The following is a 144,179-nucleotide window of genomic DNA, read 5'->3' as shown; positions in this document are numbered from 1 at the left end:
GAAAAAGTATTTAAATATGTAAAAAAAATGTAAAAATGATTTAAAAAGTATTCAATCTTTTAGATCTTGTTTTTTTTAGTAGCGTTTTTGGTATTTTAGACTCAAACATTCTAGTGTAAAGTTCCATCGCTCCTGCTTTGTATAGTGGTTAGAGAACCGGTACATGCAGTCTAGTAATCACGAGGGAGAAGGAAATAACAATAAGTCCTTAAAAAGCCCCATTTCACAGCTACACGGGGCTTCTTTAGCAGGGTCGGACTGGCCTACCTGCATACGTGGTTCTGCTGGCCCTTTTGTGAATAATTTTGGACTGGTACAGGGAGGCAGGAATGGAAAGATGGCTCTGGCAAGCTGTTTGGGGGGCACAGAGAAGCTGATAATGGCTGTGGTTGGGTATTAGAATGAATTAGGATGTTGGGGGTATGATGATCAGGGGCAGCCCTACACTTACACATACATACATAATAACACCATAAACATACATATACACATACTCACTAACACACATCCATGCATACACACTACACTTACATATACATATACACACCCCTCTAACATCAAATGCTTACGCAAACGTACACACACACAGCTTCTCCAACACCATACACTTATACATACATACATACATACATACATACATACATACATAACGAAGTGCACGCATGAACATTCATACACCTAAACATACATGCGCACACACAATCTAAAACCATACACTTACACACACCCACAGCCACTCTAACAATACACACTTACACGCATGTACATAGTTACACACATTCACTCTTCCACACTTGTCTCCCTCCCTCAGCTCCCCTCTTACACTTTTAGCTCTAATTTTGTATTTAGGAGAGCTACAAGTTTATTTGCCCCTTTATTTGCCCCTTCTGTGAAAGTAATTCTCTGTTTTAGTAACTTTGTGTTCAGTAAATTATTTAAATACATTTGAAAGCGGTTAATTTCATATTGAGATGTTTTTTTCTCATCATTCAAACTCTAGCACAGCCCAGTCCATCACATGATGTCACGGGCCGCAGTGATATTAGGAACGATGTGGTTTCATACGTATCTTATTCAAGACTATTCCTTTCCCAATATATTAAAAAATGCACGGTTTGTGCCTTTTTTCAAACAAAATTGATTAGGGTGAGAACTGGTATTGAATTATTTCCAGGGCTGGTTTTAATTCCCAATCCGGCCCGGTCTTTAGGGGGAACTTCAGACACAAAGTGTGTTAGAGTTTGGTGTTGTTTCTATAATACTGATATTATACGTAGACCTTTATATTTTCCGCATATTGATATAAAAGGCTGCTTTCTTCTAATTAAATACGATTACTGTGAGTATAACGCAAAAACGGTGTGGTCCATTCACTAAGGGTTGAGTTGGACCAAATGGACCTAAGATATCTTCTTTCACAAGGGGTATTCTCTAAAGTTCACTTGGGTCCAACCAACGCTTAAACTTGACAAGATCGCTCATCGCTTAGAACAATGTGGAATTTTGTTCCAAGAATACTGAGATGTGCCCCGGGGCGGTTGAACTTTGAAGGAACCTACTGCCATCGCGGTTGTTTTTTTACCCCCCAGCTGAGCTCCCGAGCTGGATCCCTGTGGATCTCAACAGAGACGGCTAATTGCGGAGTGGGGTCCAAAATCAGCCCAAACTCACTCAAGCCCAACGTTAATCAATGTTAGTCTCATTAATCAGAGTGTTGATCCTCATTAGAAACCAACATTTGAGTCTTAGTGACTAGAAAAGAATGGGTTTGGTTCGCTGGTGTAAAATCCAGTCCTGAGCACCACATGCCCTTCGACTTAAGCCTGAAGAAGGGACAACATTGTCCTCAAAGCTACAATCTTCTTACTTCTTAAAGGTGCCCAATAAAACTCTAATAAAAAATCTAGAATAAATGTTGTGACGGAAGCCTCCATCACTGGGGCCACTGGAGAAGCCTGACTGCCAGCCTCCTCCCTATTGACTATGGGCCCTGCGTTTGTAAAGGCTTCTGTGGCTACCCCCAGCAGTATCATCTCATCACTGGCTGAGGGGATTATCTCCGGCAGACAGCCAGGATCTGCCACCAGGGAGTGACCACCATTCTTTGATGTTTAATGTTGTATAAATCAGTCTTCCCCCCCCCCACACACACACACCTATTGTATTGTTAATCCCGTTACTACCCCTGTTGTCTCTGGGAGGCAGATTAAGGGGGCGGTTTGTGTCCCAATATCTTGTTTTATGTTAATGTGTGTTTTGCTGGATATATCCAGCCCTGTGTGTCCAAAAAAAATCAGTCTTCGTTTGGTTTTACCCTACACTGAGTCTCGGCTAGTGACTGGGGAACCGGGGAAAGTGTGTTTTCCCAGGCTAAGGGAGCACAAGACAGCGGAGGTAGTCGGTCGGACTAGCCAGCTCCGTGACATTGGTGGCAGCGGTGGGATTGCTTCTTAGTCCGAGGGACACTTACTTTCTACCGCGATTAAACGACAGGACGGCAGACTTCGGTCGCCTTGACGAGGACATGGATGTGGTATCAGAATTCCAGGGGCTGCTGCGGGTCATCCTCTCCTGCTACACCACTGCCCTGCCTACAGAACAATACCAGAACCTGAGGCAAGTGGTTCGACGGTCAGTATGGCAGAGGGCTGTTATATGCCGGGGTCTGTGTCTTCCAAGCTCCGAACAAAAGATTAGAGACCAGCGGGAACTACGGATGTCATTCCTGGGACAGCAACCCCAGGAGCAATGGGTATCTGAATTGGACAAGCTGGTCCAACAGGAGGTAGAGCTGGAAGATCACTATAGGGCTCTGCAGTGGTATACAGAACAAGCATATTGGGGAACTGCGAAAGAATGTTCTCCAGAGGGCTATGACTTCGGTGGCCTGGGATTATTATGGGATAGTCTTCAGGAGGATCCGGACTTCGGCAGCACAGCGGAGTGGCGGATTGAGGACATCCGGGATTTCAGGGAGTGGGACCTCCCAGATGCACTAGAACTTAAAGGTGATTTAGACTTTTTAATTACACAGGAGTGGGAACTGGAGAAGGCGTATAAAAAACTGTTCGAACGCGTTCAACAGAATGCCCCAGTGTCCAGGGATTGTGTGGATTTTGTGGATGTGATTGAGTGGTCAGCTGAGGATGTTGACCCAGGCGGGGTGGATGGGACTGCGGTCTCCACCCCTGAGTCACAGGGATGCTGGGCAGCTAATCCAGATCCGATACCAGAGCTATGTGACTTTACACCACAACCAGAGACTGGGGATTTATTTGATTTATTGTCTGAGGATGTTAACCCAAGAGGGGTGGATAACACTGCAGTCTCCACACCTGGGTCCTCAGAATGCTGGGCAGTCTGCCCAGATCTCTTAGTCCCAGCTGAAGAGCTGGCAACAGGGCAGAGCGCTGCTGGCTTCTGCCCCACACCTGCAATCACTACAGGGATCCAGGGAGATACGGCAGCCGGCCCTTCTCCCCAGCGGCAGCTCACATGTCCGGGAGCGGAGGAAGCGGCCCTCCCTCCCCAGCGGCAGGCCGACCCACAAGATGCCCTAACCCCAGCTGAAGTGCTGGCAACAGGGCAGAGCATCGCTGGCCTCTGCCCAGCACCTACCAAAGCTGCAGGAATTCAGGGAGATACAGCGGCCGACCTGCCCCCCCAGCAGAAGCAGGGAGGTGGAACAGCCGGTCCATCTCCCCAGCGGCAGAACCTAATTCTGGGACCGGATCAACCTGAACTCCCTCCTCAACGGCAGCAGGAGCACCAGGGAGGGGATGCAGGAGGCATCCCTCCCCAGCGGTACCCGGGAGATGGCGCAGCCGGCCCATCTTCCCAGCAGCAGCAGGAGCAACAATTTTGGGAGGGCATTGATGGGCCAAATAAACTGACTGACTACGGAGTCAACCCGTTTGGGGTCTCATCCTATGTCAGTCCAATTCGGAGGGGGAAGAATTGTGACGGAAGCCTCCATCACTGGGGCCACTGGAGAAGCCTGACTGCCAGCCTCCTCCCTATTGACTATGGGCCCTGCGTTTGTAAAGGCTTCTGTGGCTACCCCCAGCAGTATCATCTCATCACTGAGGGGATTATCTCCAGCAGACAGCCAGGATCTGCCACCAGGGAGTGACCACCATTCTTTGATGTTTAATGTTGTATAAATCAGTCTTCCCCCCCCCCACACACACACACCTATTGTATTGTTAATCCCGTTACTACCCCTGTTGTCTCTGGGAGGCAGATTAAGGGGGCGGTTTGTGTCCCAATATCTTGTTTTATGTTAATGTGTGTTTTGCTGGATATATCCAGCCCTGTGTGTCCAAAAAAAATCAGTCTTCGTTTGGTTTTACCCTACACTGAGTCTCGGCTAGTGACTGGGGAACCGGGGAAAGTGTGTTTTCCCAGGCTAAGGGAGCACAAGACAGCGGAGGTAGTCGGTCGGACTAGCCAGCTCCGTGACAAATGTCTAAGCTACAATGTCCATCTCCTTCTCGGCAATGACTCAAAGTGCCCGTCTTGCCCTTTTGTCGATCAATTTGTTAGTCCTTTTTGCTGCATTGTTCTGATTATGGAATGTTGGGGACTTTGTAATATTATTATTTTTTCATTTTCTTTGATATTTATTTAAAATTATAGAAGCTGTATTAATTTACTAAATTATTTATGGGTATTGTTCCAACATTCCAAGAGAATAAAAAAAAATTGAAATAAAAAATAGAAAATAAAAATGGAATAATATAAATTTTTATGTTATTCTGCAGCTGCAGAAGGAATGCCCATGGTGCCCATGGTGGTGTATTCTGGCCTATGCTGACTCCTATCTTATGGAGGATTGTGTTGTGTTGATCCAGCCTCCATAGTTCACTTCTGTTCCATGCGGCGCGTCCTTAAAAGGTGGAGTGCCGAGATATGGCTTCATATATGGAGCTCAGCAGTAAGGACGGCGGCACAGAGGGGTCGGATGATGGTGCTGTGATGGGTTAGACCCAGGTAAATACGGCACTGGGTGGCCTAGATGTTTATCTTACAACACATATATTTATAGTGCATGATCCCTTCCACCCAGAGACTCTGAGCGAAGCGGCGCTTCTCTGGGTCACAGCCCAATATCTCCGGGTCGCGGATACAGCACACTCCCCACCCATGGCCGTCCCCACGTCCATACAAATATAAAGTGGTTAGGGCTAGCCCCACCCACAATATCACCAGCCCTGCCCACCGACCTCGTTGGGCCCACCCACCGACCTCATTGGCCTATCCAAAGACCGAGTGCTTCGAAAGGGATTCGGAGCCTAAAGTTCCCATGTGAGAAATGAATAGGTCATATAGGTGCCATTAGGGGTCATACACTTCTTTCTATATAGTATATACTTGGAAAAAATACTGTAAATACGACTAAAATCTTACAATATTTCGTAAAATTTGTTTTTTTTCAGGTAGGAACATTTTACCTATGCATTAGTACACCTAGTGCGTAGTATAATGTATAGGTGAGGCTTATCTTATCATTCCTCAACATCAAGTCAATTTAATGAATGGACCCCGGTGTGTGAAGGGTCGTTCCTACTAATTCTTACAATTTTTGACACAAACATCCCGCCAGACATCCAAAATGAAGCTGCTTACTGACTTTGTTGACGCCGCTGAAGGATCTCTCCGTGCGCCGAGGCAGACGGTCTTTCATCACCAGACATGGAACGCATTACTGTTTCATTTTGTTTACCGAACATTCCATGTCTGCCATTAATCACGCGTTCATTTATTACGTTCCGAATGTTGTGGTTACCTGACTGCATTCAATAAGTTCAATGACAGAGCTGCCAGGTAAACCCACAGCATTGATATCCCTCACCGTGACAAGAAGTGTTTCAAATAACAGGAACAAACACGGGATGACTAATTATACCCTTTCAACAAGAGAAAATTGATAAAAAAAAGATTAACATTTTCTGACCTGGACCGATCTGCGTTAGATCGAACGTGTTGTGTCATTAAAGTCTGATGCCCCAAGCAGCCTCCATGACGAAGAAAGCATATTAAAGTACTTTAATAGGTAACAAAGGAAAAGGAAATCGAATAAAAATAAGTAACTAGGGGTCTTCGTATTCTATGAATATTTGCCCGTTCCCGGTGCTCGTTTTGGGCGAATATTCGCTCATCTCTTCATTTTCTGTTACTCTGTTATATATTTGTTTCATTCATAGGTTCGTGTTATGAATGAGGGACAGAGTTGGATCATTCATATGAATCACCGGAAGCGAATGTATGAATCAAACAAATGTATAGCACTGTAACAGTTACCAGCAGCACTGACATAACTGCATTCACGCTGCAATATGAATGGGAAAGGGCAGCCACTCTTCATTGGACAAGCCCCCTGCCGGCGACCAGTAGAGCCACTCTTACGGACCTTAAAATCCTGGCACCAAAGCCTCGGTGCGTCGGGTTCGAGTGTTAGGGATCTAGCTCTCACACTATTAGCTTTTCCTTCCTTGTGGGTTGCTGTATTAACCCCTGCTATACTACCAAAGACTTAAGATAGGCTAGAGGCATCGTGTACATTTAACAACCGCCATATTTGTTTATTAAGCATTCGGTCTAGTAACTAGTGACAATGCTGCAGCTCCAGAGCTGCAGCTGACCACCACCTACACTGTCCATATCTCATGCCACTGATTGGCTGATATGTACTTAATTTAAAAATGGGAAATAATTAGGGAGAATCTTATATTTAGAGGGTAGGGCAGGATGGATGATTTAAACTACATGCCCAAAGCTTCATCACTCAGATTCCAGGCAAATATCGGTCAACCATATTGAACTGATCTAGATAGTTGCAAGGTACCGTGATGAAGAAGCATGCCGGGGAACCTTTGAGTCTGCCCATAGGCTAATTGCAGTGGCACCAAAGCAGCCATTAAATCCCCATGTTGGCCTCTACCTCCTTGGTTTCCACCATCTTTCCCCATGGCCACTCACCCATGTTTGTCTATCCCAGCCGTGCCACACTATGGAAAAGGACCAGGTGGCCCGTAGGGTTCAACACACCGAGGAAGTTCCCATGTATTAAGAAAATACAGAGCTGGAACTGGTACAATAGCTACATTGATGCAATCTGGGAACATATACAATGTCGTTAATGTAGTTGATTATTTTTATCATTTATTTATACAGCACAACGGTTTACTCCGAGCGTAACGTAATACACATGGCTTAACAAACCCATCGACAAACGCATACAATAAACAAATTAGCATAAAGGATCAGCAATGAACATTTCTCAAAATATGGGCAACTGGGTAACAAAGTTCAAACCGTGAATTAGTTTAACTTGAAACAAATGTGTGTGGGGGGGGTTATGTTTTACTTCTGGCTTTTTGTGTGTGTTTTTGCTATAAAAATTGCTTATTTTTGATCATCCAACATTACAGAGAAATTTGTTATGTTTGCAAAAATTACTTCTTTTTCAAACAATAGAATCACTTCTTTAAGTATCTACAAACAATGTAATCCTGCACCAACAGCTACTTGTCTAAAGATTTTAAGATCAGAGCCTTAGGCGTAGACTAAAGGGCAATTGTTAACATGGGGGGGGTAAAAGGAAGTAACACAATAGAAAGACAATATTTAAGTAGCTGCCGTGATCATGTTTAAAGTCAGAGGATGCGTGAAATAATGTCGACAGGGGCATTATTCTTCAGAATACCGTGAAGTCACGTGCAAACGCAGCTAGAGGAAGCACACGAGATGAGACGGGTATTTAAAAAAAATATCTGACAGCTCTAACGGACAAGCTTCTGGTCAATTCAAGTCATAGATCTTCAAGGTCACAAGGATGCTTGTAACATAGTTACACAGTAACGTCTAAAGTGCCTGCTGTGTTTTTGCTACGCAAAAGAAAAATGGTTCTGGAGGTCTTCAATAACCGTAAGCAGGAGAGCAGACCTGGGAAGGTATGGATGGGATCCATTTCTCCTGTACATATACCTGTTATCGAGGAATGTGTTCCATGGGCCAGGTGGTCTAGTTGGGAAGTAGGGACATCTTTGCTCTAGATGCCACAGATCTCCTGCTGAGGATGGATGTTGGTCCAGAACATTGGAACTTCTCACCTAAGTTGGCCTGGCTATGGTCAGCCATGAATGGCAGAACGTGAGAATGGATGGAATCCACCATCATTCCTCCTCGTTCCTGAAGATCAAAGTACTACCTCCCAAGGCCTGGTGGTGGATGGATTATTGGGAGTGTTCTAGCTATGATCACAACATGAACAGCAGATCTATCAATCTTTATAGAACAATTTTGAATACAATACACAGGTCGTCATGGTGATTGCCCTAAACATAAAACCAAATGTCCGAATTGCTCCACTTTGCGCTAATAACATTTGCATGCAGAGGCTTATGTATAAAGAGGAATTCTGGTGTAAAATGGTAAAAGTGGTGCAATTAGCCATTATGGGGATTGCACCATTTCTTCTTCTTTGCACCAAAATTGCTCTGCACTCATAACCTCTAATATTTCAAGATTGGGCTAACTAAAACCCCACATTTTCTATTAGACAGAGGAACCCAACGTGTAGCTTTCTTCATCTGTTGTTGGACAGACCGACGAAAATGCTCAGTTACCCTTTGGGGCAAGCGGCATCTCTGCTTTCAGGAAGGCAGCCTAGCAACGAGACGAGAAAACTTTGCTTTTTATAGATTTTTTTACTTTTTTTTTTTCTTTCCAGAAATGCATCGACAATAACAGTGTCACAAAATAAACCCTACTCCGTCCGAAAGTCCATTAAATGTCAATAAAAGGACACGAGCTATTTCGGTGAGACTCCTTTACTCCAGACCAGTTTAGTAAATGGTGTTTTGCCGTCCAACCGTCTGTGTGACATATAGAGAAAAACCCGAAAGGTTCTAAAGTCCGTGTTCTAGAATAAAAACTAAATTCCCTTTTATTCTCATTAACGTTCCGCCATCCCCAATCTTCAATATACTGCAGAAGGATTCATTAAGTACAGACCCTTTAGAGTCTTTTATCTAGAAAGGTTTGGAATATGGAATCCTTTATACATCGTTTTGAAACTATATCTTTATAATAGTAAATAAGTCTGCGGTGAGATGATGTATCGAGGGTTTTTATGGTTTACAAAATTAAGGTTCTAGAGCTTAGAAGTTGGTGGCTCTAGGAGGACTTTTCTTAATAGCTCCTCTGTTCTTATGGCTTTATACTTACACATTCTACCTTGTACATAGGCTTACCCACACACACTCACACACTCACACACACACGCTCGCACATTCCTTACACATAATAAAGGTTTTTATGGTTTACAAAAGTAAGGTTCTAGAGCTTAGAAGTTAGGGTCTCTAGGAGGACCTCCTTGATAGAAGCCATGTTCTGATGGCCGTGTACGTACACATTCTTCCTCGGACATAGTCTTACCTGCACACATACGCTCGTACATCACTTACACATTGATCAAAACACAAATTCACGTACACACCACGAATGAGATGGGCTAAGCCATTGGGTACACTTGAGAAATATTGTTCTAGAACACTCTTGACAACCACAAACAGGCCATGGTTCTTGGATATCCTAGCTTGGGTATAGGCGACTCAATGTATTTCAGATCCATTAAACTACCTGTTCTCAGGCAGGATATATAGAATTCCTGGCCGGTTGGAAGCTCTCGGGGACTGGCGTTGCGCAGTCCCGATCTAGAACGTTACTAAAGTGATTACTAATCGCGAGAATTCCATGTGGATAGCGTTTTAATGCGAATAACCGCAAGCAGATGTTCACTGGATTCATTTTGGGTTGGAATTGGAGACTTATTTCACATTTCCGCATGTTCTCCGCGCATGTGCAGGCAGGAATGCGAGCGAAGCACCGTCTGACTCCAGTGTTCCCTGTTTCTTTGGGAACTTTCTAAAAAAAAAGGGGTTTTCATTTTTATACCAGGAACTTATTTTTGATCCAGCGCAGAATTCTTCTAAAATATATTTAACTCCTCGGGCGCTCGATACTGATTGGAGGATATCGGTTATACTTCAGCGCGGCTTTGAACCTATTCTGGTTTTACTGCCCACTTAGGTGTTTATTTCAAAGGAAAGGATTTAAAATCGGGGACATTCGTCTCGAGGCGCTTTCTGTTACCGAATCCGATACGGGGCTCTTAAAATATCTTGAACGTTTTGTGTAAAAATAAACCGGTATCTTTTCTTTTAGATTCCGTGCGTCGCGTTCTAGAATAACAAGGTTATTTTCTAATCGGACGGTGCAACCGTTTAACAAATTGACGGAAAATTCTGGGTTTTTTTGTTTTTTTTATTACAAACTGCGTAGGGTAGGGGCCGGGGGGAAAAAACAACCCTCGCAATATGGTGGCCGACAACCCAAAGGGCCCGTTGTAATGTACAGGGCCGGCCTTTCGGGTGTGCGACCTGTGCGACCGCACAGGGCGCCACACTCCAGGGGGCGCCACCGCGGAGTCCTCCTCCGCCGCCGCTGCGGGGTCCTCCTCCGCCGCCGCGGGTCCTCCTCCGCCACCACTGCCGCCCCCTCTGCACCTAAATGAAAACATTGTTGGTTTTTTTTGTTTTTTTTTTACTTTATTTAACATCCTCCATGTTAAATAAAGGTTTTTTTTTTACTTTATTTAACATGGAGGATGTTAAATAAAGTTAAAAAAAACAACAACAAAAAAATCCAACAATGTTTTCATTTATGTCCTGGGCAGGGGCGCCGAGCGGTTGCTCGTGAAGTTCTCAGCAACCGCTCGGCGCCCCTCACTCTCCGTGACTCCGTCGCGGTGCCAGCATCTCATGTTGAGCGCCGGACTATTCCGGCGCTCAACATGAAATGCCGGCAGGACTCCTCAAGGTAAGTTAGGATAAGGAGAAGTAGGGAGAGGGGGGATAGTTTGAAGGAAGGGGCAGAGGGGGGTAGTTTGAAGGGACGGGGGGGTAGTTTGAAGGGGCAGAGGGGGGTAGTTTGAAGGGGCACAGGGGGGTAGTTTGAAGGGACAGGGGGGGTAGTTTGAAGGGGCAGAGGGGGGTAGTTTGAAGGGGCAGGGGGGTTAGTTTGAAGGGGCAGGGGGGGGTAGTTCGAAGGCACAAGGGGGGTAGTTTGAAGGGGCAGAGGGGGCCATTGCCTTGTTGTGCCCAGTTCTGTACGTATCTGCAATATCCAATAGGATACTGCCTTCACTGACCAATGGCAACTCACCATAGCTCCGTCGCTACCTATGACTATCCTGCGATGTAAGGAAGTTTTAGTTTACTAAGAGTGTGGTAGCTATGTGGAATGGCCTCCCGGCAGAAGTGGTAGAGGGTAATACAGTGAGGGTATTAAACATGCATGGGACAGACATCCGGCTCCTGAATCTAAGACGAGACCAACGACTGATTAAGGTTTGAGGCTTTACAGCAGGAGAAACGGGCGACTAGACGGGGGCCGAATGGGCCCGATCTGCCGGCAAATGATACGTTTCTATGTTATCCTATTCTAGTCCACTCACCTGTAACAAGTACAAAAAAAACTTTGTTTTGCACATGGTTACCATTTTACGTATAATTACAAAAACATACGAGGAACATTCTATACACAAAGAAGTAGGTATGAATTATAGTCACATTTAAAAAGAAATAAAAAAAAAAGATTAAATAAATATTAAAACAAAAATAACGAAATGAACAACCAAATTATGTAGGCTTTAAAGGGAAAAAAAATGAAAGTAAATTAGTATAAAAAGCAAATGACTACGTGGAATAAAGTACTTTTTAATGAGGCTCTTGACAAAGCTAATTTCCTGAAAATTCTCAAATTACCTTAAAACATTAAATGTAGGACAACGTTTATTATAGTAATTTCAGTCTGCGGAGGAAATATCCCCCCCCCCCACACACACAATTATAGTAACGGCTGCCTACGATTAATCGTCCACTAAAAAAAACCAATCGCATCCTCTTCAGCCAAACAGAATATATCTCGTATTTCCCATCCATAGAATTTTAAGTAAAATTTATAGTTGAATTAAATAAATTAAAATTTTTTTTTTTTAAATAATAGAAATTTTTTATGGAAAATTGCTGACTTGTTTTATATTTGAGTTTCTGACTATAGTACAGTAATTTCATAATTATTGTCTCATGGTGTTGTGGTTTTATTGTACTATAAAAAAAAAATTCTTTTAAATTAAATTATTTAATTTTAAAATTAATTTTAAAATATGCACATAAATTCTTCTTTTGCATATATCAGGATTCTGTGTTTCTTACCCACTTGGGAATAAATCTTAAATTTCAATGTTCTCCCGATATAAGGTAACTTTAAAGGGCCACTCACTCCTACAAATTTTAGCATTAATTATTTATTTTAAAGTTCTTTTTTTTTGTTTGTTTGTTTTTTTATCGTTTTTTTTTTTTTATTAAATTTAGTATAACATTTTGGGATTATTTAACCTTAAGGAAGTTGAGATTTGTGGCAAAGAATGGTGAAATCAGCATAATTTGTACTTTCCCATTCTGAAATCCTCACTTCTCTCACGGGGACAACAACATAATGGGGAGGAATAATCATGCAGATAATGAAGACAGGATGTTAAGATGGTTGTTCTCTAATAAATATCAGATATATTTGTAAATTAAATTTTTGAGCTCTGGCTAGTATGGCAGCGTTTAAAGTTTTCATAACAAAGCTAATAAATTGGGTTATTTCTGGTTATTAATCATACAGATGATGGGGACAGGATATTAAGATAGTTTCTAATACATACATATTGCTCATTTTGTCGGCTAAGTCCCACCGCGTCATTAATTTAATATATGGAACTGAAAATGAAAGATTTGGGAGAGTGATAGATCCAATGTAACCGCCTAGTGTACGTTTTTACCAGGAACTGTAGAAATCCGGGACAGAAAAGCTTTTCAGAAGACCGGCAAAACGTTCAGGATTTGAAATGAATATTTTTTACTTAAATAAATCATATATTTTCTTGGAATCAACTGTTTTCTTGGAATATTGCAAGGTATAAACACCATAGTCAGCCAAATGGAAACATACACTAAGGATATATATATATACACAGACAGACGCAGACAGATGCAGACACACACGCTACTGTTCAAAAGTTTGGGGTCACTTAGACATGTCCTTGGTTTTGGAAGAAAAACAGATTTTGTCCATTAAAATAACATGAAAAGGATCAGAAATCCAGCACAGACGGGGTTAATGTTGTAAATGACTATTGTAGCCAGAAATGGCTGTTTTTTAATGGAATCTCTTCATAGGCGTAGAGAGGCCCTTTATCACTCCCATCACTCCTGTGTTCCAATGGCCCTTTATCACTCCCATCACTCCTGTGTTCCAATGGCCCTTTATCACTCCCATCACTCCTGTGTTCCAATGGCCCTTTATCACTCCCATCACTCCTGGGTTCCAATGGCCCTTTATCACTCGCTGCATGCATGTTTAATACCCTCACTAATACAATGGCACGTTGTGTTTGCTGATCCAAGTTTAAGTTTAAAAGGCTAATTGATGGTTTGAAAACCCTTTTGTAATTATGTTACTGCCTGAAATGTCCTTCATAGCTCAGTGACCCCAAATATTTGAAATGGTAGTATATATATATATATATATATATATATATATATATATACTGTATGATGTCATATCCCAGAGGCAGCCAGAAACAAACTATGGAGACTGTGCTGACTCAGCATGGCCCTTGCAGAGTCTTAAGGGGCCGATTGGCGATATTAGTAAATGGCTTATAGAGCAGCCGAGTCTGAGGGTCTGCCGGCACCCTGGACCTGCTGTCCTCTGTCCTTGACCAGTATAAGCGTCCGTGGCGTGCCGGGGAGAGGCAGCCCCATTGTATCCGCTCTCCATTTTTCACAAAGTTTCTAACGACTAGAAACATATCGTTAAGAGTCTAATTTTTTATATTAAATGTCACATAATCTACAGAATCCCCAAATCCTTGAGAAACAGATGCGGCCAAAGCTCGCTCATTCTTTTCCATCTTCCTACCCGCATGACATTTATTTCTATCTGGGGGGAAATGCCAAGCGGTGCATGTTAACTGGGGGGGGGAGTAAAAATAATAATAAAATGCGTGCTTTCCCCGCGTCCGATTAAATATTCCTATTCATCCACAACGCATTTTCCGTCTTAATTTGTTGTGTTGAATCCATCAATCAGCAGCTAAGGCCCTTTCGTGAGTGGGATCAGGAAATGAACATTTCGTAGCCCGGAGCAAGACATTTTTTTGTGTTTTTTTTGTTGTTTTGTAAATTGTATGACATGTCAAACACATATTTTAACATCTAAACCTGAATCTGCAGGGGATTTTTTTTCTTGGGAATTCGGTAATTTAATAGGAGCGTTCGTTAGGATTTTTATCTGCTAATAGATCATATCGATAATGTCCTGTCACAAAAAATCAGGGTCGGAATGATGAGAAATTGCCGATGGCCATGATAGTTTGGGAAATTAGACTGACTATATAATGTGAGGCATACGCATTTGTGTTCCTGTTATTATTTTTACTTTACTGAGAGGGTGGTAGGTAAGTAAAACAGCCTCCCAGCAGAAGTGGTAGAGGGTAATACAGTGAGGGTATTAAACATGCATGGGACAGACATCCGGCTCATGAATCTAAGACGAGACCAACGACTGATTGAGGTTTGAGTCTTTACTGCAGGAGAAAAAGGCAACTAGACGGGGGCCGAATGGGGCCGATCTGCCGGCAGATTTTATGTTTCCATGTTACTGGGGGGGGGGTTTGCGCTAGTGGCTCATGCGCAGGAAGTGGGTTACAACTTCCTGTTTGGGCTGACAGGGGGATTCCAATGCTCTCCGCCCCGAGGGATCATGGGGAACGGGAGATAATTTGCATAAAATGAAAACTGAAAAAGAAAAAAAACCCACAAAAAGTAATAATGGCTAAACTTGCAAAGATTGGTCTAAAAGCTCCCAGTGAAACAGCCCTGGGTTGTCTACTTTCCAGAAATACTTACTTTGCAGGTTTTTTTTGTTTATTTGCTTGCGATTACCGTTACAAACCTGCATACTAACCACGAAAATAATGCAAGACTCGGAAACAACCGTATTTCCCCTATAAATGCCGCAAAAATAGTAATTCTTACATATAAGATCATTCTAAAGGCACTTAAATTCATGTATTTTGGTCAACTCAACTACATTAGTGACAATTATCATAGCAAAATCATACAAAAATGTGGACTTTTTTCTAATATATTATTCATACCTAATGTTCTAAACATTATATCGAAAGAATCCATCTATTGGTCCCACTTACGTTATAGGCGGCCCCCGGTCCGGCCCTAAGACAAATTTGTTTGTTTTATTTGTTTGAACAATTTGCTTGTTAAAGGGACGGTCACATCCCTCCTTGGGTCCTATGGAGGAGTTTTGTGTGAAACGCTCAGCAGCATTCAGGGGGCTAGCGTGGCACAATGGGGGGGGGGCATTAACATTGAGCAGCTCTACAAATGGAAAATGCCCCAGGAACAGCTTCTTGGAGGGTAACCGAGACTCAGAAATGCTGCTGGAATTTCACGGTAAAGGAAACATGACTGCTTGTAAAAGGAAATTTGGTATTTTCTCAAAATTTGCAAAAAAAATTTTTTTGGAGGGGCTTTGGGGGGGGTTGGGGGGGGTGCCCCAACCCAGTATTCACGAACCATTGTCTTTACGCATGGCTCTTGCTCATTCACCATCATACCTTCTCCTGGTGGCACCCTGTCTCTCCAAGTAAACCGCTACTTTCCTGGGTCTCCGGGTCACCTTCCCTTTTCTCCATGCAGGAGAGTGGAGTTTGGCCGTGTCCATTACCCTCAGAAGAGGGAGAGCTTCGTGTGAGGGAGAGCTTCAGGTGAAGTTCTCCAGTATGTCCGGCATCCGCCAGGGCCCTTGTTCTACCAAACGAAGTCCGTCAGAGTCGCATTATAAAATCAGGATCTCAACAAACACACGGTTCCCACAATTTTCTCTGCTGGTTCAACCATATTCCGAAGGACAGGACCAGCCTTAGAGGTCGTATCATTCCAGGGACACAATGTTTCTTCTCCGCCATTCCACCCCCATTCAATGGTGGTGCCCACCGCAAGATTCATAGAGGTTTGCCGAACTAAAAAGAAAGATTACCTACCACCAAAGGTTACTTTATAAGAGGTTTTGGGGCATCACCTACCATCACTCATGCTGAGGAGCACATGGGACCTGGAGTTGGGTTACAGGGAAGGCTTTCCTTAAAGAAGAAGAACAGGTTGGCAACCCGGCAGAAACCCAGACTTGGTTTCCATTTTGTTACAAAATTAATTCACTACCATATATATATATATGAGAGAGATAAAGAGAGAGATAATTTTTGGAATGGTCACCAATGTGTAGGAGGAAGGGATTCTGGATGAGGTTATTGATTATAGCTGAACGCACGGCGTGGCTCCATTCCAAGCCGCTCCTCAATTTCGGCTGAGTATACGAATCCACGCTCATTGATAAATGGCTTTTGAGGTTAGAAATGGCAATTGTTTAATTGTTTGGGTTTGAAGATATTTGCTTTTTTTTTTTAATTATTATTATTCCGGGGGTTTTGGGGCGAGTAGACGTTCTTTTCATTAGGATACAATCACATTGCTAAATAGCTTTTTCATTAAAAACGAGACTCTGTAATTACAGTCTGGAAATCGCGTGCCTCTTTATTACCCTGCCCCGCGTGTTTTTGCAGAATGGAGCCGATTAGTAACATAAAAAGAAAAAAAAAAAAATGCCCGGACTGTTCTGCCCGCTGGATTTTGGAATCTTCTGAGGCTCTACGGGAAGATGGTGCAATTCTTAGAACAATTATTAAGCAATTATTGTTATATTTTTGGAACGGAAATACATATTTCTAAACCAGGTAGTTACAAATCCCTTGTTTTTAACACAGAAAAAGACAAAAAAAAAACAAAAAACTTTTTTTATATAAATAAATAATAGAAATATTTGGGGATTGATTTCTCTGCAGCTGCGGCAACCAAGCCTTTGAACCTATTAGTGCCCTCTGTTTGTCACATGACCGCTAGCTATAACTAAGCAGAGCCTTAGAAAATATGAATGGAGCAAAAAAGGGAAAATAAGGACAGGATGGGAGAAATTTATAGGATTACATTTTTTTTTTTCTACGCAATGAATATAACAAAATAGGCGTGAAAAAAGTGTCATGAATTACTATTACTGATTACCTTCATAAAAGGTGTGTGATGATAAAATAAAATGTACAGGACTACGGTTGACACGTTAGTTTAATCTACTTAATGTGTTCCAATAAAGCATTTAAAAAGTTTAACTAAGTTCATGGTAAATTGGCCAACCTGTGATAATTGAAACATCCCATTGTACAGCACTGCGGAATGTGATGGAGATATATTAAATAATATTATTATTATTATTATTATTATCCTGCAAGACATTGATTATATGATGGAGATATATTAAATAATATTATTATTATTTATTATTATTAAATCCAAAATGATTACTCAATGTCTTGCAGGGTAATACATAATAATATCAAATTTAAAAAATAATAATAATAAATACAAATAAAACACTCACGTCGTATTGTAAATATAATTATTGTGTAGAATTGTTTATATATTCTGTATTTTTATTATGTGGTTTTTATATGGTAATAAATTAAGAAAAATCCATATAGAAAAGATAACGAACGCTTAAATAAATTTTTAATATATATTTATATATTTATTTTTAAACATGGGACTAGAATAAAATGTTTATGATCAGGCTTAACAATATGGGGCTATTAGGCATAGCAGCTGGTTGCAGCTATATATAAAGTCTGTTTATGTGCATGTTTTAATGCTGGTTATAACACACGATTGCTGTTATTTTTATTACTTAAGTTATATATTTTTTTTTTTTTGTTCCATCTCCATCTCAAAGTTGTGAAGATGAAATGTATCTTTTTAAAGGGAATTTGACATTGTATCGGTTGTGTGAGTTCTCACTCTGTTCTCTCAGCCCAGTCTACTAGACAAACACACTTCTTATCGTAATCCTCTGTGATAAGAGGATGTATTGATTGTGTTTTATGTTTTAAGATGCTCGGGAACAGACTTTTTCTCGATAATACCAAGTGGTTAACGGATCTCCTGAGCCCTTACGTGCTTTTGGAGGTCGGTTCAGAATATTCTATGCTGGCCCTGTATAAAGCATGTTTTATCACTTTAGGTCTGGTCTTCTATACGGCTCGTCGTCCTCACTGTCAAAAAAAAGTGGGGCAGCGCAGCGGGACAGTGCCTTGAAATAATGATTGTCCTACCCTACCCTGGTGCAGAAATAATTTCAGATGCATGGAATATCCCTGCAGAATTAACTTGAGCAAATACTATTTATTAAAATTTTTTATCATATTTAAAATAAAATATAAAACATTGTTCTAATTTTTTAAAATAATATTTTCAGACAGCCCCAATGCAATCTAAAATCAATTTGACTCCTTGTCATACTGTGGGAAACAATAGAATGGCTCAGTCTTAATCACCCAGCTCGACACTCTGATTAACAAAAGTCTATGGAGGAACTGACTTCATTAGCATTGCCGTAAAGCATCAGCTCAGTGTGGTGATTGAGCAGGGAAAGTCACCCAAAATATCACATGACTGACAGCAACGGCGGCTGTTTATTGGTGACTTTCTATTTGAGGATCCATTAAAATGCTTAGAATTTGCATAACACTATCAAAAAACATAAAATGTGATGTTTTTATTTAAACTGGACAAACTATCTGATCGTTTCTTCTAAGCCCCCATAGCCTTTGTTTCTATCGATTTCATTTATCATACTCTGTCTATGTAACTTCACTTAATTTTCTGTTTTTCTACTCATTCCCATGCTTGTTTTTTTTTTTTTTAAGACTCTCATCCATATTCTTGGAATTTATCCCCGAGAGGTAAAAGCATCTGTCGCTAACATGACCCAAAAAATGATCTACAAGTTTATTTGCAAAGGGTTTGACCCTTTCCTGTCCATCCAAAGACGATCGGTTTGGTGAGAATAATGTTCAGGTTGAATGTTCTCCCTCCCTTCTTCGTTGGATGCGTTTCCTATGAGAACTTTATACTTTTTATTGACCTAGTTTCATGAGTGTGGACCTGATGTCTGCAAACGTCTTTGTGTTGTTTTGTGTTGTTTTGTTGGTCAATGTAAGAGATCTCCGTTTACCAGTAAAAGGTACTTAATTTCACAAGGCAGTCGGTGGCATCTGGTGCCGGAATGGGGAAGACTAAGCTGCCCTGGCACTTTGGCCAAATGATGCGCCCAACTTAATGTTCTCTTTCTAGAGTTGCGCATCTTGCGGACGGACATTTCCAGATGGACTCCGTCTGCTGTTGAAGCTGTAGATTGGGTAAGTATGGGGAGCTAGTGGTCCATCAGGCATTGGCCTGGTGTACCAGGTGGCCGGTCTGGGGCCATCAGAGGAGTGCTAAACGTTCTGTCGCACCCTCTATCTATCGTTGGTTATGGAGGGAAAGAAGGGACGCATATCCCCACTGGGGGGAAGCAGGGTCCTGGAATAAGAATATCGGGGCATGGGCCCACTTTGGATTTCATCGGACGAGTAGCAATGGCACACTTTCTTCATTCCACGAAGTATGGCACCCCTGGCTTAAAAATAGGTCATAAAGTCTACCCACGACCGCTACCCATACCCCATAAACATGGATCGGGATGCGTATTAGGTGCGCTAAATCGTTAATGTCTAAAGAGGAGGAGAAAATGATTTTGTAATGACATCGTTGTGATCAGCCTAGTAACACACAGTGGATTTCAATAAACTATAGAGGTTGAGACCCATAAAATAAATCACGTTGTGGTACATCCAGTGAAATCACCTCTTTTGTGCTGGAAGGAAGGAAACAAATATTGTGTTTTTAGTTACATTTAAATTGTTTTTTTTGTATACACGCACAAATTGAGTTATTTGCATCTCTCTTGAAATACAAACAGGGTTGTGTTACTCCCAATATTATTTCACAGCCGGTGGGGGGTTCGGCCAATCATGGTACAATCCGCTCCTTCCAGCCAATCAAAATAACCCTGTGTCAACCTTATACTGCGCATGGCGTCAGATAAAAGGACCAAAGAATGTTCAGTATGTAGGTAAAAAACATTGAGATGATTACTAGTGTTTGGAAAAGAAAGAAAGAAAGAAAAGAAAGAGAAAGAAAGGAAGGAAGGAAGAAAAAAGGAAGAAAGAAAAAAGGAAGAAAGAACACCTTAATAATCTCTTTCCTACCACAGTAGCCATTTCCACCAATAGACAGTAACCTTTAAGTATCTTTACATTGGCCTACCTAAAATTCTCAGGGTTTGATGCCAACTTTCCCCTTTTTTTTTTACCCCAGTCTTGGGGCGACGGAACTGATTCTCGGGGTCACACAGTCTGGACCCGGCTCCTTCATATTTCATGATTTCTGAGCATCCCAATGTTGGGATCCCTGCTTGAATACAGGTGACTTCATTCATAATATCTTTATCCTCCTCACAGGTAACTATGACTATGTCTTGAGACATAAAATAAAAAGATTAATATTAACTATAAGAAGGCTAATAATTGCGCATATAATTGCATATGAGCCTTCATATACAAATGCCCCCCCCTCCGCCCGCCCCCCATAAATCATTTCCAGACAGCAGTGTGCGTAACGTTTGTGTTCCCCGGATTAGTTTCCGTATCGGACCTCTCTGTAGCCGTGAAGGATTTTCTTGCTGAAATTATAAATGAACTGGCAGGAGCCCAGGAGGCCTTCGCTGACAAACCGGATTAAATCCTCTAAGCGGGGAACGGAATCCAGCGCTGCTACCGTAAAGGCGCGTTCCCAAATCGCGTTCCGCGTCAGAACGTTTCATGCGCGTAACTTCTGACCGCTGTAAAAACGGAAAAAGAACCATCAAATACCCCCCATCGTGTCTCTGTCTGCCCTGCTTGATGAAAGGTGCGATTCTATCAACTCTGATTAGTTACTAAATGCAACATTAGAAGCATCGCGGCTAATAAAGTTGAAACTTTCTGCAGAAATATTAAAAATTTTACCATTTTCTTATCTTTTTTTACCGTGTTCTTATATTTTGCTGGGAACTCTTAAGTGTCATGTGACCCTAAAGTAAGCACTGATTGGTTGCTGCTATAGAAACTGGAAATGCTTCTTAAAAGGTTCTTGTAGTTTGTTCTGATGGAACATTTTTATGGAGGGCCAACTCTGGTGGGTTCCTCAAGCGTGGTTGGCCCTGAATAATGTGTAGTAAAATCAGTAAAATGTTTTTTTTTTAAAGAAATATCCCCACATTTACTAATTTACTATACATTATACAGGGCCGGCTGAATTTTTCTCTATATTACATCGCTTTGGATTTTATGAATGGCGCGCCTGCAGATCCCGTAGCTAATATAATGCCAAAAAAATAAAAATTAATAATAATAATAAGATTAAAATTAATAATTACGCTGATCCACGTTAAGAGATAGAGGTACAGAACAGGGGGGGGGGGCTCTGTCGTTGTGAGCTTAGAATCTATTTAATGGTTGGGGGATAAACGAGACAGAACGAGAGGGACTGTTTGGGTGAAGATTTTATTGTAACGAGGGGCACGAGGAGAACTCAGTGGCCGGTGACCTCGAAGGTGGGGAGGATAAACGGTACATTTCAGAATGCAGGCTCTCGGTATGAGGAGGATAGATTGTAAGCTTCTCTGAACAGGTGTGCTCTTTATAGTTAACTTATAGTTAATGAATAATAGTGGATAAATAAGGGAGAGATGGTAGGGGATTCCAGAGAATAGGTACTCACTTCATAAGCGAGTGATAGCGATTGAAGAGAGCCGCAAGGTGTGAAGAGCCTGTAAGGAAGAGAGTATAGGGGGAGGCCGGTTAGTAGGGGGTTGCAGTAATAAAGACATGGTATCATGTCATTGAATTTGTATTTTAGTAGCATTCTCAATAGAGATATTTCGCCGGTGAAGGTGGCGGGAGAAGCTCACTTGGCTTCTCCGGGTCATAACCCAAATCTTCTGGGTCCTGGCACGCCCCACTTCTCACCCATTTCCCGCCTAAATGGGGGCGTGTCCCTCGCCACCAGCAGGAATCCCCCGCAGACATTGTTGGGACCGGCCACTGATGTCAGCAGTACCACCCGCAATGTCAGCAGCAACGCCCACCAACGACAGCTGAAACGCCCACCAATGTCAATGGGACCGCGGACTGACTTCAGAGGGGCTGACATTGGAGGGTAGTCCTGGCCGCGTCCCGCAAGTTCATAGTCATGAACACCACAAAAAAGGGAAAGTTTAAGTGGGATGTCAAAGGTGACCCTTAAATGCCCCCCATTTCCATTCTATGGCACATGCGCAATCTGCCCCAATGTAATTTGACATAGCCTCTGGGTGAGGAAACCTTTTCACATATACAGGGCCGGACTGGCACTGACAGGAGAGGGACTGGCCCTTTAAGGCCAGCAGCCACCTGATGACATAAGTGCGGCCGATGGCTGGAAATGTGAGGCCTCAACACTTTTCTTTTTCTGCTGAAAAACCTACAGGTAGTTTTGGTAAATTTAATTCATTTAATTCATTCAGTTCCAATTTAACGATACAACCTTGATACATGATTGTAGATTCCACGTATATTTTATTTACATTTACGCCAGGAAACACTTCGAATTCCCCCTAGAGACGCCGCAGCATCTGATTGCGATGCCTCTGGGGGGGGTGACTTTCTGATCTCTGACGGCGGCGGCGGTAACACCGTTCCCAAAACCACAATAAATACAATCAACGGTTATTGATAACGCAGCACGGTTTGCACAGACATTGCCTGAAACGAATCCGCTGATCGTTAAAATGTATTTAATTTGATTTGCAGGACTTTTTATAATTAAGGACAGCATTGGTTCAGCAAAGCTTTAACAACCTAGCGTTTATAACACAATCTATATACTTAGAATATATACAGAATATTGGAACATACGCGGGGAACCCACTAAAGAAATCCTTGTATTTTGAGGAATATTTTGGAATGCCTTTGTTTCAATACACTGTAGCACTGACAAAGTTAACTCTGGTATGGAAGGGATTTATGGATTTTTTTTAATATGTTTTAATTACAAAAATAACCTGTTGCTCTTAATTTTTATTAAAAAAAAACAAACACACAATAAATAGTTTTCTTCCCTGATCCTTGAAAAAAATAGTACTTACTTACTGCCCTTTATTGTTGAATAAAAAAAAAGTAAGTATAGTTATGTCTTTCTCTCTTTCTTCCCCTGTATCTCTCCTTTTAAGCTTTCTCTCTCCCTCTTTCTTTTTCCTCTTCTTTCAACTCTCTTAACCCTGTTTCTTCTCTCTCTCAATCCTTCTTCTTACCCTCCTTTTCTTCTTCCCTCTCTCTGTTTCTCTCCTCCTCTCCTTTTTTCTTTTTTCCCTCTCTCATTTCCCTTATCTTTCTTCTATCTCCCTTTATTCTTCCCCCTCTTATCTCCCTCTTCTCTCTCTATCCCTGTTTCTTGACTCTTTCTCTTCTCCCCTATCTCCACCCTGTTTCTCTTTTAACTCCCCCTTTCTTCTTTCTCTTTTTTTCCCTGTTAAAGCTCAACATCATCTCTCACAAAGACAGAGGAAAGAATCACAGTGGGTAACAGGCTACTGGTGGCAGTCATGACTGCTCAATTTACCCACTTGGCGAGACCCAAAGACCAATGATCAAAGACAGTCCTGCGCGAAGGTTGCTCAGGGTAAAAACTGCAGAATTTCGTTAATTATCAGGTCCATCCATCAATGAAGTAGAAGTAAAACAAAACTTTTAAAGAAATGTCATTCATTGCAAGTAATGTAAAGTAGAATTAAAACTGGTTTTATTACCATTCATTGCGACCATTGTTGTCCTCTCTAGATAATTCTTCACTGCCAGTGCTCAGAAAACCTGTCCCTGACCGATCTCCTGGAGCGATATTGTGAAGCCATATCTGCGGTCTACAACAACACAGGTACCCGACTCTCACCTCTCCCAAACATTGTGTTTTGAAAAGTTGCCCTATCGCTATGCTGATGTCCAATTCGCAAAATGTCATACGGCCAAATAAGGACACTTTTATTTCCGGGGGGTGATGCTACTTGGGGGACTAATTCAAAACTTTTAATGTCACTTTGTCATCTATAAACAGCTGATTTTACCACTTAGTAAGACATTTAGGAGAATTTTTTCTTAAATCTCTGGGCAGGGTAGTGGTGTTTGACCACGCCCACTCCCTGCCCACTACCCACCCAGGTTCCACCCTCTAGGGTCTAACTGGAGCTAGCTCCACCCCTGAACAAAAGCACACCCAGTGAAGGGGAGGAGCTCTGGGTAGCTAAAGCTGGGTTAACATTTTTATTCCTGCTGCTGAGCAAAATCTGCATTTTTCTGTAAGTCATTTTAATTTTTATGTAAAAAAAAAGAGTTTAGATTTGGGTAAACACCTCACATTCCCTTATACCCTATCTTTGTCTGTACAGCACGGAATGTACATACATGTAATATGCAAATGATCGTACATACATGTGTTTATACACGGTAATCTGTGTTGATTTGCTGCCATTTAATGTGCGATATTAAATCAGCTATGTCTGCCAGGGCTGCCGTGTTTGCTGTTCGTAATTACCGTATTTGCTCGATTATAAGACGAGGTTTTTTTCAGAGCAAATGCTCTGAAAAATACCCCTCGTCTTCTAATCGGGGTCGTCTTCTAATCAGACCTCAAATAGAGGTCTGATTATGAGACTAAGATCCAGATCCCCCGCACCGCTGCAGGGGACCTGGATCCTCCTGTCTCCCCCCCCCCCATCATATACACTTACCGGTGCTTCCTGCTGTATTGCCGGGGCAGCGGGTTGACGTCTACGCGATCCGCGTAGACAACGTCCGCTGCAGCCGGAAGGAGGTGTGGCTAGCAGCGGGGGTTGTCTGCGTCCGTCGCGGATACCTTCCCCGACTGTCAGAAATCAGAGTTCCCCGCACAGGTGCCGGAACTCTGATCTCTGACAGCCGGGAAAGGTATCCGCGACGGACGCAGACAACCCCCCGCTGCCAACTCCACCTCCTTCCGGCTGCAGCGGAAGGAGACGTCAACCCGCTGCCCCGGCAATACAGCAGGAATTTGGAAGCACCGGTAAGTGTGTGTGCGTGTGTGTGTTAAATGGGGGACATAGGGCATTTCTGGAATGCCTTATACCCCTATATGCCACTCTGGCACTTAGGGGGTTAAAAGGCATATTATGGGGCAGAGTGGCATATAGGGAGTTATAAGGCATTTCAGGAAGCAGAGTGGCGTTAAGGGGGCATTTAATAGAGCACTCTGCCTCCTGAAATGCCTTATAGAGTGCTCTATACAATGCCTTTTAACTCCCTTAATGCCACTGCCTCCTGGAATGCCTTATACCTCCCTATATGCCACTCTGCCCCATAATATGCATTTTAACCCCCTAAATGCCAGAATGGGATATAGGGGTATAAGGCATTTCTGGAGGCAGAGTGGCACATAGGGGGTCAAAAGGCATACCATGGGGCACAGTGGCATATAGAGGGTTAAAAGGCATATCATGGGCCACAGTGCCATATTGGTGTGGCAAGCCTGGGGGCAGATGTGCGTAACTGGGGGACAGGTTGGAAAATACAAGGAAATAAAAACAAAAAAAATATTTTTCTCAATCATAGCTTTTATTTAAAAAAATAGTTTACATGAATTAACATTTACTGGTAAAACTTTTTTCCTTTAGGGTCGTCTTATATTCAGGCTTTTTCTTTTTTTCCTAAGTTAATATTCAGATTTTGGGGGGTCGTCTTATAATCGAGCAAATACGGTAGTTTATTTTTTTGGGTGTTTTGTCTCTTTTATCCACATTGCCTTTCAGTGTTCGAGTAAACTTTCTTTTTCCAAAGTCACATGTTGTTAATAAATAAATACTGTGCATCCAAAGGCTGTAATTGAATAAAGTGACTAGTTGACAGCATTAATGTATATTACACATTATTATATAATGGTTATTAATGTTATCGTATGTAGCGGGTTCATAAATGTTAATATTATAATATAATATACTAGATATTATGTCCTCGACTATTAGTTGAAATTTATGTACATCTAGTGATTAACAATGTATCCTACCACGTTCTATATTCACAACTGCCGTCCAAAGGTATACTGCCCAACTGTCCCTTTATAGTTTGGCCAGTCCCTCTTTGCACCCCAAATCTCTGATGCCCATCTTTCCTCCCTCTTTTCTAAGAGCTCGGAATGTCTTGGTGGGTATCGGGGTATCAAAGGGTTCTACAGCCTTAAAAGCCACAGTACAGCAGCAACAGAAAATAGATTTAATGGATTTAATAATTCAACTGTGTGGATTACAAAATTCCATAGAAAGTCTTGTTAAAGCCGATAACTCCCCCTAAAGTAAGGATTTTTTAGGGTGGTTGCTGGAAAGTATATAGTTAAATAAACAATTAAGGGGGGGGACAATGAAACTGAGAGTTGTAAATAAGTGACAAGTTTACAATACATTAAGAAGCCTTCATCTACATTCTGAAGATATGCACAGACTCTTAAGGGTTAATGGCGATTTTTCTACATTCTGAACCAGACTCTTAAGGGTTAATGGTAATTTTCCTGCATTCTGGACCAGACTCTTAAGGGTTAACAGAGATTTTTCTACATTCTGAACCAGACTTCTTAGGGTTAATGCTAATTTTCCTGCATTCCGAACCAGACTCCTAAAGGGTTAATGGCGATTTTTTTTCTACATTCTGAACCGAATGGACCCTTATAGTGGCATTTGTAAGAGCGAATATATTATTACCGCTGTTGTTGTTACAATGTCATTACGGCGATGGACAGTACTCAGCCTCCAGCGAGCCCCTAGTAGCGGCTTTTCTGTTAAGTGCATGACCTTGGACAGGATTGTGTTGAGTGCGGCACTTATTGTAATTACTAAATGTGTGTTCACTTTATTACAAGAAAAGTAACATGAATGTATGGCTCTGTGTATCGGGAACGGAATACCTGTCCCATTGTATCAGACGTTCACCAATATTATTTCTTTACCTGGAGAACGAGTCTCACGAGCCCTAACGTGCATAACATAAAAATTTGGGCAGAAACAAAAGGTGAGGGCGGCCCTGCTCAAAGGAGCTTACAATCTAAAAGGAGTCAGGAAGAATCGTACAAGAGGTAAAAGTGCCAGTGTTTGAGATGGGCCAGCCGTAGAAGTGTAACTCATTGTAAATTTACCGACAGAAGACCCTTCTAGGAAGGATTCTATAAACCTTTGCTTTTTGGTCTTCTCTTCTGTAATGAAACAAACAGATCCGACATATTTATAGAATTCCAAGCTGTGAAAATTTCCGTACAGTGCAGCAATTTTGGAATCCCGCTGAGACTTTAGCGCATACGTTCGACTTTGTGCAACCAATTAGCACAGACTGAATAACTGTATTGACGCTAAAAAAAAAAAAAAAGGTCCAGTCATAACAAATAAGATGTATTGACAGGAAAAGCGTTCCATCACCTTAAATGAACATAAAACGCATAAATAGGCCCAACGAGGGCGTTGCAAAGAAAATGCAAATAGAACGCTCTTTGTAATAATCGAAATGGTTCTCAATTAGTTTTGTCAGATTTTCCCCATTAGTAACTGATCTGATGATTACTGTATAGTTAATCTTAGGTAAAATAAATACACTCTGAATTATTTTTATTATTACGGTCTGATTTGGGTATTTTAATGTTGAATTATTTTGTAAATTAACACCAAGACAATATGCAAGTCTTCTCCTCCCCTCTCCAACACCAATCAAGAGGCCCACAAGGATCCTGTCTTGTGCTTCTCGGCTAGAAGGCCAGCAGGAGACGTGGTTCTTCCATAGAATTTTGGAACCTTGTGACTTGGCCTTTCTTCATGTGGGGAGGGACAGGCCCAGAACTGATGAGGAGTGGTGGCAGTGTGACAGGGCCAGGCTAGGTGGCTCATGTGTCATATGAAGTTTAGCCGGGTCACGGAGCACTTTTCTGTCCGGTTCCGTATACCGTGACCCGGTAATATATTATATTGTGTTTATTGTGTAACCGGCCCAGAGACTGATGTGGCTTCAGCTCCAGCCTTCTAAGAGACGATCCTATAATCTGGCTGGGGCTCTTAATCAGCCAACACAGTCCTGTCTGCCCAGACGGCCCCCGCACTACAGGGGGGATAACACAGGTGGGGGAACCCATTGTATTCTGTAATCCCCTCACTTGATACATCCCCTGTATACTGATGGGATTTGTGATGGGATGTGAGTGATGGGATTGGGGGTTGGGTTTGGTACACATTGCATTGAGATTGTATATAAATTCTGTGTGTTTGTAATAAAAAGAGTTCTTCTTGGTTTACTACGAATGGTGGTCTGGATGATCCGTGGATAGCTGAGTGCGATCCGTATGAGGGACTGACTGGTGATTCCTCAGACCTCAAACAGGGGGACCCAGCCTTGGGTACGGTGACCCTGTAACAGGCAGCCAAAAGGGAAACCCACCGCTCGCACCAGGAAAAGCTTAATCTATTGACCATTGCCCTGGAACCCTCTGTGGCACTTCCAACGACCAGAAAAATGCGTAAAAAAAATACAAAACCTGATCCACAGAAATTGACGATTTTGATGCAAAAAATGTGCATGTAAGATAAACAAACAATAAATATAATTAATAATTGACCAATGAGGCGTAAGTAATGAGAAATTCCTTTCCGTATCAGCTAGAGGCCAGAGTGGAGGGTCATGATAAAATACCGTCTGTGTCGGGGTACTGTGCATGGCCGGTGCTACGTTCAGGCAGAGGCAGGCCTGTGGGGATAATACAAGCACCTCAGCCTCCAGGACACTTTCGACCTCAGGCCAGAGGACCGGCAGATACCCCAGAAAGTACTAGGGGATATTACACTTAATGAAAAGTTATTAATTATAGGGAAGAGACCCTAGAGAAGGGCCTAATAAAAAGGCCAAAATAAAATTCTCTATAGTAGAATATACAGTATAGGATCGGGCTGGGCTGGTGAGCTTATAACAAGACATTCATTAGTGTTATATAAGGGGCCAGGCGTCAGTTATCTACCTCGAGTGTAGATAACAAGCACTTAGCATTAATGAAGGGGCTGCTCGGCTGTGCGGATAATATCATTAACATACGCAGTGCCTGGGGGGTTGCTATGAATCCGCTACGACGATATGTGTCCCTCACCGAGGTACGGCTTACTCGGGCGGCACGAGCACAAGTAAGTGCGGGACTCACTGGTGAGTGGCCTGTGCCCACCGAGGCAGTGCTGCGTCTATGGCTGGGCTCTCAGGGGCCCCAGCCAGGCATCAACATCCCATTAGTTGACTCATTTGATAAGTTGCTTCATATATTTTATTACAGTTTATTCTGTTAAATCATCACTGATGGCCTTTCCTATTCTTATGTAACCGTTTCTTTATTTTAATGTAGTTTAATGACATCATCTGCTGATATTTATATAATCAGGGCACAAAATCAACCATAATCCAATAAAACATGCAGATGTTCAGCATTATTTTTAAAGGGGAAGTCCCATGCATAAAATATTTTATTCTTGAACGTAAACCCCAGCCCTGTATACAGTAATATAACCCCCAGCACTGTATACAGTAACATACCCCCAGCGCTCTATACAGTAATATAACCCCCAGCGCTGTATACAGTAATAACCCCCAGCGCTGTATACAGTAATATAACCCCCAGCGCTGTATACAATAATATAACCCCCCAGCGCTGTATACAGTAATAACCCCCAGCGCTGTATACAGTAATATAACCCCCAGCTCTGTATACACTAATATACCCCAGCGCTGTATACAGTAATATAACCCCCAGCACTGTATACAGTAATATACCCCCCCAGTGCTGTATACAGTAATATAACCCCCAGCGCTGTATACAGTAATATAACCTCAGAGCTGTATACAGTAATATAACCCCCAGCGCTGTATACAGTAATATAACCCCCAGCGCTGTATACAGTAATATAACCCCCCAGCACTGTATACAGTAATATAACCCCCAACGCTGTATACAGTAATATAACCCCAGCGCTGTATACAGTAATATAACCCCCAGCGCTGTATACAGTAATATAACCCCCAGTGCTGTGTACAGTAATATAACCCCCAGTGCTGTATACAGTAATATACCCCCCAGCGCTGTATACAGTAATATAACGCCCCAGCACTGTATACAGTAATATAACCCCCAGCACTGTATGCAGTAATATAACCCCCCAGCGCTGTATACAGTAATATAACCCCCCAGCACTGTATACAGTAATATAACCCCCAACGCTGTATACAGTAATATAACCCTAGCGCTGTATACAGTAATATAACCCCCAGCGCTGTATACAGTAATATAACCCCCCAGTGCTGTGTACAGTAATATAACCCCCAGTGCTGTATACAGTAATATACCCCCCAGCGCTGTGTACAGTAATATAACGCCCCAGCACTGTATACAGTAATATGACCTCCCAGCACTGTATACAGTAATATAACCCCCCAGCGCTGTATACAGTAATATAACCCCCAGCGCTGTATACAGTAATATACCCCCCAGCGCTGTATACAGTAATATAATGCCCCAGCACTGTATACAGTAATATAACCCCCAGCACTGTATGCAGTAATATAACCCCCCAGCGCTGTATACAGTAATATAACCCCCAGCGCTGTATACAGTAATATACCCCCAGCGCTGTATACAGTAATATAATGCCCCAGCACTGTATACAGTAATATAACCCCCAGCACTGTATGCAGTAATATAACCCCCCAGCGCTGTATACAGTAATATAACTCCCCAGCGCTATATACAATAATACCCCCCCAGCGCTGTATACAGTAATATAACCCCCCAGCTCTGCTTACAGTAATATAACCCCCCAGCACTGTATACAGTAATATAACCCCCCAGCACTGTATACAGTAATATAACCCCCCCAGCGCTGTATACAGTAATATAACCCCCCAGCACTGTATACAGTAATATAACCCCCCCCCCAGCGCTGTATACAGTTATGTACCCTGGTTTTATCTCATAAACTCCCTTTATCTGCAGACCTGGAGCCGCTGTTGCTGTCAGTCATGTGATATTTTGGGTGGCTTTCCCGGCTCAAACACCACACTGAGCTGACGCTTTACGGCAATGCTAATGAAGTCCGTTCCTCCATAGACTTTCATTAGTCAGAGAGTCCAGCTGGGTGATTAAGACTGAGCCATTCTATTGTTTCCTCAGTATGACAAGGAGTCAAATTGATTTTAGATAAGGAGTCGGGGTGTTTAGTAGATTGGGGCTCACATAATAGAGATAGAACTCATACAAATGGCTGATATACAGCTGCCTGAAAACTTTATATTATGGGGGCAACAATTGCAACTGCTTTAAAATAAAAGAATATTTTTTAAAACGTATTCTTAATCTGATTCAAGTAATAAAATAATTTGTTCCCCTTTAAGTAATTAAGTCACTAACAGATGACTCTGATCTTTTGGGGCAAAATAATTGGGTACTTCTGTTTAGTCTGAGTGTAAAAAATTGTATAAAGGAACAGTTCTTCCTTTATGGCAGCCGCTGCCCTCAGCATATTGCTCGGCACGCAGAACAGACGGGGGTCTTGTTCTCCGACTCTCTCTTTCTAGAAATGCTTTTGTATATTTCTAATTTCAATGCTTTGGGAACTCCAGACGCGATGCCTGAAATCCTCAATAGGGGATAAAATACTAAACCGCAGCGTTACGAAAAAAATACACAGTCTTCAACGCCGTTTATCTACGGCGCGGAGAGAGCTTGCATCTGTAACCTCTTACGCCTGATTATATACCACACAGCGGAGGCCGCTCGTCTGAATCTGGAAAATCACTTGAAAGCTAAATGGATCTATTTATGCGCTGATTATTCTTAGTTTTAGCCCGGATTTGCTGTTTTTGTCCTTTATTCATAGAACGTTATTATGTATTTTGGCATAAAAGCAGAAATATAGATATTTAGTTGCCCCACTTGTCAGTTTACCTTCTACGCTCCAGCTGTTGGGGATTTTGCTAACTCTGAAGGTCGGGAAACGCGTTTCGAGGCAACGGGATCAGCACCTGTTTCTAGCCCTTTTTTAGACCATCGTTTTACGGTATATTTCTATACCAAACTCGAAATATTTGTGATTTATTAACGATAAATGCGTTATTGAGGTTAAACCTATGAAAATATTCATTTTCTACGTATAGACTCGTAGAGGAGGCTGAAAACTCTTTGAAATTTGCATTATTTGGATCAGATACTAGAAAAAAAAAAACACTTTTCGAAATTTTGGGACTTTTTTCACGTTACATGGAAAATGATTGAAATAAATCGCAGAGCTTGCAGGAAATTCACTCTCCAAACTTTTTTTTTCCAAGTATTTTTTTTTCTGTGTCGCCCTAATAGGAAACATTTAGGATTAATTCGGCTGGTTGAGGTTATAGATTTTGTTGGTGGAATCTGCCGAATTAGACAATGACGTATTGTGGAAGTCAGAAAATTATCTCTCTGTCGCCTGCTGAGATTTGTGTTCTTCTTCCATCCATGTCAGTTTAAATAGGTTTTTTTCCTGTGTAAAGTAGATTTATCGGCACCGAGGGCCAATGGGGGCACCATTAAGTCAAGCCATACATTATGCATACAAAATAAACTGTAAAGTGCCCAACAAAGTCTATGGAGGGACGGACTTCATTAGCATTGCCATAAAGCATCAGCTCAGTGTGGTGTTTGAGCCGGGAACGTTTTTCCCAGGAATCGCACTGTAAATATAAAGCACCCCTGGTGGTCATATGGGGAATTGCAGCTAAAAATAATTAAGCAGTCAGGTGGATCAACTGCCCCATTACCCCACATGTCCACATTGGGCTGGGAATTCTGAAAATAGTCAAAGATCACTGACTATTGCATACAAAATGAAGATAATTAATGTGAACGCGTAATGTGGATCTTATGAAAAATACATTTTTGGAGCTATGGGGACATGCTTTGCCAGACACACCAAAAAATACATAATAAGCTCCCCTGAGATGCTCCACCAGAGCTATTGGCCCCTAGGCACATGTCTAGTGCCCCTAATGGATAAGCTGGAGTTGGGGACAAGTTTTCCTCCCTTAGAGGTTGACATTGAAATAATAATTTAAATTTAGATTTTTATTTTTTTTTTAAAAATCGTTTGTGTAGATAAAAGTTTGTAATCTGGTATTAGATGTATTTCGTAGATTTTTTCTTGCCCGATAACTTTGTAAGTTTCCCCAGGGTCATTTCACATACCCTGCCGCGTCTTTTCGCATGGATTAAAGCTTTGCAAACATAAGACAGGTGTTTGTACGTCTGCCTTTTACATACAATAAGTGCCGTGACATTGAGAGCCATTTGTCGATGCAATAAATTATTTATATTTTTTAACTAATTATACCGCCCTTTAATGTGATCTGTCACAGACATTTAAGTCAAATCATACATTTAAAAAAAATATTTGGAACTATTGGGAGATGAATTTAAAATGTATTTGTAAAGTGAAATTTTCTACAAAAAAAAAAAAATCAATTTTAAAAAAAATATGTAATTTTTTAAAATAAATTTATCGCTAAATCTCTTTTCAAATCCAAATTTTTATGAATTTAGAAATTTAACTTTGTACATGTGTGTCCATTTACGTATTATTGTTACATTTTTAGAGAAACAGAAATTATATATATATATATATTTTTTTTCCGATCTTCTTGGAAAATGTAACGGCCAAGATCAATGTTTTTTCTTTTTGTTTGTTTGTTTTGTTGAATCCTGACCTAACCTTTTCGTTGTTGGCCTCGCTGCGTTCCTTTTGTGTTAATGTTTCGTTGTAATGGCAGCAAACTCATGACCTTCCAGCGAGGAGCGTAAGATTTTTGGCTGAGATTTCCTGCTTAAAATCTTCTGTTGTTCCTTTGGACAAACGGAAAAAAAAAAGAAGAAGAAAACAGATATTGGAATTTGTTGTGTTGAACTTTAAAGGGATTCTCAGCCAACAAATGCACTTTAATGTAATTAATATTATTATTTATTGGTTTATATAGCGCAGTCAAATTCCGTAGCGCTGTACAATGGGTAGACAGAACATAAGCTCAAAGGAGCTTACAATCTATATCATCGTACCTGGGATGTATAGTATCCTTGTGAAGCCTGGTCAGCTTCTGTCTCCCAGCAGGGGAGCGAGCATGAGTTGACCATGGATAGGAAGATGCAATGCAGCTCCGGAGCTGCAGCTTCCCTTTAAGCGAAAATGGCTTTTTTTCCCATATAGGCTAAAAAAATGTATATTAAAGTACTGACAAAGTCGTTAAATATAAACTGCTTATTGGTAGGGTTCTATGGCACCCTTGATTGTCCCTATAAGCATCCGACATGTAATTATTCCAAAGAACTTTGTTTAGGAAATAAAAAGGTTCTGTTAATTTCATAAATGTGTAAAATAAATCTATTTTCAGCTTAGAAGATTCAAATAAATATACATTATTTTTATTATTATTATTAAGACCACCTCTGTCTGTTCATGCAGGCAGTTCAAGTCGGTGAAAGAAGGCAATTTTAGAAACTGGCTTCTTTGAAGATTTCCTTTCGAGGTCTCATCGTAGAAGAGCATCGGCCAGGAACGCGGAAAAGCCTCGGTTATTTGTTAGGAAGTTCTCGCGTCAGTGTAGGTGGAAATTTGTATCGGAAGAAGTGGTTTTCCGCTGTCAGCATAGATAAGCTTATGGCCTAATGTGTCGGGCCGGGTGTTTGAGGACCGTGGAGAGCTGGTTGGATTCGCAGCTTCCAGGCAACCTAAGTGGCTTCCAGCTGACATCACTTACAATACGGATTCTGATTACGACATCATCTCCTACGAGGACAATTTAACTGAGAGTGGAGGTTCCATAGGAAAAAATATATGCTGTATACAGTAATACCCCCCCAGCGCTGTATACAGTAATAAAGTAATAACCCCCACCGCTGTATACAGTAATACCCCCCCAGCACTGTATACAGTAATAAAGTAATAACCCCCAGCGCTGTATGCAGTAATACCCCCCCAGCGCTGTATACAGTAATAAAGTAATAACCCTCAGCGCTGTATACAGTAATACCCCCCAGCGCTGTATACAGTAATAAAGTAATAACCCCCAGAGCTGTATACAGTAATACCCCCCCAGCGCTGTATACAGTAATAAAGTAATAACCCCCAGCGCTGTCTGCAGTAATACCCCCCCAGCGCTGTATACAGTAATAAAGTAATAACCCCCAGCGCTGTATACAGTAATACCCCCCCCAGCGCTGTATACAGTAATATAACCCCCCAGCACTGTATACAGTAATAAAGTAATAACCCCCAGCGCTGTATGCAGTAATACCCCCCCAGCGCTGTATACAGTAATAAAGTAATAACCCCCAGCGCTGTATACAGTAATACCCCCCCAGCGCTGTATACAGTAATATAACCCCCCCAGCGCTGTATACAGTAATATAACCCCCCCAGCACTGTATACAGTAATATAACCCCCCAGCACTGTATACAGTAATGATGCCCACGGGGGGGCCAGCATGGGCTATAGTGGGCCTTGACTGTTGTGCGGAGGAGGGGTAGGCTTTTTGGCGGGAATTTCGGGGGTGGAGTTGGGGGTAGATTATATAAGTGGCTGCTTTCCCGGGCTCAGGAACCATTTTTTGTGGTTAGCTTACCTGGTTGCGTGTCCCTCCCTCCCTCCCTTTTTTCTTTTGTTTGTAGGTTTATGTCGTTTGTCACAGTCTGTGGGGCGGCAGCTTGCCAGGTATCCAGGGGGTTAATGTGGTGGTAAGTGAATGGTTGGTAACATCTGGTGGGAGGTTCTTGGCTGTCAGTGCTGGAACCTCAGGTCAGGGTGGGGGCATCTCGGTATGTCCCTTCCTTAAGTGGCATTTGGTTATGGTACCTGGATTGCTTGGCAAGCTTGGGTGTTTATTGTATATATTTACATGTTGGTGTTTTGAGTCATTGTCCTTGTTAACGCACCGATGTTTATTGTTTCAGGTTTTGGGGTGACAATGACTCTAATAAATAAAATTGGCTGTGGCCTTTTCTCATCCATATTTATGGTGTGCGGTGTCATTATTGGGGGGTTTTTAATGGGGAGTTAAGCCTAGCCCGGAGAATCGAAGCTACAACAGTCATAACCCCCAGCACTGTATACAGTAATATAACCCCCAGCGCTGTATACAGTAATATAACCCCCCCAGCGCTGTATACAGTAATATAACCCCAGCGCTGTATACAGTAATATAACCCCCCCAGCGCTGTATACAGTAATATAACCCCCCAGCGCTGTATACGGTAATATAACCCCCCCAGCGCTGTATACAGTAATATAACCCCCCCAGTGCTGTATACAGCTGTTTAAACTCTAAACAATAAACTTTATCTGCAGCTCTGGAGATGCCGTTGCCAGGGCCGGCCCAAGGCAAAATGCCGCCTGGGGCAAATTTTAAAATGCCGCCCCCCCCCATCTACCCTTCCTCTCCCTCCGTCCCCCCCCCCCTTGTACTTACCTTTCAGCAGTCCTGCGGCGAGTCTCCCTGTTCGGTCTCGGTGCCGGCTATGAGGAAATCTTCCGGCACTCAGTATTATAAGCCGGCACCGAGACCGAACAGGGAGACTCGCCGCAGAGGAGAGAGAGGGGCGCCGAGCGGGGACTGACAGCTTGGTAAGCGAAAACCACTCGGCGCCCCTTCCTCTCTCTTTCGCTTTAAAAAAAAAAAAAAATAAGGGCTTGGGGCGGCAAAGTGCCGCCTGGAGCGGTTGCCCCACTCGGCTCCATTGTGGTGACTTTCCCGGCTCAAACACCGCACTGAGCTGATGCTTTACAGCAATGCTAATGAAGTCCATTCCTCCATAGACTTTCATTAGTCACAGTATCCTGCTAGGTGATTAAGACTGAGCCATTCTATTGTTCCCCACAGGCAGTATGATAAGGAGTGGGGGTGTTTAGTAGACCGGGGATCAGATAACAGAGCAAGAATCATACAAATGGCTGATATGCAGCTGCCTGAAAACATTATATTATGGGGCAAAAACTACAACTAGCATAGAATTTAAGTTTTTGGATGTAAGCACTGTGACAAAAATAGAATATACGTGATAATTACGGTAACATTGGGCGTCAGGCCGGTCTCGCCATGACATGGGTTTTTCTGAAATCGAGAAATGATTGATCTGTTGATGGTGTAATACGGAGGGTGTACCAGGCGGTCTGCTTTCCTAAATCTGTTAACTTTGACACAGTCTGATTTTCTCCTTTTCGCTTATTTTTTCACGGTCTGTTCCTCCAGGACTGATTATTTTTGCATGGTCCGTTATTATTGCTCCCGTGTCATTTTGAAAAGAACCAAACGCTGATATTAAAAACAAATTCAAGCATTGGAAGGGTCTCCAGAAATGAAATATTAAATAAATTAAATATTTCTATATATATATATATCCTTATGTAGTTGAGGATTTAAATATAATTGATAGAAAATAAAGAAAGTTCATTAAAAAAAACGCTATCGCTACCTTACCTACCCTGTGATTTTCTGTATCTTCATTGGATGCTTTCTGTTGGCTGGATCAAGCTTACGTTATTTAAATCCAAAAGAATTCATCATTTATTTTCACAAATTCCTGGTTTCTGGACCATGGCCAGTAATTTCCCGGATATATCAATTATTGTTGGAGATCAGAATATTTATTTCACCAAAATGGGGTATTTTTTATTTTTTTTACATTTTCCAGTGAATTTGGTTATAAAAATAGTCCCATGTCAATGTAAACTTAAATAAATGTGCAGCCAGGTGTGTTCCATCAGTTTGTCCCAGTGGGATGGTGGTTGGGTAGTTTGACTAATTTTTACACCCTTTCCCCCAATTTTCCCCCAATTTCTGGTAGAAAGGAGGTAAATAATTATCTTCCGCACCCGGATATCGCTACTACAGCAGTCGCGGGTTGGAGTTCAGGTGACCGGCATATCATGCGGTGTCTCCAATTCACGTCATAAGCTGGGAAGGGCAGGAATTATTTGGCCCAGGGGGCAAGTTCCTCAATGACTTGCACTTGGAAGAAGCCACCTGCCCTCCCTTGACCGTAAGAATACCCGGGTGGGAAGTGGGTAAAAGATGGCATGGTAATGATGACGCTCTTCTGCCCGGCCAAAGTGGCCAGGAGACTTTTGGCCAAATGCTAAGAGTTCCTAGGCATGACCATATGCATGTGGGCCCTGTTGGTAGAAACGTTGGAGACATCCTTGAAGGAAGAGTCTAAGATGTTCTCAAGTAATTATACATATCATAAAAAACTTGGTTTGGATCCATGTTGGATTGTTGGTTCTTGCTACCAAAGCTCAGGTCTCATCATTGGAGCCAACCAGAAGAATGCGGCCCCCTCTTCAATACCGACGCTCTAGATAACAAAAAAAGTAATTATAAGACGAGGTTTGTAGGAAAAATGGGTTTCACGTAATTAAAAGAGTCATCTGTTTGATTGTGTTTATTTTGCGACAGTCAGCGCCGATGTTCTTCAAGCTCCGTCTTGTTTCGGCTTCCATGCAGAAACGATGTTTCTTACAGTCGTTATCAGACACTCGTAACTAATAGAGATTAATGACTGCGTGAGATTACTTGATACTTTCTTACAATGATACATAAGCCACTCTTTCATTAGAAATAAAGGAACGGCATTAATTCACACGGGGACAGAACGCCAGCACAGAGGCACCCATAATGCCCTTATTCATACGCTAAACAAGCGTTCTATACTCGCGGCTACTCGCCGAGCTCTCAAACAGGGGCTTGTTTTCCTTAAATGTCTTCTTTACATGTAGAAAAATTAAATGTGTTTTTATTTATTTTTTTATTTATCTGTTACATTTATTATGTTATAGATGAGATCCAATAAAAAAAAAAATAAAAAAAAAAATCTGATTTACAATCATATTCTTAGGAGTAATGGAGAGGAGGCTACTTATAATTATCTAGCTCATGAAACCCGTCATTCTTACATATACCGTATTTGCTCGATTATAAGACAAGGTTTTTTTTTCAGAGCAAATGCTCTTATAATCGAGCAAAAAGTGTATAGTTTATACCTAAAGAAACACAATATGGTGATGGGAATTAAATTAAACTAAACGGTGAGTGTTTAAAAGAGAAAAAATTCTGACTATTTAATCCCATAACACTTTTTTCTCCATTGCACACCCTCATATTACTGTATACAGCGCTGGGGGTTATTATTACTGTATACAGCGCTGGGGGGTTATATTACCGTATACAGCGCTGGGGGTTATATTACTGTATACAGCGCTGGGGGGTTATATTACCGTATACAGCGCTGGGGGGGGTTATATTACTGTATACAGAGCTGGGGGGTTATTATTACTGTATACAGCGCTGGGGGTTATATTACTGTATACAGCGCTGGGGGTTATTACTGTATACAGCGCTGGGGGGTTATATTACTGTATACAGCGCTGGGGGTTATATTACTGTATACAGCGCTGGGGGGTTATATTACTGTATACAGCGCTGGGGGGTTATATTACTGTATACAGCGCTGGGGGGTTATATTACTGTATACAGTGCTGGGGGTTATATTACTGTATACAGTGCTGGGGGTTATATGACTGTATACAGCGCTGGGGGGTTATATTACTGTATACAGCGCTGGGGGTTATATTACTGTATACAGTGCTGGGGGTTATATTACTGTATACAGTGCTGGGGGTTATATTACTGTATACAGTGCTGGGGGGTTATATTACTGTATACAGCGCTGGGGGTTATATTACTGTATACAGCGCTGGGGGGTTATATTACTGTATACAGCGCTGGGGGTTATATTACTGTATACAGCGCTGGGGGGTTATATTACTGTATACAGCGCTGGGGGGTTATATTACTGTATACAGCGTGGGGGTTATATTACTGTATACAGCGCTGGGGGGTTATATTACTGTATACAGTGTGGGGGTTATATTACTGTATACATCACTGGGGGGGTTATATTACTGTATAGAGCGCTGGGGGTTATATTACTGTATACAGCACTGGGGGTTATATTACTGTATACAGCATGGGGGTTATATTACTGTATACAGCGCTGGGGGGTTATATTACTGTATACAGCGCTGGGGGGTTATATTACTGTATACAGTGTGGGGGTTATATTACTGTATACAGCACTGGGGGGGTTATATTACTGTATAGAGTGCTGGGGGTTATATTACTGTATACAGCGCTGGGGGGGTATATTACTGTATACAGCGCTGGGGGTTATATTACTGTATACAGCATGGGGGTTATATTACTGTATACAGCGTGGGGGTTATGCTGAAGGAGATGTATGATTTTTCTGTGAAACGCGTATGTTTTCGGTGCACAAATACAGAAGGCTGAATAAACCGGTATCTCTGTGTCCGGTCTGCGTGTATCTCTGACATCCCTGATAGAGATCCGGGGAACAAACAGATTCTTTAGACTCCGGTTATCAATTCCTTCCATATTCTTATTTACTGACAAACCGGACGCCTGCTTCGGGTCCATATCCACTGCGAGGAATGAGTAAAGGTCAGGCCGGCACACGCGTTCTATGAACAGCTGTTACTGCGGAGCTGCAGAATGCGCGTGACACGCGTGATATTTCAGTAGAATGTAACGGGATAGGACCCCCGCCGCGCGCTGTATCGGTTTAATCCCGCCGGGATTATTTTATATCCTGGAATGAAGCCGCCAGCTCTGGGGTCGCACACTAGGCTAAGGATATCACCCCAGAAGCCCCGCGCCCATCTAATAAATAATAATATTCCATGGGGATTTTTTGTTTGTTTGTTTCTTTTGCTTTTTTTCTTTGTTTTTAATCATTTAATACATTTGCTTATAAAACAAAACCAAGGTATTTATATGAAATATATTATTATTATTATTATTATTATTATTAAACTTCAGCACAGAGGCATAATTTATCTGCAGTAAGGGCAGTAAAGCTCTAAAAAAAGAACCCCAAGAAGCAGTTATTGCAGGCTGCGGACTCCTTTAAAGTGGATCTTTCCACTTCCCCCCCCCCATATATTACATTTTAGTGTTTTATACGCTAAATAAATGTATCCCAAGGGAGTTTTTGGAATTGACTTGCAATGTAATCCTAAACTTAGAACCCCATTATATGTATTATATGAAAGCCGCCTTCTAAACTTTCTATTGTCAGGATCTGCAGGATTATTCCTCCCCATTAATGTATCTCTTCCTTAAAATACATTGTATGTGGATGTCGATATATGGAAACCTGGGATGTGTCAGCAGGGTTGGTCCTGGTTTTATCTTATTTGTCTCGCGCACGTTTTAATTCACCGTATTAAGGTCATAAATTACTTTTTATGCCTTTTATGTGGAGCAATAGTCTGGAGGTCGCGCTGATTTATTTTGGGGGGCGCTCATTCTTTTCTAACCCCGTAACCTCTGTACGTTTGTAATAAGTAACCTGTCCATTCATTACTGCTGTGAGCTGTGAGCCATACCTCCCAAGCGTCCCATTTTGAGAGGTACAGTCCTGATTTTCACCCAGCTGAAGTGGAAAAATGCCTTCTTTATGCCCTAAGTGTGTTTTATGGAATCTGCCCCACACCGGCAAAAAAAGTAAAAGTCCTTTTTTGAGTCTTTTCTAGAAAAAAAAAAAAGTTATCATTTGCAAGAAGCACAACCTTTAATAAAGATGTTTGACATTTTTAAGTCAAACTGGGCTGAAAACCTGATTTTTGTCCTTTTTTTTTAAAATAATGTGCAGTTTGGGGATGATGGAATTTTTCCTCTTATGGATCACGTTTGATTTTCTTTATGTTCTGGAAGTAATAACTCAAATTCACACAAAATATAATTTACTACGGAAGCCACGATTTACCGCTAACAGAAGGTCAAATCTCCAGCAGGCCCTGCATCCACGCTAATTATTCTCATCGATAACTAAAAATATCTGCATAAATGACATTATTTTTGTGGAGTTGTACCTGGAGAATGGATACCCCGCTGCAGGCTGGGACTGGCCATCTAACCAATGGGCAAATGCCCTGGGTGGGGGGGTAGTGGCCGATGGCGCCACGCAGTTTACTGCCGCTCAAGAGGAAGATAGGGTCCTCTAGCCAGCAGACGCGTGCGCGTCATTTAGCAGTCCTGGCCCTAAGATGCCCGTAGTGTGAATTCCGCCCGAAACCTTTCTAACCGAGAGATATTCTTGTTTGTGGGCAGCTGGGTAATGTTATAAAAAATAAAAGATGTAGCACTGTACACGCCATTAAACCAGGACTGCTTTAAAAAATAACTGAAGCTTTCACATTAGGGGTAGGAGACCCCCATTCATAATAGGTGGATGATAACTTAATGCAGAGGAAGTAAAGGTGTCTGCTCCGGCCGCACACAGGGCATGTTTCTAACACACGCGTGTAAATGTTTATTTGATTCTGTACACGCCATTACACGCGTTTATTTACAGTACAGAGTCCTAAAATGCACGATTCCAGAAAAGTGACCGATCCGCCTCAAACTCCGCTTCCTGGCTGCTGGAATAATGGAAGTGCAGCGTAAGTGGCTTTTTTTGGTCAAAATATGGAAATGTTTAGATATATTAATTTATGAATATAACGGAATGTGACTTCATGTCTGGGAAACGTATATAACAACTATGGATGAAACGGCGCTTGATCTGAAGCTTGAGGAGAAAACAAATATTTCTGAATAAGAAATGTATGCATGTGTGTATATATATATATATATACTGTATATATCTACTGTATATATATATCTGTGTGTGTATTTATATATATATATATATCTGTGTGTGTATTTATATATATATATATTTCTGTGTGTGTATTTATATATATATATATATATATATCTGTGTGTGTATTTATATATATATATATCTGTGTGTGTATATGCAAATGTATAGACAACAAGGTTGATCTTGATTTCTTCAACCTAAAAATATATACATTTATATATATATATATATATATATATACACACACAGTGTATTTATATATATTTATATATCTATACATATATATAAATACAGTATATACAGTATATATGTGTGTGTGTGTGTATATATATATATATATATATATATATATATATTATACAGAAAGACTCAAATTTAAGATACTTGCATTTTCTTTTGTTTTATACACTGTTTCTGTATTTAGGATGCATTCTCAGTGTTATGGCCATTTGGCACAATGGGTAAGTGCCCGTTGACCAACATTGCTCCTCATACACCTGATCTTCTGTGGCCTCTAATATCCAGCCTAAAGTCATTGCCGGCCTTGGGCCTTAAAGTGCCAGAGCTGCCTTTTCATCCCCTTTCCGTCTTAAACCATTCAGCAATTACCTTTGATAAAATATGCGCATATATAATTAGAAAGAAACACGTTATTTGGCTTGAGATATACAGTACTGGCGAGAGAGTTTGCGGGAATACTATAGATCCGCAGTTTGATGTTAGTAGTGAAGTTATATATGTTTTAAAAACTGGAATTTACAAGTTTTTAAAAAAAAAATCAGCAACTTAACAATAGAAAAGATAACAAAATGGGGAGGAATAATCAGGCAGATCCTGAGAACAGGAAGTGGAGACGGCTGCTCCCGCAGCGCACAGAGGATGGGTTTCCGATACATACGAATCACTAATTCTAATCCATTAACGTCATTTCAGAAGTTATTTAATGTGCTAAACTTGGAAATGTCAGGCTACAGTAGCTCCGGCAGATAAGCCATTAACGTGCCAGGGACCCCCAGAGCTCGGGGGGGGGGGGGGGCCCTAGGCGTGCATCTGGTGAGCCTAATGGATAATCCGACGCTGCATATTAACGGGAATAAATGACACGTACAAAGCAAGCATTAAAACAGGACTGTTCAGCATTGTTTAGACAATCCCGGGATGATAAATGGGATTCTCGGCGGCGCGCAGAATATTCTTACTTTGAGTAATGAACTATTAGGTTATTGAACAGTATTATGTACTGCTAGATGCGCCGTCCAGCAGAGCTGTCATCCGGCCGCGCCGAGTTATTAAATCAGACAAGTGAAATCATCTCAGCGAAATGTCAAAAGCACCCCCCCCCCCGATAAATAATGAATGGCTGCGTAACTGCAACGGATTGGCATATTTATCCTTACGCCGGACCGCAGAAGATCCACCACTGGCTAACCTTTTCACCAACTATACATGTTGCTATATTATGAGGCGTGAAAAGGTTAATTAACTCACGTCGACACTGTTCAAATTCACTATGAAACGTTCGGCCCCCCCGTCTAGGATGGCTTATTCTGGCTCCTAGCCAGGTGGGATCTACTTACAGTCCCCTCTAAGTAAAAGAAAATAGGTCACTCGCTGCAACCAGATCCCCACCCGCAAGCAGAAAGTGTTGGCTGCCCAGAGGAAGCAGCCTGCGAGCTCTCAACTACCCGCTGCTTTCTTAACCCCTTAAGGACAATGGGCGGCCCCTAAACCCATTGAAAACAATGCATTTTGAGCCCGTATATGTACGGGCTTTGTCATTAAGGGGTTAAAAAAGTTTGGGCTCATTCTAAACCTAGCTTTGGGCCCCTTTGGTTATTTTTCAAGCCGGCGGCACCTTAATATTCCCATTAATAATATAATATTGAGTTTATCTCCTAATGGGGGGGATTAGGGCGGACTAAAAAAAAAAAAAAAGAGGACAATCATTTTTTATTACATGTAATGAAAGGAAATCATTAGCTTGCATTTCTTGTACAAGCTGTTAAATTCTTTATGCAATTATTGATATTTTTCGCATTAACCGTGTCGGGGGGGTCAAGCGCTTTACCCAGCATTTGCATCTTAATTGTGCAGGAATTAATCGTGACTAATGACGCGCATCTGGTAAAAGTGAAAATGATGTATTTTAGAGGCGCAGTTTTTTTTTTTTATCCCGTCGCGCGATATATTTTAGGTTGTCGTCCTCTGTCTTGAGTCAGGCGTTCCGCTCTGAGGTTCTATTCTAGTTCCGAGCGCAGGCACTGTTTCTTTTTTCCAGGGGGAGCTGTCTTTTTTACTTACAGATATTGGAATGAAAGCGAAAGGAAACGCGCCGTGACAGGTACTTAGCTCGAGGTTGGATCCCGACTGCTTCTCATTATTCTAGTTGGTAAAAAAGAATTTCAGAGCGAGAACGTTCTAAGCTTGGTCCCGAGACGTCAGCGACTGAACGATGTTCTTGGCGTCCCAGGAGTTGATCATCCCGTGTTTCGTGGCTCCTAATACTCTGCATCCAATACAATTCTACCCATCGACCAATTGAAATGATTCTTATAGCTTGGGATGTATCAATGTATACATATTCCCTTTAAGGCATTCTATACATGTCTATGGCGGTTCTAGAGGAGGTAAACAATTTAAAGAGCTCAGTCCAGCATCTGCCATGCCCATTCTTGACCATGCGCCAAACCCATCTTGAGCGGAGATACCCTCTGTATTTTTTCCCTCTCTAACCAATGCCCTTTTGTTGTGACGCCATATGTGAAATGGGTGGGTCTTAATTGTAGCCCTACCCAAGCTCCACCCACTTTCTAATTGTTTTACTCTCGTGCCCTGCCCATTTTCTGGATAAGGCCCGCCCACGAAGTTCACATTTTTGGGAAAGTCATCTGATACAAATTCCGTCCTTTTACATCTATTAGTAAACAAATTATTTCATATTTTCACCATATATTGCACTTATTTCTAATGGCAGTTGAGACATTTGTGGGAAAGAAAAAAAAATGTAAAGAAAAAAAATTCAAAAAAATCTGCAGGCTCAGAAGATATAATAGAAAAAAATGGCTGCTGTTATTGGTGTTTTTGTTAATTTTACTGACAATTGATGCAAAATAAAAAGTAGGAATCAGTAAATATTTATAAAGTAAACATGTATTCTATTCCCTAATTTGTGTGTAATTTAATCAGCTCTTGTATTAAAAAAAACTCTTTAGCCTAGCCCCTCTTAAAATCTAGATCCCCTTCAGTACGCAGGGTTCTAGACCATTGTTCGGATTTCCAATTAAGGCCAACCACGTTCATAACGAGAGCTCAATGTGATGCTGGAAGCTGCAGCCTGGAGCGTTTAGTTTGCTTAAAAAAAATAAACCTATTGTGCGGTTACCTCATCAAAAGGACAAACGCCTATTAGTATAAATGGCGACGTCTTAGAACACAAGGAACTCACATGGACTGAATACTAAATAACCTTCCTTCCCTCTCGCGTCCCAGCACTTCTTTTACTACGCCGTGTTTATTTAACGTTAGTTATGATGAGTTAATAATAGCTCTTTAAACATCCTAGAACGTCTTTGAGCGCAAATATTCCGAATTCAAAGCAAAAAAAAGGAAAAGGAGAGGAAGTTGAAGATTTTTTTTTTAAAGAAACAAGCAAGGAGAACACAGTGGAAAAGAAGCTCTGATAGGACTGATCGCTGGACGTTCTCAGCGGTGTCCACATCAACCTGTGTTGAATGAACTTCCAAAAGTCTTCTCATGGTCTACTTGTTACCCAAACCCAAGCTCCAGTTTGGTGGCTTTTGAACCCATGGTCCTGGCCAGGTTTCACAGACAGGTCACAGCGAGCTGCTGCTCACAGCTCAACTGCCAAAGAACTGCCAAAAATGTTCAACACCCCACACACTTGTCTTGGGGTCTAGTAAGTAATGGTTGGGTTGGTTCAAGTTGACAGACAAGTAGAGTTAATGAGACAACTCAACCATGTTGTCTTAAGACGAGCAGCTCAAGTGGTAGACTTGATTTCCAGGTCTACCACCTTTCAAGGCAAGTTGGATTTAATGCATCTCAGAACTCAAGATGAAACAGAAAGCAAGTAACCTGACACCAAATGGTCATACTGAGCGGATTTGATCAGCGTTTGTGAAGAATGGCTCTACAGCAACACAAGGACTCAACTCTTCCAGAAGAAGTGGGTTGACCAAGCAGTAGTCAAACTCCCCATGAACTCAGCTGAGTTGACTAACGGGACAACTGTCACATCCTACTAGGGCTCACGAGAAAACTGACAGCTGTTTGGTGGAACTCCATTGAAGTTGATGAGATACAAAGTTTCAAACGCAACACAGCTCATCTTGAGTGTAACTAAACTTTTACCAAACTTTTTGCTAACTTGCTATTCGAGTTTGACTCATCAAGTGTAGTCGAGTTACGGCCCACTCGGGCCTTCTTGCATGGGCTTGTCCCGCCGCTTTGCTTTCAAGCAACGCTACTTTATTTAACTTCTTGATGCCAGGATAAAAACTTGAATAACCCAAATTGTGTTCACAAAAACGGAAGAAACAACCACTGAGCCTCTTTAAAAGATAACGACCTTGTTCTGTTTTGGAAACATAGAATTTACCATTCGGCCCCATCTAGTCTGCCCATTTTTTTTCCTTTAATCAATCCTCGGCCCTGTCTTATCTTTTTTGACATCACAATTGCCATCAAATAACTCTCATTTGGTATTGAAAAAAAAAAACCCCAAAAAGCGCACCTGCTTCGGTAAATGGACTTTGGATAATTCATAAAACCTAACATGCCCATTCATAGAGTTACCCGAGATTGATCTGTAATGTAATTGCATGAGATTGTGTAACATTGAAATGAAAAGTACACTGAATGCAACCAGGATTATTTTATCAGATTTTTCTGTTAAATCCCCCACTTGTGGATTGAACATACGTCACCGATTTTTTGCATCATTCGGCGTCGTTCCAAAATAAAAAGTATCCTTTGGGCATCCTGAACGTAGGACAAAAGACGGGGAAATGTTATGTAGAACGGACAAAAGACTAAGTGGTTATTAAATTAATCCCACAATAAGGATAATGGGTACATATTTAATCGGTCTGGTCACATGTCTTATTAAAACGGCAACAAGAGAAGGTGTTCAATAAATAAAAGAGCCGCGGATGTGTGAATGTGCCCTTGGCGAGCTAATTACTAAATATTTATACTTGTGACGGAACACAGAATCTCACAATGATATTCCCGGAATGTTTGGTAATATATGGTGATTTACGGATGTTCTGATGTAACGATCAAAATGAACAGTTATGGAAGAGCTCAGGCTTGCTTGTGTACAAACATTTAGGAACTGTCACGGCGTTTAGTATAACTCTAGCTTTCGCTTTTAGTTTGTCAATCGTTATAATTGTTTTAGAGATCTTTATTTTAAACGTTTATCTTATAGATGTTGAGATTTGTATCTAAAAGCGGAATAACTGAGATCAGTTTCTTTGGAAAGGCGCATTCCTGTTTCCCATGACTGGGATCTGTCTGGGTTTGACGCGGAGTCTCCAGGTGAAGTTTGACGCGGAGTCTCCGGGTGAGGTTTGATGCAGAGCCTCCGGGTGAGGTTTGACGCGGAGTCTCCGGGTGAGGTTTGATGCAGAGCCTCCGGGTGAGGTTTGACGCGGAGTCTCCGGGTGAGGTTTAATGCGGAGTCTCCGGGTGAGGTTTGACGCGGAGTCTCTGGATGAAGTTTGACGCAGAGCCTCCGGGTGAAGTTTGACGTGGAGCCTCCGGGTGAAGTTTGACACGGAGTCCCTGGGTGAAGTTTGACGCGGAGTCTCGGGTGAGGTTTGATGCAGAGCCTCCGGGTGAGGTTTGACGCGGAGTCTCTGGGTGAGGTTTGACGCGGAGTCTCCGGATGAAGTTTGACGCAGAGCCTCCGGGTGAAGTTTGACACGGAGTCCCTGGGTGAAGTTTGACGCGGAGCCTCCGGGTGAAGTTTGACGCGGAGTCCCCGGGTGAAGTTTGACACGGAGTCACCGGGTGAAGTTTGACACGGAGTCCCTGGGTGAAGTTTGACGCGGAGTCTCGGGTGAGGTTTGATGCAGAGCCTCCGGGTGAGGTTTGACGCGGAGTCTCCGGGTGAGGTTTGACGCGGAGTCTCCGGATGAAGTTTGACGCAGAGCCTCCGGGTGAAGTTTGACACGGAGTCCCTGGGTGAAGTTTGACGCGGAGCCTCCGGGTGAAGTTTGACGCGGAGTCCCCGGGTGAAGTTTGACACGGAGTCACCGGGTGAAGTTTGACGCGGAGTCTCCGGGTGAAGCTGTGCTTCTTCAAGGCTTTTTCTTCTTTCTCTTGGCAAAGGAGCAGAGTTTAGCCACGCCCAAAGGACCGTCTTGGTTCGCCTCCCTCCAACGCAGAATTAATACCTAGCAAGCCCCACCCCTTTATGAAACCACGCCCACTAAAGAGGAAGAGCTCATCAATATACAAAACAGTTAACAGGGTGAAATGGCCATCTGGCGCATCAGGGAAATAGTTGGTAACCCCAGACCACCATACCCATTCTCACTTGATCGGCCACTCCAACTACCTGAGAAAGCTGATACCCGTGATACCTGAGCATAAAACGTAAAAGCCGCCCATCGCTCACACCTACGTCATCAGGCGGCTGCTGTCCTTAAAGTGCCGGGGCCACTTCTTCAACTTCAGTCAGAACCAGGCAGAAAAACTGCAGCATCTCCCACAAACTTCTTTTTTTCTTTAAATATTTCACCCATCCTTGAGGACCCTGAGCTTAGACGGTTGCTTGAATGCCGTGGCTTTTCATCCCTTGTCACAAAATGTCAGGGAGGATGTCAGCCTCTTTATAACTGTATTTATGTTATATCGCTTGTTGAGTGGATATGTCAATATGAGAACAGTTAGTGATATAATAATAATAATAATATGTAATATATATATATATTTAATTATGTATATATATTTATATATATATATATATATATATATATATATATATAGTATATATCACTTTTCTGTAAACACCATTATATCGCTTTTTTAGTGCTAGAACATTATTTGGGAAAAGTGACAGATCCGCTTTACATGTTTCTGCACCCAGTGCCGATATATATTTATATATTTATCTTTAAAGAGGATATCCTGTCTCCTTTTTTGGTCAATAACATTTCATCGATCATCTCGCCCGAGTCTTTGACACCTCCTGCCGTTTTGCGGAGCGTCGTGTAATCTGAATATCATACCTGTTTGCTCAAACTGCTTGTAGTTGACATTTTTTTGGATCTCCGGGGGAATGCTGACTTTGTAAAGCAGACAGCTAGATATATATATATTTTTTGTTATTTTTTTATTATTGTAAAGGATATTCAGTTCTTTCAGTCTGCAAGTTTTTTTTCTGTCTTCTCCAGCAATAAGACGTTGGAAGCATTAAAGGTGATGTGCCACCAACTCTGCTCAGCTGAAGGCTTTTGTAACTAAATACAGCATTAAAAAGATCATTCCCAGCGCTCCAAATCAAGCAAAATTTTGCCTTATTCATAATTTTTCAGGGAATGCTTAGTTGTCATGTGGCAGAAGAAGTAAGCATTGATAGGCTGTTGCCATAGAAAACTTCTAGATTTTTTTTCTACCTTGGTTTTTTTTTTGTGGATAAAGAATAAAATGACCGATCTGCTAAGGTTTCTTTGCGAAACAAGCAAAAGAGGGAAATGAATGTTTTCTCTAAGAGGAACAGCGTGGAATGTGTGTTTCTTGTTACATTACAAATGTGTAGTAATTATACAGCCAGGTCATGTAATAAATCAAATATTCTACACCAAGCACTCCAAGGAATTGTAGTCGTATGAAGGCTGCGGGAATTGCCATTCATTGCTTTGCCCGCCCCCCCCCAGGGTAGCCTTTAATATCTCCGGTTGGGGAGGGGGAGGGGTAATAGTGTTTGACGCTAGCCAATCCCTGTTGTTCAATGTTCATTGTTCAATAATCCAACTCACCATAGGTGTTGGAAGTTGGGGAGTAAATGGGACCAATCGATGTAGAGTAAACCAGTAGCATCCCTAAAGTTTACCATCAGTCGTTGGTCTCGTCTTAGATTCAGGAGCCGGATGTCTATCCCATGCATGTTTAATCCCCTCACTGTATTACCCTCTACCACTTCTGCTGGGAGGCTGTCCTATTTATCTAGCACTCTGTCCCATCTAAGCCTCCGATCCTCTAAATTATGGCCATTTGTTGTAACTTCTTCTAGAAATCATTTAATAAATTGCCAATTAGATTTTTTTGTCAAAAAAACTAAAATATCAGGCCGCAGTAGATAAATACGTTCATTCGCTGGATAATCCAGTTGTTATGAAACTCGTGCGTTGTTTGAGAGATGAATATTTTCTGTATTAAGTTTACCCTTAAGATAATTTATGTTGTTTTTATTATATTGCGCTTCAGCAAAAAATAATCCAAATACGATTTAGTGGCTTGGCTAATAAATTATGGCCTCCACCCGTTACTATTTGCGGCCGTTAATCATTATGGAAATTTTTGGGTTTTTAAAATCAAAAAAATACTAGGAATAAAGATGCAGGCAAATTGGTTTAAAAGGGCGGGGGGGGGGTTAAGTAAAGGAAATTGGGTTTACCGGCTCCTAATGTATTCTCCCCAAAGGGTTAACTTCAGAACTTAGAATAACTGAATTTGTTTACAGCTTGTCGCTTTTACTTGTCTTGTTTTAAGAGAAAATAAATGTAAAAATTTACCCCGGGGAAGCTGAATATGGCATATCTAGGCCATCATTTAATGGATTTTTTGTACATTTTTCTCTCGATCCCCTCCCCCACTTTCCAAGGTCCAAGGGCTTCTTGTACCAATCAACAACCATCAGCAACTTAACAATAGAGGAGAAATAACGTATTAACAAATGCAGGTGCAGGTATTAACGATATGCAGGTGCCTGAAAACATTATAATATGGGGCAAAAACTAGTTTAAAAAATTGTATTTTTCATCTGATATTTGTATTCAAATACTGATGGGAAATTATTACTTTTTTTTTTGGACACTCGAACAGTTAACAATACCCTATACAGCTGGAAGTTTACATATTGATACATCTGCCCCGCGGGGCTATTAAAGGGCTGGTTATAAATAGTGTTTGGGTCAAAGAACTAAGAGATGTCATTAAAAAAAATCATGGTATCGGATTCTTGGGAAAATAAATGAAAGTTTTGGTAACGGTAAAGAAAGCCCTGAAGCTATAAAGACAGCATGATTAGGGATCTTAACAACCTGTACCAGGCCATTCAGACTGTTAGACTTGCGCATTCAGATTTGTACAAATCGCAAATTTACCGAATTTTGGTAAATTTGACGACTCGTACGAAGCCCTGAAAACGAGGCCAGATCCCCCACTAATCGAAAAAATGAAGCAAAAAGCTCAGAATTTTATTCCATTTGTGGGTCCACATTCACTTTCACTCTCTCATACTCTCACTCTCTCGCATTTCTCCTTCTCTCTCTCACGCTCTCTAAATGCTTCCCTACCTTCTCTGTCGACCACTTCCACTTCTGCCGACCGAATTTCGTTTCTTCGCCCACATCTCAGCGGACATAACCCGGCAGGAAACTTCTGACAAAATGGCGCCGGAAGCGCCAACTGAGGGCAATATGTTTCCAGATCGGTGGAGAGGACGTCACCCAAATACTGCCCTCAGTTCACAGGCAAAAATGCCCCCCCCCCCCTAATATGCAGCCGAACCGAAAGGGGCAAAAAAAAAAATTAGTTGCTCGAAAACAATTGGGCCAAAAACGAACGGAAAAATGTTTTTGTCCTATTTGAACATGTTTATGGACTATGCTTATAACCCCCATGTAAGCAGCTGTCATAGAAATCATAGGGTTAAAATGATGCACAATGTAGGTGGAGCTGCAGGGGGAAATGATGTCAGAGGAAGTGTAACAGTCTGGAGTGTCTGCCCAGAGCTTTTATCTGGGTCCATCCGAAATAATTTCTTGTACTGGCTGAATTTCTTGAACTTGGATATTGTTTTCCAAACCTGAATAACTAAGTAACATTTCATCTACTTATGAATTTAACATTTTGGGTGTTTTGGCAACAACTTTAGTATTTTATGTCACGAAAGTGGGAGGACCTCGCCAGAAAATGGGAAGATGATGAGTTTAGCGGATGGGTTTAGGAGACTTTTGCACCATTTTTCTACCTGGTTGATTGAGGGAAATGCTAGATCACGGCGGATATATATATATCGCCCCCTCATCGTGACACAGCACGGCCAGGATGGACGGCTGGGGGTGTAGAGATTGACGGCCCAGGTTTATGGTTTGGAGTTGTCCTCTCCTGGGTAGAGACGGTCCTAAAGCTCTGTGGTGGCTGTGAGGGCTCAGTGCTGCCCTCACATGGCGGTATGTGCGATGAACACATCTATGGGAGAATGTCGGTGCACAGCGGTGTTTCTCTCATAGAATTAATAATATTATATAATGTGCTGGGAAGGTCCTCTTATTGTATGTTTTGTGAATAAACGCTGTGCCATTATTATCCGCACTTTGTGTCCAAGTGCATAAATATTGTGAATTATGGGGGGAGTATGGCTTTAAGGCAGAGGGGAAGTCATGGGATAACATGTTATCATTGAATTAAAATGTAATTCCATAATATCATTGGGGCTCCGACCAATTAAAATGCTTCTCTCTCTCCCGGACTAGCTGGCCATCTGGCCCCCGACACGCTCTATGTGAGCATAAAAACTTAGTGTGCGGCCGCACTTACTGTACGTCATCAGGCGGCCTCTGGCCTTAAAGTGCCATTGCGGCATCGTCCGTCCGTCCGTCCGTCCGGCCCTGGCTATATTCATATTAAACGTTCAATAAGCTGGAAACCCTCAAGAGCGAAGCAGGAATCCGAGGCTTTCATTTATGTATCCAGATTCCCTCTTAAGAATCTGCATAAATATTGTGGCTTCACGGATTCTGGAAGAGCATAGTTTTGGTTTGGAAGCGTTGCTGGTGCTTGTAAAGTTCCAAACCATTTGATTTATAAATCGGGTTAGTGCGTCATCCCTGAAATTCTTAATTGATATTTATGTGATTGAATTATACAGCGCGCAGCCCAGATTCTATTTACTCCGGATTCTATTATTTTGTTCTTAATTTGTGCACCGATGACTACAATTGTTAGTTTTACCTTCTTCCATCGTAATTTTTGTTATCTCCTCTGCTGGAGTAAAATCCAAGACTTTTGTGTTAAAAAAAAGCATTTCTTAAAAATATCATAACATGAGTTCTGAGGAGTTTTAAAGACGCTTGATGCCTCATCTGGGTAACCTTTGGAGGATTTTGCGACATGTCACAGAGGTAGCCAGAGGCATATGTTGGCCAAGGCCACCTGGGGTGTCAGCTCTTCTGCCAAAAAACCTGGTGCAGATTGTCATATGGGGGGATCAGGCTCCCTCCTGCACTACAGCTCATTGGAACGGTTATAAGAGAGGCATCTGGCCCGGCTGGGCCCTTTGCACTATGGAGGACTGCCGAGCCTGTACAACTTGACACCCTGTTGTTCCTAGGCTCTGTATGTGTAGTGTTGGGATATGACATCATACCCTGGAACTTCACAGGACAGACAATGGTAGTGGAGGGAGCGGCTGTGGACGCTGCCCTGGGTCAGGTCTGGCACAGTGCTGAAGACAAGTACATTGCTGGGTATTATTATACATCTACATCCCGAGTCGTCTATTAATTTACATATCTAGCATATGCACTCAACAAACTAAGCCCGGAGGCCAACTCTAGTTAAGGTTCTTACCACCTGTAGCGTTTCCATCCTGTTCTGTTGAAACTGTCAACCATTGACTATAATTCATTATTGAGCTGGTTTTCAATTATTCTATTTCATTTACTTGGAGAGTGACCAGTTCTGGGCCAACTCACGTCCTCGTTGGAGACCTCTGATATCGGTGCGCATTCCTTTGCTACTCGACAAAAGTCAGGTGTTGACTCCAGTGCCATCAAGTCAACTTGAAATCTGGTGAAGTTAACTCTTTTCAATCCAACCCAGTTGAGATGGATTTTGGCAAGCCTACTCAACTGCCAACTCTGTTAAACATGACCTTGAGTATGAAGACCCCCTAAGATGCTTCTGGTTTTTATGGAAAAAAACAGCCTACAGCTATGTTCTCTTTGCACATTGAGAGTGGTCTACTGACATCACAAGGCCGTCCCGCCAACACTGGGGGTCCACGGCCAACCTTTACACGTGGAAAGCATTGAAAATGGCAGGTAGTGGGCCGTGTCTCACCTGGAGATTCTCTGTGGTGACCAGGAGAAGTGGCTTCACCCCCAGGTATATTTAATAGATACACATTTCTGCGAATCCAAGCCAATAATCCAAGATGATAACGTGATCTGTCGGGTTTCTCTTATAGTTACATAGAATCTGTCGGCGGATGAGACCATTGGGTCCATCTAGCACCCAGAAGGTCTGAAACGTTTTACACTGTACCTTTAATTTGAACGAAATTAAGCCGGTACGCAATAAAACCAGAATAAAGTCGAAATCATTGTCCTTTTGTCCCCCCCGGTATCTTACATTTTCCTTGGAAATAGATCAATAAATACATATTACAGGAAGAAATCGTTACATCGTCCGGCTTGTTTATTTGAGACAATGTGTCTGTTCGTAGATCAAGCAAGGACTGGACGTGTCGGCTTGTTCTGAACTTTTGATTTATTTTCATGCGTTTTGGATGATTCTAAATATTACAACAATATCAAGTTTGTGATCTTTTTAGGTTTTTTTTTTCTTCGAGAAAACAGAGACCTTTAGGCTGAGTTGATTTTGCTAAAAAACGTGTTGTTGGGAGATATCGCCGATTTGAAAATATCTGGATTGAAGGGACAGTTTAACGTTCCAGGCAGTCTCGCCAAAGAATAATGGATATTAAAGTATTCTGCGAGTACTTTAACATGCATTCTTTAAAATTAATTTAATAAACATTGAATATGTGCCTTAGGGAGAAGCTGCAGCTCCAAAGCATCCTCTGCAATCCAACAATTCCCACCACTGATTGGCCGCTCACCTTATTGTACGGTATATCAAGTGCATTTATTAAGGCGCAGCCCTTCTTAAGGTTTAGTCAAAGCTTACAGAAGATATCTCAGTTTCTATGCCAACAACCTATCAGTGCCGGCTTTCATGTCACATGACGATAAAGTCTTCCCCAAAAAAATCGATGGCAAATTTTTAACTGATTAAATAATCATTCGACAATAGCAGCAATGTTGTTTATAAGCAGCCTTCGGAACAATGTGTGCGTATCGACGTACTTCGCAAGCACTATGTATTCATTTAACCAATTAATTACTTTAAGGAAAGCTGCAGCTCTAGAGCTACAGCAGAATATATCTTCTGTAGTCGGTCAGCAGGTAAAACAAACAAACAACAAAACAGCAACAAATTTTATAAAAGAATTAGTGATTCCCCGTAACTGTGAAGGTACCCGAGAAGCCACCAGGTTTGACTCGGAGTCTCCGGGTGAAGCTCTGTTTATCCAGGGTCTCCGGGTCGCTCTCCCCGTCTCCGGCGTTATCTGTTCGATATCACGCGGGGCTCGCCCCGTGTTTGCCCACAGCTAGCCCCACTAGTCCTACAGCTAGCCACGTTCTTCAAGCAGCCCTCCACAGACCTTCTACTTCCAAAGAGCTGGAGCTCCGCCAAGCCCCTTCTCATAACTTCCCGGGGGGGGGGGGGTATGACTTTAACCCCGTGTCAGCCGTGACACTTCTGGATGCGGAATCTCAGGCGCTTCACGTTGCCTTCTCCCCGCGTTATAATTCTTGCGTTATAATTCACGTCTATCATGGTTTCCGAGGATAAAAATGACAGCTACATAATGGAACCGTATTAAAACGTGTAACGAGATAATGGTGTTAAAGGTGCTGTCCCACTCACACGCGTACGCCGGCTGGCGGAACGCGCTAGAAACAGATGTCTAATATACTCATCCTATTATATAATTATCCAGCCGACTCCGGGTTTTCCTGCCGCCGTATCCTTCAGCGTTAAAAAATGAACAACTGTTTTTTCATGCAATAAATGATTTCACTATCGGCTGCATAAACTCATTACAGACTTTAAAGCTCCCGACGGCTGTAAAAATTACAGAGGAGGAAAACCGTCTGGGTTCTGTAGCCATTCAGCGAGACGTTTTTCTGTTGTGTTTCACTTAATGAATGAATAAAATAAATAAAATGACGGGGGGGGGATGAAAAAAGAAAATTCAGAAAATATTGGGGGGAAAAAAGAAGATATTAGGAAAGGAGAAGCAAGGAGAATCGAAACGTACATTTTAATAAAAATTTCTGGTATATTCATAAAATTATGAATTTTAGGAGTCAAGTTTCCTTGATTCGGCCACCACAGATTTACGAGCCGCATCCTGGGCCACATCCATACCACCCAAATGCCTCTGTTTAGGAGTTCCAGTCCCTCATTGGCTCTCGAATCCCTGTGTTTCCCAGGAGCTCCAAAGGTGTGTTGGCTATTAGCATATCACAGTCTTCGTAGCCAAATCTTACGTTTTCTAGCCCAATAAGGCTAAATGAACCCATTAATGGATAAAATATGCGGACGAGAACCTGCTTTATGTGCAGTCAACAAAACTTGCTCAAAATCCACGTTATTATTCCTCCCCTTGTGTTAAGAACAAAACAAAGTTCTAAAAGTTATGATGATGACCTTTGAACTACACAAATAATAAGGGACATTTTGAATGTTCGTGGTTGCCAGGACTGTCTAGGCAGAGCCAGGACTGCTAGTAGTTATATCTTTTATTTCTAGGACAAATCATTCGCTACCAGGCAGTTACAGGGTTAAAGTTAAGATAACGCTAGTATTTTTGTATAATGAGGCCGAACGGAGCTGAATAACGTTCCATTCGTTAAATATTTCGCTTTTTCTTTTATTTCCGTTTCTGGCGAATCACGTGACCTGCGCCGGCTCTCCGCGTCCTACAAAAGCGACAATTTTTTTGCGTATTCTGGATATTAATAGATTTCTGGAATTAAAATTCCCATTAGAAGCGGGGATTTTGTGCAAAAGGTTTCCTCACAGGAGCGACAGAGACGTCGGGAAAACAGGAATGATTGGTAACCTGAAGAAGAGACCTCTGAGGTCCCAAAAGCTTTCTATATATTTTATTCCATATATATATATATATTCTATATATTTTTCTACGCTGGCCCAATAATAGGTATCACATTTAACGCCCCCCCCCGGCTTTCCTCGAACACGTAACGGCTTAATCCATTTCCAATCTGTGTCTCTTTAACCCTTCTGGTTCCAGATCTGAGCCATTTCAATGCAATAAAATGAGTTATTTGGAGATATTTTTTTGATTTGGCTTCGGGGGGGGGTTAACAGAAAATGTTGGGGTCTCCCGCACGCTGTGTTGTATCCTGTTTTTGGTGGGAATTATTATGTTAAGGAACAATGTTAGCACAGAAAATAAGCCGTTGATGTACCGAGCACCTGTGCGCATGTCCGGTGATAAAGAATTCCAGGGGTCAGCAGCCCCAGATGTTGTTATCTCCAGCCTTGCAGGTGCGTTTGTGCACAGAGAAGCCTCGGCGGGCTATTGGGACCCGCTCGTCCTGGCCCCGCACAGCAGGGTCGGCGGGGGTCAGCGTTAGGCCTCTCGCCCCGTGTTCTTTTTTTAGATTGTAAGCTTATGGGCAGGTCTTCGGGAAACAAAGGTCGTTCTTGTAACAGTATCAGGACTCCCGGTTTATATGGTAATTCGATGCATTATTTATTGGTGACGAGAAAGCAAAAAAGAACACCGGTAAGACCAGGCGGTCCTCCAGCGCACCGGCTGCTTGTGATACAACTCCCAACACGCTCAGCCTTCGTGTCCAGTGCTGCCACTTCTATACTCTGCACCCGAGATCATCTTCATAAATCCGATAGACGTTCGGGATCAACTGCAGCTCCGAGAATAGCTTAACTCATCGTATGCCAACAAAAAAAGCGTAATGTGTTACAACTGAAAGGGTTAACGCCAACAGTGACCCCCTCTGCGGCCCTCTAAAGGGTGTATTACGGCTTTAGGCAGATGGATTTAATGGGCTAACTCTTGCGTTTATTGGGTCAGAGCCCGGATTAAGCAAAAATGAAACAGCAGCCTCGGCTGGCTCGCCAAATACTCCTTTAACCCATTCATAACCGGCAGTCATTTGCAAAACAGCGTACGCATCGCTCAGTCAGTAGCCGGAGAGTTAAAATGAACCGTCGCAAGTCATCGCTTACGCTTTTGACCCATTTAATGGCTAATTAACTCTGATTAAAGCCGATGTCCCAATTTTCTGCACTAAATAAAGATTTACATGGAGCCCTGTTTAAAGGGGTCTGCTTGGTTATTCCTCCCCTTTGAGTAATTTCTCCCCTATCGTTAAGTTACTGATAATTGTTGATTGGTTAATGTAGCCTTTTTACAAATGGGGGGGGGGGGGACTTCAGGACATATTAGATAATGGAGATCTCAGATTGCAAATGTAGTTAATTTTTAAACCAAAATATCTCTAAAATAATTATACCAAGAAAAAAAAAGCAATTTTTATTCATTTTTTTTAATTCACCTTCTTATGTTTCTTTATGAAAAACATGAACATTATTTTTTATTTTTGGTATTTGCGTCTGGGACTGCGTGCAGCTGCTAGGAAAAGCTGTTAATAAACTTTATACATAATTATTAAAATGAATGTTTTTGTAATGTAGGTGACGCCGCTGTATGAGATGCAGAGAGACTCCCTCCTAATCCCCCTTTAATCTATAGGGACCCTTTTACTGGATAAAGGGGGAGGCGTATAATCCCGAATTATCAGAATGCTAAATGATCCCTAGGTTATCGTTCAGTACTTTGCTTATGCGGGGGATGGGCTCTTATATACAGGGGAGAGCTGGACTGGCAACAGGGCTGGGGGGCAATTTCCCCAGGTAGCTTTTATTTGGGTCACTGATGGTGGTTGCTTGGGGGCCACGAAAAACATGCACCAAAAGAGAGAGACGGAACCGATTGCACGTTAGAAACATAGAATCTGCCGGCAGATCGGCCCCCATCCGGCCCCCGTCTAGTCCGTCCATTTCTCCTGCTCTAAAGACTCGAACCTTAATCAGTCGTTGGTCTCGTCTTAGATTCAGGAGCCGTACGCCTATCCCATGCATGTTTAATCCCCTCACTGTATTACTCTCTACCACTTCTATTGGGAGGCTGTCCCACTTATCCACCACCCTATCCTCAAAGTAAAACTTCTTTACATTTTTTCTCTAACGACTCTGCTTTTCTCTCGGGCTCATTCCGCTATATCCATTTAGTTTAAAAAGCGAATCAACCTCCCTTCTTTTTCCGCCCAGGCATTAAGGGGTTAACCCTATGAGTCCTGCTATTGTGTGTGTGTGTGATTCCCCCCCCCCCATCCTTCTCGGTATCGGCGGCAGTGGCAGCGGCAGCAGCTGCAGCCCTCCCTCCTGGTAAGCGTGTGTGCAGCGTGTGGAGCTGTCAGAGCGCACGCACACACAGCGAGGAGCCACATCGCAGCACAGGAGTCACCGGAGCCGGGTACCGGCAGCAGAGCCCTGCCTCATACCCCGTCCAGAACGCCGTCTGCAGAGCTGGACCCCCCCCAACCCGTGTCCGGCCCTCAGCGAGACCTAATGGCCATGGACAGCACCATCTTTGACATCATCATTGATGAATTTGATGCCAACTGCAGTCTTTTGGATGCTTTTCAGGATACTTTTTTGAACATCTCCTCTCCTTCTCTCCTGGGCTTTGATGGTAGGAGACCGAGGAGGCTTTCATTTTCTGTAATCCGCGCCAGTGCTTAACCGGTTTGTTTTTTTAATTGTTTTTCATTTTGGGTTTGTTTTATCTTAATTGATAGGTTTTTCCCTTCTTTTTTTTTTGAAGGTCCCTTCTGCAGTGCCAGCATCGATCAGATAGGAACGTGTTGGCCTAGGAGCTTGGCCGGGGAACTTGTGGAGAGACCCTGTCCCGATTCATTCAATGGGATCAGATACAACACCACGAGTAAGTGACAATTTGGGGGGGTTTGATTTGTTATTTTTTAACCCACACTTAGTAAGATCTTCTCCTATCAACCTCACAAAACTATGATGATGATGATTATTATTATTACTATTTATTATTATTATTATTATTATTATATTTTGCATTCTTATTATTATTATGCTTACTATTGTATTATTATTTTTATTATTTTATTATTTTATTTATTATTTATAATCATCTATGTTACAAAGAATTGTTACCGATCGCGTGCATGGCTTTTGGCACATTTCACTTCTCGTTTGAAATTTGTCAGCAAGGACGAAATGAATCTTAATTTACGAATCTTAAATAAATTCCTGAAACTGAATGAAGACAGGCTTGCAAAAAAAAAAAAAAAAAAAAAAAGATTTATCGAGAAAACAGACGTGGCTGTCAAGCCGGGGATCAGATACGATTTACTAAGCAGTGATAAGTTAGAGAGGTGAAGTTGTTCTGTTTGCGGCATTGGGAAGGTGGGGCAGCGACTGGAGCGCTACTCCCAGCACGCTCAGCCAGCTCTTTTGCTTATAGCAGCCCAACCTCAGCCTTCCTCCCCCTCCAGCATGGATGTCTTTTTATTTGAATGCAGATTTTTTACAAATCCACCATAGTAATTAACCCTTCGTATATTTTTGCTGCTGTAGCTTGGTTTACTTGCGTGTGCGTATCTGTCTGTCCTATGTATCCGTCCTATGTATCTGTCCTATGTATCTATCTATCTATCCATCCATCCATCCATCTATATACTATATATATATTTATATATATATATATATCATGCAAGTGTTACTTTGTATCGATTGGTAGTTAATAAAAATCCTATAGGATCCCACACATCGCATTTGCGACTATTAAGTGCAATTATTTTGCCGGATAAATCCGTCGGCGGCAGGTGCCCACTGGAGTTGCATAAGAATAGTTTCCTCTGTAATGAGCCTTTGATGATGATAATTAGCGATGTTTCTCTCGCGGAAGCCTTCGGGGACGCTCTCGTCTGGAAGGGAAGCGGCGCGTCGCACGATAGTGATTTAATAAACCGCGCAAGATTCGCCAGTTCTGTTCCATAACGCAATAAACCGCTTAACTACAGACCACACACAAGCCCCGAGAGAACCTGGTGGATCTCCGCCAGACCTCATCGTCACCTCATCGTGCGGTCGGGAGGATCACCATACCTCGCCCGCCATTCACATATACTTTGCGTCGGAGTAAAATTGGGATCTTGGGGAGAACAGATCTCAAGTTCCAGAAACATTTAGGGTTCAGAATTCCAATGACTTTCCCTATAGCTTGGAGGACAGAAGAAAGAGAGAGAGAGAGCGAGAGAGAGAGGAGAAAAACATTTAAATACAAAAAGTACAGGGGGGGGAGTTTATTTCAAAGGAGGAGAAGTGTTAGAAGAAAAGGTCATCATCTAAAACTAGAGGGTTTAGATGGAATGGAAGGATGCTTTACTTTACTGAGAGGGTGGTAGATAAGTGGAACAGCCTCTCAGCAGACGTGGTAGAGGGTAATACAGTAAGGGGATTAAACATGCATGGGATAGACATCCGGCTCCTGAATCTAAGACGAGACCAACGACCGATTAAGGTTTTATAGCAGAAAAACGACCTTATCATTTAGAAACATTAATGCAACTTCCTCTTTGTCTCTCAAAAATATGAAAATACATTTTTATGTTCAATGAATAAAACTAGATATTGTTCCATCTTTTTGCAACTTTTTAAAAGTTTAAAGTTTTTTTCATTCAAATAAAAAAAATTCTGAGATGATGTCACAAAAGTATCTGAAGTGCAACAACGGCACATTCTAAAACTAGAATCAATACAACATATAAAATGTAAAAACAATGTTGCGGTGTCTAGGAAAATATATTCATAGAAAACGTACACCATAAAAAAAAAAAATAATAAAAAAAAATACATATATACACATTATGCACCATTATTTAAATTATTGCATGTTTTGGATCATAATTCACCTTGATTTGCATTAAAGTCTAAGTCTGTGACAATTTTTTGAGGAAGCAGGCAGATTTTGGATTTTCTAGTAAAATGTTTAAAAAGTTAATTATTTTTTTGATTATTTTTGAAATTCAATTCATCTTTACCATTACGTGAACTGTAAATATATAAAGGAAACATTAAGATTCTAAATTTGCTAAGGGGGGGGGGGATAGAAATAAAAGCTTCCGTCATCTCCTGTTGGCTCAGAGAAGAACAATTTTTCGTTTTTACAGATCTGCTCCATAATTAGGACTTTTCCAAACTGTCCTAAAAATAATAAACAGTATAAGATTCCATATCTTATATTATAGTTTGTACTTTATTCTTAAACCTTATTTTTATTCAGTATATTAAGGGGAGTGATGTTGATTGTAACTTGTAGACTTGAAGTATGTTGCTGTGTTTGTGAGTAATTTGCAGTAACTCACAGGTACCACAAGGTGGAGTGCTGTGCGAATTCTGTGGTCGGCGACCAACTCTGTGTTGAGTCCCTGATTACTATTTAGGAAAGTAGCTCATTTTAGGATAGGACGTGAAACCTGTGTTGCTCATGAGTTTGTCCTGATTCAGACAACTTTTAGAGGCTCTGAAGATAACATTTATGATATATTTCCCTCTGTCTGCCTTGCGTCTGTCTCTACCTGGATGTCTCAACGTTTCCTAAAAGTCAATCTCTCCAAAACCAACCTCCTCATATTCCCTCCAGTGCTAACATTCCCTCATCAGATTCCCTTCATGGTAACAGTGCAATCATCTCCCTGTCTCCTCATTCTCGCTGCCTTGGTGTCACCCTTGACTTTGACCTCTTGTTAACCCTGCGGTTACCCATCTTAAAAACCCTTCCTAACTCAAGAGGCCACCAAGGCTCTTGCCCTCATTATCTCCCGCCTCGATTATTGTACCTCTGTCTTAGCCGGTCTCTCTCTTACCCTCTCGACCCTCTACAATCCACCATAAATGCTGCTGCCAGACTTCTCTTCCTCTCCCCTCTGTCGGTCTCTTCAGCGGCTGCCTGTGCTCTTCAGGATTCATTTCAAAACCCTGACTCTCACCTACAAAGCTCTTCATAACGTCACCTACCTACATCTCTTTGCTGATATTCAAATACACATCTGCCCCGGCCCTCCATTACATTGATGATCTTCTCCTTGACCCTTGCACTGCCCATACCCAGGAGGTTCCCCATTTCTCAAACCCGAAATAAGAGACAGACACCAGCAGGATTGGATTTAGAAAAGGCCGAGACATTTATTTAACAAATGTCTCGACATAACTTTATTTAACATCTTATAAATTATTATAAAACACTTTAATAATAACTTCTGTATAAATACTATACAGTCTTCTGTACACCTGTGTACAAACAGCTGAGGGTTCCCAACCTAAACACCAAACAATGGCTTCACACTACCCCTTCCGCCGGATACCACAATCACCCAAGCGACCGCGGGTCGGATAGGGGAGCTCCACCTTAACGCTTTGTTTAATCCTGTACAGGGAGGGCATTAACTCTAACCTCTAACCAAAACCATCAACTTGCCACTCCCATTATCATTCAAACTTCTCCAGGGAACTCCTCCGCCACAGCAAAGAAAACGGATCCTGCAAAAAGAAAGAGGGAAAGGGGGAAAGAAAAAACACACAAAGCCAACACAAAAACACAAAGCAAAAGACAAAAAGAGGGAGGGCGGGCGGGAAACTGCTCCTGTGGTGTTCAGTAATTGCCCCTTGCACGTGTGCTTAGAGGGGCTTTATAGCCCTGTCCCCTTCCCCCTACAGTCACGTTCCTTGTGACTTCCCCCACGTTCCCTGTGCATTCTCACCTCGTGCTAACCCTTGCTGAGTTAACCCTTTCCTGCCCTAATACCATGTGCACCGTCCTGTAGTGCTGGCAGGGTCATGTTCCCCTTACGCCTATGACTCCAGGGTTTCTTTCTGTAGTAAAGTAAATCTTCCTTACATCCCATCTCGGCCTCCGACCCTCTAGTGTTAGATTCTTGTCTCTTGTTGTAACTTTTCTCCTCCTTTGAAATAAACTTCCCTCCTGTCCTTTGTTTAACCCTTTATGTATTTAAATGTCTCTCCCACCCCCCCTCTCTCCTCCGAGCCGGACATATTGAGATCCTTTAGTCTTTCCTGATCTTTTTAATCCTGAAAACCGTTCCGCATTCTCAGGTGAAGCCAATTCTTAAGTAGCGGACGCCTTAGATACGATGTTACATACAGTCAGTGGCATTAGGGCTAATGGTTCGTTAGCCAATGGATTGAATTCTTTTTGGAACCCTACACCCTATGCATAGCGCACCAAAAGATTTTTTTTATTTTTTTTTTTATTTGGTTTTCTGTTATCTTTCTCTCATGACAATCAGTCGACGGCTGCCCCAGTTGTATGTTTGCCTTTACTCTTAGTGTCTCTTATATGGTTAAGTTACGCTATTCAATTTTGGGTAGGAATTCAAATTTTTATCGCGGCTTGCTGCTACCGGGATGAAAAAAAGCCTATTTGGTTTAAACATTTTAATTGGTTCAATTGCACAGCAGCAGACGTAGCATCTATCAAATCTTCACAGCTTTGTTCCAGAATGGAAGATCCAGATTTCCAGTCTGAAAATGTCTTCAAAGCGTTTGAATTCTCTTAAGAATTCGAGGAAACCAACATTGGTTAATAAATTCTCGTGTGTTCAGAAACCCTTAGAGCAGGGGCGTCCAACCTGCGGCCCTCCAGCTGCTGCAGGACTACATCTCCCATCCTTCTCAGCCAGCCCCTTAGCTGGAAGAGTATTATGGGAGATGTAATGCTGCTGCAGCTGGAGGGCCGCAGGTTGGACACCCCTGCCTTAAAGGGACGCTCCAGCCATCGTACACGGTACACTTTAATGCTTATAACAGCTGAGTGGTCCCTTAAAGTTTCTGTGATACCCCCGTTGGCACTGGAGCAACCCTTTAATTTTGGGGTAAGAAGTATCTGTGACAGGGCCAGGCTACTGAGAGGACCCAGGGAACTCGGCAGCCCCTCTGGCGTCCTCGCTAGGTTAGGGAACGGTGCCTCTACCGGGTCACCGGGGACTTCAGTGGGAACCTCTGGGGCAGTGACCCGGACTTCTCCCAGGACACTCGGGAAATCAGGGGGACGATCTGGGGCACTGGCTTCTACAGGCATAGATAAGGGTTTGGTGAGGGGGATTGTGCCACTTACTCGGGCGGTGGGGACAGTCATCTCTTCTGCTGGGGTAGAGCAGCCAGGGTTGTTGGTGAGGACTTGGGTCGGAGCTTTTGGCTTCCTCCTCCGCTTCTTCTTGCTGGCGAGGACCTCGGTTCTTCTCGCCAGGGCAGGGGCCGAGGAGTAGGTGAAGAGGACCTCGGTCCCACTCCCGCAAGTTGTAGTACCATGCTCCCAGTCTCCTTGTAACTCCTGAAGCTCTACTCTCCGCAGCAATTCTTTATAGTCCCTCTCGAGCTGCCATTCCTCTTGGACCAGGCAATCCATAACAGCCTCCAGCTCGGGGGGAATAGCATAAACCAGGACTTCTGCACGGTTGTCCCAGATTGTATCCCTGCAGTACTGGCAGGGGCTTCCGAAGGACGAGTCAAATTGGAAGGCATCATATATCAGTCCTGGGTCGACGGGGCTATACAGCATCAGAGGGTCGCTGTGGTCTTCACCTGCTAACTGCTGGGAGAATCCCTGGTAGCGGCTCTGGAGGTCGAGCTCTGCATATATGAGACCCCTCAATTCGTCTTCCCACTCCGGCAACGGGTTCTCCCCCAGGAGTGGAACTCGTATATCCCACATTGTCCAGTACTGTGCCCAGTATGATTCGAAGTGGGGATGGGAGAAATCATCCCTCCAGTCTGCAGGCGCAGACTCTAACTGCCATTGCTGGTGTTCCAGCTCACACACCTCGGCTGTAACCCGGTCTGTCTCACCCTCTGGTTCTCGGAAGGGTTGGATATCCTGGTGCAATATTTTGGTGGTCTGTTCCCCTAGTCTGGGAGATACAGACCCACTCTGGCTCAGTTCCTGGTGACACATTTTAATCACCGCCGTCACTTGCTCCGATGTAGCCCCTCCTGGGTACAGGGATAGGTGCCATAGAATGTTCTTTTGTAGAGCACTCAGTCCGAGGCTCTCCTCTGGGGCATCCTGGTGCCGGTCCATCTCTCTGCAGTCCGCAATCAGAGTAGCCTTTCCTTTGCTACAAACCTCCAGGAGCTCTCTTGGTGTCTCTCGTCTGTAATCCCAGTTGGTGGTTTGGATTTCACCCAAGTCGTGGGATTCTTCCCACCGCTGCCAACCAATGTTACAGGGTCACCGTACCCAAGGCTGGGTCCCCCTGTTTGAGGGCTGAGGAATCACCAGTCAGTCCCTCATACGGATCGCACTCAGCTATCCACGGATCATCCAGACCACCATTCGTAGTAAACCAAGAAGAACTCTCTTTATTACAAACACACAGAACTTATATACAATCTCAATGCAATGTGTACCGAACCCAACCCCCAATCCCATCAGCCACATCCCATCACAAATCCCATCAGTATACAGGGGATGTATCAGGTGAGGGGATTACAGAATACAATGGGTTCCCCCACCTGTGTTATCCCCCCTGTAGTGCGGGGGCCATCTGGGCAGACAGGGCTGTGTTGGCTGATTAAGAGCCCCAGCCAGATTATAGGATCGTCTCTTTGAAGGCTGGGGCTGAATCCACATCAGTCTCTGGGCCGGTTACACAATAAACACAATATAATATATTACCGGGTCACAGTATACAGAACCGGACACAAAAGTGCTCCGTGACCCGGCTAAACTTCATATGACATATGAGCCAGCTAGCCTGGCCCTGTCACAGTATCCCATTCAGAATTTCCCTTTTAAGCCAAATACCATAGTTTTATTAAAAAAAATCATACGTCATGTTTTCTGAGAAGTCCACTCAGCGACAAAAAGAACATAATGGAGCAGACGTCTTATATTGGACATGGCGAATTTATTCCTCCTCTTTGTGTTAGAAATATTAGAACTTTTCATTTTTATAACAGTAGTTCTGGACTATAACTGTCTTACAAGAGATGCATGATGTTAGCGTGTGATGGGGTGCAGTACAAAATTGAGTGAGGGTTATAGATAAATGGAACAGCCACCCAGCACAAGTGGTAGAGGGTAATACAGTGAGGGGATTAAACATGCATGGGATAGACATACGGCTCCTGAATCTAAGACGAGACAAACGACTGATTAAGGTTTGAGTCTTTACAGCAGGAGAAACGGGCGACTAGATGGGGGGCCGGATGGGGGCCGATCTGCCGGCAGGTTCTGTTCCTAGGTTTCCATTATATTGTTATGCAGTGAAAGCGTGAAGGTTAAGTAGGGGGAGCTTCAATGGAGCAGTGTGGGAGCTGGAAGATGCGTTCAGGAATTTCTTTTGAATAAATGGACGCGGTGGGAATCGTGAAGGTGTGACCCGCGGTGCAGAATTGTAGCTGTAATTGTCGTCCATGCACCAGCTATCTGGGGGCAAAATGACCTCTGTGACACAGACCTCAGGTAGTCGGTAGCAGCCACTAACAATTTTCTTCAAGACTAGACTGGAATAAACTCCCGGACCTTACATTTAATGGGAGCCATTTACTAAGGGGCCGTCCAATGTCCCATACAGCAAAGAATACATATGGAGGTACTTTGTAGGTCTTTTAATATACATTCCTTACCTGTAAGAAAAAAGCACCTGGTGAAAAGGAAGCAGCGCCAGCCAATCACTGGTACGAAAGCACCCATAGAATTCTTCGAACCCATGGAACTCTTGCGCATGCACACCAGAACACCAGAAAACAAAAAATCTTCGTTCAGTGGTTTATCATCACGGCTGCCATTTTAACTACTTGAAGAGTAGTCTTTTCCAGACATGGTTTTATGGTGTTTGATTACCGGCATACACCCACAATATAAACAAAAGAATCCTACTCCATGTTGGAGAATAACTCAACAGAGATTGTCCTCTCTGGCATACTGGCCCACTACTTCGGCTCCCAGTTACAAAATAGAGTAAATATCAAAAAGCCTTTCACTGTGTGTATGGGTGTGAGTATGTGTATGGGTGTGAGTATGTGTATGGGTGTGAGTATGTATATGGGTGTGAGTATGTATGGGTGTGTGTGTGTATGGGTGTGTGTGTGTATGTGTATGGGTGTGTGTATGGGTGTGTGTGTGTGTGTGTGTGTGTGTATATGGGTGTGTGTATGTGTATGGGTGTGTGTATGTGTATGTGTATGGGTGTGTGTGTGGGTGTGTGTATATGTGTATGGGTGTGTGTGTGTATGTGTATGGGTGTGTGTATGTGTATGGGTATTTGTATGGGTGTGTGTGTGTATGGGTGTGTGTATATGTGTATGGGTGTGTATATGTGTATGGGTGTGTGTGTGTATGTGTATGGGTGTGTGTATGTGTATGGGTATGTGTATGGGTGTGTGTGTATGGGTGTGTGTATATGTGTATGGGTGTGTGTATGGGTGTGTGTGTGTATGGGTATGTGTATGGGTGTGTGTGTGTGTATGGGTGTTTGTGTGTATGTGTATGGGTGTGTGTGTGTGTGTGTGTATGGGTGTGTGTGTGTGTGTATGTGTATGGGTGTGTGTGTGTATGGGTGTGTGTGTGTGTATGTGTTCGGGTGTGTGTGTGTATATGTGTATGGGTGTGTGTGTATATGTGTATGGGTGTGTGTGTGTGTGTGTATGTGTATGGGTGTGTGTATGTGTATGGGTGTGTGTATGTGTATGGGTGTGTGTGTGTATGGGTGTGTGTGTATGGGTGTGTGTATGTGTGTGAAGTATAGATAGCTCCCCAACATTCTGTGCTCCTGGAAGAGAATATGATGCCTTTATTTAAATGTTCATTTGGAACGAGAAACATTTTAGTGAATCCCACGCAGGGTCATAGACGGGTAAATATTGATCATTACCAAACCGTAATGACATTTTGGGGAAAAAGTGAGCAGCTTTACGCCCCAGAACAAAATGCTTGTTTTACTGTCGATTAATGGATTTCTTCTTAAATAAATGTCAGCCGGAGGAGTGAGAAATTCAAATCCTCTTTAATAAGAAGACATAAATAGAAAACAAACACTCAACGGAACATTCAGCGAAAAAGAAATAAACCGTGTTTACCAAATGTGTAAATAAAAGAAAAGTCCATATGTGAAACTGCTTGGGTTTTATTTTGTTTTCATGTGTTTTGGGCTCCGCGTGTTTCTTAATTAGCACTAACGACAAAGGCCGGAAGGCTCCCATGCTGGGGATGATGGCGGGTATTTCAATGGGACTCCATGTATGAAAGCCACATATTGTTACATCCGCTATTTCTGTTTCGGATCCTCGCATTAAGGAATAAAATTAAGCCGCGGGTTATCCCAAAGCCAAATGTGCCGAATTAGGTTTCTGGTTCGAATAAAATGAACTGCAGATGCAAAATGTTCTACAAAAGTGTTTTTAAACATTACGTCGGAATTTGTGCCATGGGTTTTGCTGAGGAGCTGTTGGGGGGGGCTAACACAATGTTCCTATGGAATGTATAGAGTGCTGCGGAATATGAATCAATAAATAAAAATAATAATAAAGAGCAGAACAGAGAGAGGGGTTAGTATGAATAATAGGTTGTAGAGATCATTCTCAAGCTACTTGGTAAACGTGGTTCCTCTACCTTACCAACCGGTGGGGTGACCCTTCAGATCAGCTCCACTTTTACCCCTTTTCAACAGAATTCACAAAGGTTTAAGTTGTTTAAGTTACAGGGGTAACATTGCTGGTTTCACCCAATAAATAAACTCGTCAAACTGTAACCATCAAGTGAAAATCAACAGCTCTTGCATCAGGTCTATCATGCTCTCAATTCATAGGGTTGGACCTGTGGTCCACTTGGATGTCAAGGTGGACAACCTTGCTGATTCCTGGCTCAACTAGAAGCCTTCTCAAGAATTAAGCTGAATTTTTGCGTTTTAAGCCACTTTATGGGGTGAAATGGATACATTGCGCTGTGTTCTTTTGAGATGACATGGGTACAGTTGACTTAAATTGTAGCGAGTAGCTCCTCTCTAGCCAACCCAGGAGACCTGGCCCAGGCAACTGTACCTAACCCCAAACCTTTGTTAGCCGACAAAATTAAAATTCCATAGCTTTCTTTAAATCATTTCCATAAATTAAAATTCCATAGCTTTCTTTAAATCATTTCAGAAATTTACAGGGACTCAAGTCACAGCCGGGGAAAGCCTCCCACACAAAGCCTACGGTCCAGCAAAGTTCATAAATAAAATAATGCTAAATACTATAATAGGGCGAAATCAATGATTCCGTCTCCCGCAATACATCACAGCTTACTCGGGACAAATTGGATTTTTTTGTAGTATAGATTTTGTGATACTGTTTCATAAAAGAAAATATTTTAAGGGGCGTTGGAGCCTTGCAGAGTGATTAATTCAGCTGCTCTTTGTAGTGGAAACAGAAAACTGTTGCTCAGACCACGGGAATGTCAGGAAAGACGTGATTATCAGGGCAGTGATTATCCTGTTATACAGAGAAAGTTTATTCATCTTTGTTTTGTGTACTTTACCATAGAAACATACAATCTGCCGGCACATCGGCCCTTTTCAGCCCCCATCTAGTCTTCTCCTGCTGTAAAGACTCAAACCTTAATCAGTCATCGGTCTCGTCTTAGATTCAGGAGCCGTATGTCTATCCCATGCATGTTTAACTACCCTCACTGGATTACCCTCTACCACTTCTGCTGGGAGGCAATTCCACTTATCAACAACTTACCTGCCTCGGGTCTTCTAGTTTTAGGTTATCACTCACACATTCTCATGCTCTCTCACACTCTAATTCACTTTCTCTCATGCTCTCTCAGTGTCTCCCTACCTTCTCCGCTGACATCTTCCATGTCCCTGTTTCCTTTCCAGCAGCTCCGCTTCTTCTTCTCTTCCTGTTCTTCTTTCTTCATCCACTTCTACCCGTCTTCTTTCTTCGTCCGCTTCTCCATGAACTAGGCCTCCCAGAGCACTTTCATAAAAGGGTGGAGCCTCTGGGTACACCATCTCCCCTGATTGAAGGAACGGGGGAGAGGCTATCCCTGTGACTCCACCCTTTTGCAGAAGTATTCCGAGAGGCTAGAATAACGATGATGGATTTGTGAAGAAAGAGAAGCCTTTCTGCCCCTCTCTTCCTTCATGAATCTGTCTGTATTGTTCTGGTGAGAAGGTAGAGAGACATTGAGAGACAGGGCGAGAGAGAGTGAATGAGGGTGTGAAAGAACGTGAGTGAGAGACAGCATGAGAGAATGAATGAGGACGAATAACAAAGTTTCCGATGTCCTCCTTCTTTAGGGGAACAGCATATTTCCCCATAACAGATGGGGTCAAGCTTATCCGGAAGGCAGTAAAAATGAGGGGCGTAAACAGGCTGTGCAGAGTATCTCATCCATCACTATATAGTCATAAGAGCTGCACGGCTGTTTATTGAAGGTAATTTATTCATATATCTATTTATATCAGATAGAACAGGAATGAAATATATTCCGCTGTGACCGTCACTTACAATGAGTTCCAGCATGCCCGATCTTTAAATATATCAACTTTGCACATTTCTTTTGAAAGCCGCGGACCCCCTGTCATTATATCTGACATGACAAGTAAAGGCTCCGCTGGGAATCGGAGTCTAAGTCCTGATACATTTATATCTGTGCTTTTCCATCGCTGAAACAAAGCTGCTTTCTAGAACAATGTGGGATCATTTATTATAGAATAATAGAGCATGTAGCGGGTATAATCAGAATAACTGATCACGGAGTACGTTTGTTACAGGGTCACCGTACCCAAGGCTGGGTCCCCCTGTTTGAGGGCTGAGGAATCACCAGTCAGTCCCTCATACGGATCGCACTCAGCTATCCACGGATCATCCAGACCACCATTCGTAGTAAACCAAGAAGAACTCTCTTTATTACAAACACACAGAACTTATATACAATCTCAATGCAATGTGTACCGAACCCAACCCCCAATCCCATCAGCCACATCCCATCACAAATCCCATCAGTATACAGGGGATGTATCAGGTGAGGGGATTACAGAATACAATGGGTTCCCCCACCTGTGTTATCCCCCCTGTAGTGCGGGGGCCGTCTGGGCAGACAGGGCTGTGTTGGCTGATTAAGAGCCCCAGCCAGATTATAGGATCGTCTCCTTGAAGGCTGGGGCTGAAGCCACATCAGTCTCTGGGCCGGTTACACAATAAACACAATATAATATATTACCGGGTCACAGTATACAGAACCGGACACAAAAGTGCTCCGTGACCCGGCTAAACTTCATATGACACATGAGCCAGCTAGCCTGGCCCTGTCACAACGTTGATAACCATTACAAAGGTTTTAATACCCTCGGTGCGGAGCTCAGAAAGATCTCAAGTGTGATTTGGGTCTCACTGATTCCATTTGGCAACTCAGGCTAAAGGGGAAATCCCATAGAAAATATTATCTCCTTGAGCATACCCCCCCACACCCAACGCTGTATACGGTAATAACCCCCAGAGCTGTATACAGTAATATAACCCCCCAGCGCTGTATACAGTAATATAACCCCCCGCCCAGCGCTGTATACGGTAATAACCCCCAGTGCTGTATACAGTAATATAACCCCCCAACGCTGTATACAGTTATAACCCCCAGCGCTGTATACAGTAATATATAACCCCCAGCACTGTATACAGTAATATAACCCCCAGTGCTGTATACAGTAATATAACCCCCAGTGCTGTATACAGTAATGACCCCCCCAGCGCTGTATACAGTAATATAACCCCCCAGTGCTGTATACAGTAATAACCCCCAGCGCTGTATACAGTAGCAACCCCCAGCGTTGTATACAGTAATATAACCCCCCAGCGCTGTATACAGTAATATAACCCCCCAGCGCTGTATACAGTAATATAACCCCCAGCACTGTATACAGTAATATAACCCCCAGCGCTGTATACAGTAATATAACCCCCCAGCAGTGTATACAGTAATAATAACCCCCAGTGCTGTATACAGTAATATAACCCCCAGCGCTGTATACAGTTATATAACCCCCCAGTGCTGTATACAGTAATAACCACCAGCGCTGTATACAGTAATAATAACCCCCAGTGCTGCATACAGTAATATAACCCCCAGCGCTGTATACAGTAATATAACCCCCCAGCGCTGTATACAGTAATAACCCCCAGCGCTGTATACAGTAATATAACCCCCAGCACTGTATACAGTAATAACCCCCAGCGCTGTATACAGTAATAACTCCCAGTGCTGTATACAGTAATATAACCCCCCAGCGCTGTATACAGTAATATAACCCCCAGCGCTGTATACAGTAATATAACCCCCAGCACTGTATACAGTAATAACCCCCAGCACTGTATACAGTAATAACTCCCAGTGCTGTATACAGTAATAACCCCCAGCGCTGTATACAGTAATATGTATTCATTGTTCTCTCCTCATTCTCTCTCCTTAACTTTTCAAACAGTTGCTTCCCTGTCTCTGCTTCTCTCGCCTCTTTTATTCTTCCGATCACAGATTAAGAACAGGGGAAGACGTTTTCCCTGTGGTGTAAGCGTGTGTTTTTGGCTCTGTCCTATTGTGGAAGCACTCTGAAAAGCAGGCCAACAAAAGCGAGAGATAGTGAGAAAAAAACCGACTGAAAAGGCAGGAAATAAAATTTTCTTCCTGAAACCAAATTGACCAAAAACGAAATAAAAGTAAAAGTAAAAGTAAGTAATTTGATTCATGTGCACAAGTCTATTTAATAGGACGATGATTGACACAATGTGGGATGCGGGGGTCTCCTCTGAAGCTCCATCATGACAAGAATAGAATGAAAACGCGTTGCTGGATTTAATAGGGGTAATTACTGTACTGAGGAAAGATCAAGGAGCTGAGAGAGATACATTGGCGTTGTCCTCCATGATGGCTCTCTTCGTGCAAGCATGTAGAAGCATGTATATTATTATAACAAAATCTTCCATACTACTGTTTTTTTTACAGAATTAAGATGTTTTGATAATGTATAAAATTAAATTGAAAGTCATAGTTAATAAATATGTTAAGTTCTGTGGGTTCCTCCATGTGTTTTGGGTGTGATACATTGTATCACGGAGAGCTTCACACACACACACCATCCATTACTGGGACCTAGAAATGTTCTGGGTCAACTACTTATAATGAATAATGAAAGTTTGGGAAAATCTGGGTTTTTTTAAGATGTGCTTCAATGCTTCTGCTGTAATTGGACTCAATGACCTGGTTTTAGAATAGTCTAAACATATATAAAGTGAAGTCAGAAAACGACGGATTGGGGGCACTCAGAAGAGCTACCTCACTCCCCTCCTCGCCAGAAAGAAACAGGCCTTTTAGGGGACCGGCTCCACCATGGCTTTTTTCAGTTTTGTGTGTATCAATAAAAAGAAAATCAAAATACAAGGAAAAAAACACACTTTTTTTTTTGAGAGCCCGAGGTTGTGCTCTTCGGTCGTCATCTTCTGTGCACAAATCAAATCGTGAAGATGGTGCTGCGGTGATGGTGTCCGCAGTGGAGCTGAGTCCCCAATCTTCGTCTTCTGGTGCATGCACTCCCCGAAAGGATATGCATCCCCTTCCTTCCCACCAGGCCCGGACTGGGACAAAAAATAGGCCCGGGCATTTAAGCCTGAGCAGCCCATATTTATTTATTTATTTATTGTTAAAGCCCACCCTTCATGTACCATCTTTGCATTTAATGATTCACACAAATCATTAAGACATTCATTAAAGAACAGCCCCGGAGGGAAAAAAAATTGGACGGAGGGGCCACATGAATTTAGTGCGGACAAGGTACCCATGGTCAGGCCTGTTGAAGGGGTTAAGGCATGACTAAGGAAAATTTTGGTACTGAAAGTGTTAAGTTAGTGGCACGTGCAGGGGCCAGAAGGGAGGGGGTAATTACCCTCCCTTAGGGGTATATAAGGAAGGGTCGTGGCCTATAGGGGCAACCATTTTAAAGAAAATTTTCCCGCCCGTCCCTCCCCTGATTTTGGCATTTTGCCGAGTACTCTGGTTTTAAGCTGGTACGGCGCAGGAGTTAACCATCTAGGTATGGTTACTTGTGGTGCACAGAGGTGTAAGTGCAGGACACTCCAGGGGCATGCGCCTCTGTGAATCGTAAGGTCATGTGACTGCCGCGCTAGGGGACGCCGGCAGTTTCAGCAGGGATACAGGTGGACACGCCCATACCAGCAGGGATACAGGTGGACACGCCCATACCAGCAGGGATACAGGTGGACACGCCCATACCAGCAGGGATACAGGTGGACACGCCCATACCAGCAGGTTACTTATTTGGTTATTAAGTTGGTTATTAAGTGGTTATTAAAATGTTTACAATTGGTTATGTTATTTATATATATTGTGTCAAATTGGTTGTGGTAATAATATTTGACACTTTGTAACATGTTAATAAAGGTTGAGTGTCGCGGTGCTGAAGTTATTTCAAGTCCGCACCGCGGACAAATAATTCCATATCTGACATTTAATAAAGCTTGTAAAATAAAGAAGTGTCTCTTGTTTTATTTTGTAAAGAGGTACCGAAACTGGACGCTACTACATTCATGCAGTCTCACAAATCATTCAAGCAATTCATCCACACATGAATTCATTAATTGTCATACGCATTCACACAATTCATCCACACATTTATTCATTCATTCTCATACGCATTCACACTACCTCCTCTCTTCATCTTATCTGCCCCTTTTCACTATGTAACCCCCTTCCCCACTTCTCAATATGTACCGCCTCTATCTATCCCCTCTCCCCCTTTCTCACTATCTAACCCCCCTCTGCCTCTTCTCACTGCACCCCCCTCCCTCACCCTACTTACCTTGTTGCCGGAACAAGCAGCAACTGCGACCGCACCTGTGGCAGGGGAGGTGTTACAGGGTCACCGTACCCAAGGCTGGGTACCCCTGTTTGAGGGCTGAGGAATCACCAGTCAGTCCCTCATACGGATAGCACTCAGCTATCCACGGATCATCCAGACCACCATTCGTAGCAAACCAAGAAGAACTCTTTTATTTACAAACACACAGAACTTTATATACAATCTCAATGCAATGTGTACCGAACCCAACCCCCAATCCCATCAGCCACATCCCATCACAAATCCCATCAGTATACAGGGGATGTATCAGGTGAGGGGATTACAGAATACAATGGGTTCCCCCACCTGTGTTATCCCCCCTGTAGTGCGGGTGCCGTCTGGGCAGACAGGGCTGTGTTGGCTGATTAAGAGCCCCAGCCAGATTATAGGATCGTCTCTTTGAAGGCTGGGGCTGAATCCACATCAGTCTCTGGGCCGGTTACACAATAAACACAATATAATATATTACCGGGTCACGGTATACAGAACCGGACACAAAAGTGCTCCGTGACCCGGCTAAACTTCATATGACATATGAGCCAGCTAGCCTGGCCCTGTCACAGGAGGATTGATTTAGGGGCTGATGGAGCTGCAGCTCCAGGCCCCCACCTTAAAATAAGCCCAGTCAGGACCGGACTGACTGGTCCTCTATGGCCGCATTAACGCAGAGCCCCTTAAGCCCGCCGCAACTACCCCCTCCTAACTATCTACCCTCTCCCTCTTTGAAGTTCACTTACCTTTCAGGAGTCCTGCGGTGGGGGTGCAAGGCCTCTGCCTCCCAGCTCTGCCACTGTATGGAACAGTATAGAGTGATGGGAGTTATGATGTACTTTTAGAGCATAATTAGATCATGAAAAAGACATTGGAAATGGTACAGCATAACACCCATCACTCTCACACACTTACCAATCCACACACCTACCAATCCACACGTATACCAATCCACACGTATACACCAATCCACACGTATACACCAATCCACACATATATATATATACCAATCCACACGTATACACCAATCCACACATATATATACACCAATCCACACATATATATACACCAATCCACACATATATATACACCAATCCACACATATACATACACCAATCCACACATATATATACACCAATCCACACATATATATACACCAATCCACACATATACATACACCAATCCACACATATACATACACCAATCCACACATATATATACACCAATCCACACATATACATACACCAATCCACACATATACATACACCAATCCACACATATACATACACCAATCCACACACATACCAATCCACACACATACCAATCCACACACATACCAATCCACACACACACACCAATCCACACGTATACACCAATCCACACGTATACACCAATCCACACATATACACCAATCCACACATATACACCAATCCACACATATATACTAATCCACACACATACCAATCCACACACATATATACCAATCCACACATATATACAAATCCACACATATATACCAATCCACACATATATACTAAGCCACACATATACCAATCCACTCTCACTGAATGTTTTCCTACCTTTCCTTTTTTTCTCCTTACAGCTCCTCTTCGCTCCTCTTCTTCAGTTCTTCTGTCTTCTCTGTCTTCTTCCGGGTCAGAGGGCACGAACAGCGGTGGGCGCGGCTTCAGTGTTGTGCGCCGGGATCTGACAACAAATCCTGGCGCACAGCAGCTGTTGCCGCGCGGATCACAAGGGAGCGGTATCGGAGGTCTTTAGCAGACCTCCGGCTCCCTTGAGTGATTTTAAGCCTGGTTGAACCCGGCTTAAAATCACTCAAGGGAACCGGAGGTCTGTTAAAGACCTCCGATACCGCTCCCTTGCGAGCCTGCTCCTCCAGCGGCGGACATTACTGTCCGTCTCTGGAGGGGTGCCGGGTGCCGCAAGTTGGCACCCCCTGATGAGCGGCACCCGGTGCGGACCGCCCCCCGCCGCCGCCCCCTGGAGTGCGGTCGCACCGGGAAGCCCCCACCATGGCCGGCCTTAGGGGTCTGCGGCCGCACAGGGTTTAAATTAAAACATCGGGTTTTTGCGGCGGTTAATGCGGCCGTAGGTAGGGTAGGGGCCTGGAGCTGCAGCTCCATCAGCCCCTAAGTCAATGCGGCCTTGCCGTGGTCCGGCCCACCGGGCAAATGCCGGGCCTGCTTCCCACCCATGCAGAAGCCATAGGTGGGCCGGATCTTCTAGGATCTCCCCAAGAGAAGATCCATTGAAGTCTTCACCTCCTTCAGTACATAGTTACATAGGCTGAAAAAAGACATGCGTCCATCAAGTTCAGCCTTTCCATGAAGACTTTCTTAGGGGGAGTGGGGGGCCAGAAGGCACACACCTCTCTCTCTCTCTCTCTCTCTCTCACTCTCTCACACTCTCACTCTCTCACACTCTCTCTCTCTCTCACACTCTCACTCTCACTCACTCTCTCACTCTCACTCTCTCTCTCACTCTCTCACTCTCTCACTCTCTCACTCTCTCTCTCTCCTGGACCTACTAACTCTTCAGCCAGGCTGCATTTTCCTGGCTGGGGTGATGAATGGCTAGCAGGGCTCGGGGGGACCCGTTGCACACAGCTTTCTGACTTGGATGAATATTAAAGAAAGCCGGGGTCCTGAGCCTTCTTGGTGTAAAATAAGAAGTGTAAAAAGAGATCGCAAACCCCCCCCCAAAAAAAAACGCTTAAAAAAAAATAAAAATGGGTGGGCTCGGTCCTATATGCTAATGTTGGCCTGGCCTCTGTAATGGTGCAAGTGAGTGAAAACAATCGTGATTCCCCTCCTGAGTATGTATTTTCCTACAGGGCAGGCTATTTCAGCGCTTTCTGTTCTGTTGTTTTTCTTGCCCTATCTAAATTAGCGGTCACTCATTTAAATAGCGCCATTCTATTCTGCAGCGTATCTCTGTAGCAGAGCAAATTTTAGATTGTTTTGACTCCCTTCATCGCAAATAAAAATGCTCTTTGGTTCATTGTCTTTATTGCTGTTAGAAGAAATTGATAAGATGACATCCAGTTCCTGTATAAATTGCATTTTATTGCAGCTCCTCCGGTTTTCATCTTCACCATCATGTTTTGATGCACAAGGTCAGGAAAGTTTACTTTCCGTCCTCATGGCTTTGTCCGCTGTTAGTCTATCTGTGAGTAACTCCTAAGGGTTCCATCCAAGAATAAATTAACCTTTGGCTCTACGGGGAGAAAAGTTATCGATCTGTTTTTGTGCAGAAACATTGTCAGTTCCGGCGTCTCTGCAGCTTCTTACTCTTACTTATTTTTATATTTTATATAATTTTTATATAATATTTTTAAGTTGTGTTTTTATATTTATATTTTATATAATTTTTATATTATATTTTTAGACTGTATTATTTTTATATTTATATTTTATATAATTTTTATATTATATTTTTAGATTGCGTTTTTAAGTTTATATTTTATATAATTTTTATATTATATTTTTAGACTGTATTATTTTTATATTTATATAATTTTTATATCTAGTATATGTTTCATTTTAAGTTATTCACCAAATTCATCGCCAGGACATTTCATGTAAATGTACCTTCGTTTCCCATGATGCCTCGATGCGGGTTGAAGTTGGAATCCTGCTGTTGGCCCCAGTAGGAAGTTGTGTCCGGCTTTCTGGGCTCTCCCTGCGCATTTTTAGCAGACACGATGGGGCAGAAAGATGGCAGCTCCTATGTAATGCAGACGGCTATTGATTACACAATTCTAAGCGTTAAGCCACTTTTGTATTCTGACTCTACTGTTAGAAACTTGGTAGAAAATTCTAATTTTATAAGAATAACATGAGAATTTTGATATATATATTTATAATACCATTACATACTTTTTTCATAATTTCAAAAAAAAATTGTAAGCATTCCTATATTTTGTGCAAAATTGCATTTATTTGCTCCATAATATCTAGATCCATTTTAATCCATAACAGGATACATGGGAAGGGGCCCCTCAACACAATGGGGCCCCTGGGATTTTCTGTTAACATTCTTACATGTTGGGAATCTTCTTACATGGTTACATAGTACATAAGGTTGAAAAAAGAACTATGTCCATTAACCCTTCTACCTAACCTTCTTGCTCTTGATCCAAAAGAAGGCAAAAAAAATCCCAATTCAGCAACTTCGAATTCTGCCATCAGGGGAAAAACTTCCTTCTCGACTCCAAAAGGCCATCGGATTTCTCCTCGGATCAAGAAGCTCTAAAATATTCTATTTCTGTCTTGCTCTAGATAGCCAGACATGTTCTTAACCCCCCCCACCACGCGCTCCGCTCTCCTACTACCCAAACACACAGTTGAAGGAACGTCAACCACATCAGTTCTGACAAAAAGTCATTCAATCCGTTCTAACAGATCCGGGGTTCTAACCCCCGGAGAGCACAGACGTCTCGTGCGTTCTGCACACCTCAGCATTAATTCTTAGACCGCGGACTTCACACTTAATGCAAACCGATCCGCCAGCCTCCCCAACGTGCCTTCACGGCTGACACTTGATCCTATTCCGCATCTCGCAACGAGTCCCTGTTATTTTGACTCCAAAAAGTCCAGGGGTTCAGCCTAATGCTTTCCTTTCTAATCCATACTCCCTTTCCTGAGCCCAGCAAATACCCCCCCCCCCTCGCCGTCGCCTTTAATTATGTCTGGAACCCTCCGTTACGGTCTCCGATATTAATGCTTCTGGTCTCTAAGAAATCGACATTTAGGACATTTTGTCTTGAAAAACAGCGTTCTCCCTCTATATAAATAACCCTGTTAATGTCACCGTTAACACCAACGGAAAAAGAGAATTTTAATGTGTTCAGTAAGTGCTCGATGGATCAAATATTGCCGGCCGCGTCTCGCCCAGTTTTGATGTAAAAAACGTTAAGTGTTGCTTTTTCTTTCTTTCTCTGCGGCGCTGAGATATCGAACAGTTTGTAAGTCGGTCGCTGACACCTGTAGAAGGTCGGATTGTGCCGGTCTTATCACCCGGAGTTAGATAGAAAAACGTGAAAAAAAGTGAAAGAACGTTGGCGCGTTTGGTTAATTGATTTATATCATTGTTTAAAAATATCTCATTAATTATCGAATCTAATATCTATTCTGGGTTCCCACTCCAACCATCACATGCTCGTTAATGTATGTTAGCTGCGTGGTCCCTTTTCATGATGTTCCTTTGGCGAATACATGGGGGGGGGGGTCTGCAGATTGCCCCCCATATTTATTTGCCCCCTCCCTGAAGTATACAGCTGTACACATATCCATGCACGTGATATACGTAGCACCTGGCTCTGTGAACTCTGTGGACAGGGGTGTTTAAAGACCCCCGTGTGCATGTACCGCAAGCACTCCCGTTTATTTCAGTGAAAGTGCTTTCCTGCTATTGATTGGCTGCTTTGAGCAGCCAATTAGTGGCAAGAAATCTCAAACGCAATGAAGAGGCAACAATTGTGTTTTTGGACCAAGATCCATACATGATAAGGGGCCCCTGGGCACAGCTTGCGGCGGGGCCCTGGGATTAATACGGACATCTGCAGAAGGTCTTATCGCCCATCGTTAAATCGATACAGAGACATTAAATTCCTTTTTCTGTGTCCTGAGACCGAATTTCTCATTATTGCGAGTGGAAGGCTTTTACAATCTGGCAGCGAAAAGACAGCGTTTAGCGAGTGAAATGGATTGTAATTCATAAGTATTAATTTCAGCACCCCTCCCCCGACCTCTATCAGTAATTCTCAAAGAATCGCAAAAAGTTACATCTTTGGAAAAATCCGTTTTTATTTATTTTTTGTTCATTGCTTGGTTGCACAATGGGAATAATCAGCAGATATGATTGATGGGTTTTAATGGGGGCTGTGGATGATTAAAGGTAAATTGGATTTCTTACACACCTGATGACATGTTCTCCTGCTATATATATATATATATATATATTAGCTTTTATTTGTAATAGATTTTAAATCGATATTTTGATATAGGACGTCGTGAGGAAACATAAAATGCAAAAATGCAGCTTTTGAACGACGATTTCATTTATTGAAGGTAAAGATTTAAGGAAAACCTATATCAGTAAAGAAAAGTAAAAGAAAAGGCAATGAGTGTTTTACATCAATGTGGAGGAATTTTAGCCTCTCTTATTAGCAGAATTGTTTTAATTCAGCCACATTGGGGGGGGGGGTTGTTCGCACATGAATTGCCTGTTTAAATTATGCCGTAGCATCTCAACCCGATTCAAGTCAAGACTTTGACTCGGCCTCCAAAACCTTCATTTTGTTTCTTTTGAGCTATTCAGAGGTGGACTTGCTCGTGTTCTTCGGATCATCGTCCTGCTGCAGAACCCAACTGCGCTTGAGATTTAGGTCACGAATTGACGGCCGGACGTTCTTCTTCAGGATTCCCTTGTAGAGAGCAGAATTCATGGTTCCATCAGTCGCCCAGATCCTGAAGCAGTAAGGCAGCACCAGATCATCACACGACTTTTTACCCATCCGTCCACAGAATATTATCCCAGACGTCTTGGGGGTCATCAAGATTTTTTTGGGCAAAAATGAGACGAGCCCTGGTGTTCTTTTTTGGTCCACAATGGTTTTTCGCCTTGCAACTCTTGCATGGATGCCATTTTTTCACAGTATCTTTGCGGAATGGTGAAAACTGAGCTTAACTGAGGCTAGTGAGGCCAGCTCTTCTTTTTATGTTAGTCTGGATCCTTTTGTGACCTCTTGGATGGGTCTCCAAGGAGGAGCCCCAACAAAACCTAAGCAAAGAGCTCGGAATTTTCACTTGAACTTTGTTGTTTTAGTTTTTTTCCTCTTGGCCACTCCTGGGAAGGTTCACCACCATTCCATGTTTTCTTCATTCCTACAAAATGGCTTTCACTGTGGTTCGCGGGAGTCCCAGAGACAAAGCTTTTTCCTTTTATACATGTATGTATAATGTCAATAATAATAATAATTAATAATAGTAATAATAATAATATTACTGTAGTTCCCAATATGGCCAGTTGGCGGCATCCTCGTGCATTCACTATATTCTACATGGATGAATCCAGAAAGCAAATCAATTATGGCAAATATATGTAAATCATGATTTTTGATCACCAGCCTCTCTCATAAAATTAAATTATTTAGAATGTTTTGCACAGTTAAAAAAAAATCACTTTTACACATGATTTCAAACTTATTTAAGACCTTTACATAGACATACATTCAGCTGATTTTGCCCAACCGGCCAAATCAACGCACATTTCCGTCGATGTTCCGTTTCGGTCACTGTAGAAATAGATGGAGCTTCCTGTATACATACATATAATTATATCACGAATATTAAATATATCTCAACTAGACGTCAACATTCCACTCTAATTTGAGTTATATGATACATCGCTTAATTTTATGCTCCATTGTTTTACTAGATTAATGATGGTGGAGGTGACCGCTTGACCTTTCCCAACCCTAACTGATCTCCATTAATGAGAGCTACTTCAGACTCTCCAAGCCAGCCTACTTTTAAGCTTTCAAGCAGAATTATCTCACCTGGTACACGGACCTAGACGCTCACTTGATAAATTAACAAGATTGACAAGCAAGAAGCAGTGGGTCACAGGGAATATTTTATTTTTCGACAGATGATAGACATTTCCCAGAATCCTTTGTTCCTCAGCCCACCAAATCATCAACAGTTCACAAATTTTGGCAGGTTTGCAGTTGAACTGCTTAATTATCTCTGAACGGATGCGTCATGCGTCGGCTGCAAACAGAGCAATATGGAAAGGTGGTTTTTTTACCTATACAACATTGTAATGTTTTGTTTTCCCTCTTATGTACTTAGTATTTTAAATAGCGGTGCATACATGTGATCTCCTGGTTCTGTAGTGTCTTCTCCAACGCTCCCTGTGAAGACTTCAGTGGGTCTTCTCTTCGGAGGTGGACCAAGAAGGTCAAGCCTTCCCTTGGTTTTATCCTTGATGGAAGGAAGGGGGTGCATATCATTTTGGTGAATGTGGCCCCAGAAGAGGAAGACTGAGGACCCAATGTTCTTCTGTAGGCTCAGGCACCTTCACCTACAGTCCCAATCTGGCCATCTGACATACTGGGCAAGTGCCTGGTTGGCCATTGGCCGGCATCGCTCCATAATCACGCGATCAAGCTAAGTGATGTATCCAGCTTTCGGCCGCTCCTGAATCATTAAATTGCCAGGGCCGCCTCATCATCCCCAATCCAGCCCTGTTCACCTCTCGTGGTTAAAGCACGACACCTCGGGGGGGTTTTAATCTAAAGCCTTTCATCTATGAGTCAAAATCTACATTTAAATGAACCACATTTCACATACGTAGGAAGGTTGAGTAATTCTACAATAGTACAAAATGGTTTAATCAAAATACTATATCTAATCCCTTACAATAAATAGGATTTATTTTAGGTTCCCATGTTTAATTTTTTTTTAAAGAATGGCTATTGCGTAATCATTTATTAGTATGCATCAGGAATGAAAAGATTATTTTTACAGTATCCTTAATTATCAAAAAATATTGGTTACAGTATTACTCTAGAGTATGATTTTACATACATATATATACCTCCCAATCGTCTAAAGAGGGATAGTCCCTTTTTCCTCCCCTGATGTCCTTCTTTTCTAGAACGTTTGCTGGGTATGAGGGTATCACTGTGTTCTACAGCCTTAAAAGTCACAATAATATATGTAAAAAAAAAAAAAAGCCAAAAAAGGGTTTTATACATTATGTATAGCCACCCCTCTAACCACCATCCAAATGAAAGTACCCCTCTTTGGCCATCTCAGATACTGGCAGTTGTGTTCGAGGTCTTCTTCTTGTTCTTGTAATTCTGTTTTTTCTCACAATGTTTTCTCAGCTGTGAAAATATTTTAAGTATTATTTGATCGCCTCGTGGTTTCGAGTTCCATTTTGTAAGGAATTCGAACACATAGTTCAACATGTTGAGTACCGGTGTCGATTTTAATAATGTAAAAACTCAATCACAGGTGAGGAGGGTCAACAAATAAAAAAAAAAAAAGACAAATCCCGTAAAGTCTGCAGGTTAGAATACACGCTCCATTTAGAACTAGATTTTTAGGGAATCTTTGCACCAAGGACATGTTTTTCTGCACCTGAGGGCAATTCTCATCCTGGTAGCGAAGCCCTATCCCTACAGACCATGGACTCCGCTGTTACCATAGCCTATAGGAAATACCAGGCTCATCAATCCCTACGGGGCGCACTCATTAAACTGCAGCTATTCCATTAACGTCATTAAAACACAAGGCATTGGCTGAAAGCCTGGACACCTTGTAAGCTAAACTATGCTTCTCAACAGTACCAGTTTTCACGGTCCTGATTTTCAGGTAGCTGTCCCATTGTTCAGGTTTTGCGGGAAGTAGGGAGCCTGGGCTGATTGAGAAGATCCTCTGATCTCCCATGGCTGGCCCAGGAAGCTGAACTATCCATGGGGGTCTATACTGTTGCAGCACAGACCTCCATTGCCGCTCCCACATGGCCTGCTTACCCCGCAATGAGGTCCTTTGGGGAAGTTGGGTGGCGAAGCTATGCCTCTGGTTCTGCCCACTTGTGTTGGTAGCACCACCCCACAACCCCAACACCGGCATCCAGATTTGGAGGATGGGTATATTGGTGGGTATGACAAAAACTCAGTAGAAATGGAGCTGTGGGTGGGATGGAGGGCAAATGTAGAGAGAGGATTCTGATGAAGCCCCTTCAAGCATTTGGATTAGGAAAAAAGTCAAATATAAAGTAACACTCACGCATTAAAGTGCCAACAAGGGCCGATATTTACCCTAAACTCTCCATCAGCTAACTCTTGAAACATAAAGACTCTTTTGCAAAAATTATAGAAAGTGGTCTAATAACCATGACAACCAAACAGAATGTTTCAGCCAACTGGACCATTCCATTGCGTGCAACCTCCCAAACATCTAAGGTTATAACTTTTTACACATTGGATCTTAAATATTCTTAATGCCCACTTTTTTCCCCCCTAAACCAGAAATATCAGTAAAATTCAACATATCCAACATAAGGATTTTAATTTCTCATGGAGATTGTTCATTTAATCTATAATTAGATGTTGCAATTTGTAACAGTAGCTTTGCATTTTTTAAGATTTGTTACATCGCCTGAAGTAGCACCACCTTTTTAGGGCTAAAAATGGATTTATAGTCTTGGGGGGTCTGATTACTAGAAACGTAGACTAACGTAACAAAAATATATATATTCGAGGGAGCGCGGTATACAAGGTATTTGTTTGTAGCCAAGCGCGTCAGACGTCTCCGTACACCGCGAAGACAAGATTACGGAGAAGGCGCATCGCACCGTGGGCACCGAAATCTCATTATCCCTTTTTTTTTTAAATATTCAGATGGTCTAGAAAATAAAAACATAAATGACTGTGAGAAAAAAAAGCTTGAAGCCAAATTCAATCAGAGAGCAGCATATAAGTTTAAAGCAAAATGACTGACGAGCAGAATGAATAAAATTGCAGAGCGAATAAGGACAAGAATGTTTCCCAAATCAAATCTTACCATGCAGGTTACCGGAGGAAGGTTTTCAATTAAATTTATAGCGGACCAATCACTTTTACCAAATCCCACATGTTACGCTTCTTCTGTACTCGAGATAAACCTATGTAGCGCTCTTTCATTTGAAATAAACTACTTATGCATTAGAAACCCACCTAACGTGAATGCCATGGGAAATAACTTTTGGCAGGTTTGAAATAAGTTTAATTTGATTTTAATTAATAGGGTTTAATTATGCCAAAAAGCTGCCCTTTAAACTCCGGCTCAGGAAGCATCACTCCTACATTTATAGTATAAATATATATATATATACAGGATATGAAGCTTGTATATATATATATATATTTTTTTTTATTATTATTATTATTTTTTTTAATTTTTTTTTCTGGGTTTGACCCGGAGTCTCCGAGAAAAGCACTGCCCCCCCATATCTCTGGCCAAGGGGATTGGTATTTAAATATGCCCTCTCCCCGCCCACTTTCTCTTCTATTCAAGCCTGCGTGTTGATAGCTCCACCTCTATGTGTGACTAGCCATGCCACCATGCAGGGATAGCCCCGCCCATATAGCTATCTACACCCACCCCTCACAAAGCCACTTCCCCAGGGACATTCCCAGATGTGTTTATAAGCCAAGATGCTGAAATCTATTAAATTATCATGACTTCCATGCTGACATATGGTTACATTTATAAACTAATTTTTTTGTATTAAAGATATAATCGCTATAGAAACCTTTGAGATTTTTTTTTACTGCTCAACATGGAATTTTATCTTCCTCTTCGGTTTAAAAAATCCTTTTTCTGAACATTTACCTTTTTTTTTGCAGTCAGCCGCTGGCAGTTTTGCCACATTTTGGCAGCCTGCCGAGATGCCCCCTTTATACTCGAGTCAAGTGCCGGATGATCTGACTTTATTATCTGCCCTTTTGGAACAAAATAAAAAAAATGTTCTTATTTTCAGAAAGACTTATTTTTAGCTGCTTAAGGGCAGCGACTGAATCTTGTTTACAAAATCCTTTACATTGCAGCTACTCTTTGTCGAATTTCGTTAACTGTTTTATATTTTATTTGTGTTAATGTGCGTTTCTTTGCGCTCCTTTATAAAAACTTTACATAAATAAGCAGTGTTTACAAAAACAAGATGATCTAGATCTTTTGTTCCTGATGTTTTTCGAGTCGGTGGATCTATCCCCCAAGTGCATTACGTGCTACCTATTTGATATTGATTTCTGCCTCAGGCTATTATTTTTAAGAAGGGAACTGTTGTGGCTATAGCATAACTATACTCGCTTATTAGAACACCTATAGCTTAGTGGGGAGGAATAATCAGGAAGTTCGGGTGGCGGTTTCCATGGTAAACATATAACGGTGGGGTATTGGTTTAATCAGTGTGAAGAACTGGAGATTTCTTTACAGAGACGGCCTGCTTTCCAAAATAGTTTTTATCTCGGAGGCCATTGAACATGGACTCCGGTGCACATTACTGCATGCTGATTGGTTTTTGCGTCTTTTAGTTATTGGAGTTAGAAAATGTGACTTCACTCCCCTCCCCTTGGCTGCAGCTACACAAATTACTACCAAACAGGAAGCATACTTAAGTACACTTCCTGTACATCCTCTGCAGCACTCCAAATAAATCCAGTGGGAGCCGAGCTCATCAATGTTAAGTTAGCGACTGGCTGTTGCTTCTGCCTCGGTTTCCAGTGGAAGCAAAACTTCCATTGACTTCAAAGGAAGTTCTACAGAATCTATACAGGAAGTTTACTTAAGTATGCTTCCTGTCTTCAGCAGGAGTCGCCAAGGGCAGGAGGAAGATCATAACTCCAATAATTAGGGAGTAACCCACTGCTTTCCATACATTAAAACGCATTGGAATCCATGTAATAATCATGCCACCAATACTGGCGATTTATAGTCTGGAATATGTTTCCCTTTAATAAATACACAGAGTAAGTTTCTTTTCTGTATCACCGTGTAGCTTTTTCATATTTTCCTACACGCTTTCCCCGAAGATGATTGAAAAATAACCCTTTTTTGCTGACCTACAGACTGAATTTTAAGCTCTGGTGATTTCCAATCAAATCCACCAAGCAAACAACACGAAAAGTCCCCGGCTTGCGACCAAAGACGTGAATAGATCAGGGTCGATGTATCCCTTTTTTTCACGTTTTAAACAAGCTGATCATTAATAAAAAAAATAAAAAAAAAATACAGAAGGCGTTTTAACTGCTTTATGGGTTATTTGAAATTGAGTTTTTTTAATTCACTGCATGGGCAAGTTAGAAAAATTCAGCATATTTAATAGAAAAGGCAAAGTCACAAAGTTGATTAATATGTAATTTAGTGCTTGGCTACAAATTCCTATGCTGCTGTCACAAAAATGATGAAAAATGTCTCTTGTTATTGAGTCTCTTTTATTACATTTTTTTTCATGCTTGTAAGATATGAATGAAGTAGAGAGGATTTGACATAGTGGTGTTAACATACGAGAAGGATCAGTTTTAGTGCTAAGTGAGCAGCGAGCGTATATTTTATATAGTGATATATATATATATATATATCTTCAAACTTCCTCCTCTTGTACCAAAGGTCTAGGACAGGGACACCCAACCTGCGGCCCTCCAGCTGCTGCAGGACTACATCTCCCATAATGCTCTTTCAGCTAAGGGGCTGGCTGAGGAGGATGGGACATGTAGTCCTGAAGCAGCTGGAGGGCCGCAGGTTGGATGCCCCTGGTCTAGGATGAGAAATCTTGGGTGCATTCAATACGCTAGTTTCCGGTTGACCTTTTAGGACAGTTCCGGCAGCGTTGTGTGTCTCATTGGCCAACTGCCCTGTCCCATTTCTGTCAATGTTATCAAATTCACATAAAATGCAGGAAAACAGGCTCAGTGCAGCGGCTTTTATAAACTGCGTGACACCATGTCGTCTGTCGTTGTGGATGTGATGTCATATTTTACAGTGTGATGTCATAAGTTGTCAGATATTTTATGATAGAAAACATGTATTCCACATATTCTGTATTTTACATGAAAACAAAATGGAGTCAGAGCCATTTTATTTTACTTAATCATATAGTGATTATTTCTTTTTGTCCTTGTTCTCTCTATAATTGAGAACAAAGAAGTACTCATGTATATAGATGTTTCAGTAAGTATGATACAATTAATGTTATCTTCCATGAGAAAGTTAAGGAGTAGACGCTGCATATCCTTGGGAACGTAAATTCGTATGGGGGATACATGGTAAGTCTACCAAGTCCTGAGTTACTATCTAGGAGGTAACACCTAGCGATAAGGGTGACCAAGGATAAATTCCAAACATATATGTAATGGTTTTAAGTTAATTCTTAGACCAGAGCGTCTCTCACAGGTAAAGTAAGAAATTACAACGGTGTAAATATGAGTAGAAATTCTAATTATAATGGGTAAAACCCACCGTTATGATTGGAGAATTCCAATCAAAAGGTGGAGGCTATGATAATAAGCCCTGTCTTTAAAAGCTTATGTCTTTAATAAAAAAAGGGGGGGACCTTAAAAAGATGGCACCCTGAAACGGACAGACCCTGACGGATTTATTCACCAAATTTTCCCCAGAGACTTGGAATCTTAAGATTCTGGCACCATTTTTCACTCTTGGAGTTACTTTGAGTTATAACCTATATAACTGGTAGACAGTTATATTTTTTCCACTTAATTTCTTGCCACTGAACCTGGATTAATTTCTACAAGGACCGGTGGGATAACAGCAACAAGTGGTGGTAATTATAATTGTTTTATTATTCTGAATAGAGATGAATTTTGTTTTCTTCGTATAGAATTCCCTGTTTCTGGGAAGTACTATATTGCATTAGTGATCAGCTTTCACAAAATCCTGTCACAATTTACGTCCCAGAATGGTCCAAAGAATCTAGAGGTGCCTTCTTCATAGGTAACTCTTATCACAAACATCTTCTCCGGGACCAATATGGAAATATACATTTCTTTGTCTAATTAACATTATCGATTACTACTGTAACGGACTAAGCATTAGAGTGAAAACACTTCTCAAAGACGGGGTTCTAATAAAAAATGTGTTTTGCTCCACAATCTTATCCTCACTCCTAAAAATGTTGAATGAGGTGTTTAGTTAATACCTTGGACAACATTTAAAGGCTCCTTTTGTCCTGTTCCACACCGCGAGCTCCATTGTTCCGTTTAATGGTCTTTTCCTAAAATAAAATAAATATTTATAGGCAAAATAGTTAAATATAAAATAACACAAATCTTGAGATTCATCTACGGCTACGGCTAAAATATTTTGTTGCATTCCCAAAACCAAACCAAAAAAGCTAAATAGACGAATTCATCTTTGCCATTTGCTCAGCTTTGCAGAATAAATCCAACGCTAATTGCACCAATTTTGGCTCTGGAGACTCGCTGAAAAATGTTGTTTTCTCTTGTCCTGACAAGAAGAGGACGTCACCGGGCTGTAAATCACAGATACACGCCATTCTTTAATGCATTCCCTTTATAAATATTGTCATGTAATGGATCACCATAAATAACTCTCCCGTGTTTGTGATGAAGGTCGAGATATGTAAGGCTTAACCATTTTAGTAGCCTGATGGGGGAATAATTCATGGGCACCAAGAAGCACTTTTGCCACCCAAAAGTTGAAAGTGCGCTCTTTCTGCTAAACCTCAGAAAAGTAAGGTGATTATGGAGAATATGTGTTATTTTGCTGAGAGTTCGGTACATGTTAGTGCGGCTGAGAATGGTTTATATGTTTGAGTGTACATTATGCTGGTGAAAAGGGGTCTGTGTGAGTGTGCTTCATGTGTTGGTCTTACAAATGGTCACCCACTATTCCTTCATCCTTTCCCCCTTTTAAATCATGTAAGTTTTATACAACACGTATGTCCAATGACTGTATTTGTTATTGAATGGTGACTTAGAATGAGCAGAATTCATAAAAACACTTTGTTAATGGAAAGATAATGGGGGGTCCCTGATTACCAACCACGTTCTAAGTCAACCTGTCACCGATAATGCACTTGACATTAATTAATAATATTGTGGGCATTTATCTAAGCCGCTGAGCTACTTCCTGTTTTCTGCACCAATTAAAAGCAAGGTCGTCAAATGAGCAGCCAATCAGGAAGGCGAGTTCAAATGCGTGCTGGAATTTATCCACTGTTGACCACGTATATGCAGTAAAATGTATGTCCAGGTATTTATTGCAAATATATAAGCTATCATGCCTTGGGATCTATGTGTAAAGCAGCTTTTTATCCTTCAGTTTTATTTTAACTGAAGTTTATAAATCCCCAAGCGTCGCAAGAGAAATCTCTGCTACTTTCCATTCTTCTCAGCCGTTTCTACTTGTGATACATCAGAGTAACCTGTGTCTCTATGTAAAATATATTATATCTCAGTAAAAATAGATGAAATGACCTTTTGTGCGTAATTTTAATATTTTATTTTAGGTCTCGGTGTCCAGATGACAATCTGATATAATTAAGTCATTTTTTCCATTTCCATTCTCTTGGGGTATCATTACTAGAACGTCCTTGCGATTTAAAAGCGACTTTTTCAATCAATAATTCATGCTTTTCAGAATGAGTATTGTGAGGATGATTTGTAGTATGCCCGAAGCCCTACACAAATCTGCCCCAGAAGGACCGGTCCAAACAATGCCAACTGCTCTGCCTAGCTGTAAACATAGGGGGGCTAAGTAAAAGTAATGTAAGTGTCATAGATGTCCTAAATATCATGAATATCCATATTATTTTAAGACACCCATCTCTTTATGAAGATACATGATATGATGTCTGGAGCGTCCCTTTAAAGACACTTGACACCACCAACTTAATTGAGTGCCCAAAATGCGTAACTGTGCATTTATCTGTGTTTAATTTTGCTCATTGATCATTTTACACTTTTGTTGGTCAAGAAAGTCACTCTGACTGATTCCAGCTCAGAGCATGATGGAAGATTGTGGCTTACCAGCCATGGATCTTCTGTGGGCCAGACCAAAGACCTTACAGTTTATCCAAGACCAGATTTAGGCACTTTGGGCAGAGGAGCAGTTAGACAAAAAGGGCCCTTCTTGCTCCCCTCCTGCAATGTACTTACTTGCCATATCCACTGTTTGCTTCCCAGACGTCCCTCAAAGCTGGTCCTTCACGCTCCTTCACTGATGCTGCCCACAGTACTTACACAGCATGGCTTGTAGCTGCCTCTGACATTGGGCACTCAGAGGTGACATAATTCTCACGCAAACAGTACAGTGAGGGAGTGATAGGCCACATCCTGTAGGTATTGTGCTATGTGGATGAAAATGATGTCACTTCCTGGCACGCAGTGTCAATGAGAAAGCTACAGGCTGCAGTATACAGGCTGCAGTGCCTACTGAAGTACTGTGGCCGGTAGCCCCATCATTGTGCTCTGTGCCCCGGAAATGACATCACTTTCTAGTGAGCCGTGTCAGCGACGGAGCATCATTACCAGTGCATGCATCAGGCGCGGGCCCCTCACAGGGCAGGGGCCCTGGAGCAATTAACCCAGCTCCGTCTCCATCCCATGTATGGGTTTAATAGGAAGAAGCAGAACATTGTGCTGATTAGCGAATGTGCCCCAAGTCAGCATTTTCACAAACCCTAGTCCTTTTATTTAAAAAAATATATATAATTTCTCAGTGTTCCATATTTTAATTTGTTTACAACTTATTTTCCCTTTGAACAAAAAAAAAAAATCTGCACTAGCTGTCGTACTAATTATTATGTCATAGAAAAACTTGTTTCATGCTTAATTAAACCAGAAGATATCTTCGGATATTCAAATGTCACCTGCCTGAGACAGAACATTCTTCTAATGATATCTTTGTGATACACTAATTTCTCTACACAGTTGTTGGCGCGTGGGGGGGGGGGGGGTTGTAGGGCAGCACACAATAAAAAAACAAGCAAATTAACAGAATGTGCCAGAACTAGAACATAAGCCTGAACCGCACGTACAGCTAATGTTTAGACAACGATCTCAGGAACACTCTGAAATGCATCAATACACATTAGCTTATAATTCTGTTTTAGAATGTTTATTGACATAGAAAGAGCAAGCAGAGCAAGTATTGCCTCCAAACAAACTGAGACGACGTTGGGTGACAGCGTGTCTCCGACGCTGAGAGCTCTAGCACCATCTACAACGTTGTGTATGTTGGCGTGTCTCCTGTCCAGCGGCGTGTATCAACAAATAATTAAGTTGCCCCGCTAACCTCCACCTGGTGGGGTTTCTTTGATGCTTTCTCTTGATACACATGGCATCAGAATTTAAGGACAGGTTTGTTATTTGTCCCATCTATTCTGCCCACTTTTTCCTTCCATTAAAGCTTCAGATCTTGCTTGGTCTTGTCTTATGTTCCGAAAAGCCTTATACCTATACTTTGAAGGCTTCATATTTGCCTTCTCTTGTCTTCCACCCAAGCAATCTATGTTGAGATAGTTTAGTGTTTTCGTTGAGTTTTATCCATGCACATTTTGAGTAGTTCTTTGCTCTCACCTTAGATTATCTCTGGTTTTCTGGAGATGGCGTCTCCATTACGCCAGATGAGATCTCACCAGAGATCTGTAAAGAACCACCTACCCCTTTCTACTGCTAATCCCTGTCTCTGTAGAGCCTGGCCTGCATTTACCACCACTTTGTACCAAAAAACATCTGCCGTTGTGTCATCTGGAATCACTTATCTCGTGTTATCAGAAAACAAAGTTCCATGCCTCTCTTGTTGCCGGTAACTTTGCCAATGAAGACATCTGAGAGATTATAAAATGTGTTCTATAATACTTATATGAACCAGATAATATACCTGGGAACTCTCTGAGTTAGGCCCGGAGAACACCCAAATCCTCTGGGTCGCGGCAGCGGGGTCCTGACACTCCCCATTCCCCATCCATTTCCCCTGTGATGCCAATGGGAACCCCCCCTGACATAAGTGGGACCAGAGCCGGCCTTAGGCGTTGTGGCGCCCTGTGCGGACTACTCCTCTGGCGCCCCCCCTCACTACCCCCCCTCTCTGCCCCTTCAAACTACCGCCCCTCAAACTACCCCTTTAAACTACCCCTCCCCTCTGCCCCTTCAAACTACCCCCCCCTGCCCATTCAAACTACCCCCCCCTGCCCATTCAAACTACCCCCCCGTCCCTTCAAACTACATCCCCCCTGCCCCTTCAAACTACACCCCCCCTCTGCCCCTTCAAACTACACCCCCCCTCTGCCCCTTCAAACTACACCCCCCCTCTGCCCCTTCAAACTACACCCCCCCTCTGCCCCTTCAAACTACACCCCCCCCTTTGCTCCTTCAAACTACACCCCCCCCTCTGCCCCTTCAAACTACACCCCCCCCTCTGCCCCTTCAAACTACACCCCCCCACTTACCTTGTTACCGGAGTCCTGCGGTGAGAGCGGGAGGCGTCCGTCTTCTCGCTCTGCCGCGGTGCCGGCATTTCATGTTGAGAGCCGGAATAGTCCGGCGCTCAACATGAGATGCCGGCACCGCGACGGAGTCACGGAGAGTAAGGGGCGCCGAGCGGTTGCCGAGAACTTCACGAGCAACCGCTCGGCGCCCCTGACCGGAACTTAGATTAAAGCATCGTTTTTTTTTAAAAACTTTATTTAACATGAATGATGTTAAATAAAGTTTAAAAAAAAAAACACACAAAAAAAACGATGCTTTAATCTAAGTCCCGGTCAGGCGCCCCTGCAACCATGGCGCCCTGTGCGGTCGCACAGGTCGCACACCCCTAAGGCCGGCCCTGAGTGGGACCTCCCGCTGACTTCGGCAGGACCGCCCACCGACATCAGTGGGCAGTTCTGGCCGCGTCCCGCAAGGGCAGGCTCCGGTTACCCACAAGCTCCCAGTTATGGTTACAACAGTGGATCAGAGTCAAACAATGAGCTGCCATGTTTTATGGCAACAGTTAATGAAATTTACCCATTTCCAGAGACCTACCCCGAGTTCAAAAAGCAGAATTTTGATCAATGCTTGGGTCGGTGGCTACTAAAAAATATAATTGTGCAATTAAATTGTATTGTACGTGCATTTTTTCCAATGTTTTATCTTGTTTCTCTCACTCAAGTTGAATGTAGTCAATGGACAGGGGCCGTCAACTGTCCCTTTAAAGCACAAAGGCATAAAAGTGCCGCACAGAGCCGACAGCATCTAATTTAGTCCGACTACCAGATATATTTCCATAGTAAGTGATGCTTCTGCTTTTTAGATTAACTTCTCTAAAAAGCACAGAACATGACAGATGAAGCGTGTTTTTGAATCTGATAACACTGTCAATATCCAGCAGATGAAAGCGTGTTTTAGATTTGAAAATAAGGATGATTCTTGAGCGCGTGTCAGGCTGAGGATCAGAGTTTTCGTTTTTAGGAAAGAGAGGAAGCAGACAATAAAATAAAAAATATTAATTTTTATCACAATAAGCTATTATGTTCTGTGCCACACAATATTTAAAATATATAATCATAGTAGTTTCCCTTGATACTTGGATCCCTTTAATTATACAACCAAAGACAAGGTCACCCACCGAGGCAGTTTAATATTAATTAAGGGACACTCCAATGTCCCTTAGAGCCTCACCAACGAAGAATGCATATTAAAGACCCGTGTGGTGCTTTAATATGCATTATTTAAGTAAGTTACTTTAGGAGAAGCTGCAGTGCAACGTCACCACTGTGGTCCCAGTTTTGCACCAGCGTTTGGCTCCTTGAAGCAGCCAATCGGTGGCAGAAAAGTACTCCCATTGAAACCAATGGGAGGATTTTCTATGTAAGCACAGGTACGTAGAGGGGTCTCATTAGACTCCCCCCAAGTGAGTATACCATGTGGGCACAGGAAGCAAAGATTCTAACAGTCTTGTTTTTTGTTAGACTAAATTGATAATTTAATTTTAAGATGATTTGTCCTGTTCACCGATCTATACACTATACAAAAATAATATAAAAAAAACAAAATAAATATGTTAGAATCCCACTTTATATGAATCCCATGGGAGCAGAAATGTTTACTTCCTGTTCTCAGGATCTGGGTGATTATTCTTCCCCATTAAGTTATCTCTCTTATTGTAAGTTGCTGATGGTTATTGATTGGTTCAGGCAGCCTTTGTAAGTGTTGGGGAAGATAAAGGAGAGATGATATATGTAACTTTAACAGGTTAATGGAGCCAGTGGGGTACTTGTGTGTGGGGGTACTCCCGAGTGCCACTCATCAGTGGGATGCCACACAGAGGTTCCAAGTCTCCTAGAAATTCCTTCTCTCTCAATGTCTCCCTACCTTCTCTGCCAACCCCTTCTGTGTCCCCGTCTCCTTTCCCTCAGCTTCACTTCTTCTCTTGCCTCCTCTTTCTTCCTCCGCGTCTCCCATCAGCTCTGTTTACCAGGGCTCCAGGAGTACTTCCGCAAAAGTGCACCATGTAGACAGCCTCTCCCTCATTCCTCCAATCGGGAGAGAGGGTGTGTGTGTGTGCGGGAGCCCCGCCCCTTTGAGGAAGCGATCTATGAGGTCTGGTCAGTGGAGCCGATACAGGGGAGAAGCCAATGACGAAAGAAAACTAAAGAAAGAAGAAAGGAGAAGAAGAGGCAACAGGAAAAGTGCAGGAAAGGAGACAGGGACACGGAATCAGTCGGTGAAGAAAGTAGGGAGACATTGAGAGAGTGTGTGAGAGCATGAAAGAGAGAGAGTGTGCGAGAGCATGAGTAAGAGTGAGTGAGAGTGAGTGAGTGAGAGTGTGAGAGAGCATGAGTGAGAGTGAGGGTGCTTTTACATTTTAAAGTGGGGGGTTGCCAAATATAGGATCCACCCTGGGGGCAAATGCTCCAGGTACGCTGCTGAATGACACCTTTGCACCTTCTTTAATTCTGTGTACACAAAAAGAAAAGAAGATGAGATAAAAATGACTGATGCTGTCTTTGAGTTGGACTTGGAGGTCGTAGCTCTCCTCTGAGTAAAAGCTTTTGAACATCAAGCAATGATTTACTTTCCATAGTGAAAAAAAATAACCTGTGATTCACAGAAGAGTGATGGGTGTTTAATTTGATGGAATGTGATGACATTTTATGGGCATTATAATTAGCCAGAAAAATAGTTTTTTTGTTCCAATCATAGTCTTTTTTTTTTTATAGCTGAATATCTCAGCACAGGGTGAAGTGGCTGTTGGACCGTTGCTCCGAGCAAGAAGAAGATACATGCCTAATATAAATAACTATAATTAACATTGCGCCACCATGTTTTGATTTTGTTGTAATGTTCCTTTAGAACCTCCGATGGTTGAGGAACTTTTTACGTTTATAGCTTTGAAAATCGCGACATTCTCTTTTATATAAGGTAGTTAAGTTCATCCTTGAGATTTATGATGCTTTGGATACTTGAAGTACCTGAGTAAATGAATTTTAAAGTCGTCATTAGAGTCTGGTGATAAATGGCTGTTGTCCGCTCCATGGTTGTTGCCAGAAACTGTCATACATTTCATATTAATGTGAAAATCAAGACTAGGAAGGATATTTTATTTTTTTTTAGAAGTATTTTATGGGCTTCTTATCAAGGCAATTTCATTTTGTGACTTATCAAACTTCCTATTTTCTTTAAAAAAAAAAAAAATTCAGATTAAAATAAAAAATACTGCTAAGAAAATAAGCAGAATGTGTTGATAAAACACAAAAGTGTAGGATTTATCTAATTTCTTTAAAAAAAAAATAAAAATGAAATATTCAGATAAAAAAAAAAATACTGCTAATAAAAATATTGCTGTTTTTTAAAAATAAAGTAAAAATATGAACTGTGTACTAAAATGTTACAGCTTACATTGCTTTTTAACTTACTTTCTACAGAACTTTTAGGTCAATTTCCTACTATTTCCTACTCACTCCCCTTAATTGGACTGGCTCCACCCCTAATTGTAGCTAGCCCCACCTATCACAAAACCACGCCCCAACAAAATAAAGAGCTCCGGGTAGCCTAAACTGGGAAATTCCAAACTATAAAAATAAATAAAAATACCCAAATAACAACACTTCAGGGTTTTTTTACAATTTATGGGAAATCCGAATAAAAATGATATAATTATTCAGTTAAAGTTAAATTGAATGATGAAAATGCCATTTTATTTTTATTTAAAGTGGATAATTTAGAGAAAACTGCACTCTTTTATGTACTTTTGTTCTAGCCGTTAAATCTAAATTATTTCCAACGACAGCTATTAAAATAATATTTGCTTTGGTGAGATATTAAGGGCTCCGTTTTCTCATCAAAGCACTATATTAGGACGTTAATCACATTTGCCCCAGGAATTGAAAGTTGTAAGTGCGGAAAAATCAACACAAATGAAAAAAATAAAGTGAAAATTAAATCTCAGATGAAACCATAGCCGATATGGAAAACTATTTTTAACCCGTTTAGGACATTGAAAACAATGCATTTTGAGCCTGTACATGTATGGCCTTTGTCATTAAGGGGTTAATGTTTGATTTTATTATTTAGATTTCTATTTCCAGCCCTGACACCAAAGGCAGCCTAGGTATGAATCCGATTATGCCATAATTTCCCATGATCCCTCAGCATACCTGGCTACCACTGGAGCCCCCCTTGCGGCTACCTGGAGCCCCCCCCCCTTGCAGAATGCCGCCAGGCCTACCCATTGACATCAGTGGGCATTCCCGTCGAAGTTGTTGGACTTTTTAATTTTTTTTACCATTATTTCCAATTTTTTCTGAGCATGACATTATTTTGTATGAATAAAATTGCTAAAAATGTGATTTTTATAAAACACATTTATTCACAATTTTACCATTCATAAATTATAAGATATGTTTGTTAACTTGCCCCGATTTGACAATCACCCCAAATTTTTATGTTTCTTTTTTTTTACCCTTACCTAGCCCTAATCCGATCTAATTAATTCCCCACCAACTACACCATATATAATAAAAATAAAAGATATAATAAAAATGACGTATAAAAAAAATGAACCCCTTTTCCAGACCTGCCATGCATTGAAGAGATCTGAGATCTCAGAGTTTTATAGAACCGTCTTATCCTTAATCATAATTACCCGCAATATCAAAACTTTCATTTTTTATGCGCAATTTGTTTGTCATGAACAGCCCTTGGTCCTTTTTTTTCAGGGTATTAATAATGTATTTTTCTTATTTTCAGCCTTTCTATTAAATTATGTATCTTTAGCAAATCACATTGTTAATGTAGGTTTTGCGTTCCACTTATTACAGAATTTACCGGATCCGTTGTGTTTTTCTCGTTTTTTTTCGTCACATGTTGCGTTTCTTCTCATCTGAAAATATCGATAAGGTTACTTTATAATTAAATTCAATACAAATGATTGTGTCGGATTCATAAACCCGATCACTGGTGTCGGGGAAAAGTTAAAGGTGTCTTCCGTGTTCTGATGAGCGGGAAAGTGGGACAGTTACCGCCTGCTGGCTTTTTATGAAGTATATCGCGCATGTTGTGATTTGTGGCCATGTGATATTTATACATCGCACAGCATATACGCCACCCCTGTAACAAGTGCCTTGCTTATTTTCACAATAGTTTCTTTGTGTAGAATGTGAAGCGAAATTATAAAATGTAACTTTGATTAGATTATTAAAAGAAACAAAGTAGCAAGAAACAAAAAGCTGGCAGGTAGCTGGGTAATCGATACTTTTATGGCAAGAGATTACAAATTTTGGCTTTTGTTTTATATATATTTATATATTTGGGTGGAATATACAACAACTATACAGCATTATAACATCAGCAACATATAAAACGGATGTCCAAGGGGCCCCATACCCAACGCACTCACTGCATACTGTTGGCCATAGGACTACGAAGACCTGTGATGACGTAACATATTGCCATGTCCATGAGCATACCATTGGCTACCAGAAGCTATCCCCATTACGGAAGATTGGCAGCATGAAGGGGGCAGGAGTAGCCATACATGAGGCAGAGCCAGTTGTACATAGGGGCGGGACTAGCCGTAAATGGGCAGGGAGTAGGAAGGAGAGTGGGTGTGGCCAAAAATGCTTGAAGAAAGAAGAAACTGACCTGGAGTCCTGGGCAAGCAGCTCTTCACCCAGAGACTCCGGGTCCAACTCGGCAATTATTATTCACGGGTACTAATAATTTAAAAGAACCATCCTGAGATTATTCTGACTGCTCATAAAATGGGCAAAAAAAGCCCAATAAGAACCTGGTAACAAGGGGCAGACGTTGCTAAGACGTTGCTAAGGGGCAAAACAAAAAGAAGGAAGTAGATTTTAAATATAATTTTCCTGCCAGTTATTGGCTGCTTTAATCAGTTAAAACCGGTGCAGAGAGGGGAACGGAAGGACTTGGGAGGATATTTTTTGTCTCCTGCCGGGTAAAATAATGCATATTTTAGGACTCACAATGTTACTGAGTTCCGTGCGTCATTTTGTCATTACAGGGAGCGTTTACAGAGAGTGTTTTGAGAACGGAACCTGGGCGTCCTGGATGAATTACTCCCAGTGTGTGCCTATCCTGGATAATAAGGTTTGCCAATGCGTGTTATTATTTTATTAGTCTTTGGAACATAGTGATGTGGGTTAAAAAAAGGCACAATTCCATCAAGTTCAGCCTTACTCATCGTACGTCATTTGTTTTTAGTAACACTCCCCCCGTCGGTGTCTTCTAAATCTTTGCTTTTTCACGTCATAGAAAGGAAAGTTAACCTTTATTTTTTTAATACTTTCATATTTTGCTTTTTAATATATTTTATGTATTTTTTATGATATATATATATTTACACACAGTAGGTATATCTGTAGATATAATTGTATTATAATTGTGTGTATGTATATATATATATATAATAAATATTATTATGTTATCCTAGAGTTGGATGTGTCCTTCTGCGTCTTGAAATATTATTATTATTTTCCATATGACATTCACTCTAAAAAAAAATAAAAAATCAGTAAATGAGTACATGACATTAAAAAACCCAAATCATGTTTTATTTTGAGTGAATTCCCTTTTATCTTTTTCTCTGACACATCGGAATCGGCACAGTTTCAAAAATTACAAATAAGAATGTGAAGAAAGGATAGAAAATAAAAAATGAGTTCAAAAATCCAGTTTTGATATATAAATAAATAAACTGAGTCTCTAGAGCCCTGGGACTCCCTTGTATCCATACCTGGGAACTTTTGGGCTCCGGCTACCCGAAGCCCACCCTTGCGGGACGTGACCAGGTCTACCAGCTGACGTCAGTGGGTGTTCCCACTGCCATCGAGGGCGGTCCCACTGATATTGGTGGGCAGTCCCGCTGATGTCAGTGGGCATTCCTGCTAATGTCATGGGCACACCCCCATTAAAGGGGCAAATGAGCTGGGAGTGATGCGTGTCAGGACGCAGTTCCCGCGACCCGGAGGATTCGAGTGTCGACTGCTCATATCCAGCTACCATTCTGAGGTCCTAGAAAAGAGGGGCATCAGTAGTGGAGAGAGGGGCATCAGTGGTGGAGAGAGGAGCATCAGTGGAGGAGAGAGGGGCATCAGTGGTGGAGAGAGGAACATCAGTGGAGAAGACAGGGGCATCAATGGAGAAGAGAGGAGCATCAGTGGAGAAGAGAGGGGCATTAGTGAAGGAGAGAGGGGCATCAGTGGAGAAGAGAGGGGCATCAGTGGAGAAGAGAGGGGCATCAGTGGAGAAGAGAGGGGCATCAGTGAAGGAGAGAGGAACATCAGTGGTGGAGAGAGGAACATCAATGGAGAAGAGAGGGACATCAGTGGAGAAAACAGGGGCATCAGTGGAGAAGAGAGGGGCATCAGTGGAGAAGAGAGGGGCATCAGTGAAGGAGAGAGGAGCATCAGTGGTGAAGAGAGGAACATCAGTGGAGAAGAGAGGGACGTCAGTGGAGAAGAGAGGGGCATCAGAGGAGGAATGAGGGGTTTGGTTTATAAAGTGGGACTTAAGCAGGGACCTTTAGGCTCAAAAGACACTGGAATTTTCAGTTCTCTACGTAAATTTCCTTAAAGATGTTAAAAACTCTATGTGGTTCTTTAATCAAACCTAATTCAAATTTCACACCTCTTTTTTAAAAAAACACCCTCCCTACCATTAAAAAAAAATCAAAACAAAGTTCAAGTCATTTTTTTCTTTAACATAAAAAAACACATTCAAGCCTTTACCCGGAATTATAATTCAAAGCATAAAAAGTCCCTTATTTTGTGTAATTCTACTCCAAGTTAATCCAGATCATAATTTGAAATTCGGCAACCATTTGCCCCGGAGCCTCTTTAATCAGCCGCACTCCTCGCAGCTCGCGTTTCTGACACTTAAAGGAATTATCATGTCTTGAGTTATTAAGCAGGTGAATTAGTCGCATTATCCGGGACTTTCTCGGTTGATCCTTTTGACATTTATTTTCAAATAACTTAATTTCCCTTCTAATTAAACACGAAGCGATTCATGTTTCAAGAGCATTTGAACATTTTTGAGTGTTTCTCGGAGCTGCAAATGCAAATTAAAAGGAGATCAGAATAAATATAAAAACACAGAATCTGCCGGCAGATCGGCCCCATCCGGCCCCCGTCTAGTCGCCCGTTTTTCCTGCTGTAAAGACTCAAACCTTAATCAGTCGTTGGTCTCGCCTTAGATTCAGGAGCCGTACGCCTATCCCATGCATGTTTAAATTCACCGTATTAACCTCTACCTCTTCTGCTGGGAGGCTGTTCCACCTTTCCTCTAAGCTTTCCTGCCTTTACGTTTCTGATTAAGATCCGTGGTCAGTTTGCTACTGTAACCAAAATAACATGTACGGGGCTGTTATTATCAGATTATGCCCAGCGTAGGAAGATCATTACGGTTTCCTAAACAAATTAAATGTTCTCTAATGTTGTTGCAGAATTGTATTAACATAATCGTGTTATCTGCTTGTCTTTAGAGGAAGTATGCATTGCATTACAAGATTGCACTTATTATCAACTACCTGGGCCACTGTATATCGGTACTCGCGCTTATCATCGCCTTCTTACTTTTCTTGTGTTTAAGGTAAGTCAATACTTTGATTATTATTATAATTGTTGATACACTTTGTATTCCATTAAATCAATAGCTATGCTGGTAAGGAGATTATCTGCAGAGGTTTTCAATGGATACTGGAGGAACTCCTTTTTGCTGGGGTCGCAACTGGGTCCAAGCCCTCCACTCTAGAAGGGAATCGCCTGTGACTGCTCCTTTAAAAGCTGCTCGCCGCGGGTTAGCAGCATGGAGAGTGCAGAGCGCACCCAACTGGATGATCTCTCAAACTCTCCCTCCTGCATGCTGGATCAGTCTGCATTGATGGAGAGAGACACAGGCAAGCTACTTGGAGGCTAGGATGGCACAGGCAAGCAGTTTGGGGGCTAGAATGGCACAGACAAGTTGGGGACTAAGATGGCACAGGCAAGCTGTTTGGGGACAAAGATGGCACGGGCAAGCAGTTTGGGGGCTAGGATGGCACAGACAAGTTGGGGACTAAGATGGCACAGGCAAGCTGTTTGGGGACAAAGATGGCACGGGCAAGCAGTTTGGGGGCTAGGATGGCACAGACAAGTTGGGGACTAAGATGGCACAGGCAAGCTGTTTGGGGACAAAGATGGCACGGGCAAGCAGTTTGGGGGCTAGGATGGCACAGGCAAGCTGTTTGGGGACAAAGATGGCACGGGCAAGCAGTTTGGGGGCTAGGATGGCACAGGCAAGCTGTTTGGGGACAAAGATGGCACACGCAAACCGTTTAGGGCCAAACTTGGCACTGACAAACTGTTTGGGGGCAAAGCTGGCCCTGTGTGACTGCCCCCAAACTAACCCATATTTTTATATCATTTTCATTTATTCTATGTTTTCACATTCTTTTTAGGGTTATTTATTTATTTTATTTATTAACCCCTACCTAACCCTGAACCCAATCCCTTTGTAATTTCCCCCCACTAACACGGACCAGACTAACTCCCTAAAGGACATTACCCCCTCTGGGTCTGGTTACAACACGATTGTTCGCTCTACGCTGGTCGGAATCACTATCCATTCCCAAAGCACCAGTAGAACTTTTACAACGTTTTTGTCTCTTGATTCTTCTACGTGACACAACGAAGCCAGAAATGTCCGTTATAGATAGAATCTCCCCCCACGGCGGGCAGAGAGAATTCTTAGGACGAGCGGACGCGATTGATTTTCTGGAAGGTAGTCACATCGAAAGCAAAGGGCTCTGTTTATTTATATACTTCTAGTCAATAGCCGTAAACATCTCGAAAAGAGAATATTCCATTCAACGTAACGCCGGCCGGCGTGAAGGACGAAGTGAATCAAGGAATTATGAGATGCTTCTCAGAAACGTCTCACTTCTGAGGAACATGTTCTTCTGCGTGCGGACGTCGGATGCTCAGCAAGGCCATGAATGATAATTAATCATAGATAGACAAAGAAAAACAATATTCTGATCCGTCTGGTTCCACATGGAACGTCGTCGCTATGGTTTATAATTGTATCCTTGCTTTAATTCGTATTCAAGGACGGTAAACATTGTTTCTTTAGAAGGCGATCGTTTAGAAAGAGCATTTGTGGCTCAAACAGTCTAAATTTCGGACAATTGTCATGAAAAAAAACCCATAAATGTTCCTGTTTATAGCTCAGCATTGAGCAGCTTACACTGTAAATATGACCCAGTGCAATTAGGAATCGAGGGTAGTTTTTTTCACTGAAGTAAGGCTTTGGCGGTGACACACTTTGACTCCCCGACTTCACTTACTCAGAAAAGTTCTCCTGCAGGAAAAAGGCTACGCTGGCCCTGGATAATGTATAATTAATGTAAGTAGGTTTCTTAATTGTCATGTTTCTGATTCAAGGTTATACAGGGCAAGCAGGAGAATCATTAAAACATAGAATCTGCCGGCAGATCTGCCCCATTCGGCCCCCGTCTGGTCGCCCGTTTCTCCTGCTGTAAAGACTCAAACCTTAATCAGTCGTTGGTCTCGTCTTAGATTCAGGAGCCCTATATCTATCCCATGCATGTTTAATACCCTCACTGTATTACCCTCTGCCGCTTCTGCTGGGAGGCTGTTCCACGTATGTACCACCATCACTTTGGAATCAGTGTTTACTAAACTTGGATCAGTTCATGGAATCCTGGAGTTTCTCGCCTAATATATCAGTCCTCAATCACGTCTTATCTCAAGTGTTACTCATAGACTATGAGCTAAATTTGGAAATTAAAGAAAAAAACTGTTAAAACAGCTTTAAAATGTTTGGAAACAACTCGAATTTATAACCTCCAAAGCAGATCTACACGTCGAAGCTTCTGATTAGCACTAGATGAAAAATGTGTCCATTATTGTTACTTTTTATATAATTATTTTGCTTGGAATGTACAGATAGGAATAATTTCTTATATAGAGATTGTGATTAACACGGGTAGCCATTGAAAAAATATTATCAATTTCTACATTTCTTGATTAAAAAAAATAAATGGGTAGTTTCTGTATAAAACCTTATCAAGAGGAGCAGTAACAATCAAATATTCTTTCTGTTGATTTTAAGAAACTTTTTGTGCATTTTTCTGGAGATGAAAAACATAAAAAAAAAAAAAATAATATATATATATATATATATATATATGAAAAAATAATAATTTGCTTTTTTGTTTTCTATTTATTCTAGGAGCATAAGATGCCTTCGAAATATCATCCATTGGAACCTTATTACTACGTTTATTCTAAGGAATTTAATGTGGTTTCTGCTTCAAATGATTGACCATAACATTCATGAAAGCAACGAGGTACGGCATTCCGCTTCCTACAGAAAATTCCCACTCTTATCAGAAAAACTGTCGTAGCCTAGCATGCGCAGGAGCGAATAAATATCCACATGTAACTACTGATCTCCCACCCGCCAGATCTCATATTCATGCACATTAGGGGCATATCGCATTTAGTAGAGGAAGCAGTGTATGATGTCATAGCACAGTATGTGATAGCATATTTCTACTTCCTCTCTGTTGTTATAGTCAACCTCAGTGATGTGGTTTTTTTCACCCATTATGTAAAAAATATATACGTAGCAAAAGCTTTAATCCAATCTACGCTGCCTTTTCACATCCCTTAAAAAATTTTTATTATTCCCCAGCCACTTAGATAATAATAATAATAATTAATAATTATAATAAATAATAATAATAAAATAATAATAATAATAAAATAATAATAATGCAAATAATAATAAAACAATAATAATAATAATACATATAACAGGGGTGTCCAAGTTGTTTCTGCAGTGGGCCACTTCATCAGAATTGTATCCGTGCGAGGGCCGCACTCATTTTTCACTGGGAGAAAATATGGCCTTTAATAAAATATGCAGATTAAAATAAAGTAAATGACACAAAACCTTTACTCTTCCTCTCACTGATTTCTGGGATTTCTGGGCCTACAAATTCAGGATTCTGGATAAGTAAAAATAAAATAGTTCTATTTATTTTAGCGATGCACTAAAATGAAAATTCTGGACCAAAACCGAAAATTCAGGGTTCACTTAGCCGAAACTGAAAGTGACCCCCCACACACTTTTAATAAAAGTAAGTTACACACCAAAATTGTACAAAAAATTATATATTATGATTGTTAACAGCAATCTCAGGCATACCCAGATTCCAGCATGTACTGGTTGGCTGGGCATTGTATTTTTTGTCCAATTTTAGTGTGTAACCACACTTTTATTAAAAGTAACACAACAATATGACTTGGCATGATAGGAGTGTGATTGCTAACAGCAAACACACTCTTTTTATACCCAGGCAACCAGTGAATGCTGGAACCTAGTCATGATGGGACTGTGATTGCTGTTAGCAATCACACTCCTATCATCCCAAGTCAGCCAATACACGCTGGTACAGGGTGGCTGTAAGTGCAGACCCCATACTGCTGGCAGCATCAATACACAAGGGGGGCAGCTAGCCAGGTTTCAGCATGTACTGGCTGACTTGGCATCATAGGAGTGTGATTGCTAACAGCAATCACAGTCCCATCATGCCTAGGTTCCAGCACTTACACATCCATGCTATCACACACACAAATTCATTCATTCACAGATTCATTCCCTCAATCAGACATACTCATTCATACAACCTACCCCACCCCCTTACCTGCTCTACAGCCACAGAGGAGGCGGGACTGGAGCAGAGAATAGACCCTCCCACAAGTAAGCAGCAGGGCTCTTGTGATCCTGGCTGCCGACCTCACGCGGGCCGCACCTCGAGGGTCGCATGTTGGACGCCCCTGACATATAATAATAATAGTAATAATAATAATACAAATAATAATAATGTAGCATTGATATATATATATAAAAAAACCTTTTCCATGTGGTTCACGAAACTGGAAGTTTTAATTTACACTGAATAATTGAGTAATTAGATCCTACCCCCGTTACACTTTTTCCAGCCCCTTTATGTCCGTATCGGTGCACTGAGTGTGTAAATTAAGAGAGACCTAACGGGATGGGGTCCGGAGCGCCGATTACCTGGAAGTGTTTTAATAACAGCAATTCGTGTTATTGCTCCGACATCAATTTATATCCTGTGGGTAGAAAGAACGCCGCGTCCCTAAACACATTTAAAGTAATCACTATTTCATTGGCGGAGTATTGCGGTTACGCACGGCAAATACAATATTCAGCGCTCGCTCCAGGTACTTTTTTATTTTCATTGTTATAGAGAACGGTGTTTTTTGTGTTTAGAACAAAGAAAAGTAGAATTTTTTAATCAGTAACACATCAGAGTAGCAATTATTTAGAACGATAATAAGGGTTATGAATACAAAGCAGTTTCGTGTAAAATCTTTTTTTTTGCAATTACCATAGCAACCCATTTTTTACATTTTATTGACCAGAATTACGGTACTATTTTTTTTTATTAAAAAAATCCCTCACAGAGTGTTGGTTTAACCACTTGAACACGGGCGTATTGTGCAACCCCTGTTGCTTAAATTTTTTTTTTATTATTATTATAAATAAAATAAGTGTATTTCATTTTCTTGGAATGATTTAAAAAAATATGTATAAATTGTTTTATTAGAAAAAGGTCTACATAAGTTTAATGTAATTAGTAAAACAATAGATCTTAATAATGTTATTGTATTATTAAAAAAGTAAATCATTTTATTGTAATTATTTGTTATTTTTTATTGTAATTAAATACTTTATTTTTTAATTATAATTATTAAAAAATTACAATAAAATGATTTGCACTTTTGTAATTATTTTACTGTAATTAAGGATAAAAAACTACCCATTATAAAGCAATATAGTGGTACAGAACAGTGAAAAAAATTATTTATATATATTTATGTATATATATATTTATTTATTTTTTAATTATTATTATATATATTTTTTTTTTTATTACCGAAACTTTAATATCAGGATATTTGAGCTCAAACTCAACACAGCACAAGCAATTGCTGACAATGATGTGTGTTGTAGTTCCCCAAAAGCCAGAGAGCCTCCTTTTTGCCTGCGCTCGCTTCAGAATCAAGCGCTTGGTTTTCCAGTTTTAAAACAGACAGGTCGTCTTTTTTTAAGAGTATCCATGTGTGAAATTAAATTTGTTCTCCACATAACCTAGAACACTTTTTAATGTTGAAAGTCCAAAATAATGATTCAAATGGCTGTAATTTTTTAATGTACTAAGCCTATAACCACCTATTAGAAAAATAATATATATTTTTAAGATTTTTTTTGAGAGTCTACTGACTCCGGCTCTAGTACAAAATCTTTGTCTCAGAGACATATTCCAAACAATAATGCATATTCTGAGTACTTTAAAATGCATTATTGAAAAAAAAAAGTTTTTAAAAATATATATTTATTCCTTACGTTAGGGAGAAGCTGCAGCTCCGGGCTATGTCAGTAGCAGGGAGTTGGAAAAGGGGGATATCATGAAAATGTAAAGTCATATGTGCCGCTTAGTGCCAATAAGTGGCTTTTAGGGACAAAAATATGGTTTTACGTAAAGCTAACAACTAAGGTTACACGGTGGATGTTTTCATTTGGTGTTTGCCCACAATGACTGCTTTTTGTCATCGGAGATCCGTAACGGATACAAACATCCTTGTAAGGTTCCATCGCTCCACTTGTTCATTAACAATTAATAGTGGAAGCTGGAAAAGAAAATTACACATTTTTGTAAATCCTAAACTAAAAGCTTCTAAAGGGTTATTGTCGGCCACAGGTCCGTCCAGAAAATACTAGATGGGCGACAAACCTACTAGGAGAATATTGGATGCCAAAAGCTACATTTCTATAATTAACAGAAATAATGCTTTTTCTCCTTCCTCGCGTGTATCAACATAACATTCCGTACAGAAAGCGAAAACTCCAATAAAAGTGGGTAATGACGATGACGGTCTAGAGCTCCGTGGGGTCAATGGCTTTCCTCGTCTACCAAGTAGACACGTCGGTTCTGAGTTCTAACAATCACAAAGTTGACTTTTTTTACAGATCTGGTGTCGTTGCATCACAACCATTTACAATTACTTTGTGGTGACCAACTTCTTCTGGATGTTCGTGGAAGGCTGCTACCTACACACCGCCATAGTGATGACCTACTCGACGGACAAGCTGCGCAAATGGGTGTTCCTGTTCATAGGATGGTGTAAGCCTCTTTTATACTTTTGGGATTGGGGTGGGGGGGGGATCATGAGTGGGGCATGCCCCAGAAATGTTATCGGAGGGGCAGTCTAGCTTTCTATAAGGTAGGAGGTTATCTATATGAACTTTCTGGTTGGACTCTAGAACCACGATAATGAAATAAGATTTATTATATATTTAATGGGTGCTCTGAACTCAACAGGTCGGGAAGGGCAGGTCCTTTTTAGCCGTGATGCAGTAAAAATAAATTTGATTGGCCACCTTATATAAAAATGTTTTAATTTATTTTATTTTTATTCGGCATGAGAGGTGCCGTGGTGCACCAAGCCGCTGCTTAGTATCAGTACCCGCTAGTACTAAGCTTGAAATGAGGTCGGCGATGGTCTATTAGCTGCTTTGGTGACGAGACCCCACAATCTGTTACGACTGTCATTCTAGACTAAGGTCCTGGAACATAAGGGACTGATCAGTGGGAATAAACATCGAACATTGTATCCGTTTATTGTTTCCAAGGGAAGAGTGTTGGATAAAAATGTTGCAGATATTGTGTTGTTGGCCTGGACCGGCCATCTGGCAGACTAAACAAATGCCCGGAAGGGCTGCTGGCCGTCAGTGCCCCATACCAGCCGTCGGACACACTTACGTCATCAGGCAGCTGCTGGTCTTAAAGTGCCAGTGCCGCCTCGTGATTGCCAGCACGGCCCTGGTCCTTAAGAAGAAGTAGAGGAGATAGCTAATTCTGTAGACCCCTCTTCTCACCGCTCTCCAGAAAAATAAAAACTACTGGGAACAAATCCTATCCTTCCGGTCTCCCAAGTTCTCAAACCTGACATTTTTTTTAAATTATATATTTAAACATACGTGAATGAAGAATTTTAACCCAGAGATATGGGGTCAACACCAAATTAGAGGTTTGGGCTAAAGCGAAATGGAAGCGAATATAAACTACTGCAGACTGAGCATTAGGTTCGAATGAATCTAAAATAGGAATCTTGGGGAGAAAAAAAGAAGAAACTGTTTCATTCCCTTGATGTCTGAATATTTATGTTCTATTATAATCCAATTTCTTCTTTTTGATTGAAAGGGAATGTGATGACACTGGGTAAAAGGAATCCATGAATATTATTAATAAACAATATCATAGTTTAATATGTTTCACTATATGCTTTTATTCTACAATTTAGATAAATAAAGCTTCGGATGGCTCAGCCTTAACGATGATAATGATATAGAGACGGGGTTGGTTTGTGAATTAATACCGTCATAGGAGATAAGAAGCCACTGCTCAAATGTTACATATTTTTGGAGTTTTGAGTAGTTGTTATTTTTTCAATGGACATCTACAGGGGGTCGACAAATTTGGTTTGGATCTAAGAGCCAGCTCCCCCCCAATCATGTTTTTATTTTCTTGGTTTGTAGAGCATTGCCATATACTAACATACACTTACACACTCTAACACCATACAGTAACAGACACACGCTAACATTGTATGCTCACAAACACCTAACACCATACAGTAACACACAGAAGCTTACATTCGATGCTCATGTACACACATGCTGACACCATACAGTAACACACACACTCCAACACTATATGCAGACACACACACTCATGCTAATGCCATACTGTAACATAAACAACATCGTAAACACCACACTATTATACACATGCACACACACTACACTAAACACACACACACTACACATATATAACATTACACACTCTAACACTGTGAACACATAGAAAAACATACATCTGGCACCACACATTGTACACACGGACATTAGCACTATACATATACACATACACACTGATACTACAGTATACACACACTCACAGACTGACTCCAGCACTATACATATACACACTGACTCTGACTCTACAGTGTACATACTTACACACTGACTGCAGCACTGTACATTTACACACACATACACTGACACTATAGTATACATACATACACACTGACTGCAGCACTGTACATTTACACACACATACACTGACTCTGACACTATAGTATAGTGCACTCACACTCACGTACACTACTCCCCTACTCTGTGTTTAAAACTTTTAGAACTAAATGCACAATTAGACAAAAAAAAAATCCTTGTTTAAAATTTTTTAGAAATCATAGTTTTTCGGGAATACTTATTTGTCATGTGACACAAAACCAGGCACTTGGTGTGGAGACGGAAAGAAGTTTTCATGGATTTAAATGCAATTCAACCGGACCAAAATGGCAGCACTGATGATATGCATTCTATAGTGGGGGTATCGGGACATTAAACTGTCCCTTTAACCTATTACAAAATCAAGAGAATTAGCGGCGCTTTTATTTTGTAACAAGAAGATTGTTTTGTACTATATATACTTTACTCCTGTACAGCTGACATGATACAACGTCTAAAGGAGAACATGTATTCATATATAAAATAATCTGCTATATTCAGCGCATTTAATAATTTTTTCCAGCACTGCAAATTTTTGCAGAATAATTCGGTTTTTTTTCACACCTGTCAGGAAAAAAACAAACGCTGAGATTCTGTTTGTGAATAAGAGAAAAATTCTTGCTTCTTGTTAAAATACACCTGTTCTTAGATCTCACGCGCAGAATTCCGTTTCCCGTTAAATGTTACATTCATTCACCTCTCCTTAAGATAAAACACATCGGGTTTTTTCGGCTGAAATATGCTAAAAGCGATGAAATAAAATGATGATGTGACTAGTATGTATGAAATAGTAGTAATATCATTTCAGCGTGTTTGTAGGATAACGATGCAAAATAGTTACATCTTGATTAACAATGCTGGTTTTGTTCGAATATATTTAAGGTTCGGACTAATATAGCCGTAAAAGTGAATTTGTATTCAGGGGCCAGTAGGCAACGTGTGGGGCTGATAGGGATCCAGGAACCCTTGAATTGGTGTAATAAGATGTGGATCTTGTGTCCCCAACACATGTCTGGATGACAATATATCAAAGCCTGATGCTGGTGATCAAAACCCAATGACCAATCCAGAGCTGGCCTTAGGTGTTGAGGCGCTCTGTGCGGACGACTCCTCTGGCGCCCCCATCCCAAAAAAAGAAAGGAAAAAAAATCTTGTCACAAAACTCCCCTTTCTCACTATCTATCCCCTCTCCCCCTTTCCCACTATCTATCCCCTCTGCCCCTTCTCACTGCCTCCCCCCCTCTGCCCCTCCTCATTATCTACCACCTCTGCCCTTCTCACTGCCTTCCCCCCTCTGCCCCTTCCCACTACTTCTCATTATCCTTACTTGCATGAAACGCCGGCACCGCAACGGAGTCACGGAGAGTGAGGGGCGCCGAGCGGTTGCTGAAAACTTCACGAGCGACCGCCCGGTGCCCCTGCCCGGGACTTAAATTAAAACATTGGGTTTTTTTGTTGTTTTAACTTTATTTAAGATCATCCATGTTAAATAAAGTTAAAAAAAAACTTTATTTAACATGGAGGATGTTAAATAAAGTAAAAAAAAAAAAACAAACAAAAAAAAACCGATGTTTTCATTTAAGTCCCGGGCAGGCGCCCCTGTTGCCATGGCATCCCGTGCAGCCGCACAGGTCGCACACCCCCAAGGCCGTTCCTGGACCAATCAGGCGAGATTCATATACACAAAAACAAGGTTACGCAGTTTTAGGCTGAGATTTGAATCTATCGTGGACAGCTTTGCACTAAACTCCAAAGTAAAGACACGGGACCATTGGGTGATTGCGCTATGTATGAAAAAAGTATTCTGGTCCAGTATTTGAAAACTGCTTTATCACCATAGCAACCTATGGAGTGTCTCAGCTGATAGGACCATGCCACAGGTTGCTAAGGCGATAAGACCGCTTCCCAAACAATCATTTTGTGCACATTATGGCAAATTCTTTTTTTTTTTTTTATAGGACATATTTATTTAATACATAATTAAATTGGATTAATTGATGTTTCAACCCTGGCCAAGTTCTAAGGAAACTTTTCCAATTCCGTAGAAGCACTCAATTTCATAAAAAATACCTAAAATCTGAAATCGAAGAAAACCCTCCCCCTCTTTTTACGAAAAGCAGTCGTTCTGCTTTGCAGATTTCCTGTAAGAAAAGTAAAAGCCAAAGAGCATTCGGCTTCAAAATTGATACTTAAAACGAGGACAAAATGAAAAAAAAAATGATTTTTTTTTGGAACTTTCAAGCAAAGCTCCGCAGATAAAATCGGCTCCCTTTTTGCTGCGGTAACGGCGCTGTCATTAAAATCGTAGAAGCGGCTGCCGAACAGACCTCTTAATGGAGGCACATAAACATTTTCAGTAAAACCTACAATCTGACATCCGTGTCTTGGATGCGTTTGGCTGATGAAAGTTTTAGGATTCTGCTTTAATGCGTCGGGGCGAACATGCGGCTTACAAGCATTCGGGATAAACTCAGGACAATTTGACTTACAAAAACATAAGGGCAGGGAGCTTACAATCTAAACATTTTTCTTTTTTTTAGAGCGGTCAGATCAGAGCAACGGGTTTTGAAAAATCAAACTTATTTTCCATCTATTCTACTGAACATTTCTATAAATTAATTAGAGAAGAATCATCCCTACTGCTGCCGCCGTTCTATAAATTATTTGAATTATTTAATTAATGTTACGTTTTGCCTTAAATTTCAGTTTAACTCTTTTTTTGGGGGGATGCTTGATTGTGACAAAACAGGGGCTGAGGAGAAATGGTAGAACAAAAGGCCATAAACTAAAACTAGAGAGTGGATAAGTGGAACAGCCTCCCAGCAGAAGTGGTAGGGGGTAATACAGTGAGGGGATTTAAACATGCATGGGATAGGCGTACGGCTCCTGAATCTAAGACGAGACCAACGACTGATTAATTGACGACCATTGACGACAGCCCTTTTTTCTTCTTTTTTTCCTGATATACCTCAAATCACACCAAGTAATTCCCTTTAAATTGCCGAATAATTCCATCTAAATATCTTTCAGAGCAAATTATTAAATAATTAACTGTGAGTAACAGACCTTGTACCAAAAAAATAATGAAAAATGAGTTTGAAGTCGCAAAAACTTTTTTTTTTTTTTTTTTTTTTACAAAACTCTTCGAGGCATAAACATCAAGGTTTCCTTCTAAAAGCCAAATTATTTATAGGTATTTGCATTTATATTGCACATTAAAGTTTTGGATGTGATTGCATTTTTTTTTCCCCCCAGGTATTCCGTGTCCGATAATTATTGCTTGGGCTATTGGAAAACTCTGCTATGAAAATGAACAGTAAGTGATGTCGTGAAAGCATCAATCTATGTTTTGTGCTACATGAGACGTTCATTTTATTCTTTCACAGTAGAATGTATACTGTCCGCCCCAAAAATTAGCAAATGGCTGTAATATAATAAATAACTTTAGAAAAAAATTCTTGGATCTAAGACTTTCCTCGGAATGTTGAGGAACTGCAGGATAATATTCCACCGGGCTGGTAACTTTCACCCCTCCATTCTATGAGAAAGCACCTGCTGACCACGTCTTCTCCTACACTTTATACATGATTAAAGTAATGAAGTTTTGTAATGTACTGATGGCCGTTGGCCCAACCCTGTCTTCTCCTCCAATCTCCTGATGTTTCTTCCAAGTAGTTTCTTCTAATCTTAGTGTATTAATAAAAAAAAAAAGCCTACGTCTCAGTGATGATACTTCGTGTTAGACCCCATCTTATCTGTTTAAGTGGTGCATAATCCACCAACACTTTCAAACAGACACCAAAGAAACCTCCTGACATGATTTACACAAACATGGAGGTCCAAGAAGACATCCTACAACTCTACGGAGGTTCTGTAGCCATTTGGGTGTCTGTTGCTCTTTCACACCTCTGCCAAAACTAATTCCAGATCATCTTGATGGCTTTTAAACATTTCCAGATCTAGATACTCTTACAATAATCCAACCATCCCGTTCCAGAGTAGACTCCTTCTACTGAAGCGTTGAGTTTCTGCCTTCTTTGATGACCAACTTCTCCTTAAATCCCCATACATCTATTTTATAGAACCTAAGGAGAGACAACCTTTGTTGCTTTAGCTCATGTATGTTACAGTGCTTTTGCTGACTATGCCTGATGAGATCTCCTCTTCACTTTATACCATTACTGTATCCTCAGTACACAGTAACTCTGTATCGCGTTTGTAATTTCACAGGTGCTGGATTGGAAAGGAACCAGGAAAATACATTGATTACATTTACCAAGGACCTGTCATCCTTGTACTACTTGTGAGTATAAGGAACATGTAATATTCTCTAGAACTTCATCAGGGTGAGGCTAGCTACAACTTTTTGGACCATACCAAATGTAGCACTAGGGATGCCATTTAATACAAAACTTGGGAGGACTTTCACAATTACTGGGTGATGTGGGCGATGTGGGAATAGGAAGTTCTCAAATCAGAGGGATCTCAATGATGTGTGATGAGTTAAGTCTCCTGGGAAGTACAAACACAGCACATATATATATATATATATATATATATATATACATTGTTATTTTATTTTCATTGCTTAAAGCTAATAAAACAATAGTTCAACAGAAAAAAAATTATCCTGATTCTATACAGGAGATGGATTGGAAACGTGGATTCATTCAGTAATTGTCATTAACAAATTGCTGTTTAATTAATTCTGCTTAAAATCTATTAAACTTTGTGGAAGACGATATTATCTTTCCATATACATATATTGTTTCGCAGCAGGATCCTAATTGGCTTACACAGTTATAATAATAAATGTTCTGGGGTTTTAGTGTCATTCTGGTTCATGGAAAATAAGTTATTTTAATTTAATTAAAACATTTTTTTCTATTTAATATTTAAAAAAAAAAGAAGAAGAATACTTGACTTTTTAATACAGCTGCGGGGTCTGCGCCAACGCGATAGACATTAGAATTCCATACGATTTAGCAGATTTCCTCGATTACATTGTGATGTTATTATTATATTCCATGAACGTGGTGTTTCGCAGTCCATTCTTATGGGACTGGAAATATAATAGGTTGGCAACGCATGCTAAACTGTTTTTATTACCAGTGGGATATTTCCTTTGAATATTTGGCTTCCGGGGAGAAAATTATGTATGAGTTTCTTATTTGAATCATTCTCTCTGCTTTATTTGTATAAATATTTTCTCTCTTTTATTGATGTATATTTTGGATGAAGCGCCTCCTTCCACCTGATACAGTGAAATAATGTAATTAAGGGGGCACTCCTATGTCCCCTTGCAGCCCCAGTGAGAGTACATCAATGTGAATTCATTATGTGAAGGGGGGGGTACTTGGCTTTAGGAGAAGCTGCAGCATCAGAGCTGCAGTTAACTTCCCCCCTTCGTTTTTTGATTTCCATGCCAATTTCGGCAGCTTGAAGCAACAAACCAGTGGTAGGAGGGCACCCCTCCCCCTAAATCAGCGGAAGAGCTTTGTGCGAATGCGAGGGGTCTTCTGTGACCCAATGGAGCTCTAGCGCAAGCCCATCAATGCACTGGCAATCAGGACATGTTTGGCCGAATGCATCCCCTGCAGACCAAGGAGCTAAAGGAAGATTAGACGCTGGGTGGCCACTCAGTTATTGTATGCATTAAAGTCCATAGGATGGCTGGAGTTTCCCATTATTTTGGAGTTTGTCCTCAAACTTCACCACAGGGGTCTTCAGGATCTCCGCGCAGGTTCCTGGCCACCTACCTGCTGGTGTAGTGCATTCCTTCCCTTTTTGTCCGGGATGGAATAGCCCGCTGTCATACAACAGGTTAAAAGATGCATATTATTTTTCTTCTAGTTTTATTCGTCCCTTTTTTTCTAGATCCAATATATTGCATGTTGTGTTTGCCCTTGAGGCAAAGCCGTGTTCAATTTATAGAGCAAAATAAATGAATAGCGTCCTGTTAGCTTTCAGCTATTACAGTAAACAACTGCAATTCAGAGCGATATCCTTGGTGTATCTGCAAAAAGGAATATTAACAATGAACTCAAAAGTATCATTCTATCCACAAGATTGTAACACGTTTTATTTTTAGTATTAATATTGCTCTAAATTGTTCTTTATTCCAAGTTTGGGCCCATAAAAAATATCGATTTTCTTACAGTAACTTGGCTTGATCAGGGAATGCTCAAAATAGTTAAAAATCAAAGGTTTTTGGGTGACAGGAGATACGTGGGGACAAGGCAGAGTCATTTAATCTGCAGCACGTTCCGCGGGGGCGGGTCTATTACGTAAACAGCTTAGGCAGCCTTGTAGTTTTACGGGGTGAAGGTGAAACAGTAAAAAATAGTAAAAAATAAGAAAATTATACCTCACTTCTGCATTTTTTTTTAAATATTGATTTTCTTAGTTTATATACTTTTATTTATTGTGCTAAGGATGGACCCCTGAGAAATCTTTTGGCTTTGGGCCACCAAAACGTAGGACTACCATTGAGCTTCCATTTAAACATGAACACTCAGGACCCAGTTCCCTACATGACCTTCCTCTATTTTGGTAGCAAATTGTTCCCTACAACATAGTTTTAGGAAAATGGCCCTTTGGCCATCTATATCCTTATAGCGAGGCAACTAGGTTCTGGTTGGGAAGTCCTTAATCTTACATTGTTAGTCCTGGGTAAAAATGAACCATGGTGGGGGGCATTTAATTACTGGGGAGGGTGAGAGGAGTAATATTTAAGCACCCTGCTGTGTGGTATGTATGTTTTTAAATATATATTGCAGTATTTATGTGTAAGTGTAACATATTTTTAAAATTATTCCCTAATATTGACTATAGTTACTGCACAGTAAAGGATTTGGGATTATAAAATGAATAACACGCATAGGAATACAGGGAGCCGTATATATAATATATATATAATATAATCCTGTCCGCTGACCAAGGGATAAATCAAAAACACGATAATAAAAAACACACAATACCGTCCACGAGCTAAACGGGGCATACATCAAAAATAGTTATGGACTCGATCAAACACAGCAGCGTATAATCAACAAGGGGGCTATAAAAACTGATGTTAAAGGGGGTTTTCCGCCACACTGTTTTTTTTTACTAGTATCAGATGAAAAATACATTTTCAAAAATATTTTGCGGTTTTCTTTTTTTAAATGTATTAGTTTTTTGCCCCAAAATATAATGTTTTTAGGCAGCTGCATATCAGCCATTTGTACATGTTTCTCGATGCTATACCTACTAGACAATCACCCCGACTCCTTATCATACTGCCTGTGTGAAACAATAAAACGGCTCAGTCTTAATTACCCAGTCTGACGCTCTGACTAATGACAATCTATTGAGGAACGGACTTCATTAGCATCGCCATAAAGCATCAGCTCAGTGTGGTGTTTGAGCAGGGAAAGACACCCAAAATATCACATGACTGACAGCAACGGTGGCTCCAGTGCTGGAGGGGTTATATTACTGTATACAGCGCTGGGGGTTATATTACTGTATACAGCGCTGGGGGTTATATTACTGTATACAGCGCTGGGGGTTATATTACTGTATACAGTGCTGGGGGTTATATTACTGTATACAGTGCTGGGGGGTTATATTACTGTATACAGCGCTGGGGGTTATATTACTGTATACAGTGCTGGGGGGGTTATATTACTGTATACAGTGCTGGGGGTTATATTACTGTATACAGCGCTGTGGGTTATTACTGTATACAGCACTGGGGGTTATATTACTGTATACAGCGCTGGGGGTTATTACTGTATACAGCGCTGGGGGGTATATTACTGTATACAGCGCTGGGGGTTATATTACTGTATACAGCGCTGGGGGTTATATTACTGTATACAGCGCTGGGGGTTATTACTGTATACAGCGCTGGGGGGTATATTACTGTATACAGCGCTGGGGGTTATATTACTGCATACAGCGCTGGGGGTTATATTACTGTATACAGCGCTGGGGGTTATATTACTGTATACAGTGCTGGGGGTTATATTACTGTATACAGCGCTGTGGGTTATTACTGTATACAGCACTGGGGGTTATATTACTGTATACAGCGCTGGGGGTTATTACTGTATACAGCGCTGGGGGGTATATTACTGTATACAGCTCTGGGGGTTATATTACTGTATACAGTGCTGGGGGGTATATTACTGTATACAGCGCTGGGGGTTATTACTGTATACATTGCTGGGGGGGTATATTAGTGTATACAGCGCTGGGGGTTATACTGTATACAGTGCTGGGGGGGTACAATATTGTATACAGCGCTGGGGGGGTTATATTACTGTATACAGCACTGGGGGTTATATTACTGTATACAGCGCTGGGGGTTATATTACTGTATACAGCACTGGGGGTTATATTACTGTATACAGCGCTGGGGTTATATTACTGTATACAGCGCTGGGGGGGTATATTACTGTATACAGCACTGGGGGTTATATTACTGTATACAGTGCTGGGGGTTATATTACTGAATACAGCGCTGGGGGTTATATTACTGTATACAGCGCTGGGGGGTTATATTACTGTATACAGCTCTGTGGTTTACACCCCCCCCATATGATAATATAAAACATACTGGTACAGAAGCTGCCGAGAGTCAGGCTTTTGTGATGAGGATCCTGTGCATTTTTAAGCAATAAAACAATATTAACCAGAAATTATTATTTTTTTATTATTATATTGTGTTTTGAATCGCTTGCTCACAGCCATTTTCTCTTTTCTTTCAGATAAATTTTGTTTTTTTATTCAATATAGTAAGAATTTTAATGACAAAATTAAGAGCATCAACAACATCAGAAACTATACAATATAGGTAAGTATGTAAAGAAATTATAATCCCTTTTTGGGTTGATTGACTTCATATAACTGTGTGTAAAAAAATAAATATATAAATTGAATCATTTACAAAAGTTATTTTAATGCTTTCAGTTGCTGGGTGTATTAATATTAGGTCATTACTAAATAATGTTATTTAAAAATGTATCAAAAATACTAAATAACGTTATTTAAAAATGTATAAAAAATATTTTAAATTACCCTTTTGCATTGGGCAGTAGTTATTAAAATATTTGGAGTAGAATATGTTGAAATTTGTAAAAAAAAATAAAATATAAAAAAAAGAAATTCTGTGTTTCTTAACAGCTAAAAAAGTGGATTTTTTATAATTATAAAATTGATATCATTTTTATATAATTGTGTAATTTTTATAATTTTTCCATGGCTTCTCCCTGGAATTTTAGGGCTACTTTTGAGGGTATACGTAATTAATTTTAAAATTAAAATAAGTGAAAACAGGGATTTGTAAGAAAAGAGAGTAAGAATTTCTGATTTTTATTAGCAAAAGCTGAAAACATGTATTAAATGGGGTGTTTAGTTAATTAAAAAATACTGCTTCTAGATTAATGCCGCCTTATGCGAGCGTCCTGCCCAATCCCATTCACACATACCCCCCCCCCCCATAATGCCCCAGGACAATACTATGCGAAGGGCAAATACCCAAAGCTTTATTACACGAACAGCCAGCGAATAACACCATCGCGGGGCTAGCAGCATAGGGTGTCTGTAAAACCTCGGTTTCCTAGAACATAATCCTGGTTGTGCCGTTAGCCCAGGGAGGAGCCTGAGTTCCGGCCTCCGAGGAGCGATACATTCTTCTTATTTTTTTTTACTACTCTGTCAATACAATTACATTAAAAGTAAGAAATAACAGCTTGAAAAGTTCCATATAAGTCTCTAAATGTAACGCGTTCTCCGCTGTGTCTTGCAGGAAAGCTGTTAAGGCCACTCTGGTTCTCCTCCCTCTCCTAGGAATCACCTACATGCTCTTTTTTGTGAACCCCGGAGAAGATGACGTCTCGCAAATAGTTTTTATTTATTTCAACTCATTCCTGCAGTCTTTTCAGGTATGTTGCACTCCAGAACCGAATAAATTTTATTAATATTTTACGTCTCGGTGCTGGGAGAGAGCCTAGGCGGACCTGGCTTAGCACTTCCTTCAGGAGAAGGTCCCTCGGTCAACCCTGCAGAGCAAATGAGATTAAATGTTCAGCTCGAATTTGAGGCCAGAAACATTCAGACCAGATTGTAAGCTTGCGATTTCTCCTCGGATCGAGAAGCTCTAAAACATTACTGTTTATTCTGTTGTTTATACCCCTGTATGTTCTGCTATTACTCTTGTTGGAGGCATCCGGTGTATCTGATAGAACCCCGTCTCTCGGCAGTGGATTCCGTACCTTTACTGCCCTCACTATAAAGATCTCCACTCTTCCCGTCTTAGACGACGACCTCTTCCCGTTGTCTAGACGACGAGCTCTTTATATCAGCCCCGCACATATTTATACAACGTTATCATATCCCCTCTAAGACACGCTTGCTTTAGCGTGTATATATGCAACATTTTTAGGCTCTCTTCATAACCAAAATCTTCCAAACCCCTTATTAACTTTCTAGCCCCCCATTTGCACCTTTTCTAGTTCCATAATGTCCTTTTTAAGACCCGGTGTCCAGAATTGCACCTCATTTTCAAGGTGAGGTCTTAAAATTGACGAAGAGGCACGAAGGTATAATCCTCCCATCAATCAATAACCCGTTTTATTACATGCCTTTGCAGCAGCTGACTGACGTTGTGCACCGTTGCTAAGTCTGTTATCTACAATGATCCTAACTAATTTTGTGTCATCAGCAAACATACATTGATATCGTTTTGGAGATGAGGGGTCCCCAAAACTGCCCCAATACTCTAGGTGAGGTCTGACCAGGGATCTGTAACGGGGCAGAACCCCCTCCCTCTAATTGCTGCTAAATCTCCCACATTAGTGAATACAACATATATATATATATATATAACACCATATCCCACCTCTACCAAGCTGTGCTGGGACAGGTGGGTAGGAGGTCGGGGACCTCACACTCACCTCTGACCCTCTTCTCATATATCTTTCATTATGACCCATAGCTGCCAACTGTCCTGTTCATTGAGACTACTGCCAGTAGCCCCTGACCCCCTTACTCCAGCATTCCCTCGTTTAAATACACTGTACACCTCAGCGCCCCGCTTGCCTTCACGTTATCACGAATAACAAACTAACCAAAAGACGCTTTGTATCTTTTTTTTCCCCCCAGGGTTTCTTTGTGTCGGTGTTTTATTGCTTCCTGAATGGGGAGGTGAGTACAGCGCATGCACGTCTTAAGTGTCTTAAACCTCTTCTTGTAGCCCAACGAGCCGCGGCAGATACATCCGATATTAAGACCGCCGGAGAAACATGCGCTGCCAGATGAAACGCGGCAGAGAAAAGTGACGCGTCCCCGGAGCAATGACATCTTTCCCGTTTAATATTAAACATATTGGAAGTGGGAAGATCCCCCCCCCCGGTCTTCAGATCTCCGAGGAGTGCATCTTCGCTCACAGCTTCTTATTAGGTTACCGCGGAGACAGTTTACTTGGAATAAATGAGTAACGAGTACCGTACAGGTTAATAAGACAATGCACAGCATCATCAACATCGGCTGATCCGGATAATTAAAGGGACATCCACTCATTATATGCGCTTTAATGCATATGACAGCTGAGAGGCCCCTTTAAATTTCAATGGCGCCCCCTCTAGAAAATGCACAGGGGGGGGGATTCTGCCCCTTCCTTACCCCCCCCCAGGTGCTATCCATGCAGAAGACGTGTTTGCGGAGAAGGGGTCATGCGTGGAAAGCGCTCTAATTGAGTTTAATGGGAGCTTTTTTTTTTCTGCCGCCAATCACTGAATTAAAACTGGAACTCCGAGCTTTATTATGGGGGAACCGTTCCTAATTTAACCCTTTAAGGGCCAGTGGAGATAAGCAGAACACGTAGTATAACACATTCGTTTGTAAGAGATTTAACACCTTCTAGACTCTTCTATTTCTATGAAAAGTGTTTGTTTTTATGTATTTTGAGTTTTAATGATTTGTCCTTGGTTTTTATATTGGAGATTAAACAGCCTGCTAAGCGCTTTAACGAGCCAATGGCCCCTTCCAAGGCTTAAATTACAATTCCCGTCCCCAATACACCAGTCCTGTGCGTTTCTGTAACGTTGTACGAAACGCCGCATCTCCATGCCATAGAACGTTGGATCTAAAATCACTCATTCCGGAATTCTAACGCGGCGTGCAGTTTCTTTATCGGTGATTCCCCCCCCCCCTACTAGCAGATGATGTCATCTTTTTTATCTTTATCGTGGCAGTTCCTCGAAATGAATTCTACCTGCCCCCGATTTATTCCCCTCGCTGCTGGGCCTCTGGGCTGCACGGGGAATGATATTTTTATCATTTATTTTAAAACGTTGCAATACAGGGGTTTTTTTGCACCGATTTGATCGTAAGGCGTAAGAACTCTAAGAAAAATGACGATTTGATTCTTGTTCCGTTTTAGTAACTTAGACTTTTCATTCCGTGTGTCGGCTGCTGCGGTGAGAATAAAATCACATCCATGTCCACCGGCAGATCGGCCCCATCCGGCCCCCGACCTTAATCAGTCGTTGGTCTCATCTTAGATTCAGGAGCCGTATGTCTATCCCATGCATGTTTAATACCCTCACTGTATTACCCTCTACCAACTCTGCTGGGAGGCTGTTCCACTTATGAACCACTCCCTCGGTAAAGTAAAACTTACATCGAAGCCTCTGACCGTTTGAGATTATGGCCTCTTATAACATTTCATGAAATAAAAGTCCCTCCTGTACTTTGTTAAAATGATAATACGGAATTTATGAAAACTTACATATGTAAGCATAGTTGCCAACTGTCCTGATTGGGCTCAATTGCTTTTTTATCTCATAGTTACAAAAAAATCCAGCCATTAGCGGCCCACCTCCTGCCAGTCACGGACTCTCAAGGGTAACGTTTTCCCCGATCTTTGAGCCGTCAATACTTGAGTTGAATTTTCCAGATTAGAAGTGACGGACCTCGGGGAAAGCATTTATTTGGCTAAAGCAGCTCAGCCTATTTTCTGGGTAAATCAAATAGAAATTTACTTTTAAAAATGCAATATACGGCGTGACATGCAGCACACGGAGCGTGAAGCAGATCGGAGCGGATCGGCTGCCTTTAAATTAGATAATAACCGGAGACGCCTGAATCCCGCGAGCCACCGGCGCTGATCAGAAGCCGTCGGAGGAATATCTGATGACGAAAACCAGTTTTCTACCCCAAAGAGTACTGTGTGTGGGATTTTCTGACGGTGAAACTGCTGTGGCTTGACAGCCTCTTACGCCCAGTTAATTCACGGGTTCCTGGGGGCCCCGGCCGCCACCTGAGAAACGCCATTCGTATCGCATTCTGTGGGAACGGGGTTAGTTGGAGTTTTAGATTCTCTTTTATTCTTTCTTGCTGCTTTTTCGTTCTGTTATCTGAGCCCCGATCTACTAAACAAACCCCCCGACTCCTTATCATACTGCCTGTGGGGAACAATAGAATGGCTCGGTCTTAATCACCCAGCCAGACACTCCGATTTCATTAGCATTGCCATAAAGCATCAGCTCAGTGTGGTGTTTGAGCCGGGAAAGTCACCCAAAATATCACATGACTGACAGCCAGGGCCGGCCCGACAATGGAGCCGAGTGGGGCAGCCGCTCCAGGCGGCACTTTTGAAGGGGCGGCACTTCGCCGCCCCAAGCCCCTTTTTTTTTTCTTTTTTTTTTTTCTAAAGCGAAACAGAGAGAAAGGGGCGCCGAGTGGTTTTCGCTTACCAAGCTGTCAGTCCCCGCTCGGCGCCCCTCTCTCTCTCCTCTGCGGCGAGTCTCCCTGTTCGGTCTCGGTGCCGGCTTATAATACTGAGTGCCGGAAGATTTCCTCATAGCCGGCACCGAGACCGAACAGGGAGACTCGCCGCAGGACTGCTGAAAGGTAAGTACAAGGGGGGAGGAAGGGTAGATAAGGGGGGGGGGGCGGCATTTTAAAATTCGCCCCAGGCGGCATTTTGCCTTGGGCCGGCCCTGCTGACAGCAACGACGGCTCCAGGTCTGCAGATAAAGGGAGTTTATTGGAACAAAATGAGATAAAACCAGGTTTTTGTCAAAAATATTACTGTATACAGCGCTGGGGGTTATATTACTGTATACAGCGCTGGGGGGGTTATATTACTGTATACAGCGCTGGGTGGTATATTACTGTATACAGCGCTGGGGGGTTATATTACTGTATACAGTGCTGGGGTTATATTACTGTATACAGCACTGGGGGGTTATATTACTGTATACAGCGCTGGGGGGTTATATTACTGTATAAAGTGCTGGGGGTTATTACTGTATACAGCGCTGGGGGGGTTATATTACTGTATACAGCGCTGGGGGGTATATTACTGTATACAGCGCTGGGGGGGGTTATATTACTGTATACAGCGCTGGGGTTATATTACTGTATACAGCGCTGGGGGGTTATATTACTGTATACAGCGCTGGGGGTTATATTACTGTACACAGCGCTGGGGGGATTATATTACTGTATACAGTGCTGGGGGTTATATTACTGTATACAGCGCTGGGGGGTTATATTACTGTATACAGCGCTGGGGGGTATATTACTGTATACAGCGCTGGGGGGGTTATATTACTGCATACAGCGCTGGGGGGGTATTATTCTATCCCCTTATTCCCACAATCGCTGGTAATTTCAGTGTCTAAAGATCTTCATTTTAAGAACCAACAGTTTTTTTTCACGTATTTTTCTTGAGGAATGAATAGAAATATTCAGATTTAATTAATGTTTTTGTAATTCATTAGAGGCCTGCATTTATTATTCATCTAAAATGAATATTTCTGTCATCGGCAGCAAAGCAATCGCCGGGAAACAGCTGATTAGTGTCAGTCTCTGTACCTGCGGCAATCGGTCTGTTTGATTCGGTCTTCATTTAAAGGGACAGTCATACATTTTATTTATTTCCTTGATTTTCCCCAATATTTATGGTAAATATTCTTATGAAAGGTTTGCTTTACAGATGTGCGAGGTACGCAGATAAAACAACCATTCCATAGAATATATTCATAAAAATACTGCTCCTAAAACATCTGGGAAAGTGACGTACCTCCCAACTGTCCCGGATTTGGCTTGATTACGGTAATCACAAACACATAAAACATAAAAAACCCCACAAAGTACATTTTTCTGAAACGTAGACATCCGGGGTATTTCCCAGGGGTGTTTTTTTTTTCTTTTTCTTTCGTTTTGGGTTGCGTATTTTTATGTTATTCACAGGTTATGTCCAAATGCACAAAAAAAACAGCATAGGCAAAAAAAAAGTTTAATGACATCATACGCTATATAAAGACAGCTTAGATAAAAAAAAGATACATTTTCACAGCTTGTGCAGCTGGGGTTTTTTGGGGCTACAACTCTCATCACCCTCATCAACAACCTGGCTGAATGTGATGGGAGCTGTGAGTCACAGGTGGACATCAGCCCATTTCTGAAACAAAATCAATATGTTTATAAAGTTTTTTTTTATTTTTTTATATTTTTTTTTGGTATTTGGGGTTGATTTTATTTGTGATTTTCAGATGGGGGTGGCTGGCTGTGGCATCATGTCCGATCCCCTGGTTTTCCAGTGTGCCAGACAGATGATTTACCTATAGATCAGCTGGCAACCTGTTAAAAAAAAACATTTTTTTTTCAGGCTGCTGATCGGTGTCTGATCAGCAGCACTCACCCCCTTTGAATGGAATAAACCAAATCACAGAGGTAATCCCCATGCGCCAGGAACCGTCATGAAGGTTTTAAAGGGTTAAACCAGAGGGGAGACACCCGCCGGTTCCAATAACATCTCTGACAAACGGGTTTTTGAGGCGGCCGGATACCCGTCGGGGTTTGTGATTTGAAACAATCTTTCTGCTTTTTTACCCATCATAAAAAAAAATTGGATTCATCAATATTTCATATTTTTTCTCATTTTTCACAACAAAAATGTTCTAAAAAAAAGTTTGAGTTGAACTGAGCCCTTCCAGAATCAGATCGTCTTTCAGAGAGGAATATATTATTCCAGCTGATTCGATAAAGGAGTCCGCAGGAGAAGTTCACTCAAAACCTGATAAATCCAAAATTGTTACTGAAATATTTGGTGTCGCATCCTATTTGAAAATTATGCGGAGTGCAGAAATATTACTATTTTAGCAGAAAAAAAATCTATTTTATTTCTTAAGTATTTCCTTTGGATTTTTTTTAACCATTGCGGTGGTGTTAGGTGTGTTAAAGGGAACGTTTACTGCCCCTGATACCCCACTAAAGAAGAATTTAGAATAAAGGTAATAAAGAACTTACCTGAGCTAGAAACTGCTGCCCTGCTGCTGCAGCTGCCCTCCTCCTCCATGGTCTGACAATTCTAGCCACTGATTGGCTGCTTGAAGCAGCCAATCGCTGGCCTTAAAGCTTTCCCTTTAAATAGAACAGAATAAATCTAGCCTTTGCTACACCTGCCCCCCCCAAACATATATATATATATATATAAGATATATATAATTGCCTGAAACACTGCAGCTTGGCTGCAGGACATCCATTACATGGACCGTCATGGACCATACCATTTATTCATTATTTATTACCCTGCCCATGTTAAAACGATCAAAAATACAAAAAGAATGCGATACATCGGGTCCGTTCCTGTTTTTAATCCTCCGCTTTTGATTTTTAGGTGCGCTCGGCCGCCAGGAAGAGGTGGCATCGCTGGCAGGATCACCATTCTCTGCGCGTCCGAGTAGCCCGGGCGATGTCCATCCCGACGTCCCCGACCCGAATCAGCTTTCACAGCATAAAGCAAACAGCGGCCGTGTGATCTCTCTCTCTCCGCCGTCTCCCAGCCTGGGGCCGCGTGCCGGACGCGTTTCGCATTTTCCGACGTGAACTTTTTGGCAACAAAACGATGAAATCTGAGGATTCCGAAACTTGGTCTGTATTTCAAGCACAAACTTTAGGACCCTGCGGTGTAGGAGCTATTATTTTTATTTAATTCTGCGAGTGACTGGAGTATTTTGACCGAATTTTCTTCTTCATTCCATCTCCTGGACAAAGACTTCCCTTATTTTTTTTTTTTTTTTTTTTTTTTTGCTGTAAATAGCCAATTTTCGGCGCGTTGGGTCTTTTTAATGTGTATTTATACGGACAATCTCACCAGCCTTCGGTTACATTGTATTTATTCTGTTTTAGGGTCTGCTGCTTCAGAACGATCATCTTTGGTTTTTTCTATCATGAAATAACAAGCAAAAAAAAATAACTAAAGCAAAAAAAAACATTTTTAGTTAAAAAAAAAAAAAAAAAGAAAGCATTGAATATTTTTTTAGAATAGGATTCCCCAATCAACATCCCAGTCCGCAGATGACGTAAAAAGGGAACTTACCATCCAAAAATATAGCAAAGGTCGTATGGGTATAAATATTGGGCATTTCCCCTTTTTTTCTGGTGAAATTTGGTCTTTCTTTTTTTTTAACGTGCAATATTTTGGCAAAGTTCTTATTGTGCACTCACTAGAGAAACAGCTTTTACTTTAACTGTTACAAAATATCAAGCTTGGTATGGAAACCGACCAATAGAAGTTGAGTATTTTCACCAAAAAGAACTATTTTAGGTCAATTGTCCCCAAATTAACCTGGTAACATTTTGATTGAAGCGTCGGAAAGGAATTTCTCTGCTCGATGCTCAAAAATACTCTATTTGCTAAGGACCAAGCAAGGGTCTTTTATTTTATTTCTTTTTTTGTTCCGTAAAGGCTCATCTTAAAGGAAAACAGCAGAAAATTTACATTATTTATTAGCATTTTTATCAGATAATTAGTTTTTCCAGTGCATTTAGTGAATAGAGTTCTTCTTAATCGCTCGTGATTTACAGGGTCTACAAAACAACAAAACTGGATGAGAAAAATAACTCTTTTTCTATAAAAAAGTAAGTTTGAACAGAATAAACTTTATAATAATTGCCCATTTTGGTAAAAGCCAATGCTGGGGGATGTATGAATTTAAAGATACTAATTTTGGGGGGGGGGACCATAAAACATGCCATGCCTGTGACGTCACAAGAATATAATTATCATAATGGAGAAGAAATGCTGCAGATATGGAGGGTGACGGCCAGGAGCGTCTATTTATGAACGCTTTTAAATGCATATTATGGAATTATACATTATTATTTTTATTCTTGGGGACAATCATAACCCAGCTAACATCTATTAGAGAGGATAATAGAAAAGTAACAAAGCTACGAACATTCTAAAGGTTTCTTTAATGCATAAAAATGATTGACAGATAAAACTGGTTAATAGGTCACTGTCCCTTTAACAAGCGGCACATCGCCATTTATGCGGCATTAAGAATTCGTGCAATCATTATCGTGCGGATTTATGTTAAGTACGTTTTTTGGGTAAGTTGTTCACGCCTAGACAGTAATCTTTTGGTGTGGGTATCGGTTTGTCTGTGTGCCTTAATACACGTGTGGAGATATATATATAAACCGCATACGTGCTACGCTATATGATAACGCAAGTCACACATAGATTACGCAACATGCAAGCACTCATTGGTAGATTGTTACGCCGTCTCTTTTTTAAGACAGAGAATGTAATACATATTTGTTCATCCACTTATATAACTATAAATATATATGTATATAATATATATATATAATATATATGCGTATAATATATATGTATATATGTACTGTATTGGCTCGAATATAGGCCGCAGGCAGCGGGGTTAGGATACAGCAGCAGTGCAGGGGACCTGCATCCTACTCCCCGATACGCTCAGACAGCCTCCCCTGCCAGCACTTTCCACGGGAGGGGGTGCCGGCACGGGAGGTTGTCTAAGCGCATCGTGCGGACGGTCACCGGCTGCGGAGGCTGTTTACGCTTGCATCGCCGCAGCCGGTGACCGTCCGCTGAGTCCCGGCACCGGAGGTTGTATACGCGTATTGCGTAGATGTCCCCCGCCGGCCCCGCAAGACACCCGGGAGTCTGCTCTGGTAAGTCGGGGGGGGCAGAGTGGCAGCATATCTCGGGGGGGGAGGAGGACAGTGGCAGCATATCTCGGGGGGGAGGAGGAGGACAGTGGTAGCATATCTCGGAGGGGGGCAGAGTGGCAGCATATCTCGGGGGGGGGAGGAGGACAGTGGCAGCATATCTCGGAGGGGGGCAGAGTGGCAGCATATCTCGGGGGGGGACAGAGTGGCAGCATGTTTTTTTGGTGCTTTTTTAAAGAAAAAAACTTTTTCTTTAAAAAAGCACCAAACTTTTAGGGTGCGGCCTATATACGGGGGCAGCCTATATCCGAGCCAATACGGTATATGCGTATATATATATATAAACATATATAGTAACATATTCACAAGGTGCGTTGTCCTAGGACCGCCACAGCAACCCCATAGTCACCGTCACCAATGCTCAGCGCTGAGAAAATTGAGGTCTACTTAAGAAATTTGTTGCGATTAACTTTAAAAAAATTACACAAATTATGAATATTTTGGCATCACTTTTAGTTCGGATCGCCCCGTCTGTTACCAGGGGAATTCTCTGCACAGAACTTAAATACGAGTAATAAGCGGTGGCAACAATTACCGTATATACCGAATGATTCTGGTCACTTCTTTATTCATACTGTTAACGGCAGAGTTAAAAGAAAGACTATTGTTCTTGTGTCTAAACTTAAACATAACTTTTACACGTCTGTAGAATTTTAAGAAGCCCGCATGAATGTATCGATGATCGGCCATCTCAGGTGTTTCAGTAGCCAAGAAGGCATTGAGAATATTATAGTGGATTAAAGTGCCTTCTGTCTGCTGAGTTGAAAAGCAGAATTTTCTTCGACTTGCCTTATTACAGTAAAAAAAATATATAAAAATCTAGGAATGTGTAACAGACGATTTAAACGCTAGATAAGCAGCGCCACGGAATGCGATGGCGCTATATAAATCAATAAATAATAACGGAAATGGCTTATGACACCCTATCTTCGTCCCCCGCCCCCCCCCCCCGCGGTGGGAAATCCTGCCTGGATCAGTAAGAATGATTTTAGTTTGAATATATATATATTTTAGGGACGCCCCAATGGCGTTTGTGAATTATTCCACCTATTTATTTATTTTTATTGGCATTTTTGACTGTATGAAAAATACTCTCCAAAAAGGAAGAATTCCTGGCTAGAAATGCCGCCGTTCGCTGAATTTCTGTTACCTGTTTTTAATGTGTTGGAGATATAACGATGATTGTAATGTGAAGTTTATTTATTGATATTGTTTCATAGGGTTTTTACGTTCTTCTTTATATGTTTTATTGTTTCTATGTCCGCGTGAGGAGCGATCATTACACAGAAGCTGAAACTTGGTACTGTTCCTGTCCATCCTTAAAACTAAAATGTCTTTAATTCCCGCGAGTCACGCAGGAGGGAAACAAACACACATGTCCCACTCCATTTGTGTCACCTCGGCTGGGAAGTGATCTCTCTGCCCATTGATCAACCTCAACGACCCTCACACAGTCTCCATATTTATTGCCACTTAGGGTTGGCGGTAATGTATTTGCGTCAGTCTCGTTCGCAGCTAAACCATGATTATTCATCTCCTGTGTGTGCGTCGCCAAAGTGAGCTTAATATCCTATATATTGTATATCTGTGCCGATAGCTGCCTCATCATAAGTTTCCTTTTTTGTTTTACAAGAACAGTTTTCCTAAACAAAATGCATTTGTGCTTTAAAAAAAAAAAAAAAAAAAGAGCTTTATTTATTAAAAGTGTGATTTCAGTATTTTTTTCAAAGCCGTGCGCTTATTTTCGTTCGGAAACAATATTTTAGTGGATGTAAAATGCATCAGCGGAGCTTTAAAAATGAATCAACGTCTTACGTGATTGACCCAAAATACACATGCAAATAAGGTTCACAATTATCACCTTTGCCTCTATATCCACTTTATACATGGATCCCTTGAAAGTAATTGCCCGCTGTACAAGACAGCCTTTAGACAAAACTCGGGAGGAGGTACAATAGCCAGATCACCACTCATGGACAGCTGTTTCGTCCTTCATGGGACTCATCAGCATGAGGTTGTGATACTGGCTTAATAGTTGAGGCTTGGGGTAGCTAAGAAATACGATTACATAAGTTATGGTGGGTAAAAGGTGATGGAAACCTCAGGCTGATGAGTCCCATGAAGGACGAAACAGCTGTCCATGAGTGGTGATCTGGCTATTGTACCTCTTCCCGAGTTTTGTCTAAAGGCTGTCCTGTACAGCGGGCGATTACTTTCATGGGATCCATGTATAAAGTGGATATAGAGGCAAAGGTGATAATTGTGAACCTTATTTGCATGCGCCTACCCAGAATCCCTTGTGTTTGTGGCAGCACCATGAGATTTCTGAGGGAAAAACAAGCCTTCTGGCTTGTCTGGTGTCTGTAGATGAGTGGTTAATTATAATACTTCTACTACCCCTTAAATTTAAGTGGAAGGGTTTCCATCACCTTTACCCACCATAACTTATGTAATGGTACCCAAAATACACATATTTTTATAATTTTCTGACTTTTCTTATTCATTTGAATGTATTTTTTGCGCATTCTTTCCTGGAAATGATTTAAAACTAGACTTTTAAAAATAAATAATTACGAGTTTTGCAGTGATTAAGGTTTTTTTTTTAAAGGTAAACATAAAAATGTAAAAATAAGTATTTTTCGAGGTCATTAAAGGAAAGTTATGATTGGAACTGGTGAAGAAGTATTCGCCGGCCGATTTCCGGTGTATTTACTATATAAAAAGGTCATACTTTTATAAACGTGAGAATCTCTTTCTTATTGTTTCTAAAAATACCAACATATATGTATAATAAAGTGCAAAAAATGTATAATTAATGTATAAATTAATTCCTGAAATAAAATACTAACAATACAGTCAATTATAAATATAATCTCACTTCCCAGTGCCAACCGTGCCCCACAAAACAGCTTCCCAGTGCCAAACCATCTTACCTGGTCCCTCCACGTAACCTGGAAGTTTGCTGGTTTCACGGCTCCCGCTGCCTCGCCGTGTCCCCCCTCCACGAAGAAAACGAATGGATCCCGTCCACTCAATAATTTTCAATGGAAAGCGCCACCCGAGAGCTCTCATTCCGGGACAATCCATTCCCACTGCGGGACTGTCCCGGGCAATCTGGGACACGTGGTCACTCTAATTTAGATGCCCCCCTTGGCCTCAATTCCAGGACCAAGCATGCTTGAGAAACATATGGGGGGGGGATTACGTTCGCTCATTCTTACACTCCTGCACGTAGCATTCATTACTCGACGCCACCATGGACAGGGAGCCCTAAAATTAGTATTAGATAGACGGGATTATCATTAAATAACCAACTGTTATCACTTCACTCGTCCAATAAAAAGTGATTGGCCGCCTAAAACTTACTTTGCACCCAAATATTCTCTAGTTTTGAAAATGTTAAGCTTTTTTTGTATTATTATTATTATTATTATTATTATTATATTAACCCCTTAAGGACAACGGGTTGTCCCCTTAAACCCATTAATGACAACGCATTGTGAGCCCGTACATGTACGGGCTCTGTCGTGAAGGGGTTAAAAGTAGAGTTGTACACCATATTTTTTACTGTAAGTAAATATTTTACAATTTTCTTAAGAATGAAAAATAGTATCTGCCGGCCCCAATCCGGCCCGTTTCTCCTGCTGTAACGACTCAAACCTTAATCAGTCGTTGGTCTCGTCTTAGATTCAGGAGCCGTATGCCTATCCCATGCATGTTTAAATCCCTTCACTGTATTACCCTCTACCACCTCTGCTGGGAGGTTGTTCCATTTATCTACCACCCTTTCCGTAAAGTAAAACACCATATTAATTGGTAATCTAAGAAATTATGTTTTCTTGCGTTACACGGCCTCTTACATTATTTCACTTCTAAGTAAATTGTTTCCTTTGAAAAGATCTCATAAGAGGAAATAAACGACCTCGCGCAGTATATACATTTATCGGATGCTTCAGCGTCTTCCCCGCACTCCAGATTTCCGCAGTTCCTTTTCTCCGTAATGATGTTTTCAGCGGGCCGGTATAATTTAACCATTACTTCTTTTTCATCAGCTCCAGCCTGCAGGCACGATTCATATTCACCGGTAACCCTGACCGCTTCAGAACAAGTCCTTGCATGTAAAGTGACTTCCGTACATCTGTTCATCATCCTCACGGCAGACATCGCTTCGCCCTGATCGGAAAAAAAAAAAGGTCCTTTGTAATTCATGTCTTGGGGTTTTTTTTCCCTTCTTTTTCTTCTTCTTTTTCTTTTTCTGGGAAGCAGGAGGGCAAAAGAAAGTCAGACTGGGGGACAAGATCCCCGCAAATATTTACATATACAGCGAGACTGACCTCCCGGGGCATGAGCTGCCTCTCATTTCTATATGTATCCCATTGAACCGAACTTCAAACGGAGCGAACGCGATGCCTCCTTCGCATCAGGCTGGAATAGCAACTAATAGAAGCGCGCGGGGACCACATTTTTTTATTTTTGGACAACGCGTTTCACTTCCTGCCCTTCTGATTTGGAGAAAATGTAGACGGTTTCACTCTCTCCACCGTCTCCAACACAACCCCCGGGAGTCCACCTCCTACCCTCTCTACCGTCTCCTCCAATAAATGCTTAGAGTTCTCCTTTCCGCTGCTAGATTTCATCTACCGCAAAACGCTACTTCTGGGACACGGCGGACCCTCCACGCACAACTCACCAACAACAACTTCTCCGATTGGCCCAATCCCACGGGAGGCGTGCCCGAAAGGGAAGGAAATTACATTTTTGGTTCTAAAAACGAATGGCCCAAAAAAACGGTCCACGCGCACATAGTAACATAGTAACATAGTAACATAGTTCATAAGGTTGAAAAAAGACCAAAGTCCATCAAGTTCAACCTATATACATATTGTGTCCCTACTGTGTTGATCCAGAGGAAGGCAAAAAAACCCTTATGAAGCAGATGCCAATTGCCCCATACCAGGGGGAAAATTCCTTCCCGACTCCAAATATGGCAATCAGAATAAATCCCTGGATCAACGTTCTGTCCCTATTAATCTAATATCCATAACTTGTAATATTATTGCTTTCAAGAAACACGTCCAGGCTCCTTTTGAACTCTTTTATTGAGTTTGCCATCACCACTTCCTCTGGCAGAGAGTTCCATAATCTCACCGCTCTTACTGTAAAGAACCCCCGTCTGTGCTGGTGTAGAAACCTTCTTTCCTCCAACCGTAGAGGATGTCCCCTTGTTATAGATACAGTCCTGGGTATAAATAGGTCCTGGGAGTGATCTCTGTACTGTCCCCTTATATATTTATACATAGTTATTAAATCCCCCCTAAGCCGTCTTTTTTCCAAACTAAATAACCCTAATTCTGATAATCTTTCTGGGTACTGTAGTCCTCCCATTCCCCTTATTACTCTGGTTGCCCGTCTTTGAACCCTCTCCAGCTCCACTATATCTTTCTTGTACACTGGTGCCCAGTACTGTACACAGTATTCCATGTGTGGTCTGACTAGTGACTTGTACAGGGGTAGAATTATTTCCTTGTCGTGGGCATCTATGCCCCTTTTGATGCACCCCATGATTTTATTTGCCTTAGCAGCAGCTGCCTGACACTGGTCGCTACAGGTAAATTTACTGTTAACTAAAACTCCTAAGTCCTTTTCCATGTCAGTCGTCCCCAGTGTTTTCCCATTTAATACATATTCCCAGCCTGGATTTTTCTTCCCCATGTGCATAACCTTACATTTATCCGTGTTGAACCTCATCTGCCACATCCCAGCCCAAGCCTCCAACCTATGCAGATCCATTTGTAATCGTGCGCTGTCCTCTATTGTGTTAAACACGTTACAGAGCTTAGTATCGTCTGCAAAGATTGATACTTTACTATACAATCCCTCTACAAGGTCATTAATAAATATATTAAAAAGAATAGGACCCAAAACTGACCCCTGTGGTACCCCACTAGCAACAGTAACCCACTCAGAGTATGTACCATGTACACATGTCTAGGACTTTGTAAGTACTTTAATATGCTTTTTTCAACCCATAAAAAGGTCCGTGGGCAGGAGTCAGCGCGGAAGCCGGCTGGTGGTGAGTATCGTGTGCATGCGCTAAGCGTAGATGCAAATCCACATGGGGGTTCTGCAGAATCAATCCATGCAAGGTGGACCACGTGGGACTTTAAAGGGACCGCTCAGCTGTTATATGCATTCAATCCCTTTAAACCTCAATGACACCGGCAACCGCCAACCCGCGCATCTACCCCGCAGCCAACTACCCGCTCCCGGGCATTTATTAACAAATTCTACGTCCAGATCCACCTCCTCGTGCTTTGGAGCCACCCGGATAACGCCATCAGTAATATCCGAACCCCCCTGTCTCGTTCAGAGAGATTCTTTATTTATTACCCGGCTCTATAAACGCCGGTAAATTATAGCGCGGCGCTGATTCTGCTGACACCGAGAAACCGATCCTTATCATTCACAGACGTCACGGATTAATGGCTTTTTTTTCGCACAACATTTTTTTTTTTTTTTTTACAATTCTTCTTAGGAAATCACTGCAGAGATATATAGGGGCTGTTATACTTCATGGCGCTACGAAAAGATCAGTTAGAGATAGCGGGAAATAAAGTATGAAAGCAGTAAAAATCTAGCAGTCTATTTTTGTTATTTTTTTACTGCAAAATAACTATTGTCCCTTAATTATTTTTGGGTTGAGATGGGTGTTTTTTGGGGGTAGAGAGAGGGAGGCAGGGAAATAAGAGAGGGGGAGAGAGCGAGGAAGGTGACTTGAAGGGGAGAGAGATGGGGGGGGGTTCCATAACGAAGCCTGGGATTTCTAAAGGTCTGCCATTTATATATTTATTTATAGAAGGTTATCCGGACGCAGAGAAGAATGAGATCTGTAACGGGAATAATGGAAACGTTATGAATGAACCGATATTATCGCTGACACAGCCAATCAGAAACGTTCTGCAAAGGTTCCTGAAATAAATACTTTATGATCCAGTTGGGTCAGCGGATGATAAATAACCGATTACGTTATTCAGAATGTTAAGACTTTAAGAGTCTTTACAGCAGGAAAAAAATGGCAGACCAGAAGGGCGAGCAGCCGCGCGTGCGTCATTTACCGGCCACTGGCCTTAAAGTGCCACGGACCATTTAAATCCCTGCCCTGGTCAGAGATATTCATTGTGTCCTTCTGTCCACTTTTATAATATTCTTTAAATGACCTCCCTCCATGGGCGTCCGCAGGATTTCTTCAAGGGGGGGGGCAAAATATCCTCCCCACCTTTCCCCTCCCCCACCCTAATACCCCATTACCTCCTCCCCATTACCTAGCTTTGTAGGCTCAGGAGAGGGGTTTCCTGGTAGGAAGCAAATGTTACTTACCCTTTAATAGGAAAAATTATATGACGGGTAGTAGTAGATACAGACCAGTGGTGAGCGGTGAGAGGTAAGTGGGGGCAGGGAGGTGTACACATATATACTGTATATATATACATGGATGTGTACATGGAAGTGTACTTGTGTGTGTGAGCATGCATGTGTACTTGTGTGCGTGTGTATTGTGTGTGTGTAGGGATGTGTAAGTGGGGTGAGATGAGATGGAGTGTGTGTAAGTGTGTATGTGTGTTTACATTTGTTGTATGTTGCAAATGTAAGAGAAGGCACAAACAAGTTGTTTGGGGGCAATGATGGCACAGCTGTTTAAGTTGGGGGTAGCCCAGGGCAATTTCCATATCAGGGCCCCGCGGTTTCTAGTTATACCCCTGGCCAGCATTATGGCTGAATGTCTGCTGCTAAAAAGGGATTTATAAAGCCTTTGGAACCCAAACGGGATACTTGGTAGCAGGGCCGGCCTTAGGGGTGTGCGACCTGTGCGACCGCACAGGGCGCCATGGTTGCAGGGGCGCCTGACTGGGACTTAGATTAAAGCATCGTTTTGTTTTTTTTTGTGTTTTTTTTAAAACTTTATTTAACATCATTCATGTTAAATAAAGTTTAAAAAAAAAATGATGCTTAAATCTAAGTCCCGGTCAGGGGCGCCGAGCGGTTGCTCGTGAAGTTCTCGGCAACCGCTCGGCGCCCCTTACTCTCCGTGACTCCGTCGCTGTGCCAGCATCTCATGTTGAGCGCCGGACTATTCCGGCTCTCAACATGAAATGCCGGCACCGCGGCAGAGAGAGAAGACGGATGCCTCCCGCTCTCACCGCAGGACTCCGGCAACAAGGTAAGTGGGGGGGGGGGGGTGTAGTTTGAAGGGTGTAGTTTGAAGGGGCAGAGGGGGGGGTGTAGTTTGAAGGGGCAGAGGGGGGGGGTGTAGTTTGAAGGGGCAGGGGGGGTGTAGTTTGAAGGGACAGGGGGGGTGTAGTTTGAATGGACAGGGGGGGTAGTTTGAAGGGGCAGAGGGGAGGGGTAGTTTGAGGGGCATGGGGGGGTAGTTTGAAGGGGCAGTGAGGGGGGCGCCAGAGGAGTAGTCCGCACAGGGCGCCACAACGCCTAAGGCCGGCTCTGCTTGGTAGCTTTGCAGCAGTTGTGGTAACATTTAAAGTGCCATCATTACATTTCTCACGATGTTCAGCCAATCAAATGGATGGCTGAGATTCGTGAGATTTGCATTCCTCTGCAGCTGTCAAAAGTCAGACGATGGACTTGTATTCAGATAATGGTCAGAATTCTCACTTTGACGATTAATATTTTTTATTTGAATAAAAGAGGCTGCGCTTCGAACCGAAGACACATCTGAGAACCTAAAATCGGTGCTAATCAATTAAAGGTAACGTATTCTGTGGTCATCACTTCTCTTTATCCAAAAATTCACTGAATGGTTCATTCCTAATTTTATATTTTTAGTTTCTATTAAGTGAAACATTTCTGTCTTTGTTCCCGCGACAGAGAATGGATTTGGAAGGTTACATCGTACGCACTCCGACACGCTCGCCTCTCATTAAATACTTTGTATTTCTTTTAATATATTCCGCTGCCTCCTTCTTCCAAAAACAATCAGCGTTTGGACGTTGCTCTAAGAGTCCCAATGGATATAATTCCCAAACTCATTATCCTACAGAAGACAATGTCTTTTATGTTCAATAAAACTTGCAAATTAGATATTTTCAGAAAACTGGACACCGAGATATAAGATCTTTGATTAGCCGGAAGGGGTTAATGGCCAATCAATTTTCTGACCCCCCCCACTCAAGAAGAATGCATATTAAAGTAACTAACTCTAACCCTCTGTGAGTACTTTCATATACATTCACTAAAAATAAAAAAAAAGGCCTTACTCATAGTAGAAGCTGCAGCCCTGCTGCTGCACTCCTTCACCATTGCCTGACAATTCTTGCCACTGATTGGCTGTCGGAGTCATCCAATCAGTGAAGTGCGTGTTCAAAGCTCTAGGAAGATTGATTAAATTAATGGAACACATCTCCTCCACAGAAAATAGATGGTGGGGGGGGATAATTTGCAAGGGGGGGGGCACCACGGGAATTTAAAGGGGCCACAAAGCTCTGATGGTGGCTGGAGTGTCCCTTTAAGAGACAACTCTTGGCAAAGTCATCTCCTTGTTGTAATTATCTATTTTTGCATCTGTTTATCCGTTCAGAAAACGTAGAAAATTCTAAATTTTCCACCAATGTATAAATGCAATAAAATGAGATTTTTCCGGGATTTTATTTATTAGGTTCCATAACGTCTCCAGTTCCCATCTTGGTTTTCCATGTCAAGGACGTTGAGCTCTTGAGGATCCCGCAGCACAATTACTAATCAAATGTCTGCTATCTTGACATTCATTTTTTTGTTGAAAGCCTTTCAGAAATGCCTTGAAAATGCCCAGAATTGATAATCTCAAAAGAAAAATGCACCTTCCGCATCTGCGCCTTTCAGATGTCATCCGCTTAGAGAGAAAAAATCCTTGAACGCTTTTAAAAGCTTTTGGGTTCTTTTGAGATGTTCTACAACGATGATGGCAAAGTGCTTTATTCCTGTTTTCATAAACAATGAACACAAATTCAAGGCCCCTTTTTCCTCCTCTTAGTACGATATTTTTTTATATATATTTATTTATTTATTTATTTTTTATATTTTATTTTTTTTTTTAAAGCCAAGTTCTCTAAAAGCTCATAAAAGGAAGATGCAGAAAATAATCTATTATGCTAAAGTATAGTTTAATTGCAGGGTTTCATTTTGCAATTTTAGAAAATGAATTATTTAAGCCCGATAGGAAATGATAGAAGAGCCCGTTTTATGTGATTATCTGCCGAATTCAAATATTAACCCTTTGGAAACAATTAAGATTTATGTATTATTAAAAAAATGATCAAAACAATATTTTTATCCTTTCTTTTATTTGATACATATTGGCTAATATTGAAAATATGTACATATAAGTTTTGGGTATATACAGCGGTATTAAGAATAATGCGTATAATGCCGTGTTTAGTTACAAAAGGGTTAAATTCAGCAGAGTATAGTCTTTAAGTGCTGGGGGTGAGTGGCCAGGGACCTTAGAGCCCACTTAATGGGATACTTACAACAAATAAGAAGTGATTATATTGTGAGCTTCCCATTGGCCCCATCCGGCCCCCGTCTGGTTGCCCGTTTCTCCTGCTGTAATGACTCAAACCTTAATCAGTCGTTGGTCTCGTCTTAGATTCAGGAGCCGTATGTCTATCCCATGCATGTTTAATACCCTCACTGTATTACCCTCTACCACCTCTGCTGGGAGGCTGTTCCAATAATCTACCACCACGTAGTCGTCGGCTACTGAAGCATATTGTCTACTTTCATAAGCGATTTTTTTAAAATTTTCATTTCTATAAGTTTTTCGAGTGAATATGGAAAATATTTTTGTTATTATCATTCATATAATTACACTACTTTGTATCTGATTTTTTTTTTTATTTTTTTTTTTGATGTTTCACGTTGTGTCAAATAGTTTGGTTTCTGCCTCAAAGTTTTCCGATCAAGTTAACATAAAAGAAAGGATTTAATTAACCCTTATCTCTGTCCTGGACAGATGTTTTATGTTGCCGATGGGGTGTCGCGTACTCCTTTTTTTCTTATGTTTTTTCCAAAGGTTTGCAGAATAAATCATGTTTTCTGCCGAGAACAGAAGCCGAAAATACCTTTCATTTAAAACTAATTGGAACAGCATGAAAAACACGCTTAAAATGAGCTTCTGAGGACCGTTTCCTCCTAGCAAAAAAAAATCTCCAAGCAAAAGTTAATAATTTAGGTTTCATAAAGCCTTTAATTTTAGCGACAGGACATTGGCGGGTCTCAATTAATCTACATCTTATTAAATGGGCCCCTAGCTGAAACGCAAAAATAATTTAAAAAAATATATAAATATCCCAAAATTCACAAGCAGCAAGTTTGATAAAAAATTTGTCTGAATATTTGGGTATATTATATCACTTTTTTTATATATATTTTGTTTTACATTTTTTATACTGCACTTTGTTTAATTTTTCTGGATTTTCTTCTACAAACACTAGTACCATTTTGCTAGGTCCGTTAGTATATATATATATATATATATATATATATATATATATATATATGGTATATATATATATTTTTTTTATTATTATTATTTTTTTTTTTATGTGATTAAAATATTTTTTCTTGACCTATGAGAGCTTCGAATAATTGGTGGATATTATGTTGCTGTTTGAATGCACCGGACGCTGAACAATAATAGCAGGATATTTATATACGGTATATACGATATATATATTTTTATATATATATACATATATATATATATATATTGTAAATGGGTTACGCCGTATTAGTCCAGAGTATTGCAGAGTATGCGGTATTGCTTCAGACCT

General features: G+C 41.6%; 1 protein-coding gene across 4 annotated transcripts; it reads left to right on the top strand.

Annotated features, from left to right (window-relative positions):
* The first annotated feature begins 55,359 nt into the window (after positions 1-55,359).
* Positions 55,360-130,120, top strand: LOC149278853 (corticotropin-releasing hormone receptor 2). 4 transcript variants are annotated; one of them, XM_089501657.1, is made up of 12 exons: positions 55,360-55,396; positions 60,956-61,075; positions 102,134-102,219; positions 104,615-104,721; positions 107,365-107,482; positions 111,199-111,352; positions 116,557-116,617; positions 117,532-117,604; positions 122,058-122,143; positions 123,098-123,233; positions 124,453-124,494; positions 129,980-130,120. In XM_089501657.1, exons 3-12 carry the CDS (start codon positions 102,181-102,183, stop codon positions 130,118-130,120), a joined length of 957 nt encoding a protein of 318 aa, XP_089357783.1. In that variant the 5' UTR covers positions 55,360-55,396; positions 60,956-61,075; positions 102,134-102,180. The 4 variants fall into 4 exon arrangements, with proteins under 4 accessions (XP_089357783.1, XP_089357781.1, XP_089357782.1 ...); XM_089501655.1 differs by lacking the exon at positions 55,360-55,396 and adding an exon at positions 60,706-60,823; XM_089501656.1 differs by lacking the exon at positions 55,360-55,396 and adding an exon at positions 60,706-60,823 and having other exon boundaries at positions 60,956-61,079; positions 102,138-102,219.
* The last annotated feature ends 14,059 nt before the right edge of the window (positions 130,121-144,179 follow it).

The sequence above is a fragment of the Sceloporus occidentalis genome, unplaced genomic scaffold (assembly GCF_023333645.1).
Source record: "Sceloporus occidentalis isolate IW3139 unplaced genomic scaffold, rSceOcc1.0.p SCAF_178, whole genome shotgun sequence".
Lineage (NCBI taxonomy): Eukaryota > Metazoa > Chordata > Lepidosauria > Squamata > Phrynosomatidae > Sceloporus > Sceloporus occidentalis.
The sequence above is the reverse complement of the archived record's forward strand: the minus strand, read 5'-3'. Positions and strand labels throughout refer to the sequence as shown.

What these genes read in the sequence shown, in the direction of transcription:
- LOC149278853 (XM_089501655.1), top strand. Translation starts at nt 60,706, where the DNA reads ATGGACAGCACCATCTTTGACATCATCATTGATGAATTTGATGCCAAC. An exon ending in GATCAGATACAACACCACGA is followed by an intron (nt 61,076 to 102,133) that starts GTAAGTGACAAT and finishes TTGTCATTACAG; the next exon opens with GGAGCGTTTACAGAGAGTGT. An exon ending in TGCCTATCCTGGATAATAAG is followed by an intron (nt 102,220 to 104,614) that starts GTTTGCCAATGC and finishes GCTTGTCTTTAG; the next exon opens with AGGAAGTATGCATTGCATTA.